At 42.1% G+C, this 144,179-nt stretch overlaps 2 protein-coding genes across 8 annotated transcripts; one reads left to right on the forward strand and one right to left on the reverse strand.

The window, feature by feature from the left end:
* Window positions 1-21,357: 21,357 nt before the first annotated feature.
* On the reverse strand, window positions 21,358-101,783 carry CUNH2orf76 (chromosome unknown C2orf76 homolog). 7 transcript variants are annotated; one of them, XM_032145630.2, is made up of 7 exons: window positions 100,980-101,783; window positions 74,900-75,102; window positions 74,566-74,710; window positions 55,712-55,762; window positions 52,047-52,084; window positions 46,178-46,259; window positions 36,442-36,769 (listed from the first exon to the last, which is right to left on the reverse strand). In XM_032145630.2, exons 3-7 carry the CDS (start codon window positions 74,696-74,698, stop codon window positions 36,693-36,695), a joined length of 381 nt encoding a protein of 126 aa, XP_032001521.1. In that variant the 5' UTR covers window positions 74,699-74,710; window positions 74,900-75,102; window positions 100,980-101,783; the 3' UTR covers window positions 36,442-36,692. The 7 variants fall into 7 exon arrangements, with proteins under 7 accessions (XP_058290388.1, XP_058290387.1, XP_032001521.1 ...); XM_058434405.1 differs by lacking the exons at window positions 36,442-36,769; window positions 74,900-75,102 and adding an exon at window positions 21,358-21,426 and having other exon boundaries at window positions 101,134-101,395; XM_058434404.1 differs by lacking the exons at window positions 36,442-36,769; window positions 74,900-75,102 and adding an exon at window positions 34,438-34,508 and having other exon boundaries at window positions 101,134-101,396.
* Window positions 101,556-107,161, forward strand: DBI (diazepam binding inhibitor, acyl-CoA binding protein). Its single transcript, XM_032145633.2, has 4 exons — window positions 101,556-101,691; window positions 102,823-102,940; window positions 105,352-105,414; window positions 106,862-107,161. Exons 1-4 carry the CDS (start codon window positions 101,683-101,685, stop codon window positions 106,933-106,935), a joined length of 264 nt encoding a protein of 87 aa, XP_032001524.1. The 5' UTR covers window positions 101,556-101,682; the 3' UTR covers window positions 106,936-107,161.
* The last annotated feature ends 37,018 nt before the right edge of the window (window positions 107,162-144,179 follow it).

Consider the following 144,179-nt stretch of genomic DNA (forward strand, 5'->3'; position numbering starts at 1 on the left):
TGTGAAAAGAAGTTTTCCTGGAGTGGTCTGAAGGCTGAGGCCTCGAGTGCAGGTAAAAGCAGCAGAGCTTCTTGAATTCTAATGTGCCTGGGAGTCACCTAGGAATGTGGTTCAAATGCAGGTTCTGATTTGTGGTCTGGGGTGAGGCATGAGGTTGTGCATTTCTAATAAGCTGGGTGACCTGGATGGTGATGATCCTCGGACACTCCGAGCAACAAGAGCTTAGATGGCATTCTTTGCCTCTGCTGTGCTGTAGTCTATGGCACACTAATCAGTACACACACATCTCTGTCCCCTCAATCCTCCCCATGAGCCTGCATTCCCCTGGCAGCCCCAGCAAGGTACACGTCGGCACACTGCTATGACCCCTGTGTTCTCTTAAAGGCAGAGGGAGAAACACTCCATCCTGGAGCCACAGCCTCACACTTTGTGCTTCACAAGAGCTGTGGCATGTTGGCCCTAGGTCCATCAGGAAAACAAAAGGAGCTCTCTTCAGAGACCACCCAACTATCATGCAGCCAAGCCTTCCTGCTGAAGCAACCAGACTGCCTTACGGTACAGGGCGAGGGGACAAGAAACCCAGGGAAGAAAGTGGTCTAGTGGCTAAAAACCATTTCTTGGGAACAATAACCAAAATACAGCCCTGCCATTTTGAGTTCATGATAAGGATTTTCCAAAGAACCATGGCCAGGAAATAATTCATGACAAACAATTTTCAAGGTGAAAAGCATCTTGCACTTGGAGGTTTACTTTACTCCTCTGTGTCCTCCCGTGCATAAAGCTGGGAGAGTTAACTTTACAAAGAAGTAATCAAATAGATGAAAAATACCCACTACCAAGGTAGCCCAGGTAAGAACTAAGGAACCACCAAAATCACGCACATCAGTTCAGGAGAGAAAGTTATCATTCAGCTGTTTGACACATTGAATCTTTTCCAAAAGCAATGAAGCTGGCTCTTGGAGTGCAGAAGCTCTCTTGTGCTGGGCCACTTCCCTGGTCTCAACCAAGAGAGAGTTGGCTCCACTAGAGCAGAAATTCTCAGTCCCATCCACAATCACTGACTTCTTCTAACAAATCTTCTGAAAATCTCTTTACTAATTTCTGAAATGAAATTCAGAAATAATATAACCTACCTATGCATATAATTTAAAAAATCAATGTAAGGTCTAAATTGAAACATAAAGTAGAAATAATTTATACTAACACATATATAACAGTAATAATGAATAATTATTATATTAATAGTCTTACAATAAATAAATTGGTTTTTAAATACAGTGTATTCAACTAAACATTGTTGGCTCACTTGTAGCTGACATTTTAAGATAAAGGTGCATGTGTGTATGTGTGTGTGTATGTGTGTGTACTGTGTGCACTGTGAGTGTTTGAAATTGTGTTGAATGCTATGAAAAAATCACATAGTGTGAAGACCAATAAATGTCAACTAGATTTGGAAACATGGAAACCTAACGGTGAGAATTTCAGTGGGATGTTGAGGGTAAAATCCAGATTGAGTATAAATAAGAAGGAAATGGAGACAGTAATTCTGGACAACTCTTCTGAGATTTGGCTGTAAAGCAAGGGAAAGAGAAAGGATGGGGAACGGGAGGGGTATGCGGGGGTTGAAGGAGGGCTGGTTATTTTTTTCCATGGTTCTGACCTAAACATGTTTTAAATGCTTCTTGGGAATAAACAAGGTGAAAAGGAATGATGGAAGATGAGAGAGAGAATGATAGAGAACCACATGTCCTGGAGGACATGGGAAGAGATGGAGTGCAGAGTACAGGTGGCTTTAGAAGAGGAGCTTGTCCTTTACAACTAGGAGAGAAGGGGAAAAGAAGTGGCTGAGTATTGAGGGGAGGGGCTAGTTGTGATGACACAGCATGTGACAGTTCCCTTCTGATGTTGTCTGTTCTTTTTAAAAAACAGTCAATCCCTTCTGCTAAGAACAACAGGGGAGGAGGAAGGTTTGGCTCTGAGGGTTGAAGAGGGACAAAACGGTTGAAAATAATTGTTGGAGAAAATGTAAAGGGAGCAGACCAGAAAAACTGATACAGTTTAAAAAACAAAATCAAAATTTGATTATAACCATTTTTTATCCAGAGTGAAATATGCCAAATTGTGTTTCCTGGGAAGTGTGCAAAGTAGATTTTTGTTTAGCTAAATTCCGTTTTCCCTCACCAGTTTCTTTAATAATTCTAGGTAGTTTGTCTTAGTTCACTGTCATCTCTAATAGTCACTCAAAAATGCCTTGGCTTCATTTTTGTTTTCTCTGTTCAGAAATGAACAGTCACAAATGGAACTTTGATGCACTAGGTAACCAAAAACCTCCACTGCCAATCGTCCCATAAAGTGAATAATCAACACTCTTGCTTATTGAGTGTTGATTGCATTTATTGGACCAGAAACCTAACTTATATCTATAATTCTCATATATGAAGAGTCTATTCTTAAAAATCTAATTTTAGCCAACATTTAAAACTTCTGCAACTACAGAATTCATTTGGGCTTTTAACTTCCTGAAGGGTCTTCCTGCTTAAAACACAATAGTTCCTAAACAAAAGACATACTTTTTAAGGCAATACTGAATTTGCAGGAAGTAAGGGAAATCATCAGGACAGAAAATAAATGGGAACACACACAAAAATCAAAAACAAACAAACAAACCAACAAACAAAAAGCTCTCCTTCGCTCCTGGCAGAAGCAAATGCAAGTCCTTTCTGAAGAAAAGCAACCTCAGTTCAGATCAACCAAATAAGAAGCTGAATATTTACAATTAATAAACCATAGGTGAGAATCAGTAGAAACAAAACCTGAAGGACTTCGAAGAACAGAATTGTCAAACGTAGGATAATGACATATTAAGTATCTAAAGAATTAAAAAATAGAGTTGCAAAAGATAAATAAGCAATAATATACTATAAAGGCACAGGCATGATGAAAAATGGAATTTTCAGAAATAAAAAATTGTCAGAAACAAACTTAATTTGGTGAGTTTAACAGCAGATTGGAGAAAATTAGTGAATTTTAAAAGCTAAAAAAATTACCCAGAATGCAAAAGAGAGACAAATGGATAGAAAATATAAAAGAGTCATTAACAGAGATAAAGGTTAAAATGAACAACTATAACATACAAATAATTGGAGTTCCAAAAGGAAAGAATGGTGAAGAGGCAAATTTTAAAGGGATAAAGACCAAGGATTTTCTAAAACTAGTGAAATACTGGTATCCAAAAATGCTGAAAGTGCAATGTATACCATCAGGCAGGGAAGCAAATTTAAAAATTGCTTTACTTTAAAGCAAATTTTTTTTTAATTTAGTAAAAAATTTAAAGTAAAAAAAAAACTTAAAGTAAAAAAAAAATTTACTTTAAAAGTAAAGCTAGAGTTAGTTAGCCACACTAAGCAGCTCTTAAAAGCAGTCAGAGAAAAATTATAGATGACCTACAATTGTGGAATTATAACAGACTTCTTAACAATATCAACGGAGATTAGAAAATAGTAGTCTAATATCTTGAAAGTGCAGGGGGAAATGATTGCCAACTTAGAATTTTAAATCAAGCAAAACTGACTTTCAGGATTGCGTGCAAAATAAGAATGTTTCAGATTACAGAAATTGAGAGCTTAACAACAGTTCTTTTCTGAAGAACTCTAAAAGTATACTTCAGATAGAAAGAAAATGATCCCAGAGGGGAATCTGAAAACAAGAAGACACAGTGAGTGAGTAAGTGGTGACCCTCAAGGTAAATCTAAGCAAACCTTTTCTCTATAGAAGAATAATATCTATGTATGTGTTTTTTTTAAAAGGACATACTAGGCTGGGCACGGTGGCTCACGCCTGTAATCCCAACACTTTGGAAGGCCAAGCCAGGTGGATCACCTGAGGTCAGGAGTTGGAGACCAGCCTGACCAGCATGGAGAAACCCCACCTCTACTAAAAATACAAAATTAGCTGGGCATGGTGGCGCATGCCTATAATCCCAGCTACTCAGGAGGCTGAGGCAGGAGAATTGCTTCAACGTGGGAGGCGGAGGTTGCGGTGAGCCGAGACAGTGCCATTGCACTCCGGCCTGGGAAACAAGAGTGAAACTCTGTCTCAAAAAAAAAAAAAAAAAAAAAAAAAAAAGCACATACTAACTGGCTAAAAACAATGATATGTAAATAAGGGATTGAGTTAAAATGTTCTGAGGTTCATATTTGTTTAGAGGTTGGGGTTGGGAAAGTTATGGGCTAATTTAGATCTTGTTAAGTACATCTAGAAAAATGTCAAGGGTAACCACTAAAAAGCTAAAAGTATAATGCCAAAATCCTTAGGAAGGGAAAAAAATTTTAATTGGATTTTTGAAAAACAAGAAACAAGAAAAATAGCATAAATAAAGCAAGACACAGAAAACAAAAAGTAGGTATTAGAAAAAATCCACATATATTCATAATTGTGAAACAGAATACCATGCACTGGTATCAATCCTTATGAGGGGCACACCATATGCTGGATCCCAGGAGAGGACTCTAAACACTTTGCTAATTTTTGTAAAGATTCCTATATCTGGTGGATGCCCAGGTCTGGCAGGAGTCTTTACACAAACACAGCTTCTAAAGGTTTTGCACAAACCCAGCTGTCAGAGTCTGTGTCTGGTATGACAAAACACCTGCACAAGTCAGGCAAAGCCGACTTATTACTCACAGATAGGTAGCAAAGATAGACAGAAGCGTTGAATCCATGGTGAGCTGGCCCCCCAGAACTCAAGCAAGCTGCCCAGGGCAGACGGAATCTCATCTGCATATGCCCAACTTCACACTGTACTGCTGAGGGACCCTGAAAGCAGTCCACTCTGGGTTTTATACCCTGCAGGTACTTAAATCACTGAGCTTAAGCATTGCAGAGCATCTTGTTCTGAGAGGAACAAAGACAAAGCCCAGGCTGTTCTGGATGGTTCTTCCTTATCTCAGGATGTTACATTCTCAGTACATTCTGCCCAAGAATTATAAGAAGGAGCAGGGAGAGCTGAATCAGCCAAGGTCATTCAAGGACTTGCCCTCCTGCAATAATCACAATAAATACAAATGGATTAAACACTTCAGTTGAAAGATAGAGATGGTCAGATTGGATTTTAGTTATATGTATAAGTGGCATACCTAAAGATTCAAGGTAAAGACATGGAAAAAAGTATGTTAGGCAAAAACAAACTAAATTAACGTTGGAGTGGCTAGATTATTATCATATAAAGCATATTTTATGAGAAAAGACATTAGGAATACAGAGAATTACTACATAATAATAAAATAAAGATTTAAATATTTTAGAATAATGTGCTTTTAATAATATAGCCTCAAAATATGTAAAGCAAAAAAATAAAAAAGAAAGAAATGTGAACAAATCCCTCATTATACTAGGAGATTATAACAAACAGAAAATTATATGCATGTGTGCACATGTATGTGTGTATAACAACACAAGTTGGATATAATACGAAATAGAAAAATTATATTTTTCTCAAGAAAACAAATTGAAAACATATTATACCATAAAGCAAATTTCAATAAATTTCAAATAATAAGTATCGGCATTCTCTCAAGTGAATGCAAGAAAGTTAGAAATCAAAAACAAAATGCTATATATATGCATGTATATATATATATATATGTATACACACATATATATTTTATATATATATATATTTTATATGTCACCCAGGCTGGAGTACAGTGACACAACGATCACAGCTCATTGCAGCCTCAAATTCCTGGGCTTAAGCAATCCTCCTGCCTCAGCCTCCTGAGTAGTTGGGACTACAGACACACACCAGTGTGCTCAGCTAATTTTCAATACTTACTTTTTAGAGATGAGATCTTGCTATGTTGCCCAGGCTTGTTTCAAACTCCTGGCTTCAAGTAATCTTCCTGCCTTGGCCTTCCAAAATGCTGGGATTATAGGCATGAGCCACCATGCCTGGCCTAAAATGCTGTATTTTAAATGCCTATACATTTTAAAACTTTAAATATACATTTCTAAATAAGTCATTAATCAAAGAGAAAATTACACTGAAAATTCTTCAAAATTTTTAAATGTGAATGACCATTAAATATCTTCATATCAAATATTTAGAGATGCAGCAAAAATACTGCTTGGAAGGAAATCAATAACCTTGATGAAAATTAGTACAAAAAGAATCCAACCCACAGAAAGTAAAAGATACACACAGAAAGATATACTGAATGTAAGAGTAGAAATTAGTGAACTAGGAAACAAAAATATAATAGAGAGGATTGACAAAGCCAAAGGTTGGTTTTTGGATAAAACTAATCAAATAGATGAATCTCTGATAAAGCTGATCCTGAAAAATGATAAAATGCTCAAATAATTTTAGGCATAAAAAGGAGAGAAAACTACAGATGAGACAGAAATTTAAAAGATAATAAGAGAATCTTATACGTGAGATTATACAAATAAATTTGAAACTTTGAAAAATATAACTTACCAAAACTGACTCAAGAAAACAAAAAGTGAGCATACAGACCAGGTGCAGTGGCTGACACCCGTAATCCCCAGCACTTCAGCAGGCTGAGGCAGGAGGATCACTTGGGCCAAGAATTCGAGACCAGCCTGGGCAACATAGCAAGACCCCATTTTTACAAAAAATAGAAATGAAAAATAATAGCCACGTGCAGTGGCACATGCCTGTAGTCTCAGCTACCCAGGAGGCTGAAGTGGGAGGATCACTTGAGCCCAGAAGGTGGAGGCTGCAACGAGCCATGACTGTACCACTGCACTCAGCCTGGGTGACAGAGTGAGACCCTGTCACTCAAAAAAAAAAAAAAAGGAAGAAAAAAAGAAAGAAAGAAGTAACTATATCTGTGGTGATGGGCATACAGTGTATAACGATGTTAATACAGTCTAACTTAGCAGTAATTACATTAAATGTGAAAGGATTTAACACTCCAAGAAAAGGCAGAGATTAGCAGAACAAATAATTCTTTTAAATGACCCATCCAGGCACAGTGGCATGTGCCTGTAGTCCCAGTTACTCAGGAGGCTGAGGTGGGAGGATTACTTGAGCCCATGAGTTCAAGTACAGCCTGGGCAACATAGTAAAACCTCATCTCTGGACAAAATAAAACAAAAACAAAAAACCCAAAATTTGAAAGTAAGAGGATGGGCCAGGCGCAGTGGCTCACGCCTGCAATCCCAGCACTTTGGGAGGCTGAGGTGGGCGAATCACGAGGTCAGGAGACGGAGACCATCCTGGCTAACAGGGTGAAATCCCATCTCTACTAAAAATACAAAAAATTAGCCAGGTGTGGTGGCACACACCTGTAGTCCCAGCTATTCAGGAGGCTGAGGCAGAAGAATCGCTTGAACCTGGGAGGTGAAGGTTGCAGTGAGCCGAGATCATGACATTGCACTCCAGCCTGGGCGACAAGAGCAAAATGCCATTTCAAAAAGAAAAAGAAAGTAAAAGGATGGAGAAAAGATAGGCAAACAGTAACCAAAAGAGAACTGGATGACTACATAATAACGAACATTTTATAATAGTAAAAGTGTCAATCCATTAAGACTATCTAAATTATAAACATATATGCAACTAACAATAGAGCCTCATATATGAAGTAAAAGCTGTCAGAATTGAAGGGAATATAAACTATTCAACAATCATAGTTTTTTGTATTTTTAGTAGAGATGGGATTTCACCCTGTTAGCCAGGATAGTCTCCATCTCCTGACCTCGTGATCCGCCCACCTTAGCCTCCCAAAGTGCTGGGATTGTAGGTGTGAGCCACTGCGCCTGGCCCATCCTCTTCCTTTTGAATCTTTGGGTTTTTTGTTTTTGTTTTGTTTTGTCGAGAGATGAGGTTTTACTACGTTGCCCAGGCTGGACTTGAACTCATGGGCTCAAGTCTACCCATTACTGAAAAATACCTCATTTTCAGTAATGGGTAGAACAACTAGACAAAAGATTACCAAGGAATTAGAAGAATTGAACAATACTGTATACAACTATACTTAACACACATCTATAGAACACTCTACTCAACAACAGCAGAATATGCATTCTTTTATTATTATTTTTTGAGATAGAGTCTCGCCCTGTTGCCCAGGCTGGCATCCAGTGGCACGATCATGGCTCACTGCAGCTTCTACCTCCTGGGCTCAAGTAATCCTCCCACCTCAGCCTCCCGAGTAGCTGGGACCACAGGTGTGCACCACCACACTCAGCTAATTATTAATTTTTGTAGAGACAGGGTCTTGCTATGTTGGCCAGGGTGTTGCTAAGTTGCTAATTTTATAGAGACAGGATCTTGCTATTTTGCCCAGGCTGGTCTTGAACTCCTGACTTCAAGTGATCCTCCTGCCTCGGCCTCCCAAAGTGCTAGATTACAGGCATGAGCCACCATACTCAGCAAAGAATACACACTTTTTTTATTATTATTATACTTTAAGTTCTAGGGTACATGTGCACAACGTGCAGGTTTGATACATAGGTATACATGTGCCATGTTGGTTTGCTGCACCTATCAACTCGTCATTTACATTAGGTATTTCTCCTAATGCTATCCCTCCCCCAGTCCCCCACCCCCTGACAGGCCCCGGTATGTGACGTTCCGCGCCCTGTGGCCAAGTGATCTCATTGTTCAGTTCCCACCTATGAGTTCGAACATGCGGTGTTTGGTTTTCTGTCCTTGTGATAATTTGCTGAGAATGATGGTTTCCAGCATCATCCATGTCCTTAAAAAGGACATGAACTCATCCTTTTTAATGGCTGCATAGCATTCCATGGTGTATATGTCTATCACTGATGGACATTTGGGTTGGTTCCAAGTCTTTGCTTTTGTGATTAGTGCCGCAATAAACATACGTGTGCATGTGTCTTTATAGAAGAATAATTTATAATCCTTTGGGTATATACCCAGTAATGGGACTGCTGGATCAAATTGTATTTCTAGTTCTAGACCCTTGAGGGAGAATACACATTCTTAAGTACAAATGGAACATTCTCCAGGAGAGACCATCCATTAGACCACAAAGTAAGTCCCAATAAATTTTAAAAGATTAGAATTATAAAAAGTATGTTCTCCATAGAATAAAATTAGAAAACAATAACAAACATTAATTTGGGAAATTCACAAATATGTGGAAATTAAAAAACACTCTTCTTAACCAAGAAGTCAAAGAACAAATAAGAGAAATTAGAAAAACATTTGAGATGAAGGAAAAAAATAGCATACCAAAGTTTCTGGGGTACAGCTAAAGTGGTAGGTACTTGGAGGGAAATTTATAGCTGTAAATAACTGTATTTAAAAAGAAGAAAAATCTCAAATCAACTACTTAAACTATCATCTTAAGAAACTAGAAAAGCAAGAGAAAACCAAACCTAAAGAAACCAGAAGGAAGGGAGCAACATAAATTGACACAGAAATTTGAGAAAACAATTTAGCATTATAATGTTGAGCCTTTACATACCCTAACAGCCTGTAATTTCTCCCCAAAGTATATTTAGAAAACTTCTTGTAGGTGGGCAACAGTGAATGTATATAAAAATATTCAATGTAGGCTGGATGCAGTAGCTCACGCCTATAATCCCAGCACTTTGGGAGGCCGAGGCTAGATCACCTGAGGTCAGGAGTTCAAGACCAGCCTGACCAACGTGGTGAAACCCTGTCTCTACTAAAAATACAAGAATTAGCCAGGCATGGTGGTGCACACCGGTGATCCCAGCTACTTGGGAGGCTGAAGCAGGAGCATCACTTGAACCAGGAAGCAGAGGTTGCAGTGAGCCAAGATCGTGCCATTGCACTCCAGCCTGGGCAACAGAGCAAGATGCCATCTCAAAAAAAAAAAAAAAAATTCATTGTATATGAAAACAACATGAAGATTCTAAGAATGTGGCAGCCTTGATGGCATAATTATTTAATTTCTCCAAATCCCCCATAAAGATACACAAAGCAGCCAGGATTGCAAAACTAAAAACCCATGGACAATCCCTATAATAAACCAGATGACACTGAATCCCTACAAACTCTAAACATAAATGGGTGGAGACACACCTACAAGATCTGCATGGTATCAGTAGCTGTGTTGGAGGATACAGAAGGAAGCAACAGAGCACCTGGTAGGCCTCAGAACTGTGGGGTCCTAACAAGGGGAAAGAAGTCAGGCTGGCAGGAGCAGAGGAAGCAAAAAACAGAAAGCAGATAAGCTATAAGGGATTTTATAAGGTCCAAAACACATAGCCCTCCTGCACAAATAACTCACAGTCTTCCTGTGCTCAACCGTGCCTTCCTGTGCCAACCCTCAACTAATAAAATAATGCAATTTAGTTGCCTGCAACCTTGGCAAAGCCCTCTTCAGCACATAGCACCAGCACCATCCTATAAAATCCCCAGGAAGCTGTTTCCCTGCAGTCAGTTCCTGCAGGAACTGTTGCCTTGCAGTCAGTTCCTCTCTTGCTAACCTGTCTGTTGCATCCTTGCAACATATTTGCCTACTTTCTCTAATAAATCTGCCTTTTTTAAACGTACAACTGTCTTGGCAAATTCTTCTTACCGCCCATGCTTCTGGCCCAGATAGTCACTGATCACCTGTAACAAGAACTTTAAATAATCAAGAAACAACTACTGCAAAGCCACCAGGCAGCTGGAGGACAGCACCTGACCCAGGGAGGTATTTGCATCCTTCAGTAAAAGCATGTGAGTTCCAAAGGTAAAGTCAGAAGAGGCCAGGGAAGACTGGGCCTAATAAACACTCCAAACTAACCAGCCCAAGCCCCCATCCAGAACAGAACACCAGCTGGGAACAGACTCCAAATTGAGCACTTCAGGAAAATAGAGAAAAGCAAAAAAGAGAACCCAGACTACAGTAGGGGAGAACGGAATGTAAGTTCTCAGGAAGTGAGGTGCCCTATTTTTAACATACTGAACAAAAACAACAGAAGAGAGTGCTCTACCATTGTGAAATGAGAAAAACTCTTAAATTATGCCTCCTTTCAAAAAGTTCAGGAAATCTAATATTATGTAAACATAAGTAGCAGAAAAGGATTGAAGTCAAATCCCACACGGTTATTCAAAGAAAAAATAAAAAGTAGAATAACATCCCTGCAGACGATAAAAGCATGCCAGAGAAACACACGGGTGAAAACGACAGCCTAATATTTCGACATAAAAGCAAAGGGAAGGGAGGGGAGGGGAGGATGGCACAGCTCATCTGTAGTATTCAGGAATGGGGAGCACAACTGCAAAGAAAAGAGGCGATGAGCACAAAAGCCAGGCTGGCGTTTACTCGTGGAGGAGGGGCGGGGCATTGCACTTGGGAAAGTGAGCCTGGCAGGCTTATGGGGTCAGTCAGCTTCCTTTATGTGGGGATGTTTAAAGGTGTTTATCTTGTAATTTCATTAACCTCTCATTTTGTCTTAGGCTATATATACACGTATATGTATAATGGTGTTTTTTGTTTTTGGTTTTGGTTTGTTTTTGGTTTTTGTTTTTGAGACGGAGTGTCACTCTATCGCCCAGGCTAGAGTGCAATGGCGCGATCTCGGCTCACTGAACCTCCTAGGTTCAAGCGATTCTCCTGCCTCAACCTTCAGAGTAGCTGGGACTACAGGCGCCCACCACCATACCTGGATGATTTTGGTATTCTTAGTAGAGATGGGGTTTCACCATGTCAGCCAGGCTGGTCTCAAACTCCTGACCTCAAGTGATCAGCCTGCCTTGGCCTCCCAAAATGCTAGGATTACAGGCATAAGCCACCGCGCCTGGCCATAATGGTTTCTTTTTTAGCAACTAAATTAGTTTAAAAGAGTATTGATTTCAGTATTGTTCATAACTGCCCCAAACTCCATTGACAGGAGTGCATGAATAAATTGTGCTATTCAGATGATGGCCTGTTATTCAGCAATGAAAATAAATTACCTATTCTTCCAGTGAAACTTAGAGACATGATTATGGAGAGGGAAAAAAACAAGTATTAAAAACCTACATGCTATATGATACCATTTTTATAAGCCTTAGAAACCAAGCAAAAATGAAACAGTATATTATTTAGGAATATATACGTATGTGATTTTTAAAACTATATTTTAAGGAAGCAAGGCTGGCAAACACAAAATTTAGGATAGACTGTATACCATATGATAACATTTTTATAATGCTCAGAAATCAGCAAAAATTAAACAATATTGTTTGGGAATAAGTAGACATGTGATTTTTAAAGCTATTCTTTAAAAAAGCAGGGGAATGAGAAACCCAAAATTCAAGCTGGTTTTTATTTCTAGGGAAGCAAGGAGGATGGGATAGGGGAGCTAGACCCAAGTTTTCTTCCTAGGTCATGTGGTGGGTTCACAGTACACTTTTGATTATCATGTTTCATGATTCACAAATGTGTTTTATATGAAGACTTTATCAGATCTGCACACTTAAGAATATAAATTAAAAATTGAATTCTGTCCATCAGCCATTCATTTGTTCATTCATTCAGTCATGCAACAAATAGGCATTGTGTGCCTGCCCTATGCCAGGCCCTGTGCTAGGTCCTAGGATAGGGCAGTGAGCAGACACCATGGCTGTCCTCTCAAAGATCACACACAGCCTCCCAGGACTTTCTACGCCACTGGTGATGGGGCCAAGTGGGAAGTGGCTTTTTACAAATCTGCAGAGAGCACTATTTACAATAGCAAAGACTTGGAACCAACCCAAAGGCCCATCAATGATAGACTGGATAAAGAAAATGTGGCACATATACACCATGGGATACTATGCAGCCATGAAAAAGAATGAGTCCATGTCCTTCGCAGGGACATGGATGAAGCTGGAAGCCATTATCCTCAGTAAACTAACACAAAAACAGAAAACCAAACACCACATATTCTCACTCATAAGTGGGAGCTGAACAATGAGAACACATGGACACAGGGAGGGGAACATCACACACTGGGGCCTGTCAGGAGTTGGGGGCAAGGGGAGGGAGAGTATTAGGATGAATACATAGTGAATGCAGGGCTTAAAACCCAGATGACAGGTTGATAGATGTGGCAAACCACCATGGCACATGTATACCTATAAACCTTCACATTCTACACATGTATCCCAGAATTTAAAGTAAAAAAAAAAAAACCTGCCGAGAGTAAGAGCCAGGACAATCCATAATCAGGACCTTCCACTTCAGGATAACTAGGAAATACCTTGTTGGTATGACTTGAGGGAGGTAATTTTTAAATTAAGGTAGTTAAGGCAGCCAACAGGAGACAGCAAAAACAGCAGACAGGCACTCCAGGCCGGTGGTTCCCAATACTGCCAATGTTGTTTCCCAAAGAAGTTTTCGTCGTCTTAAGCAATGTGATATGCACATGCATGCAAACATGCACACACGCACACGGGTTATTCGGAGTTTATTTCCTCCCTATGTTTCTGTGTTAGGATCTCCTTTCATTTACGTATTGATAGTGTTGATAGACAGTGGTCGGACTTTGTTACTGTTTAGGGAAGTGTGGTTTGGTTTTTAATGTCCACACTTAGTAAAATAAAGAGCTGCCAAATCCAAATCAATCTCTAAGATTTAAACTCTTCATTATGTAAACGCTGAAGTCTGAGAATCATGGTCCAGAGTCATGTTTGAACCTAGCACTTTCCTTTTTGAGTAGGAGACTGAGGTCACTTTTCTCTTTTTTTTTGAGACAAAGTCTCACTCTTGTCACCCAGGCTGGAGTGCAGTGGCACAATCTCAGCTCACTGCAACCTCCACCTCCCAGGTTCATGCGATTGTCCTGCCTCAGCCTCCTGAGTAGCTGGGATTATAGGTACCCACCACCATGCCTGGCTGATTTTTGTATTTTTAGTAGAGACGGGGTTTCTCCATGTTGGCTAGGCTGGTCTCAAATTCCTGACCTCAGGTGATCCGCCTGCCTCGGCCCCCCAAAGTGCTGGGATTACAGGTGTGAGCCACTGCACCTGGCCTGAGGTCACTTTTCAATACTTGGTTAAGACCTTGCTTGGCCTCAGAAGCAGCCTGGCCTTGACTCCCCGCCCAACACCACCCCCATCCATAGGGCCTGGAGGAGTTCCTCAGCTTATCTCTGAGCAGAGCTGAAAACCACCCTATGGCTGTCACCAAGGTGAAAGGAAAGGACTGGTACCTAATAGCAAAAGCAGCAGTATATGTGTGTGCATGTGTGTATTGTTACAAATACATCTGTTCCGGCAAGGTAGCTCTACCACAGAGTCAACCTGCAGGAATGTTTAGCTGAGACTCCAGAGACCCTGTTGAGAAGTGTGCCCTGTCTGAGGTCAAGTAAGTGCTTAATCCACTAGCTCCTTCCTCCTTGTATCTGCCAGTGTGGCCAGCCACTGCACCCATTTCCATTCACCTCTACCGTATCTGCCATTTCCACCCAGGCTTGGACCTCATTTCTTCATATCAACGTTTCCTTCAAATCTACTCACTGTTTTCCCTGAAAATGTTTGTTTGTTTGTTTGTTTATTTGTTTGGATGTCTCCCAAGCTGGAGTGCAATGGTGCGATCTCAGCTCACTGCAACCTCCGCCTCCCGGGTTCAAGTGATTCTCCTGCCTCAGCCTCCGGAGTAGCTGGAATTACAGGCACCCATGACCACTAATTTTTGTATTTTTAGTAGAGACAGGTTTCGCCATGTTGGCCAGACTGATCTCGAACTCCTGACCTCAGGTGATCCACCCGCCTTGGCCTCCCAAAGTGCTGGGATTACAGGCGTAAGCCACGGCGCCCGGCCTGAAAACATTAATTTTTCATGTTCCCTATGGAGAGGCAGCATAGCACAGAGGTTAAGAACACAAAGTCCAGGCCAGGCATGGGGACTCAGGCCTGTAATCACAGGGATGTGGGAGGCAGGAGGATCGCTGGAGGCCAGGGGTTCAAGACCAGCTTGGGCAACATAGTGAGACCCCATCTCTACAAAAGAATTTTTTAAATATTACTCAAGCTGGTAGTGCACACCTGTAGTTCCAGCTTCTCAGGAGGCTGAGTTGAGAGGATCTCTTGAATCCAGGAGGTCAAGGCTGCAGTGAGCCATGATTGCACCACAGCACTCCGGCCTGACTGACAGCAAGACACTATCTCTAAAGAAAAAAAGGTAAAAAAAAAAAAAAAGAACACAAAATCTAGAGCCACACTGTCAGGGTTTCAGCACCACTTCTACTACTTCCTAACCTGATTTAACCTCCTCTTGCCTCAGTTCCCCCAGCTATAAAATGAGGGTGATTATAGTTTTTACCACATAGGTTTGTAATTAGGTTACGAGAAAAATAAGAGTTTCTCTTTTAACTTAATTTTATTTTTAGCTTTTATTTTAGGTTCGGTGGTACATGTGAAAGTTTGTTACACAGGAAAACTCATGTCATGGGGGTTTGCTGTACAGATTATTTCATCACCCAGGTATTAAGCCCAGTACCCAATAGTTATCTTTTTTGCTCCTCTCCCTCCTCCCAACTTCCACCCTCAAGTAGGCCTCGGTGTCTGTTGTTCCCCTCTTTGTGTCCATGTGTTCTCATCATTTAGCTCCCACTTATAACTGAGGATATGTGGTATTTGGTTTTCTGTTCCAAGAGTTTCTCTTAGGCTGAGGTGGGAGGATCGCTTGAGCCAGGGTGGTCGAGGCTGCAGTGAGCCGCAGTCCCGCCACGGCACTCCAGCCTGGGGTGATAGAGTGAGACCCTACCACAAAGAAAAGAGAGAGAGAGAGAATGAGAATGACAGAGAGAGAGAAAACAGTTTCTCTTTTTAAGGTATTTAAAACAGATCTTCCACAGAGTAAGTGCTATATAAGCGTTTGCTGAATAAACATCCTAACATGAATAGGAAACCGTTATTACTGGCTGTAAGACCTTAAAGCAATTACGACCTCAAAAAAATAAAAACAAAATAATACGATTAAATTCTAGCTAGATTTTTTACCTGCTAAAATGCTTGGTGGAGACCCGCTCTCAAAAGAACAGAGAGAGGGAAGCAAGTGAAGTCTTAAGGATGTGCCATCACCAAACTGAAACCTCTTCCTCACTCAACCAGAAGACCTGAAAGAAAACTGAAGTAACAGTAACTGTCTTACTGCGCTACCCACCCTCAACCATCCCCAGGCCCACTAGGAGCATGTTGTACATGTTCTGGAAAGTTCTGGAAAGGCCATTAAGATATAAAAATTGGTAGCCAGACATGGTGGTGGACGCCTGCAATCCCAGCTACTTGGGAGGCTGAGGCAGGAGAATCGCTTGAACCCGGGAGGTGGAGGTTGCAGGGAGCCGAGATCATGCCACTGCACTCCAGCCTGGGCGACAGAGCCAGGCTCTATCTCAAAGAAAAAAAAAAAAAAGATATAAAAAGTTGGGAAAGTGAGAGGTGTCCTGAGTAGCCCACATACATGAAAAATGAAACCAGGCGATCCTGTGTGGATCTATTTATCACAAACGCCCCTGGGCTGCAAGTGAAATATCTTATACCAATAGGTTGGCTCTGATGCAGGGAGTCTGTTTTCACTTTGAATTGAAGCTCTGCTGTTCATGGCGCTGCCAGGATGGGACTGTCACTCAGCAAGCCTCCTTCCCGTCCTTGGTCTGGGGTGATTCGGCACTTCCCAGTAGGTGACTCCAGGTGATAGCCAACAGCCAGCTTGCTCCTGTTCTCTTTCGCAGGCAGAGCTGGCTCTTAATTTTCATGCATTTATTCTTTAGCCACTTGAGATGCCTGGCTGGAGGGATGGGTAAGAGATTTGGCATCTTGGTGCCTCCAAGCCTCCCGTCCAGCATGGTCCAGGTTCACAAACACCTGTAAAGCGTCCGTCTCTGCCGGCCCTGACGGACAGGGTGAGCACCGGTGCATCCTCCCTCCTAAGAGGATTAAGCAGGGTGTTTGGAAAACAGAGCTGCATCCCTGAAGGGAAGGTGCCACAGAGACATCAACACACGGTTCTGCATAATCAGTTCAACAGCAGAACAACAAAAAGGGGAAGAGAAGATTAAAAAATAATCCAAATGTCATAATACTGAGGAGTGTGATGAAATGGGAAATCGGGTGGAAGAATTAAACCTAGACTCACTAACCACCCCCGCTTCACTCTTCAAAACTCAAGGCTGCGGTGGGAAACAACATGCTCGTCCTTGGGAGACCTCCTCTAAGGCCTTTCTGAAAGATGGATGTCCACTTCTGAGGCTCTGTCTTTGAGGATGGGCACAGGGGAAGCTGTGGCAGTCCAGCCACTCTGCAGGGGTGTCATGAATAATTAGCGGGGTCCTTCACAGTGGAGGGCAGCCCTAGTCTCTCTCCCTCTTCCTTGGTGGGAAGGAAGCCCAGGTCCCTGAGAGACACTGGAGGCTTCGGGCTGGCTGTCAACAGTGGCACCAAGGTGTAGCTCGGAGCAGGGGTGCAGGCGCTTAGCACTCAGCAAGATCTGTGGGCCTCCTCCCTGCCTCCCATTCTTTGTCATGAGCTTGGCAGGGGAAGCTTCCAGTCCGCCTCTCAGCGCTGCACCCCCTCTGCCCACACTCCTGGGCATCCAGCCCAGGGCCTGCCTTGGTGCCAGCTCTGCCCTTCCTGCCTCCTCCTTCCTGCTTTGCCTTCTCCCCCCCTCTCTTCCCCATATCCATTTCTATTTTACAACGGTTCTTTTGGGTTTTTTTTGTTTTTGTTTTTTGTTTTTTTCTTGAGAGGGAGTCTGGCCCTGTTGCCCAGGCTGGAGTACAGTGGCGCCATCTTGGCTCACTGCAACCTCTGCCTCCTGAGTTCAAGTGATTTTCCTGCCCCAGCCTCCCGAGTAACTGAGATTACAGGCACCCGCCACCACGCCCAGCTAATTTTTGTATTTTTAGTAGAGACAGCGTTTCACCATGTTGACCAGCCTGGTCTTGAACTCTTGACCTCAAATAATCCAACCGCCTCAGCCTCTCAAAGTGCTTGGATTACAGGTGTGAGCCACTGCGCCTGGCCCTATTTTACAATATTTAATGACCCAAACTTGAAGATTTTTCCACTTCTCTACACTAGATAATCAAATCAAAAAATCAGATATTAGGCTTTGACGATGGGACTGAATCTTGGAAACTGGAAAGTCCAGTCTCAGGACATCCCGGAAAGTTGAGCACACAAGCAAGCCCCATGCAACTGCGTGATGAAACGGCCCCACACATCCGGGAGCGCAGCCAAGGCGTCCCGTGGCACCTTCCTGGTAGAATCTGGCTTTTCAACTTGCTCACCCATGAGAGGAAAGCGGTTTCAGACATCAGGCTCACCCCTCTCCTAAGCCACACCCTTTTCTCATTCCCAGCTGAGGAACTGAGCCTGAGATACTGAGGTTCCCAACTGCCTCCATGATTCGCCAGCACCCAGCTTCAGTTTCACATCCTCCCAATCGTCATAGCCAGGACAGCATGCCTCACTGACCACGAGGGAATGTCACATCCCGCCTGGCTGAGCCATGCCGCAGACAGGCTCCTGGCTAAGCATTTGGCCGACATCCCAATATTCATTCAATGCTGACACCCTACAAAGGCATAAGTAGCTTAGTTTTGCGGATGATGAAAATAGGACTCAAACTAAACTGTGTACAGTTGTAGGGCTTATTGAGGGCAGAAAACTTCTCCACAGCAGGTCTCTGGCAACCCAGAGCCCCTCCCTGCACTCCTGCGTCCCTGTCACTGCACCCATGGAGCCCGCAAGAGGCCTCAGTGGATCACTGGGCTTGTATAATTTTTATCTGGGTATATATTACCAAATTACCTCCACCCCAAAAATACTGTTCCAGGTTTCCTGTTACTATACAGAAACACTGATGTACATCATCAGCCTGTGTTCATTTTGTATATTCTTCATATAGTGGGTGGGTTGTTTTGGGCTTTTTTTTTTTTTTGCAACCTAAAAGCTAAAATATTTTTCATGTTTAAAACTGAAATACGTATGCATGGACAGGACATTTTTAAAAGTAAATATTTCATGGGTATTTGTCAACAGAATCTTATGGTTGATAATTTTGTAAATGATTTAACACATCATTTCATGTGAATAAATTTAGATTTGAATATCTATAGGTAGCTTAAGGTGAAAAACCTCTAAAATTTGAACCCATATTCTGGGATGGGAGACCTTAGGCAAATTAACCTGTCTGAGCTTCGGTTTTCTCATTTGTAAGAAGGGGATGTAATATCTGTGTTCCATGATCGTGGAGGAGATCCGAGGAGGTCATCTACCAAAAAGCCCCCACCATCCTCACAAAATATCATTACTCTCATCATTTCATTCATAGGTTGACTTAAATAGGGAATACAAATATATTTACATATTCTTATTAAATCTTAAAAAACTGATAATTTATTCAAATCCAAATCATGTATAGATAATAAAATTATCTACTGTGCATAAAACCATTAGAAAAGAAAGACTCAATAACTATCACCTGACATTTTATTTAACATGATATAGTGCGATAGTCTCGGCACAAAGTGACCTTAACTGCTTCCAAATTCCTTCCTTATTTTTCCCGTAACAAATCATACGGTGAAGGAAGACCTTCATCAGGGTCACGCAACTTGGAGGAGCTTCTTGGGGGAAGTGCAGAGGCATCTCTGCGGGCTGTGGAGGAAAAGGCCCCGGAATTGGCCCCAATGGGGCTTTTTCCCAAGAAGATCTGTCCCGTGTCCCTTTTCACGTGTTGGGTCCTCAGTAGCTGGGACCCCATTTTCTCTGTCTGCCGTATCCCACCCCCAACACCTGACCAACTCAAATCAGCACATACATTTTAAACAGGTAGTGGATATCCAACACTGTGTCAGGGCATGGAGAAAATGGAAAAGAAACCGAAATTGTGGTCCTAGTGCTGAGACACAGGTAATCTCATCAAGTAATTTGGGCAGAGGCTGGGTTACCTGGATATTATTACTGGTATCTGAATTTCTTAATACAAGTTCCAGAAAGCCTGGTAACTTTTAGAAGAGTGTATGGTATAGCAAGGAAAGTGAATCCATTCATTCATACATAAATAACAGACCCCTGCATTTACTAACTCCCAATGTGTGCAGGCCATGGAGATGCAACAGTAAGCCTGATCTTCAACCTCAGGGAGAGCCACATCTTTTGGGGAAGGTCAGTATATAAAAAAGCAAGGCCGGCCAGGCGCAGTGGCTCACACCTGTAATCCCAGCACTTTGGGAGGCCGAGGCGGGCGGATCACGAGGTCAAGAGATCGAGACCATCCTGGCCAACATGGTGAAACCCCGTTTCTACTAAAAATACAAAAATTAGGTGGGCGTGGTGGCGGGCAGCTGTAGTCCCAGCTACTTGGGAGGCTAAGACAGGAGAATTGCTTGAACCCAGGAGGTGGATGTTGCAGTGAGCCGAGATTGTGCCACTGTGCTCCAGCCTGGCGACAGAGCGGGACTCCATCTCAAAAAGGAAAAAAAAACAAGGCCACAGTGTGATCAGTGCTCCAGAGGACTGGCCAGGACACAGCAGGATGAAAAGGAGAGCAGGGTCGAGTCTCCTAGCTGTGAAGTGCTGGGAAGGTGGGATGGAAAGGACCTTAGGGACAAGATGGTCCTTGGCTGTGCCTCCCAGGATAAACACTAGTCTGGTGGGATACTCAGAGACCAGAATGGGAAGTCTGAGGAAGTGGCAGCATGGTGTGCCCAGAGAGAACAGGGTAAGGGGATAGGGGAGAGCTGGGGGAGACAGGAGGGGGTGCCAAATTCCATAGCTGGAGGAGAAGCTGGAGATGTAGCCAGAGATCAAACCAAGGAAGCCCCACTATGCCATGCCAGAGTGCGCACGTGCTTCAGAAGGAAACAAGGACGCATCCGATGGTTCTAAACAGGGAGGGATACAGCAGTCAGACTTGCATTTTTAAAAGATCACTCTGGCAGCGGCATGAAGGATGGACTCAGCAGATGAGAGTCTGCAGGGAAGAACACCAGACGGGAAAGTGTCTCCGCGGTCAGGATGAGAAATGATGAGGCCCAAAGCAGGGCAGTGGCAATGGGAAGGGAAGGGGAGGCCGTTCTCATGAGAGGTTCATTCTGGCAATTCTGAGCTGACTCCTGTTGAGGAGGTATCGGCAAGTAGTGAAAGGCAAAGAAGGGTATCACTTGCTTCAGCTACAGACTGGGAATTTCTTCCTAGTACCCCCAGTGAGCGTAAGAACCTTCCTTCACCGTGAAGTCCCTCCTAATGGTTGGTTCTGGCAGGCTCCATCACTTAGGAGCTGGGAAACCTCGGGCAGGTCACTTTACCTCCAAGTGCCCCTTCCCCATCTGTGAGACGCAGATAACTTGTACCTACCTCACAGGGGTTGCGAGCAGTAGTGAGTAAATATCTGCAAAGTGCTTTAGTGAGGCCTGGAAGGGCAAGCACTTGATAAGTGCTGGCTGTTTTATGCCTGGCTCAGTCTTGCTTCTGATGGCTTGTCCTGCAGAGCTTGTTGCACCTTGCTGGAAAAATACTTGAAATTTTGAAATACGGCTTGTCACATATGCAACATCTACATAATGGAAGTGCCCACCAGCCAGAAACCAGGCAACTATCACACCTCAGTCCCCACCAGCTCACCATCATAGGTTCCCATGTACGTACATGCACACTGCCCAAGACCCTCTCCCACAACCCCACCACAAGGGCCTCTGCCCTCAAGTATACAACTTCAGAGGGTTATTTGAAAGGAGGGCTAATAACATGTTTTTTTAATAAGACATCACACATATATATTTCTAAGATGGGAAGTCTCTGTTTTTGGTGAGAACAACAAAGGAGAATATGACATTGAAGATCTGTGAAGGAGACATGATGTTTGTTCAAAGACACTGAGGCTCTTTCTTGATTACTTGAGTTTTTTTTAGGGAAGAAGTTTTAACCGACATGAAGTTCTGGTTATGAAGGAAATTCTAGAAGACAACACATCTTCTCTCCTTACTCCTGAAGGAAGAGGTTAGATTTGGACACAACTGTGTGTGTTTTAAATAAAATGGCATTGTTCTTACTTAAATTCCAATTTCTTATAATATTAGAGTTGGTCTTCAGTTAGTTAATTGTGTTGGGAGAGTGATTTGGACCATACACATTACCCTCAAATATTCAAAAATGAAGGCCCAAATTTACCTATGGTGACAGAAATCACAGCAGTGGTGGCTGATGACAGAGGGCAGTGGTGGGTGATGACAGAGGGGCAGAGAGGGGACTGTGATGGCACAAAGGAGGTTTTGGGGGCAGTGGGCATGTTCTGCGTCTTGACTTAGATGTGGGTCATGCACTTGTCAAAACCCAAAGAACTTCATGTCTAAGATCTTTGCATTTCACCATCTGTAAATTATACTTCAATTTTTTTTTTTTTTTTTTTTTGAGATGGAGTCTCACTCTGTCGCCCAGGCTGGAGTGCAGTGGTGCCATCTCAGCTCACTGCAAGCTCCACCTTCTGGGTTCACACCATTCTCGTGCCTCAGCCTCCCAAGTAGCTGGGACTACAGGTGCCCGCCACCACGTCCAGCTAATTTTTTGTATTTTTAGTAGAGAAGGGGTTTCACCATGGTCTCATCTCCTGACCTCATGATCCGCCCACCTCGGCATTCCAAAGTGCTGGGATTACAGTCTACTTCAATTTTAAAAAAGAAAGGGAGAGAGCAAGCAAGCAGATTTCCAAAGTTAAACATGAGAGGCTGATCTATTCATTTACATCATCTCCTCTGAAAACCCCATTAAGATGGGAGTAAGGGGTAATACAAACATAAACTCATGAAGACAAAGAGACCCAGAGAGAAGACATCGAGGACAAGAAAGTTGATCCAAGCTTTGAAGGTGAGAAGTGGACAGAGGGGTGGAATTCTCAGAGCAGAGAAAGCTCCAACCCCAATGCTGGCAGAAAGCACCATCCACCAGAAGCTAGACGCTCACCCTCAGAAGCTGGGAGCTGCAGGCCTCGCTTGGGCCAGAGACTGGAGAAGGGGCACTCACCTGCTTAGGGTCAGCTATTCCCCTCTGAAGACAAGTCACCTCCCCAGAACCAGACACGTGGCAATGGTAGAACCCACAAGCTCCATCCCCTCAGCCTTGGTGAGTCACTCCAGCCCCCAGCCTCCTCTCCCTCTCTTGTACCTCAAGCCTTCTAGCAAAATTTCCCTGACTCTCGAAGGCTTTCAGGGAAGACCAAAATAATCTGTCTTCAAGCTGCTCCGCTTTCAAGTGTACAAGCAACCCTGGGCCAAGACACTGAAAAACCCAACACGTTGGAAAGAGAGGAAGAGAGAATACAGAGAGAATTGCTGGCTCTAGAAACTACTCTGTCCCTTTGACTTGGAGCCCGAGGAAGGCCAGTTACCAGGACCTTTGCAGGCAGGTCCCAACGCATTTCTAGCAAACACGGGGCCTTAAGGCTGCAGAATGTGTGCTAGGTCAGGGGGTCTCACGCAGCCGGGTGTGGACATACTGTACTCTGCCTCAAATCAGCCTTCTTAGGATTCTACTCTCCTGTGGTTTAGCTTCTGTGTTCCATCTTGCACTTAACCAAGTCTCCTTGACATCTTAGTCTGGAAGTGTCTACCAGCTGTGGTGTCTGCATTAAAGCGCAGGGTGGCCGGACGCAGTGGCTCACTCCTGTAATCCTAGCGCTTTGGGAGGCTGACATGGGCAGATCACGCGGTCAAGTGATCGAGACCATCCTGGCCAACACGGTGAAACCCCATCTCTACTAAAAATACAAAAATTAGCTGGGCATGGTGGTACGCGCCTGTAGTCCCAGCTACTTGGGAGGCTGAGGCAGGAGAATCGATTGAACCCAGGAGGCGGAAGTTGCAGTGAGCCGAGATCGTGCCACTGCACTCCAGTCTGGCGACAGAGTGAGACTTCGTCTCAAGGGAAAAAAAAAAGTGCAGGGTGGCTTTGACAGACTGGGGACTGGAATTAGACATCAAGGGGGTCCACAGAGCTATAAAGAGACCCTGCCACTTCAGACCTTGTCTCAGGCCCCACTCGTAGCCCCAACTCAGCCCTCTGCCGGTAATAGTTCTCTGCTGTCAGCCACACCCAGCTAAGCCAGGAAGACAGCCCACAGAGGCACAGCTCTGCACCAGGGCAGACTGGTTTTTATTCTGTCTGCTGCCTTAAAGTGAGATTTCTTAATTTTTAAAATAACCTGGAGACAAACATAGGGTTTTGTACACTATCCGAAGAGTTACTGGCATTGCCTAATTATGTGTCAGAACATTCAGTCTTCAGAAGGGAAGAGGGACATCCCCTCTGCAAAGTAATTCCTGCGTCCCTGCCCCTGCATGGGAGTCACCCTTTGACCCCAAAGCTCCGGGCACTGCTTACAGGCTCACATATGCACAAGCTAAAGGACAGCTTCCAAGCCCCTCCACCAAGCAGAAGAAAGTCTCCCTACAATTGGTTTGAGAAGGAATTTTTTAAGCACCTCACCTGGGCCAAATGGAGGAGGCTGCCTATCAATTGTTGTACTAAGAAGCATTTAACAAAGGAGCCATAGAAACCAGCTCACCACCTTTCAACCCTCAGCTTTAAGGAATCCTCAACAAATATACAGGGACATTTTCCAAAGCGTTGACACATTATTAGTCTTCTTTTTAGAAATGGCTCATCATTAAATAGAGTGGAATAAAAGAAAAAGAAGAAAATAAGACTATAGAGGTAAAACTGACTACAGTTAGGTATTGGCTTTGAAATAATTAAGCATTGACTTTTAAAATAAAATTTTAGGCTGGGAGTGGTGGTTCATGCCTGTAATCCCAGCACTTTGGGAGGCCAAGGTGGGTTGGATCACCTGAGGTAAGAAGTTCGAGACCAACCCGGCCAACATGGCGAAACCCTGTCTCTACTAAAAATACAAAAATTAGCCTGGCATGGTAATGCACGTCTGTAATCCCAGCTACTCAGGAGGCTGAGACAGGAGAATCGCTTGAACCTGGGAGGCGGAGGTTGCAGTGAGCCGAGATCCTGCCACTGCACTCCAGCCTGGGTGACAGAGTGAGACTCCACCTCAAAAAAATAATAAAAATAAAAATAAAATTTTAGGCAGTAGCAATTGCATGGTCGCTTTTGAGCACTAGAACAACATGCCACCCCATCTACAAGCTGATGACTTTGACTTTCAGCTATCAGACGCCAAAGCTGATTTACAGAGGGACAAACCTATTGAACACAGTCCTTAATAAATGACTGACACCTGCTCGGCCTCATCAGTTCCCAGGCCCAGACAGACTCTGCTGCCACCTGGTGGCTGAAGGTGGGCAAAGGCGGACAAGTGCAGAGCCACTCCACCTGACCTGTAGCCTGGACTTCTCTGCATAATGAGGTTCTATTAAAATGGCGGGAAAGGTGTCATACCAGAGGAGAAGCTGCTCGGCAAGATATACAGATGAACGGCTGGGCATTAATTGGCTGGTGCCTGGCAGGTATCTAGAATATTCAAACTACAAAACCTGCCTTTGCAAGATTTTTCTTCCCAGACATTATATTTCCTTGAACAACCTGTGTATCCATTCATTCTACCAACCCACTCCACTCCATCCCACTTGAAGCAAGTTACAGCCAGAGAATAGTGAAAGGGACGGCTTTATCCTTACAGAAAGGACATTTAAAGTGCCGGCTGCTGTTAATGAGCCCATTAGTCCTAATTGGGGAAAATTGCAACCAGAAGAAAGGGGATACGTCAAGGAAACATGTGACAGGTAATGTGCTCAGGGCTGGCTGAATCCAAGGGCAAGGCACCTGGGGAAATGAAATGGGAAGAGAAGGTTCTTGGAAAATAAAAAATGAGTCCTTCCCTGGGTCCAAGAACACTGCTGGGTGGTGTGGTTGGAGCTGACAGGTGGAGGGGGAGAACGGGCAGCAGCCAGACACCCCTGCCTTGTAGGAAGAGGCCTGGCTCCACTGCCTAGCGCTCATGGGGGACGTCCAAACGTCAGTGTCTAAATGTTCTCTCTGCATGATGGGATTAATAGTATTTCTTTGTAAAATAGCAGTGTAACATAAATTATTCCCCAAAACAATATGTTTAGGCAGCACCAAGCTAGGTCACCTTAACAAAGCCAGAGAGAAATTCTGGAAGGTCAGTGTTATCATCCCCACTTAACAGAGTCAGAAACTGAGACCTGGAGAGGCCGAGCAGCTCACCCAAGGTCACACCTCCAAGCTAGCAACAATGCCTGTGTTCTTCCAACCCGGGGCTGCCTATGTCAAAGCTGAGCTTTCTCCTCCCACTCATGCTTGCCTAAAGCAAACACAGAAAGACAAATATTCCAATATATGCAAAAGTGCACCATTTGCCTTTTCCAATTTGTATAATTTTAAATGTCACCACAAGTTCACTTCTAGGTCACTTTTAAAACCAGCAACTTTGCTTTAAGGCAAGTGGGGGAAAAAACTCTGCCTTAATCTGTACAGTTGTACAATCCACTGTTCAGTTTTCTACTCAGTTTTCCAGGGAACAGTTCAAACAGAAACAAATGACAATCTAGGACACTTATCTTGCCTATTGTGACTAACCACCACAGCGTTTGAGTTTTTTTTTTTTTTTTTGCAGCTGGTAAAAAAGCCCTCACAGGAGACTCAGTACCGCCTCCGGGCATACATGGAGCCGAGTGGCAGAAAAGAACTGTCAGCCGCATGAAAATGCAAATGCAGCAGTGACCCGAGTCAGACCCACAAAAACAAACTAACTTTCAACACAGGTTTTCATCTCATTTCCTCAACTCCATTTGAAACACATATGCATGCAGGACTGCTGACCAATTATTCCAGAGCTCAGTCTACACCACTTTACACATCTGGATCACTAATTTCAATTAAAGAAACTCCTAGAGAGTGTATTCAATCTACACAGATCTGTTAATACATTGCTATGAGATGAGCTTCAACAATCTGTAAAGTTTCACTTTAACATTCAAATACAATCTTAGGCCAGGTGCAGTGGCTCATGCCTGTCATCCCAGCACTTTGGGAGGCTAAGGCAGGCGGATCACCTGAAGTCAGGAGTTTGAGACCAGCCTGGCCAACATAGTGAAACTCTGCCTCTACTAAAAATACAAAAATTAGCCCATTGTGGTGGCATGCGCCTGTAGTCCCAGCTACTCAGGAGGCTGAGGCAGGAGAATCGCTTGAACCCGGGAGGCAGAGGTTACAGTGAGACGAGATTGTGCCACTGAACTCCAGACTGGGCGACACGATGAGACTCCGTCTCAAAACAAAACAAAACAAACAAACAAACAAAAAACAAATATAATTTTAAAGTCATTCACTCATCCCAGAAACATCCCTGCTGGCCTATGAAGTGCCAGCTACTGTTCTATACATTGGAGACATTCGAATAGCAGAAGATGGAACAGAAAAGGATTTTTAAAAAAGTAAAACAGAGATAGACAAATGAGTTTTGCAAGGGCAAGCATTTGCTATTTTATATAGGATAAGCAGAGAAGGCCTCTTTGATGGCATTTGAGCAGACATCTGACAGAAAGGGAGAGAAACCATGCAAAAAATGTAGAAAAGTCACTGCAGAGGGAAGAGCAAGTGCAAAGGCCCTGGGGCATATGTATGTTTACCAGCTGGCCCTGGGGCATGCATATGTTTGGTGTGCGCCGGGAAGAGGACCAAGGCCAAGGCTCTTTCTCTGAGTAAGGGTTTTGAACTGAGGCATGACAGGATCTGACTCACGTTCTAGAAGAATCGCTGTGATGGCTGGGTGGATAATTGCAGTGGGGCAGGAATGAGAACAGGAAGAATTGTAGTGGGGCAGGAGTGACAGCAAGAAGCCCAGTTGGAAGGAAGATGACTGCAATAGTCCAGGTAAGAATGGTGATGCCTCGGACCCAGTGGTAGTAGTGAAAAAGGTGAGAGGGGCCTGGGCCCTGGATATACTCTGAACGCCTATGGAGCAGACATAACTGGCTGATGGCCTGGGTGTGGGGGTAAAAGAAAAAAGAGATATATATCCAAGGTTTCTGGCCTGAACAAATGGAGGACTGGAGGTCATGTCCTTCAGTGGAGAAGACTGAGCATGGTCCAGCCTCAGAGAGAAAGCTCAGAGGCTCAGCTGGAGTGTGTTATCATCTGAGGCATCTATCAGAGGATACCTATCAGCCACCTCACCAGGGATGGGGAGCACCCAGCAGGGACTCCAGCGGGCAGCTGGGCTGTGGACTGAGATCCGGAGTCTGCAGCATTTCGTTGTTATTTAAAGCTGGGAGCATGCATGAGGTCATCTAGGGAGAAGATATAATTAGAGAAGTCAGAGGACCGAGCCCTGGGGCCTTCTACATTGCAAAGGTTAAGGGATGAGGAAGAACCAGCAAATGAGACGGAGAGGAGTGACCAGTGAAGCCAAGCGAAGCAAGTGTTGGCAAGAAGGGTGTCGGTTCATTCCACGTGTCCAATGCTGCTGAGAGGTGAAGCAATTCCAAGACAGAGAATCCTATTCCTGTGGCAACAGGAACCTTTGGTGACCTTGGCAAAAGCTGTCTCAGCAGAGTGCTGTACGGAAGCCCTCATGGAGGAAAGAGGGTATGGAGAACTCAGTTCAGGAATTTGGCTGTGAAGGGAAGATGGGGTGGCTCTTGTGGTAGGGTTCGGATGGGAGAGCTGTCCCTATGCTGGTGGGGTGCAGAACTTGATGGTGTGGAAGAGGGAGGACAATGCTGAAGTGTGCTCATAGGTGTTCCAGAGGTGGGGAGCCCGGGCACGAGGGAGGACAGATAGCACTACTCGCTCGCTCACCCACACAGGAAGGCAGGTGGGGGACGTGGCCAGGAGCAAGAGCATGCTGTCTAGGATGGCCCAAAGTAAGGACAGCAGCTGGGAGAGGAGGGATCTCAGGGTTGAGGGTCTAAAGCAACCTGGAGAGCGAGCGGAACTGTGGGGCAGCGTGAGGACCTGACTGCAGCTTAGCGGCCATGACCGACAGTGTGGCCAGTCAGCACTCACCCTCCACCCCACCACGTGCATTGCAGCTGTTCAGGTGCAGGTGGAGAAGGTGGAGTGCGGCAGGGTTAGGCCTGGGGCCAGAGGGGTCAGGGCAGCAAGGGTCTAGGCAGAGATTGATGAGAAGGCGTAGAGGATCTCAAGTCAGGGGGTGGAATAGTGAGAAGACAGCAGGATCAATGAAGGTGGGGGTTCAAGAGCCTTGGAGGCGGCACCAGAGGCAGAGAAATGGAAAGTCAGGAGACAGCAGTCAGAGAACGGGAGGTGGATATTGAGATGGTATTGTGGACTAGGGTGCAGTTATTAATGACTATGGCAAAGGTGTGCCTCCAGGAGGAGGTGGCTGAGACAGACGACAAGAAAGTTGCAGTGAGTTCTTCAATGACCTAAGAGTCCCCAGGGTACAGGAAGGTTTGTCTATGTCTATCCTGAATTATGAGAGACAGCAGCAGTCAGCCAGGAGCTAAAATCATCAGGTAATAAGGGAGAGTGGCACAGGGCCTGCAGGTGTCGGCAACAAGCTTAGGGGATGGCAATAATGTATAGTCCAATGGCATAAGGCTCAAGGTCACAGGATAGAGGGAGGAGGAAGGGGCACTGATAGGAAATTAAATGAAGTTGTTGTGCTTTGCTAAACAGAATTAACACTGAGTGGATTGCAGATGACAGCTCCCGATCTTACTGCTCTCATTCCCCATCAAGTCACAGATGGAGGGGAAGAGGCCCTCGCCACCCTCCATCCCTGCCACTTGCCTTAGTCCTGTGAAGGAGTCACAGCCTTAAGAGTGCTCTGGTGACTGCTTTGATTGACCAGATTTGATAGATCACAAGAATGCCATTATGGACGACAGTTTTTTTCCTATGTATTGGACGTAATAGAAATGAAGTTAAAACCAAAAGCTTGAGTCTCTAAGGCAGTATTCCCAAAACGGTCTGCCCTTACCTATTTTGAAAGAGTCACGTGACTTCATCCGGGACCTGAAATGGATTTTCTCCATCTTAAAATCTCACGGCCTATGAATGACATTATTCACTGAACACTCATCCAAAGTGGCAGCAGCACGGAATGGAGGAGGGTCACTGCTCCCTAACAAACCACATCGTCAAGCAGCACAACACACATCCAGTATGTTTAAGTCATGACAACTATATGACCCTCTGGCTGACTAATGGTCAACAAATGAGCCTCCAAAGGCCATTATCGAAACTCGTATGCTCATATTCTAGCCCAAAATGCACATTTGGGGATGGGGAAAGTGGTCTCACGTCTGATTCATTGAATAAATGTATCTCCTTTGATGGAAAGAAATGACAAATGCCATGCCTTCCTCTTCCACTCCTATAAATACTAGAAGTGCAGAGTGAAAGGTACAGAGTGGCCATGAGATGCATGCTGTGGCTCTATGTGGTTCTTTCCAGGCCTGCAGACAGAAAGGCCCACTGTCTTGATGGTGGAGTTCAAAATATTAACCTCAGACCAATTAAGTCAATATTCCACTTCAATTAGCTTTGCTACTCTGAGCAATCATGAGAGTTTCTGAAAGTAAAATGTGGTGAAACTGCCCAGAACCAATAATCAGAGCCCTTCTCCCAACACACATGCATGCATACATGTACACATGTGTACATGTACAGTGAGAAAAAGATGACAAGATTGCTGGACAACTTCTCTAGTGGGCAGAGGTGTCCAAGTACAGATCCTTGGACACTCAGGCCCACGATGCCCCGACATGCATTAGCAGAAATGGGGAAGCCCCCGCTCTTCCCTCTTGTCCCCAGCAATCAGCAGCAGGTTTCCAAAGGGGCTCAGGCCAGGCCAGTTCTCTGTGTGTCCAAATAGGCAGGAACATCACCATCTCTCCTGCCTGTGTCTGGGGCAGGCAGAAAAAGAAGGAAAAGAAAACCCATTTGCTACGGCAAAGAAGTTCCTCGAAGTCACATGAAACCTGGCCCAACTCGTGGGACCAGGGCCCATGTGTTCCTTTGGCAAAGGCAAGTTCTCTTCAACTGAGAATAGAAAAATGCATGTAAAGGGGTGCCAACAACACAGATGGGGAACTGTCTCTTGGCTGTAGTTGACCACCTTTCTACCATGTTTCTCCAAGTGCCCAACTCCCTTTGTTTTCAAAGAGTGGCAGAAAGTAGGATTTGAAGCCAGAAGAGACCTGCTCTTTGACTTATCAGATCTTAGGCCTTGAACAAGTGGCTTAATCTCTGAGGGTGAGGGTTCCTTGCTCCAAAATGAAGTTGCTGCTGCTGCACTCACTCTCACAATAAGCACCCAAAGACATGTAAAAAGCACCCACTTCCTGCTAGGTTCTGTCCGTAAGTGCCTTGTAGACAATGTCCCACTTGATCACAAAACTCTGCAAAGTGGCCCTTATTATCTACTCCATCTCATAGATGGGGAAACCAGGACTCCTCAGAGCTCTATCACAGTCTACTGTGTGGATGAAATGAGATAATATAAAATACATACAGCGTCTGACACATAGTGGTGATTTAAAAAAGAGACTTCTCAACCATATTTAAGAGCGTGATCACGCTTTGAAATGCATAAAATGACAATGCTTTAAAATGCATACCTATATGTTTAAATAACATATGTGCAAAAAAAAAATAGGTCTGAAAGTATGCGCACCAAGCTACACAAAGGAGTGACCTTGCAAGAAGAGGAGTTTTACTTTTCTTAACCTTCAGAATTTTGTTGTTGTTGTTTTGAGACAAAGTCTGGCTCTATAGCCCAGGCTGGAGTGCAGTGGTGTGATCTCGGCTCACTGTAACCTCTGCCTCCTGGGTTCAAGCCATCCTCCCTCCTCAGCCTCCTAAGTAGCTGGGGCTACATGCATGCACTACCATGCCCAGCTAATTTTTGTGGAGATGTGGTTTCACCATGTTGCCCAGGCTGGACTCAAACTCGTGAGCTCAAGTGATCACTGGCCTCGGCCTCCCAAAGTGCTGGGATTACAGGTGTGAGCTACCACGCCTGGACCAGAATTGCTTGTTTTAACAAGCAAATGTGACTTAAAACACATGAAAAAGATCAGAAACTCTAAAAAATAGACATAGAAAAAATAACCTAGATGGAAATATGTCAAAATGCTCATGGCAATTGCCTGATGGATTTTTTCTGCTTCTTTTAATTTCTGTACATGTTTTGGTTTTGTTTTTACTAATTCTTTTTTTATGAGACAGGGTCTCACTATGTTGCCCAGGCTGGTGTCAAACTCCTAGGCTCAAGCAATCCCCCCCACCTCAGCCTCCTGAGTAGCTGAAACTACAGGCATGCATCACCACACCTGGCTTGCTTTCAGTCATTCTTAACACAAATACATTCTCCTTATGAAATTATGGCATACACCTTTTGTGTTTTAAGAAGGCCTTCTCTACCCCAAGGTCACAAATATAATCCATTTTTTCTTCTAATAAACTCATCATCTTGTTTTTCATGTTTAGTTATTTAATCCATCTGAAATTTTAGTGAATGGTATGAAGTAGGACCCTTAACTGTTTTTTTTAAATACATGGCCATGTGCTAAATAATCTTCCTTTTCCTCATAATTACAAATAATACCTTTATTAGCTATTGTTTCCATGTAAATTTTATCAGTTTTTATATTCTACTCCATTGATCATTTTATCTAGTTCTGTATCATTACCAACTTGTTTTGATCACTGAATATATTTTGACATCTGGTAGGCAACCACCCTTTCTTCTAGTCTACCTTTTGTTTTTCCAAATTGATCTTGGCTATTCCTGCATATTTTTCTTCCAAATGAATTTAAAAATCAATTTGTCAAGTTCCATGATAAATCCTTTGGGATTTTGATTGAGATTGCATTTATTTATGGATTAGGTAGGTATCTTCCATCTATAAACATGTAATCTATCTCTATTTAGGTCTTTTATACTCATCTAATAACACTTTTATAGCTTTTGTGAACAATACATTTTAGGTTCAGCATTCAAGTCTCTTAGTTCAAAAAACTTAATTCTCTTGCAATCATATTGTCTACAAATGAATGTTTTGCCTACTCCTTTCCAATATCTGAGAATCTTATTACTTTTCCTACTGTACTGACTACAATAAGACCTGCAGAAACATACTGAACAGTACTGGCAATAGTGTTCATTCTTGTCTAATTCATATTTTTTGTGCTGGAGTGCAGTGGTGTGATCACAGCTCACTGCAGCTTTGACCTCCTGGACCCAAGGGATCCTCCCACCTCTGCCTCCCAAGTAACTGGAACTACAGGCGCAAGTTACCACACTCGGTTTTTTTGTTTTGTTTTGTTTTTTTATGGAGACAGGGTTTCGTCCTGTTGCCCAGGCTGGTCCCAAACTCCTGAGCTCAAGCAATCTGCCTGCCTCAGCCTCTCAAAGTGCTGAGATTACAGGCCTGAGCCAACACACCCAGCCGTAGCCTCTTACTCATATCTAATAGATTTGCTGAAACACTTCTCCATTAAGCAGGTTTTCTATGAGAAACCTTCATCAAGTTAACGGTATTTCTTTCCCTTGCTAATTTGTATATATGCAGGAGCAAGAATATCATCAAATGCCTTTTGGCATCTATTGAGATAAACATAATTTTTTTCTCCTTTATAAATTTTGAAAATTACATTGAGAGGTTTTCTAATTTTGAATCAATCTTCCATTCCTGGTAAAAGTCCTTTTTAGTCACAATATATTTTTATTTATTGTAAACACAACAGAAATGTCTTTTCTCATAGTTGTGGAGGCTACAAGTCTGAAATCCAGGTGTCAGCAGGGCTCTGCTCCCTCTGCAGGCTCTAGGGAACAATCCTTCTTTGCCTCTTCTAGTTTCTGGTGGTTGCTGTTGATACGTTTATTTTTTATTTTTATTCTATGTTTATAAGTGAAAATAGCCTATATGTACCTTTTATAAGAAAAATACACACCAAAAAAGGCACTATACATACATATTTTTGCATTATCTACTTAAAAATGCACAGGTAAAGATATGCTTAATTTTATATTTTAAAAAAGCCTGGTAGGCAAATTGAATGTGTACAAAGCGAACAACTGGAATATGTTTTAACCTCTACTTATTGAGTTCCCTATTTGGGTTACTGCTGCCATCATCAATCCAGCCACTCAACTCCAGCAAGAGTCACTGAAGTCTCCATTCCTCCCTCCCCACACTATCCCCGTCCAGGCATTCACCAGGTCCCAAACATTCTAAGGTCATTCTACCTCAGGTCTCCGCTGGGAGGCTGCAGGATGGAATGGGGGAAGTCAGGATTTTAAGACAGATTTGGTTCCAATCCCATTGCACATGACTGCATTCACTTGAGCAAATAACTATACCTCTCTGGGCCCCAATTTCTTCATCTATAAATATACATGCTACGATTGAAGAACTGTGGTAAAGGTCAAATGAGATAACATATGTAAATTAACTCCCACACCATACTTGCCACAGAATGCACGATCAAATGGTAACACCAAGAACCTCCCCACTCCTGTTCTTCCCCTCTGCCCCTGCCCTGGGCCAGGCCTTCCAAACTTCACCTGCTCAATGATGTCTTCTAGTCTTTCTGCCATCTGGACATTGCTGACAAAGCTCACTTTCTAAAATACAAATGAGATCAAATACCTGTTTAAATCATGCTACTGGCTCCCAGCTACCTACTAGATACAGTTCTAACTCCTTAGCATGACTTGTAAGGCCTACTCAATCTACCTTTCTGGCCTTATCTTCCTCTACTCTGTTCCATGTACTTTACACTCCTGTATAGATGCTCCTCAACTCACAATGGGGTTAGTCCCAATAAACTCATTGTTGGTTGAAAATATCATCTAAGTGAAAAATGCATTTAATACACCTAACCTATCAAACATTGCAGCTTAGCTTAATCTACCTTACATATGATCAGAACATTTACATTAGCCTAGAGTTAGGCAAAATCATCTATCACAAAGCTGATTTTATTGTAAAGTATTAAATATTTCATGTAACTTATTGAATACTGCACTCAAAGTGGAAAATATAATGGCTGTATGGGTACTCAGTGTTTCTACTGAATGCCTATTGCTTTTGTACCACTATAAGGTCAAAACATCATTAAGTTGCACCATCTATTAAAGTCAGGGACATTAAAATTTGTGCTTTCTCCTAAAACCTCAAGCTCTTTCACAGTCCTTTGCCTTTGTGTATGCTATTTCCTCTTCCAGAAAGCCTTTCCCTTCTTCTCTTCTAAGCAAAAATTCCTATTCAATCTTCTAAGACACAGCTCAACTGCTACTTCTTAAAAAAAAAAAAAAAAAACTCAGAACTAATTTCTGTCAACAATGCTCTGATGGCAGCTTTTTCTGCTATTCTTAAAATCGTTTGCTTATACTATGTCTTTCTCCATTCACTGAGGCAAAAACTGGGTCTTATTTTCCTCTTTATTAACTCCCCAAAAAGCTACGTCATCTGTGTATTCAACACTTTGCTCCTGAATGAAACAATGAATAAAATAAATAGAATTTCTGTTTTAAAGAAGACCCTATTCACTTTTTCAACAAAGCAAAGCATCTTCTAATCATGTTACTCAGACTTTCAAAGTTGATTTCTAAAAAAAAATAGGTTTTCTTAAGTTAGACACGACCATAATGAAACCAATTCGCCCTCCTGGCAACTCTGAGGACTCAAAGAGCAATGGCACGGCCGGCTAAGCTCTCCAGGACTCAAAGAGCAATGGCACGGCCAGCTAAGCTCTCCAGGACTCAGGGAGCAATGGCAGAGCTGGCTAAGTTCTCTAGGACTCAAAGAGCAATGGCAGAGCCAGCTAAGCCCTCCAGCACTCAGGGAGCAATGGCAGGGCCAGCTAAGCCCTCCAGGACTCAGGGAGCAATGGCAAGGCCGGCTAAGCCCTCCAGCACTCAAGGAGCAATGACAGAGCTAGCTAAACTCTCCAGGAGTTCTGATTAAACGCAGGCTGACTGAAAGGCCTCTGAAAAAATGACTCCTCAGGTGCTGGTGGTCAGCCATGATCAGGAACCACAAGTATTATATTATTTAGAAGGAATGTATCTTCCAGGACATAGACTTGTTCTCAATGAACAATTTTCTTCCAGAAGTGCAAGCATCCTGCTGCTTCCTCTCTCCAAATAAATGAGTTTGATTCTATGATAGTTTGTTCCTGAAGATGGAAAACACAGCTCAAGAAAGAAAAGAAAAAAAAATCAGCAACATTATTTGTATAGGCTGCGATACTTAAAAAAAAAAAAAAGTAACCGTCCTACATCATAAAACCTCCCTAAAATATACACAATTGAATTGCACATATGGTGGTATGTATCACACACCCTGAGCTAAAAGATAGCCATGAGGGTCAAGAAATTCAGAATTTCTGGTAGCCACAGACAGAAACAGTTGCTATAATTAGAAACTACAGAAAAAAATATAAACAGTATGATCTTAGTCTTACAATCTTTTTAAGGAACTCAACATGCAAGTCACCAAAATAATTCTTAATTTTAGAAAACAAATTATAATTTAAAAATCACTATTCCACGATAATTTTTAATAACAATTTATTTCCCTTTAAAAAGATCAAATGTTTTTCTCATAATATATTATTTTACAACAACAAAGAAAAAGAAAGAGAGAAGGAAAAAAAGACCTGAAGAGAAAGAAATCACCATATTTTAGCTCAAAGAGTATAGCCTGGGATTAATTTTTTAAGATTTGTTTGTCAATTTCAAAAACTCAGCAGTGGAATAAAGAGCTTAATACAGGCATGCAAAAAGGAAGCCCTCGAGATGTTTTCACCAGGATGAAATGGGATTAGCTTTGTAGTTCTTATAATCTTCTTCACAGAAGAATGCAATTTCAGTTTCACTGGCTGAAAAAAAAGCAGAAAATGGAAAAAAAGATTTTAATGTAAATCTAAATTTTAAACAAGTATGGAAATCCATATGACTTTGATTCGGTATTTCAGAATAGCTTCAGATGCCTAAAGTGAAAAAGATGAGTTTTTGTTGGGTCACACAATACATTTTACCAAATCAACAAGAAGTTTCAGGTGAAGTTTTAAGAATCGAAAACTCAAATGATTTAAAAGTAAAAAAGAACAAAAAACAAAAAATTAAAATCAAGAGTTAATACAAGAATCTGGTTTTCAGGAAATCATAAAATTGCTCGTTTATAGTCTTTTTTACAGTGCTAGGAAATAAAAAACCTTGATTTTTTCTCAAATATGCTACTCAGGTACTGAAGGAAGGGGAGGGAAAACTCTTTTTCCCCCCTGAAATTAGCCTGTAGGTATAATAATTTAATACTTAGAGGATCAGTAGAATATTTTACAGATCACTTTACATTCTCCCTCATGACCCATCAAAATATGTGTCTGAAGAAGTTAATTTTTTGCCCTGCTTATGATTAATTCATGCGGCTTCAACAATATGCAAAGTGAAAGACACAAATTGGCTTCTACCTCGATACCTTCAAATACCTCTAATTATTCACAGGGGAGATGGCACAGCTAAAGGACCCATGAAGGTTCAGAGCAGTCACAATTCTTTCAACCTAGCAGGTCAAGGACTGCATCTTCTAAAACAATAAGTCAGCAACATTATTAATTCAGGCTAGAGACAAATCTGATGGAAAGCCTTCCAATTATTAAACATGCAATTCTTTAAGGCGTTGTGCCAACAAGTTCCACATTCATTTTTCAAATTAAACCAGAAGTTAATACAGTCTGCTTGGCTTTTACAGAAAGAGCAAAAGGGCCTTCAGAATCTCCACAAGAAAACCGACAAGATTATTCGTAATGCATACTGAGCACTCAATTAACATACTCTCTAAAAACGACAAGAAAAACTCTCCAAGTCAAATAAACAGGATAATAAGAAAGGGTGCCAAGGATTATCGCTGGTCTCCTAGTTTACAACTCTCATCTCATCATTAGACTTTATCACAAAATAATGAAATTAATGAGATTAGCATGCCATTTCATTAAAAATGTTTTTGCTGTTTTCAAAAATATCAAATTTAATGTTTGTTAATCATAAGCTACCCATGCTCATTACAGAAAATAAACAAGTGTCAAAAGAAGAAAATAAAGCCACCCATAGTCACAGATCCTCATTCCAGTCCTCTACTATATCTTCAAGATTAAATTTAATCTGAGTAGATGAAAATCAGATTGCAACCTCGCATGACAAGGAGCCTGTGGGGGATACAGCACAGAGAAACTGGAGATCAATAAGGAGGGGCTGTAAAAAGATGCACCCTGTGCAAACAGTAAGTTAAGGTACAGTTAAATTTTACAAGAAAGTGGCATCTAAAAGAATGGGTAAAAGACTCCTCCACACTTGGAATCAGTGGGAAAAAGAAAATCAAGAAAGAGAGCTTCAAAAACTTCAATATTCAAAGATATCTGGAAATCTATCCTTTACAGAAAAAGCTCCTGAGGTTTCCTTTCTTGAAGGAAAGCATGCCCAGAGGTAGACGTATATAATTTGCAAGTGATTCTAATCAACCTTCTAATGGAGAATGAGCAAAAGACACCCTGTTCTTAATAATCACAGAGCAAGGTTTTATCTGTGATGTGCTATTTACATACAGAACTTTACACAGCGCTTTGCCCACACAGCACTTCGCTCAATCCACGCTAACTGTAATTACAATTTTCACTTACTGCAGTTGACATTTATCTGAACCCCTTTTGAAAAACGAATATGTTGTGTGGCTCTTCAGCAATAGTAGGTTCAGAGAAGCTGCTGGAAAGCAAGGACTAAGCAGTTCTGTTTTGACACACAGGTTCTCTTGGGTCCAGTTAACTTAAACATCAATCCATTATTTACATAAGGAATTTATGCTAGCTCTCATAATGTGGACTCAAAATGAGAGTCTGCAGTGTAAAGATTTTATTTTCAGATGACTGCACCTTTTTTCAGGAAATCTAGGTAAACAAATGGGTTAAACTATAATACTTCAGGCTGATTTAAAATTTTTTTCACCCTTAACAAATTGGAAAACACATAAATTAAAATTTACTCCAAACATTCAAAAGTAAAACATTAAATGGGTTTTAAATTTTAGTAATGTGGTCCTTAAGCAGAAGTAGAATATAATGTTTTCTTACATCTGTAAGACACTGTGGAAAATGTTTCAGAGAATGATTTCAGGGACTTACACTGCAAATTTATTTGCCAATTTATGTGAAAACCAATTATAAATGATTTTTAAGGTTTCTACATAATCACTTTCCACCATTATCCCTTAAATTCCTGCTTCCCAAATACTATTTAAAATGGCTCCTTTAAAACTGGCTGGGGATGAACCCTCAAGAAGTCTACCTTGTGCTGGTCCCCCAGGGCACCTGATTTTAAATTAAATGTGCTGCAGGCGGCAGGGCAGTCAGGTGCAGAGTGCCTTGGCATGGGAATCTGAAATGAATGTGCAATCTAAAATCCAATAAATACACTGCCACTTCATCCCTTCGTCTTACTATCAAATGAAACCAAGAACCCTCCAAATACATTTGTAGGATCCTTTTAATACTGATGTTCGAGTTTAATGAAATAAACACAAGCCAGGGCTTTCAAACTTTGGATATAAAATTAATCATTTTATAATGCTTCCAGACAGGCAGACAGACAAGACACACACACACACACAACTTTAACAGGAACATAATGATAATGACTTTAAATGAAAGAATATAAGAACAATCAATTTTAAGTATAAAATCCCAAGAAAAATTAAATGCAATGTATTTAAACTCTAAAACTAATTTATCTCAATAAATTCATCTATCAACAAGGATTTATCCATATGTTCTGAGTCCCTAGCCTCATGCTAGTCAGCACCAACGTAGTATGAGGCGCAGCCCCTGTTGTCTGGAAAAAGGAGCCTGAGACACGCGCACTGATTTTGTGGTACAGAAAATCCACAATCTTCGAAGCTGCCATGTGACAATAACTGCACACTGTTGACAAAAAAAAATACAGGAAGGGCGAGGTGTTGCTTCTGTGGCAATCTGAGACCAAAAGGACAAAGTTTCACCCTCTCTCCCACTCTAGGAGTATAGCCTATCCTCCCAAATGTCACAAAATCCTAATCTACAAACCATTCAAAGCTGTGCTCGCATTTGAGTTATATTTCTAAGTTTTCACCACCAACAAAGGTCCCAAGTGCTGTGCCTTTTATTTCATGACTTGCTTCAAATATTTGTTTTGGATCTGCTGGCAGAGAAGATTTCGAACTACAGTTTGAAGAAAACAACTAGCCAAAAAACAACAACAACAACAACAACAACAAAAACCTCGGTCTTTGATAGACTGGGTACATGCCTGTAATTTCCACCATAGTGTGGGGAGGTAAAAAGGGAAACACTACAGAGGTTCACTCTGAATCCTGCTTCTGGAATCCCCCAGTTTCCTGGGTCCGACACCCACATTACCGAGTAACCAGACTATCACTGTTTCTATGTAAGAGTGAAGAACGGCCACCATAACATACTGTCGAAGGAAGAAAACATGCATGACCTAAAATACTGCTACCCAGAAAAAGAAAGGGAAGGGGACCCACACCTTAAGGAAACACAAATCAAACATGATCCCGAAAGAGAAGGGGGAGCCACAGAATCCCACAATATTAGCTGTACAGACAAGATCACCCAAAGGGGCGAGGCGTGAACAACAGGGTTCTGGGTTGGGGGCAGATGACAGAAGTGACACGCAAAATGAAAACAAACCACGAGGGAGTTTTGGAATTATTACAGGACCTGGCTTGCCAAGCATGCTTCCCTCAGATAAACACTTACAGTTTGGCCATTGTATCTTGTTTTAAAATGTTTCCAATGAAACACAACTGGCTTTGGAAGAGTTACCCAGCCACAATTTCTCTCTTAAACCAGACCAGATTCGAAAGACAACAGTAGTAGAATGTAGCAAAATGAAAGAGAGAAAATAACACTTAAAAAAAAAAAAGCTTACATGTAAATGTATTACTTAGGGGAATTAGTCCATAAAACTACAATTGCTGACAAAAAATTATAAGTAACATTTCTAAGTAAAAGTCTCTTCTTGCTTCTACTGAGCAAATCTTTTTTAAGTACGTATTTTCGTACTGAGTCCACAAGCAAAAACTTCCACTGACGTCAGGTGTAGAATGTTCCACGGGGATCTGCAGTGCAGATAAAAAGCCAAAGGATGAACTAGAGAATTTCTCCCTGAGAAAAGAAATCTTCAAACATGTTTTTTCCCCCTAATTTCCCCACTTGCAGCCTTTCTTTTCCTTTCATGACTACTGCAGCAAAGTCCTAACGATAAATTTGTTACCCTGGCATTATTCCCATGGCAACTGGCTGTGATAGCAGAGTGACAGATCTACAGCAAGATCAAGTGGTGAAAAGGGAGACAGAGACAACTTTGAATTTTTCTCTTAAACCTCTTAAAAATCTAACCAGACACGGCACTGAGGGAGGGAAAATTCCCTAAAAAAATCACATGTATCAGGCCAGGCACAGTGACTCATGCCTGTAATCCCAGCACTTTGGGAGGCCGAGGCAGGTGGATCACTTGAAGTCAGGAGTTGAAGACCAGCCTGGCCGACATGGCGAAACCCCGTCTCTACTAAAAATACAAAAATTAGACAGGCATGGTGGTGTATACCTGTAATCCCAGCTATTCAGAGACCGAGGCAGGAGAATCACTTGAACCTGGGAGGCGGAGGTTGCAGTGAGCCGAGATCACGCCACTGCACTCTAGCCTGGGCGACAGAGCGAGACTCTGTCTTAAAAAAAAAAAAATCACATGTTTCAAGTATCATTTTCACAACTCATTTCTCACTTAGAATTTTTTGTTGCTCTCCAGGTACCCTCATCTCCTTCCCCAGGTATAACCTCAGCTTGTCCCCAGGAGCATAGCAACACCACTCTAGATAACAAAGAGAAAATCGCTCCCTGCAGGGACCCAATCACCCCGAGCCCAGGGCTGCTGGCTTGCTGGAGTTCGGAGGGCAGTTTGGAGTCCTCATACCACTCTGAAATGAGTGGAGAATCTGGGAAAATAATCTGACTCTGATCCAGGACCAATAGCCTTAAAGTAAGAGGACAAAAAAAAGGATTTGCTTCTCACCTTTACAGATGGTTCATTACATAAGTCAGTTTGAAATTAATCACAACAAGACCAACAACTCAATATTTTAGTAAAGTCAAAACATTTGCCAATTGCCTTCTCCAGGACGGTTTCCAAACAAAGCAGTTGTTCCTGAGGACCTTTTACACATTTCACTCCCGATGCCTTCATTGTTTTACACAACCTTTACGACAACCTTCTAGAATAGGTTTCACTCCATTGTTTTGTTTTTTTTTTTTTTTTGAGACGGAGTCTCGCTCTGTGGCCCAGGGTGGAGTGCAGTGGCGCAATCTCGGCTCACTGCAAGCTCCGCCTCCCGGGTTCATGCCATTCTCCTGCCTCAGCCTCTCCGAGTAGCTGGGACTACAGGCGCCCGCCACCACGCCTGGCTAATTTTTCTTTTGTATTTTTAGTAGAGACGGGGTTTCACCGTGGTCTCGATCTCCTGACCTCGTGATCCGCCCGCCTCGGCCTCCCAAAGTGCTGGGATTACAAGCGTGAGCCACCGCGCCCGGCCCACTTCATTGTTTTACACAACCTTTACAACAACCTTCTAGAATAGGTTTCATTATTCTATTTTTACAGAAAACAAAATAGAGTTTCAGAGAAGATAAGTGGCTTACAGAAGGCCAGAAAGCAAGCAAAGTACACAGCCTTCATTCTAACCAATTTTCCCCAACGTCATGGGTTTACACTTTAAAAAAAAAAAAATGGTCCTTTAATTACAAGGAATACATGTAAACTGTAGAAAAATTTTTAAATCACCATAAAAACAATTAGATAATACAGAAAAGAAAGGAGAATATCAATTACTGGTAATGCCACCACCTCAAGAAACCATTCCTATAATTTTGGCATATGATCTTTTCTCCACATACGCATAAACAATAATCTTACATGTATACTTTAAACATTTTAAAACAATAATGGGGTCGGGCACAATGGCTCATGCCTGTAATCCCAGCACTTTGGGAGGCCAAGGCAAGTGGATCACCTGAGGTCAGGAGTTTGAGACCAGCCTGGCCAATATGGCAAAACCCTGTCTCTACTAAAAAAATACAAAAATTAGCTGGGCATGGTGGTGCACACCCATAATCCCAGCTACTCAGGAGGCTGAGGCAGGAGAATTGCTTGAACCCAGGAGATGGAGGCTGCAGTGAGCCGAGATTGTGCCATTGCACTCCAGCCTGGGCAACAGAGCGAGACTCTGGTCTCAAAACAAAAACAAAAACAAAAAAACCCAAACAATAATGGTATCACGCAGTATGTTCTATTTCTATTCAATAAATCAAGCTCTACATCAGTGCTTCACATACAGGGAAGGTCAGGGCTAACCCCACCACCCCTCTGAAGACCTAGCACAAACTCACAGCTTGTCCCTGTTGGCTTAGAAACAAGTATCATTGAAATTCAAACTTGAGAAAGTCTTACTGGTCAAACCGACCCACAGAAAATTCAAGGTCATATTCATTCCCGACAGTGGGGTAAGAGTATCCATTTTCCTACATCTTGAACTCTCTTGGACAATGCCACTTTTTTCATGTCTGCTAATCTTATAACAATTGCTGCTGTCCAAGGTCACCCAGACAGTAAGAGACAGAATCAGGTTTTGGACCCAAGCACTCTGGCTCTGGACTCTGTTATTTTTATAGAGATGAGGTCTCACTATGTTGTGCAGTCTAATCTAGAGCTCCTGGCCTCAGGCAATCCACTAGCCTGGCGTCCCAAACTGCTAGGATTACAAGCATGAGCCACCGCACCCGGTCCCAGACTAGAGTCTTAACATTAGACTCTACTACATAAAACAGTATCTATGTACTCATTTCTAATAAGTACTCATTCTCTCCTAATAAGGTGGAGCTATTTTTAATATGTGAGTTATTTCTTCTATCAATAGAATTTTTCTTTTTCATAGTAATTACAAGGGCTCTTTATAAAGTCAGGCTAATAACTTCTTTTTCTTTTCTTTCTTTTTTTTTTTTTTTTTTTTTTTGAGACAGAGTCTCACTCTGTTGCCCAGGCTGGAGTGCAGTGGTGTGATCTCAGCTCACTGCACCCTCTACCTTCCGGGTTCAAGCCATTCTCGTGCCTCAGCCTCCCAAGTAGCTGGGATTACAGGCATGTGCCACCACACCTGGCTAATTTTTGTATTTTTAGTGAAGATGGGATTTCACCATGTTGGCCAAGCTGGTCTCAAATTCCTGACCTCAAGTGATCCTCCCGCCTTAGCCTCCCAAAGTGCTGGGATTATAGGCATGAGCCACCATGTCCGACCCCAGGCTAATAACTTTTTATCTGTTGTATATGCTGCAGGTATTTTTCAAAGTTTACTGTTTCTCCTTGAACTCTGTTTACAGTTTTTAGTTTATATGTAGTCAAATTTATCACTTCTTCCCGTTTATGGTTTCTGTCTTTGAGCTCATGCTTGGAAAGCTCTTCTCCTTCCCAAGATTATGAAATTCATTGAACTACACTTTCTTTTTTAAAAATTTTTTTACATTATGACATTTAACCCATCTAGAATTTATTTTGTAATAAAAACAGAGATAAGAGTTTGAATTTTATTTTCCTGAATGCTTTGGCAATGGGCTTGACATAATTTTCTGGCTAAATCATTCTTTCCTCACTTATTTGAAATGTCAACTTTATCATCCTGTGAAATATTACCCTTTTTTTCGTTTTTGGATTTTCCAGTGTTTTCCATGGAGCTGTCTGTCAATACCCCCATTAATATCAGTCTGTAATATTCATTATGCTTTATGCTTTAACAACAAGCAGGGCTACCTTATGGGTGCTACATGCCCCAATCACAAAGGTGCCACCTGCTACAATAATATAATACCATTTAAAGAAACAAATGCCAAATTTAAAATCATTCTTCAAAATAACAACCTTACATATTCATAATATGGAAAGACAAGAATATTCTAGCAAATAGTATAGACGTCAACACAGAAATCAAGTCTAAGATTTCACAACATGCTATTTAAGAACCTATTTAACTCAGAAGATCTATATTAGGAATTCATGCTCGTCACATGAATCAATCAGAAGTAAATTCCTGATATACGTGATTAAAGTAACTCAAAATAATACTCGTCAAAAAAAAATTCAGGCTCCCAATGTGCACCTCACTAACGGTGTTCCTTAACAAGTGCATATAAATATTATGAACAATGTGAGGCCGAGGCAGGCAGATCGCCTGAGGTTAGAAATTTGAGACCAGTCTGGCCAATATAGTGAAACCCTGTCTCTACTAAAAGAATACAAAAATGAGCCAAGCATGGTGGTGCACACGTGTGGTCCCAGCTACTCAAGAAGCTGAGGCAGGAGAATCGCTTGAACCCAGGAGATGGAGGTTGCAGTGAGCCGAGACTGCACCACTGCACTCCAGCCTGGGCGACAGAGTGACTCTGTCTCAAAAAATAAATTAATTAATAAATAATTAAGAAGCATGGCTTGTGACGCTGCATCCATCACCAATTGCAGAGGTGTGTCAGGGGCACACCGCCTTTAACCACTCAGACCTCCCTGACAATCTCCACTCCCCCTCCTGCCAGATCAGCTTTAGGTGTACATATACGTAGAATAACAGTGACATCTAATGGTCACAAAACATGTCACATAACATTTATTTAGAATAAACCACATGCACATTCTAGGCTGGAAGGCCCAATCAGGTACTTTTCAGCTGCACACACCAGGTTCCTATTTTAAATTCCATGCCTTGGTGGGCCCTGAGTGATTCGGAAGACTATCAAAAACCACACTGCATGTGATACCGACAATGCGTTTCATTATTCCTCATTAGTTCTTACTATGTCCATTTCTCTCCAACCATTGGCTTAAGTGACAATGAGAAGAGTAAGTAGACATGGTACTAACAACCCGTCACTTAAAATGACCCTCAGGAAAATTCTGAGCATACCTTCTGAAAACAGCCATTTGCATTCTGCATATTTGGAGAGCAGACACCTACTGCCCTCAGTCAAGAGATCGGAATGCACATCATTCTCATCCTCCTCCTCTGAACAGCTACCAGGCAGTGTCAGGGGGGCCAAGGGCAGCATTTACTTTCCAGTGAATTATCCAAATACCATCAGCCAGGCCTCAGCATAGGCCGGCAGAGTGTTTCCCCTCCAGCAACACAAGGCCCCCTTCCTCACCGATTCCAGCTGCTTTCAGAGTGCTGTCTTCTTTCAGCAGGAGTCTGTCATCATCTTCCAAACTCAACACAAGTTCATTTGTCTTAAAAAAGAAAGAAAGAAAGAAAGAAAGAAAATCTGCATTTTATTAGTACTTACATGGGTTTGTTTGGTGAGACTTCTCAAAGACACAGAGTTGTAACTTTGAGCACAGCAATAATCTAAGTAGATTCCACTCCCCAGGCCATAATGAGGGCAGTGAACAGAGGCACAGTGAGGTCCTGCTGAGTGCACGCACCACCTAAAGCACTGGGGAGAGTTCTGTGGCATAGGCGTGAAGTCAGATCAGGATGCAAATCCAGACTCCACCAGCACCCAGCTGTGTGTTCTCAACAAGCTACACAACCTCTCTAGGACTCGATCTCCGCATCGGTAAAAAAGGGGAGGAGAGGACCCCTTCCTCATCACCTGTGGTAAGGGTGACAGGATGGTGCATATAAACCCTCAGCGGTGCCGGCCGCAGGGTGAGCACTCTCTCTTAGCTGTCACTGTTCTTTTGCTGCGTCATCATCATCATCATCTGCCATCCTAACCTGGTCAGTGACAGAGCTGAGCTTCCAGCTCTGGCCAGTCTGACTTCTGAGAGAAGCAAGTATATTTCCTTTTTTTGTTTTGTTTTTCAAGACACGGTCTCACTCTGTCTACTAGGCTGGAGGGCAGTGGCATGATTATGGCTCACTACAACCTCAGTCTCCAAGGCTCAAGCAATCCTCCCATCTCCAGCCTCTTGAGTAGCTGGGACTGCATACATGTGCCACCAAGCCTGGCTATTTTTTTTTTATTTTTAGTAGAGATGGGGTCTCATTATATTGCCCAGGCTCATCTCAAACTCCCGAGGTCAAGTGATCCTCCCACCCTGGCCTCCCAAAATACTGGTATTACAGGTATGAGCCACCACACCTGGCCACAAGTATACTTCAAACGGCCAAAAGTCCACATATTTAAAAACCTTGCCCAAGCTAAAAAACATCTGGTTCCATGTCACATTAATTGGAATATTTCTCTATGTGATTTGGGGTGGGGGTAAATGAGAGTGCTCTCCAGCGATATTTACAAATCCAGTGAGACTCCATAAATACAAGTGAAAATTTAAAGTTGCCACTGGCCGGGCGCAGTGGCTCACGCCTGTAATCCCAGCACTTTGGCAGGCCAAGGTGGGTGGATCACAAGGTCAGGAGATCGAGACCATCCTGGCTAACACTGTGAAACCCTGTCTCTACTAAAAATACAAAAAATTAGCCAGGCACGGTGGCGGGCACCTGTAGTCCCAGCTACTCGGGAGGCTGAGGCAGGAGAATGGTGTGAACCCAGGAGGCGGAGCTTGCAGTGAGCCGAGATTGCACCACTGTACTCCAGCCTGGGCGACAGAGCAAGACTCAATTAAAAAAAAAAAAAAAAAAAAAAAGAGTTGCTATCTGCCCCTAAATAGCAAAAGAGATGACCACTAGTGGCACACAGTACCACTTGTCAACCAGAACACACCTGTTTAGCAACATATTCTATTTGTAGAATACAGCTGAGACAGACAGTCAACAGAAAGGCCTCTCAGCAGCCAAATCAGAAGCCCAACCCACGCAGGGTTTATGGACATCATTCACTGCAGAGCACAGGGGCTTAAACTCCAAGCATACAGATTAAAAGAAAAAATACTTTACTCAAAAAATCATTTTAGAATAGGTAATACAGTCTGCAATCTCAGCACTCTGGGAGGCCAAGGCAGGAGGACTGTTTGAGCCCAGGAGTTTGAGACCAGCCTGAGTAAGATAGCAAGACCCCATCTCTACAAAAAAAAAGTTATATTTAATTAGCTGGGTGTGGTGGCACACATCTATACTACCAGATGCTCAGGAGGCCGAAGCAGGAGGATATCTTGATCCTGGGAGGTAGAGGTTGCAGTGAGCTGTGTTCATGCCACTACACTCCAGCCTGAGCAACAGAGTGAGATTCTGTCTCAAAAAAAAAAAAAAAAAAAAAAGAATATCTACTCATTATACAAAGTTCTCCAAGCATATATGAATAGAAAGTGAAAAGTCAGTCTCCTTCCAATCCCCATCCACCAGCTATCTAGTTCTCCAGAGAGGACTGGGACCACTGAGAGGACCTGTTTCCCACACCCTCCCAACACAGTATGTTAGCAAAGCCTTCTGATCCTTGCCAATCTGACAGGTGTGGATTAAGTATAGTCTTAATTTGTATTTTATTATGCTTAAAGTTCTGAACATTTTCTATTTTTTAACAGAATTGTAGGCTAATTTATCCAATAAGAGTTGTAGAGTCTAGAGCATCTTCATATGCTAAGGACATTCGGCCTTTTCTGTAAGTTAGAAAAATTTCCCCCACTTTTCATTTGTTCCTTGCTTTTTCTCAGTGGTTGTTTTTTTTTACATAGAAGGTGTTAAACGAATTTTCGTGGAATAAGTAAGTTAGTGAATGAAGTAAAATGTATCAATCTCATATCGTTTCTCGGTTTTCTGGCATATTTAGAAAGACCTTCTTCACTCTAAGATTTTTTAAATTGCATGTTCTCTTCAAATATTTTTATGAATTTCATTTTTTGAATTTTTCATCGTGGAGAATTTCAAATATACAATAGATACAGAATAGTGTAATAAACCCCCTGCCCTGTACCCAGGACCCAACTTGAACAAATTATCAAGTCATGTTCCATCTGTTTCATCTCTATCCTCATCTATGGGTTTAATTTTTTAATCCAAGGGGTATTTATTTTGGCATAAGGAAAAATACATGGATTCAACTTAGCTGTTTTTTAGATGTTTACACAGTTATTCAAATACTATTTATTGAATCCTCCATCTTTTCTTTACAAACTTGAAATGCCATATTTACTATACATTCAATTTCCATATTTGGAAATACTGGGGTCTATTTTGGAACTTTTAATTCTGTGCCCTTAAACTACCAGTTCATGTGACAGTGCCATCCTGTTCTAATTACTATCGTTTTATAACATGTCTTGTATGTTAGAGCTAATTATTCTCATTTCTCTTTTTCAAAATTCTCCTGATTATTCTTATTTTTTTACATACTGATTTTAAAGTCAGCTTATTTAGTTTACATATAAACACAAATATTGTATTTTATTGGGGCAGCATTAAATATGTAAATTAAGAGAGAATTGATTCTATGCTGTTGTATCTTCCTATCCAAAATATCCTAAGCATTTCTATTTAAGTCTTATTTTGGAACTCTCATAGCAGGTTTTGTTTTGTTGTTAAGTTGAAGTACAGTTTCACCCAATAAAATGCACAGATCTTGAGAGGAGTTCACTTTAATGGGTCTGAAAAATTAATCCCAGAGTTTAGATTCATATTTTCAAGTGTGTGTGTGGTGACGGGTGAGGAAGGACAGCAGCATTTTAAGTTTTCTTTTCAAAGACCTTGCACATTTCTTATAAAGTTTGTTCCAGGATATGACTTCCACATATAAAATGGAAATTAAAGTTTTTATTTCAATCTTTTAATAGAAATTATTCTGACTTTATAAACAGACCACTAATTACCATCCATAATACACACACACACACACACACACACACACACACACACACACAGAGAAGGCTCTCGTGGGAAGGTATCCAGTCAGTCTTTTTATTGTGGGAATGGGAAGAAATTTCTGAGGATATGTAGTAACTGCAATTAGGAAAGTCTCTAAGCCCAGAAAATTAGGGAAATGGGGAAAATGCCTTTTATGAATGAGTTCATTAAGACAAAGGAATTATTCAGAAGTCTCTCTTTTTGGCTGACGAAGGAGATTAAAATTACAGCTGAGTTGGAACACTGACAGGCCAAGCCAGCAATGCCACAGGCCCTGCAGATGGGGAATAGAAAATGAAAGGACAACAGTAACTTGGAAATGAGAAAAATGCCTGTGAACTGGATAAGGCACAAATGAGGACATGTGGATGAAGTTTCTCTGAAGTTTCAAAGCTGTATCTGTGAAAATATATTGAACTCTTCCCTTAGAAAAGTTGAAGCAGAAACTTGCAGAACCATCCCCAGAGCATCTTAACTAGCATTGTTATGATTTGGATGAAAGTTTATAAAGCAAGATTTCAGAAGCACTCTGAGTGACTTAATTGTTTTGGGAATCCTCCCTTAAACAAATACATTGTTCAACTGGAAAAACAAGCCCTAATTTTATAACTAGAACCTGCCAGTGTGAAACATATGTCTTAAATATAAGTAACAATTCTAAGATTGTTTTGTCTTTCAATGACAGGATAATTTCCAGATTTTTTAAATGTTATAATACTGATAATTTGAACACAATGAACTATGTCTTCACTAAGATGAAGAAATAATTTACTACTTACTCCTTTTTGGAAACATGAGCATATGAAAAGCCAAATGATGTAGAACACGCAGCAATGAATGGAGAATGGGGACTCACTTTGCTTTACAACCTTTTCAAAGAGCGTATCGTTTTATTTTAACTTTATTTTATATTTATATTTGTATTTTAGATATATTGTATATAATACATAAAAATATAGAACATTACCTATTCTCTACATTTTAGGAACAGGTTGAAAACATTCCTGTTCCAGAGGAGAGAAACTGGATGAAGTCCAAATACAGTGGCCATACATTCTAGTACCAATCAAAAGGGCAGATTCCATACCACAGCCCCAGACACGTGTGAGCATAACATTTTGAGGCATTTCACAATGGATATTGTAAAACTGGCATATATGATCCTTGGTATAAAAAATAAAGTTACTAGAAGGAACCAACCCTACTAAACCCTTGACTTTTGCTCAGTGAAACTGATTTTGCACTTCTGACCTCCAGAATTGTAGGAGAATAAATGTGTGTTGTTTTAAGCCACAAAAAAATTTTTTAAATAAAATAAATTTTAAAACACAGTTACTAATCAATGGTCAACAGACATACCCTCATGCCATTTTCTTATGATCTGTGATATGCATTTATCTGAAAGGTGATTGAGTGTATGGAGTACATCTATGACTACAGAAGACAACGAAATAAAATGAATTAATAAATACTTCATTCAAAAATTGTTATGGAAAAACTCCTATGAGCTAGGCATTGTGCTAGGTATTGAGATATGACAAATAATATCTTGTTCTTGAGTAGTTTATATAATACAGGAAGATTACTGCTTTAATGAGGACTCTATAGAAGGCCACTGAGATTAAAGAAAAAAAGATCACTCTGCTCTGTCTGTATGATAAACAAATCTTTGAGTGTGGCTTCATAAAAACGTTACTCTAAAAAAGTAAAAAAACAGAAATATAAACACACAACAAACCCATAAATAAATAGCTCTCTTTGGGAAAGGTAAGACAACTTCAGGATTGCAGGCCCTGGCCTCGGTGGAGCTAAAAGGTGTGTTCCCAGAGCCACAGTTCTGTGCCTTCTCTTATACGCAGCAAGACTCAAATTAGAACAAGTGAATTATTCGTGTCTGCATCTGGCCCTTTTGTTCTGGTACAGAATTAAGAAAATAAAAGACACTGGATTGCCAGACAATAAGCAGTTTCTTTTATCTGTAAATTGAATTTACTTTTCCAAGTTTTATGCTTATTTTATGTTAAATATGTACTTGATAAAATATGGTATACTTTTTTTTTAATTAACACTTTTTAAAAAAGGACCTACTACTAACAGGGAAATAGCTTATTTTTCTTCAATGAAAAAGCTAAGGCAGTTGAAAGGGTACCTACAAAATAAAAAGCGCTATTATAATGGGAAATATTTTAGATGTACATGTATTCATTCACTTATTCACAAATTCAACCAACATTGATTACTTGCTATGTGCCAGATACTGTACCTGTGGAACATACCTTTGATTTATGTGCTTGATGAATAATCTTTAGTGTATCTGAAAGAAAAAAGCAAGTTATCTTTTTACACAGTTTATTCTAAACTTCTTTTCAAATTATTAAAATGAGTGGAGGATGGCTACGAAATTGAGAAACGTAAGTCCTTGTTTTATAACCAGACTCATTTAGAAATATACTATACAGTAAAAGAAAAATTACTTCTGTAGATCATTAAAACTGAAGTAAAAGATCTTTATCTTTTAAAGCCTTGGTCTTTGACACACAGCAGTGTGTGTCAGAACTTTGTGTCAACTCAGCACATTTTCTCTTAGAATGGAAGACAAGCAAATCACATTACTGTATCTTGTTTTTTTGGAGTCACTACAGAACAGGATTAGCAAATAATGCAAAAAAAAAAGTCTTAAAATAGACTTTAGCAAATGCAGTTCAAAAAAATCTATTCAGATGAGATCTAACGATAAGAGAGCAAATGATGATACAGGTGTTGCCACTCTCAGAATTCAAACATTGTATCTAGGACCACCGGTAATCTGAGCAAGGCTGCCCCAAGAATATCAGTATCTGTCTCTTGGTTTGCAAATACCGCACAGGCTCACACCATTTAACCTGCTCTATTCAAACCCAACTTCACTCCTTAATTTGTTTATCTTGAAGTCAGGCTACACTGTGCATTTCCAGTAAGTAATTTCTCCACACTTGGGTAAAATTCTAACTTAGCAACAATCAGCCCTTAATTACATAATCTATGCAGCCGTTCAACAGGTTGAAATTCAGAAAGTTTCCAATTCTTCACTCGTTTTTATTTAACCATTTAATGAATGCATTATGATTACAATGTATTATTGAATAAACTCCCAAACTTAAACTAAAACTCATTTCTATCAATCACGTTGTAACAAGGAATTCCAACAGTGACAGGAAACGAAAGGATCTATTTTTAAAACAGACCTTATTTAACTATGTTCTCATAATACACAATAAGGTGGCTATCTAGATAAGAACTAGCACTCTGAATTTGCCCATTATTTTAAACAGTCAACTTTCAGTTATCTATTGCAATTTTTTTTTTTTTTTGAGATGGAGTCTTGCTCTGTCGCCCTGGCTGGAGTACAGCGGCATGATCTCGGCTCACTACAAGCTCCACCTCCCAAGTTCATGCAATTCTCCTGCCCCAGCCTCCCGAGCAGCTGGGATTACAGGCGCCCACCACCACACCTGGCTAATTTTTGTATTTTTAGTAAAGACAGGGTTTCACCCTGTTGGCCAGGTCTCGAACTCCTGACCTCAGGTGATCCATCCTCCTCAGCTTCCAAAGTGCTGGGATTACAGGCATGAGCCACTGGACCTGGCCTTGTAATTTTTTATACAAGGTCAACATAATCCTCACTAACTCTGTATTCCTAAGAAATAAAAATAAATCTAACCTAAGTAAAATATGCATATTAGGGATGTAAATAAACCGTGATTGCTAAAAATAAGCTTAAAATGTGTGTAAGAAAATAAACAAAGTTGACTTTCAGCTTATCTAGTATTCTGAATTACCTATCATGTCCTTTTTCTTACTATAGATATGTTTATTATTTGAGATAAGTGAGAGAAGCCAATAGTATTTTTAAAATAACAGGAGCTCAAAGTCTGTTGCAATCAACCTGCAAAACTATAGTCTGACCTTACTAAATATTAATCCTGTTCTATATATTTTGCTAATGAGCCTTTAAACTAGAAATCCTGCTGCTCTAATAGGTTTGGCAAACACACAATTAAACGGCTACATATTTTAGCAGAAAAAGAAATGTTTTGAAGAGAAGTTTTTGCCAGATTTTTCTCTCCAAGAGAAAGGGGTGTGATCTGAGGAGTGGGTAAGAAAGGAGAAATGACAAACCAGCAGAGAGATGTATTACTGTCCGTTTCTGTGTCAAATAAGCTGCTTCCCTTGTTCTTGCTTCTTTCAAATAAGCCTCATAATTATCACAAACAACCCTGTGGGTGTTGTTTTCTTAATACAAATTCCTTGAGGAAAGCAACCTCATAAAAATATCATCTTGTATTTGTGGAGCATCGCACACAGCTTTATGAAACAGGGATGAGCAGCCCACACTGTACAACAACTACATTCTTGTGTGCCCTCATGCGTCACATCTAGGCGATAGGGATTTAAGATAAGTAGCATGCGTGGTAAATCAATAATAGATGTGGATGCCAATTAAATGGAAGGAGGGCTCTGAGATATCTCAGGCTCTTGGTGGCAGAGAAACCAGCCCTTTGCCAAAGGGTAGGGAGACAGTAACTGGCAAAACTGAAATCTGACTCCACACTTTTTCCACTCCCTAATACCTAACAAAGTGCTCTGTCCCACAGACCATGAGGTGGCAGTCTCGGATGACAATGACAGGTGAAAATAACACTGCAGCCTTTCTTGTTCAACAGAAAGCAGAAGATTGTTAAAGAGCCAAGTTCAGACAAAGCCACTCGAAGTCTATCAAAACTCGAGTGGTTCTATAATTTCTTCACAGATAAATGTATTCATTTTTTCTGCCAATTCATCTGAATAGTATAGAAATACTAGGGCAGAAGGATGTTAATAAGATAGAATAGCCTAAAAGGTACATTATCTACCACAATAATGCTTAGCAACTTGGATATTCTAACGCTTTCATTATCTAAAATTTCTTTCAAAACAACTTACATGGAACACAGCTTTTCACATAGACATATAGACACACACACACACACACACCATGAGAAAGGAAACCATGTGTACCTATTCTAATTTAAAATGGCATCTGAAGTTAATTCAAGTTTAAGGCTATATCTCAAGACATTATACTTTGAAAGCCTTGAAAGCCACAATTGAGAAGTTTCATATTTACCTTAATCATCCTTTTTATTCCTTTATCTTATTCAATACTGAGTATGTAAATTCTTTAAGCCCAATAAATCAAAGTACTTTCCACTCAGTGCCTTCAACTTCTGCTTCACTACCCCTTATAACCTCACAATTAGTTTCTGGATATTAAAATGCATACACACGGCGAAGACTGTGATTTCAAAGGATTTTAGGTCGTAAGTTGTTCTATCAAATGAGAACAGAATGAAAAGCCACTCCAAAAAATAATCTAAGGTAATAAAAAATTTATACTTTAAAATGTCTGCACCAATTAACAGAAATATTTATTAGGTGCATCATACCTTTCAAATGAAGTCTCAAATTCAAAGTTTAGTAAGTGTCACTCTGCTGAAGGTTAATAACTGTGCCATCTTTATAACAAATAATGACATCTAGCTTCTTGCCTTATTACTCCATTTTTAACTCATCAATTGTAACACATAAAACTACTATATAACATGCTCAAATTCTTAGCATTTAAAATCCTAAATCCCTTCTTTTAATTCTTAGTCTTCAATCATTTTTCCTTTTCTAATTACCTGGCAGAGAAACTCATTTTAAACATAGTTTTGCCAAACATGCTATTCTTTGCAAATATGCCACTTCCTTACTATTACAATTCATTTGAGCAATATACTAGCCTTCCTATATTTCTCAATAAACTTCCAAATTGGTTTTTATTTGCAGATAGTCATTTTTGAAAACAAAATTTAAGTTTGTAACGAACTAACGCAAAATTGTATTTATATATATTTTAAAAGAATAAAAAAATGGTTACCATATTTATAATTTCTGAATGGTGGTGGCAGGCTGGTCCTTAAAGGGACATCTACAAGAGAAAGATTATTTTTATTACACAATAAGCAAATAGATACAGAATATGCACAGTCTTTTAGTTCTATTCTTCTCTATCTACAGACTAAGTTACTTTGAAAAAACTGATAGAACACAGAATGAATACATCACAGAAATCCAAGGGCCATCTATATTAGTCCATTTTCATACTGCTATAAAGAAATACCCAAGACTAGGTAATCTATTTAAAAAAATGTTTAATGGACTGAGGAGGCCTCACAATCATGGCAGGAGGTGAAAGAGGAGCAAAGGCACGTCTAACATGGCGCCAGGCAAGAGGGTCTGTGCATGGGAACTGCCCTTTATAAAACCATCAGATCTCATGACACTTATTCACTATCATAAGAACAGCATGGGAAAAACCACCCCCATGATTCAATTACCTCCCACCAGGTCCCTCCCCTGACAGGTGGGGATTATGGGAGCTACAGTGCAAGATGAGATTTGGGTAGGGATATGGCCAAAGCATATCACCATCTAAAATATTAGAGCTCTTGACAAGATGTTGAGTTGTTACTATCTGAACTAAGACTTCAGTAACACTATTAAAAGAATGTTTAATTTCATTAAAGACAACAGTATCTATGTATAGTTAAAATATATACTAATACACTTGTGTGAGACATATATATATATACATATATATATGTATATATATAGCTGATGTTTGTTTAGCATATGAATCTGAGAGCCCCTTACGGGTCTTTGGCCATTAGTGGAAACCAATGACCTAGAACAATCTTATTACTCTACCAAAATTCATATAACCAACAAAATAACTCCTTTAACTCCACAAAGACAACAAAACACAGTAAATATTCTTTTAAAAACATATTCCAAATGCCAGTACTAATTTTAATTAATAAGATCTGCTGGTACAACACTTAACAGAGAAATGTGTATATATATATATATATAAAAATTACATATGCACATACTCCTTGACCTAGCCATTCCACTTCAGAATCAATGAGTGAATGAATGAATTTATTGATTAACTGATTGACACAGGGTCTCATTTTGCTGCCCAGACTGGAGTGTAGTGGAACAAACATGGCTCACTGCAGCCTCGACCTCCCAGACTCAAGTGATCCCCCTGCATCAACCCCCCAAGTAGCTGGGATTACAGGTGCATGCCACCACGCCCAGCGATTTTTTGTATTTTTTGTGGAGACGGGGTTTTGTCATGTTGCCCAGGCTGGTCTCAAACTCCTGAACTTAAGCAATCTGCCCACCTTGGCTTCCCAAAGTGCTGAGATTAAAGGCGTGAGCTACTATGCCCAGCCAGAAATTTATTACCATAGAACTATACTACGCACATGTGTGTGTGTAAAATGACATTCATAGAAGGGTATTAACTGCAGCATTGCTCACAGCAGCAAATGTTAGGAAAAGTCCAAATGTCCTTCAATTAGGTACTTGTTAAGTAAATCATAATATGCCCAAACAATGAAAAATACTTTTCAACTGTTAAAACAAAAAGAAGGAAGCTCTCTACTAACATCATAAGATCTTCAAGTTATGTCAAGGCTAAAAAGACATGAGAGAACATTATTTTTAGGAAGCTACCTCTTGAGTAAAAAGGGGGTAAAATGAGAATTTATGGTGGGATTTGCTTGCACTTGCTGAGTGGGGGGTAGGCAGGGCAGGGGAGTGGTGCACTGGTCAGACAGGGACCAGAGGGGGAAAGGAGACTTTTCACTATATTCCCTTTTACATTTCGATCTTAAAACCACATGAATGTGTTACCTACTAAAGAAAACTAAAAACAAACAAAAAATATCCACATATCTAAATTAGGAAATGTGAAGGTTTTTTGAGACAGGGTCTTGCTCTGTTGCCCAGGCTGGAGTGCAGGGGCGTGATTATGCTCACAGTAGCCTTGACCTCCTGGGCTCAAGCGATCCTCCCACCTCAGCCTCCCAAGTAGCTGGGACTACAGGCACTCAGCACCATGCCCATAGTACTGGCTTTTTTTTTTTTTTTAAATAGAGACGGGTTTCACTAGGTTGCCCAGGCTGATCTAAAATTCCTGGGCTCAAACAACCCTCTCACCTCGCCCCCAAACTGCTGGGATTACAGGCATGAGCCACTACACCTGGTCAGGAAATGTGGGTTTTTTAAAAATGCTTTTTCAAGATCAAATACGTATCAAATTAAAATATAATTTATTCATTTATATTACAAGCATTTAAAGCACCTACTACCAGGTATTCCAGGAACAGAATAAAAGAGAGCTGCCCACTCATGACAGTGTGTGCTCCAGTGGTGAATGCTGTAACAAAAGTACGTTTCCAGCCAGTGCTATGGTCCTAGGAGTGTGGTCCTCACCCCGGCTGCACGTCAGAATCACCCAGCCTGGCACGAGTGGATCCAACTCACAGTAGGCTGGTCCCAGGCAGAGATATTTAAACACAAAACAAAACAAAAAAACCCAGAGATGATTCGTACTCAAGCAAATTCACCCGGAGGCCAGACAGGTGACAACAGGTAAGTGAAGCAGGTCAAACAAGGAGGGGCAGTGAGATCTGAGAGCATGCGCCCATCAAAGGGGGCTCTGCCAGCCAGTGCTGACTGATCACAGTGCTGTAGGAACATGAGCCTGGAGTGGCCACACCTCAAGATTTAAATGGCAATGCTACAAGTCTAGGGTTTTAGGTGAAATTTCTTGACTTTTAAAACACTATAGGCCAAAAGAAACCTCTCTGGAGGCAGGATTTGCCTGCCAGATACCAATTTGAAACCTCTGGCTTAGGCTTACCAGAGCATATGTACTTCATTTTATTCTTCTTGTGTCTCCATCATTTGTGAATTATGGGCCAAAGAAGTATTCATTAAACATCAGAAAGGAGAATTAATTCCATTTAATGTATTGCCATTTATATTTCCTGAATTAGACAATGAAACTCCCGGAAGAAAGCCGTGAGGTGAAGAACAGATGGCCCCATGAAGCTATTATCATTTAGAGATGTCTACGACTAAAGAAATCAAATCAGTCTTATGTTCAATCCAGACTTCTGAGAGAAGAGACGACGACCAAGACACAGTGAGCACCTATTCTCTTCCTGCCTTTAAGTCTTAACTGAAGTGCCATCTCCTCTGACAACCCTTCTAAAGCGGGGGTCTTCTCTGATATTGTTTCCCTCATAACAGGTTTTACAATTATAGTTTTGTCTTTTAACTTATTTTTGTCACTATTTCCTATGAATTTATAAATTCCTCAAGATGAAAACATGGGCTGTCCTCTCAAAACCTAGGACCATGTCCGGCCCATAACAAATTACCACAAACTGCTTCCATGAGGGCAGGGACCACAGCCTGTTTTCTTCATTGTGTTGTCAGAACCTAAAATAGTGCCTGGTATACAGCATGTACTCAAAACATTCATGAAAGAATACATATAATTTAATGCCTACAATTGCCAGTGGAGAACACTGAGGTCTCAAGAAGTGCCTGGTCAGCCCAAGGTGTCAAGAGCTGGGACCAGAACCCTGCCCTCTCGACTCCCCTCCTGCAGCACCGAGAAGGGTAGGAACTAAAGCAGTTACCTTCCACAGTGGCAGAAAGACAGATTAGATATTAGACCCACTCCGGTGAGATAAGCGCTTTAGCCAAAATACACATAAACATGCCTGCAAAGGAACTAGAAAAAAACAAACATGTTCTTTATGCTAAAGGTCATTTTTAATCTTGCACTATTACAAGTAAAGCTGGGAACATTCACATGGAGGAAATTACTTTCATTCTCACAGGCACATACTGTCATTCCACCTAGAAGTGGAATGGCTGGATCATACAATAGGTGTATGTTTAGCTTTCTAAGAAATTGCTGGCCGAGTGCAGGGGCTCACACCTGGAATCCCAGCACTTTGGGAGTTCAAGGCAGGAGGATCGCTTAAGCCCGGGAGTTCAAGACCAGCCTGGACAACATAGTGAGACCCTGTCTCTACAAAAATTAAAATTAAAAAAAGACACACCTGTAATCCCAGCACTTTGGGAGGCTGAGGCGGGTGGGTCACCTGAGGTCAAGAGTTCGAGACCAGCCTGACCAACATGGTGAAACCCCATCTCTACTAAAAATACAAAAATTAGCCAGGTGTGGTGGTGGGTGCCTGTATTCCCAGCTACTCAGGAGGCTGAGCCAGGAGAATCGCTTGAACCCAGGAGGCAGAGGTTGCAGCGAGCCGAGATCGCGCCATTGTACTCCAGCCTGGGTGACAGAGTGAGACTCTGTCTCAAAAAAAAAAATAAAGACACGACGATGTCTGTAGTCCCAGCTACTCAGAGACTGAAGCAGGAGAATCACTTGAACCCAGGAGTTAAGGCTGCAGTGAGCTATGGTTGCACCACTGCACTCTAGCCTAGGGGAGACAGAGCAAGACTGACTCCAAAAAAAGGAAAGAAATGATAAATCATCTTCCAAAGTGGTTGTTCCTTTTCATATTCCCACTAGTGGTATATGAGAGTTCCAATTCTTCCACATCTTAGCCAAAACTTGCTATGGTTACTCCTTTTAATTTCAGTCATTCTTATGGATGAGTTGTGTAATCTCATTGTGGTTTTAATTGCCATTTCACTAAAGACTAATGATGAGCATTAATTAATGTGCTTATCTGCCATACATATGTCTTCTTTAGTGAAATGTCCATTCAAATATTTTGCCCACTTTTAATTGTGTTGTGTGTCTTATTATTGAGTTATAAGAGGTTTTGATTTTAGTTTTAATTGTTATTATTCTAGATAATAGTTCCTAATAGTTCCTTGTTGGATGTATGTTTTACAAATATCTTCTCCATCTGTGGTTTCGTTTTTCATTTTTTCAGTATATTTTGAAAAGGATAAGTTTTTAATTTTGCTAAAGCCCAATTGATTTTTTCTTTTATAGTTTGTGCTTATTGTGCTGTATTTAAGAAACTTTTACCAAAATCAAAGTCTCTAAGGTTTGTTGTTGTTTTCTTCTAGATGTTTTATAGTTTTACCATTTACATTTAGTTCTTGGCCAATTTTGAGTTATTTTTGTCTATGGTAGGAGGTAAGCATTGAGGTTCATTTATTTGCATATGGCTATCAAATTGTCCTAATACCTTGTTTGGGAAAATTACACTCTCCTCAAAAATACCTTGAGCAAAAATCAGCTTAACACATCTGTGTGTCTGTTTCTGGACTCCGCTTCCCATTAACGTATATGTTTATCTACAGACCAGTATCACATATGCAGTACTGATTACTATAGTTTTATAGCAGTAAGTCATGAAATCAGGTAGTGTAATTTCTTCAACTTTTTTCCTTCTTTTGGTGAGTTATGACCATTTTAGGTCTTTTGCCTTTCCTTACAAATTTTAGAATCAGTCTGGTATTATCTGAAAGGAAAAAAAAAGCCTGCTAAAATTTTGATTGGAACTGGAATCAATACCACAGTTTGAGGACACATGACATCTTAACAGTTTTGAGTTTTCTGATCCATGAACACAGTATACCTCTCCATTTACTTAGGTCTCTTTAAATTTCTCTCAGAGATATTTAAAGTTTTTAGAGTAAAAGTCTTACACTTCTACCAAATGTATCCTAAGTATTTCATGTTTTTTGATGTTTTATCTTTTTTTTTTCAGTTTCCCACTGTATATTGCTTGTAACTAGAAATACAATTAATCCTGGTACACTGATCTTATATCTTAATATCTTATAACCTTGCTAAGCTCAGTTTGTAAGTTCTGGTAGCATTTGTACAGATTTCATAGGATTTTCTGCATAGATAATCATATTACCTGTGAATAATGACAGTTTCATGTCCTCCTTTCAAACAAGGTTGCCTGTTCCTTCATTTTCTTGCCTTAATGAACTGGCTAGAACTCCAGTACAATGTTGAATAGCAGCGATGATGAACAGTGTCCCTGCTTCCTTATTTTAGGAGGAAAGCACTCAGTCTTTCACCATTAAGTATGATGTTAGGCAACAGTTTTTCATAAATACTCTTCATCAGGTAGAGGAAGTTCCTTTTTATTCCTAGCTTGAAAAGAGTTTTTAGCAGGAATGGATTTTGGATTCTGTCTTCAATTAAAATAATCTTATAGTTTTCTTTTCTTTACTATTACTATGATGAATTACATGGTTTTTGTTGTTTTTTTTTTTTTTTTTGGTGGAACCAGCATTGCATTCTTAGGATAAACCCTACATGGTCATTGATATAGTTTGGATGTTTTGTCCCCTCCAAATCTCATGTTGACATGTAACCTCCAATGTTGGCGATGGGCCTAGTGAGAGGTGTTTGTGTCATGGGGGTAGATCCCCCACAAAAGGGTTGGTGCTCTCCATGCTATAATGGGTGCGTTCCTCCTCTATTAGTTCACGTGAGATTCGGTTGTTTAAAAAGAGCCTGATATCTTCTCCCTCTCTCGCTTTCTTGCTTCCTCTACCATATGACATGCTATGTGGTATGCTGACTTCCCTTTGCCTTCCACCATGGTAGTAAGCTTCTTTAGGCCCTCACCAGAAGCATATGCCAGCACTAAGCTTTGGGTATGGCTTACAGAACCGAAAGTCAAATAAATCTCTTTTCTTTATAAATTACCCTGCTTCAGGTATTCCTTTATAGCAATGCAAACAGACTAACAGAGTCATAATGTATTATCCTTTTTAAATATTGTTGGATTTGATTTACTAAAGTTTGGGCAAGAATTTTTACATCTCCATTCATGATGGATATTGGCTGGTAGCTTTGTTTTCTTTCAACAACTTTCTCTTGTTTGATATCAGGGTAAGGATGACCTCAGAGAATGAGTTGAAAAATATTCTGCCCCCCTCCTTTTTTTTTTCTTAAGAGACAGTATCTCGCTATGTTGCTCGGGTTGTTCTCAAACTTCTGGACTCAAGAGAACCTCCTGCCTCAGCCTCCTAAATAGCTGGGATTATAGGCAAAAACTATCGTGGCTGGCTCCCATCCTTCTTCTGGAAGAATCTCTGTAGAATTGAGATTATTTCTCTCTTAAAAATATGGTAGAATGTACCAGTGAAACCATCTGGGCCTGGAGTTTTCTTTGTGGAAGTATTTTTTAACCATAATTCCTTTTAAAATACAGAGTTGTTCACGCTGTTTCTTTTTTAGTGAGCTTTGATAGTTTGGGTCTTTCAAGCAATTTGTCCTCTTTACCTAGGATAATGTATTTATTAGCATTAAATTGTTAAGAATATTCCTTTATTATTCTTTTAATATCTGTAGAAAGTCTGTAGTGATATGACAACTGTCACTCCTGATACTGGTTACTTGTATCTTCTCTATTTCCTGATCAGTCTGGCTAGAGCTTCCTCAATTTTATTGATCTCAAAGAACCAACTTTGACTGTTGTGGATTTTCTCTATGGTTTTTCTATTTTCTGCTGTGATCATTATTATTTCTTTTATTCTGATTATTTTAGGTTTCATTTGCTTTTCTGTTTCTAGTTTCTTAACACAAAGACTGAAATCATTGATTTGAAACCTTTTTTAATATTTAGGTGTTTTAGTACTATAGACTTTCTTTTAAATACTATTTTACATGCATCCCACAAAATTTGAAAAGTTGTATATTCATTTCCATTCAGTTCAAAATACCTTCTCTTTTGATCTCTGCTTTGACCCTTAGGCTATTTAGAAGTGTGTTATTTGGTTTCCAAATATTTGGAGATTTTTCCAGAGATCTTTCTGTTACTGATTTCTAATCTAATTCCATTATGGCCAGAAAACAGACACTAATTTGAATCCTTTAAAATCTATTAAGACTTGTTTTATAACATGTAACCTAGACTATTCATAAACGCTCCATGTGCATTTGAAAGACGTGTAAATTCCACTATTGTTGGAAGCAAGATTCTATAAATATCAGTTCAGTTGACTAGGTTGCTAGTGTTTTTAAGTTCTCTCGATCCTTACTGATTTTCTATTTGTTCCATTCATCTGTTTCTTCCTGCAGTTCTATGAGTTTTTATTTCATTTATTTTGAAATTCTGTTGTTAGGTGCATCGTTATGTCCTCTCAGTTGATGCCTTTATCATTATGAAGTGATAGTTTTATCCCTAGTAATATTTTGCTCTAAAATCTACTTCATCTGATACTAATACAGTCCCTCCACTTTTCTTTGGATTCATATCAGCATGATACAACTTTCTCATCCTTCTATTCTTACTTGATTTTTATCTTTAAAGTACATTTCTTGTAGGTAACATATAATTGGGACTTCCTATTATATGTCTGTCTTTTAATTGGGGTATTTAGACCATTTACTTTCAAAGTGATTATTGATATGGTTAAAGTTTGCTATTCTTTTAAATTTGTTCTCTATTTCCTCTTTTTCTATCTTCTTTTGGATTGTCTATTTGACAATATTTTATGATTCCATTTTATCTCTTTTGTTAGCTCATTAGCTGTAACCCTTAGATTGTGGGGTTGGGCGGCAGGAGTTGCTTTGGGGTTTACAGCAAACATCTTTATCAGTCTACCTCCAAATGATACTATAACACTTTGTAATAGCAAAAGATTCTTCAATTTCTCCTCTGCTGGCCTTCGTGCTACTGCTGTCATAAATTTCCCACAAAACCTACAATACGTTGTTGTTGTGTTACTTTAAATGGTCAAATATATTTTTTTAATTATTTTTAAAATAAGAAAAAATATTTTATATTTATTATATTTACCATTTCCAGTACTATTTCTCTGTGTGCATCCAGATTTATATCTGGTATCATTTTCCTTATGCCTGAAGAAGGCCTTCTAACATTTCTTACAGTGCAGATCTCCAGGTGATGAACTCTTTCAGCTTTGGTATGTCTGAAAACATCTTCATGTTGGCTTCATTCCTTAACTGCTTTAAAGAAGTTACTCCAGGCCAGGTGCAGTGGCTCACATCTGTAATCTCAGCACTTTGGGAGGCTGAGGCGGGCAGATCACTTGAGGTCAGGATTTCGAGACTAGCCTGGCCAGCATTGTGAAACCCCATCTCTACTAAAAATACGAAAAAAATTAGCCGGGCGTGGTGGCACATGCCTGTAGTCCCAGCTACTTGGGAGGCTGAGGCAGGAGAATCGCTTGAACCTGGGAGGCAGAGGTTGTAGTGAGCCGAGATCGCGCCACTGCACTGTCTCAAAAAAAAAAAAAAAAAAAAAAAAAAAAAAAAAATGTTAATCCAGTATCTTCTTTCTGGCACGCACTGATTCTGATGAGAAGTCGGCTATCAATTTCATCTTTGTTCCTTTTTATGTAATGTGTTCTTTTTTCTCTTGCTGTTTTTAAGATTTTTTTTCTTTACCACCAGTTAAGCAGTTAGATTATGGTATGCCTTGGTGTGGCTTTCTTCATGTTTCTTTTGCTTGGGATTTGTTGAACTGCTGGGAAATGTGAGTCTCTAGTTTTCATCATATTTGTAAAATTTTCAATCATTATTTCTTCAAATATATCTTCTGTCCCCCGTCCCTCTCTCCTTCACTATTTCCAGTTACATGTATATTTGGCTACTAGAAGTTGTCCCATACCTCCCCACTGCTTTATTTTTTCCAGTCTTTTTCTGTGTTTCATTTTAGGTTGTTTTGTTGCTATGTTTTCAAGTTGACTAATCTTTTCTCCGCAGCATCTAATCTGCAGGCTAATCCTGTCCAGTGTATACCCATCTCAGACACTATTTTCAATTCAGGTATTTTTAAATATCTTCCATTGCTAACATGCTCAATCTTTCCTCTAGCTTCTCGAACATTTGCAATATAATCATAATTATCTCCAACATCTTTGTTTACTAATTTTATCATCTGCAATATTTCTAGGTTGGTTTCAATCGACTGATTTTTTTTTTCTGCTCATTATGGGTCATACTTTTTTGCTTCTTTGCATGCCTGGTAAGTTCTGATTTGATGCTAGACACTGTAAATTTTACCTTGTTGGGTGCTGGATATTTCTGTATTCCTGTAAGCTTTCTTGAGCTTTCTTCTGCAACACAGTTACATTATTTGGAAACAATATGATCCTTTCAAGTTGTGCTTCTGAACTTTGTTAGATGTGACCAGGGCAGAATTCAGTCTACAGCTAATTTTCCTCTACTACTGCAGCAACACCCTTCTGGATACTCTGCCCGATAACCTGTGAATAACAAGGTTTCCACTCCAACAGGTGGAATAAAAACTATTCCCAGCCCTGTAGGAGCTCCGAGCATTTCTCATTCTACTACTTTTAGGTGGTTCTTTCCCAGGCTTCCAGTGGTTTCTTTAGTTGCTTGCACTGATCCATACACAACTGAAGACTCACACTCTGCAAATCTTCGAAGATCCTCCGCAAATCTTCAGAGTCCCCATCTTTCTGTACTGCTCTCTATGTCCCTGTACTCTGCCCTGTGAACTCTCCAGGCTCCACTCCAGACTGCCAGCTCTGACTCCTAAACTCATGGAACCCACCAGCTTTGCCTGAATTCCCTATCCCTGCCCTGTGGCCTGGAAAGTGGCACAATCACAGGGGTCACCTTGTCTGTTTCCCCAATCCCAGGGAAATGATTGTTTTATATATTACATATAGTTTTTTTAGTTGTTTAATGTAGAAGAGCAAGCCTGGTCCCCCAGTCCCAATCTATCTTGGCTGAAAACAAAAGTCTATGACGTATCTACTATATTCTGAAAATTATTTCCCACTTTGCACAGAGTTTTTCTTTCATTTTCTGTTTTCCCACCTTTGAACTTCAGACTTCAGAATGTTGCAAAAACTAATTTAATATTTCATTAATAGGAAGGAAGGTCACGAGAAGGTAACCACTAACTTTTCTCATACAATTAAGTCTCCATAAAAAAACATCAGTGGAAAAATTTAGGCAACTTAACAAATATACTACTGAAAATTAGGATGCCCCAGGGGAGTCTGAAATGTTAAAACACACATTTCAATACAAAAATCAATAAAGTCTAGAAAACCATTGAAATATCAATAGGCAATAAAATAATTCTTTGCCTCACAGTAAAGGCTCTAAAAATAGAAGTGGTACAATTTTTAACTTATTGGATGCTGGATCTACATTAGAAGACCTTTGAGAAAGCGTAAACACCTAAAGGAAAAAAAACAAAACTAAGCCAATGACTAATCTATATGGACAAAGAATACCAAACACCTAATAATCAAAACTATGCACCAACATTCAAACCTGATAAGGTATCCTTATCAGATATGATGGTAAGATTCCAAGGTTAAGCTATATTAAGATGCTTTTTACTTTAATTATAAAATAATCTAAATTATAGAGAAGCACAGAGCAGAACAAAAGATTCATTTAACCCACCAACCAGATTTTACAAATGTTAACATGTAGTCATATTACTATAGATCCTTTACCATTCTTTTTAAGTAAAACAATCTGGATACAACTGAAACCTTTCTATCTTTCCCCAGTCCCACTGTTACTCCCTACCTAGAAGAAACCACCTGCCATCCCCAGGTTAGCACACCCGCTCTGTTGTTATACTCTCGTTCCAAAGGTTGATAGCTAGAGGTGATAAAAATAGTTTTGTTTTGTTTTGTTTGAGTCAGGGTCTTTCTCTGTTGCCCGGACTGGAGTGCAGTGGCACAATCGAGGCTCACTGCAGCCTCGACCTCCCAGGCTCAAGCAATCCTCCTATCTCAGCCTCCCAAGTAGCTGGGCTACAGGCATGCACTACCAGACCAGGCCAATGTTTTTACATTTTTAGTACAGATGAGGGTCTTGTTATGTTGCTCAGACTGGTCTCGAACTGCGCTCAAGCGATCCTCCCGCTTTGGCCTCCCAAAGTGCTGGGATTACGGTGTGAGCCACCATGCGAGGCCAAGTATTATTTTGTGTATTAAAATTATAAAGTACTTAAATTAAAGAATCTGCAGTATATCCTGTAGTAGACTAGTAAAAACAAGAAAGCATTGCCTTAACAATATGTTGAAGGAACTGCCTCATGTGATAAGGCAATAATATGTTATGACTGTGCTGCAGCCAAATTATTGTATTCCTTTCAAAAACAGAGAGGCTTTAAGGGAGTGTTTCTTTACGGAAGACTGCCAGATAATACATGTAGAGATAATCATAGAATTAGAAAAATCACAATTTTTCAACCACCAATGATTCAGATAAGGATCATCAATAAATGCTGAAACCATAAGAAACAAGATATGTAAATGGTCTCAATGTTGATCACTCCATAGACTACTTATAAATTAGAAAGACACTTTTACACCAGGAAAATCTGGCGGATGGCACCTTTAGCCAAAGGATTTAAATCTGTATCACCAATGAAGGGATAAACTGACATTCAGTGTCTCCTGATGTGATGCAACAAGGAGGAATCACCTACATCAAGGCCAGCAAGTCAGCATTTTAGCCTTTGGTCAAGGCCAGCGAGTCAGCATTTTAGGCTTTGTGGGCCAGTCTCTGTCTCTGTGACAGTCTGTCCCAACTATTCAACTCTACTACTAAATCACAAAAGTGGTACATATATGGTCCACAGACTATAGTTTGTTAACCCCTGACCTACATGGTAATCTTGCCAAAACTGCTTAACCTGAACCTAATCATGAGAAAATAATCTAGACAAATGCAAATTATGTAACATTCTATAAGCTACTGGCCTAAATTTTTCTTTAAGAATCAATATAATGAAAAAGAAAAGAAGGTGGGGGATTGTTCCAGATTAATGGAGATTAGAAAGACATGACTTGTCACAAAATGACATGAAGGACCCTTCAATGCATGTTCAATGAATGTTTCTCTTTTCTTTTTTTCTTTTTTTTTATAAGATGGGGTCATATTGTGTTGGCCAGTCTGGGCTCAAACTCCCAGGCTCAAGTGATCCTCCTACCTCCACCTTCCAAAGTGTTGGGATTACAGGCGTGAGCCACTGTGCCTGACCCCTTCAATGTATATTTCTAAGTAAAAGAAGCCATTCTGAAAAGTCTACATACTGTATGATTCCAATTCAGTGACATTCTGGAAAAGATACAGAGATAAGAAAAAAATCAGTAGTTGCCAAGGGTACAGCATGGGGAGGGAGAGGATAAAGAAGTGAAGCACAGCGGATATTTTAGGCAGTGAAACTATTCTGTACAGCACTGTAAGGGTGGCTATATGACATTACCCGTTTGTCAAAAACCCAAAGAACTTTGTAGCACAAAGAGTGAACCTCAATGTATGCAAAGCAAAAAAAAAAAAAAAAAAAAAGGTCGGGCACAGCGACTCACACCTATAATCCCAGCACTTTGGGAAGCTGAGGCAGCAGACTGCCTGAGTCCAGGAGTTTTGAGACCAGCCTGGGCAACACAGCTAAACCCCGTCTCTACTAAAAATAAAAAATAAATAAAAAATTAGCCAGGCATGGTGGCATGCATCAGTAGTCCCAGCTACTCAGCAGGCTATGGTGGAAGAATCACCTGGGTCTGGGAGGTTGAGGCTGCAGTGAGCCGAGATGGTGCCACTGCACTCTAGCCTGGGCAGCTGGAATGAGACTCTCTCTCAAAAAAAAAAAAAAAAAAAAAAAAAAATTATTTAAGAAGTCAGAGGAGGCCGGGCGCGGTGGCTCACGCTTGTAATCCCAGCACTTTGGGAGGCCGAGGCGGGTGGATCACGAGGTCAGGAGTTCGAGACCACAGTGAAACCCCGTCTCTACTAAAAATACAAAAAATTAGCTGGGCGTGGTGGCGGGCGCCTGTAGTCCCAGCTACTCGGAAAGGCTGAGGCAGGAGAATGGCGTGAACCCGGGAGGCGGAGCTTGCAGTGAGCCGAGATTGAGCCACTGCACTCCAGTCTGGGTGAAAAAGCGAGACTCTGTCTCAAAAAAAAAAAAAAAAAGTCAGAGGATACCAGGAAAGAATGCAGGTGGTGACAAGAGAATCTAATCTATCTGTACTACAAATGCTACAACAACCTTACTGAAGGGAGTAGAAGAAAAAGTGCTGACCTAAATAACTCTAGCAATGAGCAGATTTTGTAAGACTACAGTGCTTATGGCGAAAGGACACAAAAGGACTGTGTCTAACTGATATCAAGTTGCTCCCCATGGGGATACACTGCTATACCTGTATGCTAGAATTAAACAATTAAATAAACGGATAGCAGATGGTGGGACCACGTTTCTCACTGTTAGTGTGGGAATTAACAGATAAGCAAGGAGAGGAAGCTAGAATGACCCATAGGGTAACGGATCAGAGACGGAAAGGTCAGTAAGAACCCACATTTAACATATTTATATATAGGTCATTACATATAAAAATATTTATAGATATGTACATATGCACAGGTTAATATAGACACATATATTTATTTGCCTGATCAGCTGAGACAGTTTAAAATAACACTCTTTGGTCTTTAGATATCTACCATAGAAAAAAAGAAAGAAAGAGGGAACACTCTAGTAGCAATGAACACATCTAGTGCCTAGATCCTGGTTTCTAACACATTTTTCCACTAAAAAAGAACTGAGACTCCTTGGAAATAAAGCTGATTCTAGGAACAGGACAGTCTGGAGCATCCTGTAGTACCAGAAAGTAAAAGTACTGAACACGTGCACCCATGCACACTGAGGGCGTATGTCAGAGGAGCACAGGAGGCAACTGAAAGAGCTCCCAGACCCAGCACAATCTGAGCAACAAAGTCAAGTCCACCATACAGAACTCCAAAGGATTTTTGTAAATGTTTTATTCTAAAGGAAGGGGAGCATAACCCCCGAGTGTTTAACTGTGATATGAATTCCTTCTGAAAAGTACCATTTGAAAAGGGAAGGAAAAAAGAGTAACTTTACAGTAGAGAAACCTGACATGACTTCAGCCACTTAATCAAGGTCAACATCAATAATCCTAAATCATGTGGAAAGCGTACACCTCTGATACGATCTGATAAAATCACTCTGTGCCTCTGTGACCTTCCTCTCAAAAACCCGTAAGCCCAGTCTAACCATGAGAAAAACATCAGACTGAACTGGAAGGTTGGAGAGAGCTTCCACAGTGTTCTTTTTCATAGTTGGGATGAATTTACATTTGGAAACCAGATCTGAAGTATTAGTAAGAATCGAAATGCTTGCAAATTAAGAATAATTAAAATAATTTTATGTTATCTAGATAATTGGTTTGTCTAGTATTCTGAATCTAAAAAATACAGTCATCTATAGATGGTAATATATTATGATACCTCTATGATAATATTTGATTAACATCCATTTCCCAGGCCAGGTGCAGTGGCTCATACCTGTAATCCCAGCACTTTGGGAGGCTGAGGCAGGTGGATCTCTTGAGATCAGAAGTTTGAGACCAGCCTACCAACATGGTGAAACTCCATCTCTACTAAAAATACAAAATTAGCCGGGCACAGTGGCGCACACCTGTAATCCCAGCTACTCAGGAGGCTGAGGCAGGAGAATCGCTTCAACTCGGGAGGCAGAGGTTGTTAGCCGAGACCACGCCACTGCGCTCCAGTCTGGGCAACAGAGCGAGATTCTGTCTCAAAATAAATAAATAAATTTCTCATACATCAGAAATAGGTTTATTATATTTATATGTAAATATATACATTTATATTTATTATATTTATATGACTTAAGGTTTTGATGATGTGATGATGCTCTAGACCTATGATTCTCAATGGGGAATGAATAAAATTTAACCAAAACTTTTTGGCTGAGGAGAAAATACAAACAATGATGGCAGGTAACTAGGTTAACCTGTGGATGGCAAAACATGACTATGAAAGAAAAGAACATTTAGAAGGCCTTGGGGAGGGAGGAGGATTGAAAAATAAAATTTAATTTAAAAAGAAAGAAAGAAAGGCAATAAAGTGTGTAAAATAACTACAAGAGATCTTTCTTCACAATGACCATTTCTGTATCTGTACAAAATTCCCTATGCCACTATGTCAGACAATCTCTCTAGCACTCAGCATTCAAAATGCTAGAGCAAGATGAACTAAATTCAAAGACCCTTTTGACACAGAGTCCATCCATTTATTTCAGAGATCCCACTCAAGCAAGTGAGGCAGTAGAGAAGAATAAAGAAGCAATTTAGTGCAGTGTTTAATAAGAGTACATGTTTGATAGTTTAACATGCCTGGGTTGACTTGCAGTTTTGCCTTTTATTACCCATGCAACATCAGGAAAAGTTTTATTTATTTATTTATTCCCACCTCAGCCTCCTGAGTGCTGGCACTACAGATGTATGCCACCATGCCCAGCTAGTTTTTTTGGGGTTTTTTTTTTTTTTTTTTTTGGAGAGACAGGGTCTTGCTATGTTGCCCCAGCTGGTCTCAAGCTCCTGGGCTCAAGTGATCCTCCCGCCTTGGCCTCCTAAATTGCTGGGATTACAGATGTGAGCTACTGCAAGTGGCCAGGCAAGCTTCTTAACCCCTCTGTTCCTTAGTTTCTTCACCTGTAAAATGGTTCCAACTTTAGAGGGATGCTGTGAGGATGAAATGAGATAATCTCGGTAAAGTTCTTAGTATAATACCTGATACATAGTAATGTTTGCTATCATTATTATTATTACATAGTTCAAAAATCCCTCACTATCAAACTATTTGGTCTTTGTTATGTATACAATTCATAAAAGGCAAATCTGTGGCCCACCAACCTTTCAGAGTTCCATAGTACCTCAAATCAGGTGACAAAGATAGGCTTGGACACAGAGCCCACAACTCAAAAAAGTCTGTACCCCAAAAGTTCACCTTTTAGTCAGTGGAACACATTTCCCTAAGTGCACAATTGAAACAAGCAGTGGCTGTTATTCCTACTGCAGATGATAGGTGTGAGTAGGTGGGTCTGAGCATCTCACTGTGACCAGTACCACTGCTCTGCTGGGGAAGGCATCTGTGGTACCTGGGAAGAAAAGAACACCGTGACCCTGGAAAAAAGACATCTTCCCCTGCCATTGCAACAGCTTGAAAATACATCTTATCCTCAAGGACTTCAAGAACCTAGTCTGCACTGTACAAAGAACATCATAGCACTTGCTCTACCAACATTAAGAAACACTGTAACCCATAATACACATAAAGATTATAAAATAAAAAAGTACGGATTTGTTTCTATTTCAAACTCTGACTATGCTTTGGGTAATGACCTTTCAAAAGCAGGACACTTTCTAATTGACACTGTCAGAGACCAGGAAGTGTCCCCCAAAATATGCCTCTTTAGCTAAGGATTTTTTTTTTGAGCTAAAGGCAATTAAGCAGCAGCAGATGCAGGAAAGCTCTCGGCCCTCCCTCTGTTTGCCTAAAATCAGGACATATAATAGATTTACAAAGACAAAAGGTATCCTGCCCACCTCTCTACCAAGGAAAACAAAGGTTAACCACTGAAGACAACTTTAGACCCCTATCAGTCTGGAGATGGCACAACAGAATCCACATTAACGAGCTTTACTAAGTATTCACTTTCCCACAAGTCACCCTGAGAGATTCAGAGTTCATTTCCTTTGTCTTGTCACTTCTCTAAAATTTTACTGTTCTGTGTTGAGGATGCTACCTAATCTGGGGGAGTGAGGAGAATGAGAGAGAAAGGGGAAGAGGAGAGAAGGGAGGGAGTGAGGAATTGTTTCAAGGTGAGCAGGTCTATGTGAACCTGCCCCAGAAAGTCCAAGGAAGCTGAGAGGCTGAAGAAAGAGGCTGACATATTCAGTTTCTTAGAAAGACATATTTAATAGGAACTTATAAACAGAAGCCATGTCTGTGTCTCAGGCTTTGGCAGGACAAGACAATGGATCCACACACCACTACCCTCCAGACCTAGCGCTTATACCATAGGGAAAGGGTGATCTGAAGGGATGTGTAGGGCAAGCAAAGTACAGTAACATCAAGGTTGTTTGACCTAAGGTCAGGATTTATAGTAAGTACCTGTTCTTACACAGGGAATAGTAGATAACCTGGAAATCTTAGAGGCATCTCGAAACTGGGGCTAATGAGAAGTCAATATGGCAGATCAGCATCCAAGATGGAGTTGCTTTGGCCTCCACAGGAATAAAACACACATAACAAAATGTTAACACAGGGAATCTGTGTGAAGAGCATCCAGGAATTCTTTGTCCTGTTCTTGCAACTTGTCTGAGTTTGAAATCATGTCAAAGTAAAAAAATTATATTGTATATAAAGCAATACCTTTGTCAAAACCAATGGAACTATACAAGAAATCTGCAGATTGCGCCATATATAAGTAACACTTCAATTAAAATAATAAAACCTTATTTTAGATGTTTTCTCAAAGGTCAATGATTGGAACACTTCAATAATTAAAAACAGAGAAGAGAAACCCATTGAGGACATAACAGAATGAAGACTAACCTCATGCATACTTCTAGTTTGAAACAATAAACTAGCACTGCCGTTTCTGTGTCTGTGACCACAATTATCAGCAGCTCTCATGACTTCCTGCTGTACAGCCTCTGCTCCCCTCCCACCACACTTCCCCATGTGATCACCTCACACCCTCTGTGCTCAGCTGGGTACCACAATCAGCTACGCTACACCCCCTTGCTAATCAACCTCCAAATACATAACCCTATTAACAACAAACCTAGATATTACTTTTAATTTAAAAAAAAAAAAGAAGCCAAAAATGACGGTCACAATCCGTCATGAGGACACAGACTATTCAGTGAGAATCCTTGAGGGAGGCCCTCTACAGATGCCAGGGCCCAGAACAGGGGCTCGCCCAGCACCCGGCTTGGAACCCAGGTTCATCTTTCAAAGTACTTTAGGATTTGTTAAAGATTATTATTAATGTCATAGTCAGCTATTTAAAAAAAATACTAGTAAAACAAAATGGGTTTCACATCTCATACCTTGCTTTAGAAATACGATAAATTCCTTTACAGTTTGGTCCAAATTCACTCCGTGATACACTACAGGTTTGAAATTGCGATGTTCAAAGGAACGGACGAGGCGAACTGTGATGGTCACTTCTTCAGGAGCCATGTGAAGAAATTCCTGTGGCAAGAGACATGAGAACCATCTAAATGAAGCCAGCTCACAGTTGTCTACCAGCACCTAGCCTGCATCTCTATCATCAGCTCTCTGGCACCAGCCCCCTCTTCCATGCTGCATGATCACTGACAGAGTTCCCAAACAGAAGCCAGGTTCTAGAGTCCCCAGAAGGGTCCCAGTGATTATGCCCACCTATCCACTGCAATCCTGGACGGCTCTGTCACAGTCACAGATGTTCTGACCAGCAGAAAACTGACAGAGTACAGAAGATGAACCAAAGTAACACAGGGGCGTGTGTACGTGTGGAAGCAGAGAAGCAGGATGGCCGAACACAAACACACGGCAGACACACGCCTATTGTGGGTGCCCTATGTCCGTGGGCCCCTCAGCTGGCCCTGAGATGGAAGTACATTTATATTAGAATCAACTATCAACAGACAGCATTTCAATCTCATAAATGCTGCCAGATTTCAGGGCTGATTTAATTATATATGATGGTGTTACCCGTCTTTCACATTACTAAAACTGAGTATGTATAGTTCATCCTAAAACTAAGTACTAAGCACATGTACCAGGTCTTAATGTTAGCTCATTTAATTCATTTAATTCTCTCAACAAAACCTGAAGCATTTTGCCTCATGGTTTGGTGAGAGAATTAAATGAGGTAACATTTTAAAGACTGAGAAGACTGACTTGGAAAGATTGCATAAACTGCGCAAAATCATAAAGCTGGTAAATAATGGAGTCAGGATTCAAGCATCAATTTAATTCCAAAGTTCATGCTTTCTAATACACACACACACACACACACACACACACGAATTGGAAAACCACCCCAAATTATTTCCTCCAAAAAATTTCTGCACAATTGCCAATTTTTTTATGCTTAAAAAATATTTTTGTTTTGAAATATTTTAAGCAAACAGTTAAAAAACCTGCTACGCTACCCTGTCAAATCTTAACATTCTGATGCATTCTGCATCTTTTAGGAAGAAAACACATCAGAAGCCCCATGTACCCTCCCCAATTCCATCAGCATTTTCTGCCCTGGGACGACAGAGCAGTGACTCGCACACACCATTCCAATATATAATTTTACACTCTAATTCATATCATTTGAATCTACAGAAAATAGACTATTATGCACAGCAATAACAACACTTTCTATATTTTTTTAATCTTGCTTTGTTTTGTTTGAGACAGGGTCTCACTCTGTCACCTAGGCTGGTCTCCAACTCCTGGGCTCAAGTGATCCTCCTGCCTTGGCCTCCAAAAGTGCTGGGATTATAGGTGTGAGCCACCACGCCCAGCAACACTTTCTGTTATGTATCAACAATGCTTACATGCCAGATACTATTCTAAGTGCTTAGCATTCATTATATCATCGACTGCCCACTCACCTCCAATCACCCTGTGAGGTTGGTAAGATCATCTCAGACAGAAAAAGTGAAACACAAATAGGCTGAAGTACTGTTCCCACAGATACACAGTATGGTTAACTTAACATACATGGTGTATTACACGTAGCTTCCGCAAGCCTTTCAGCATCGCTTTTCATTTATGTGTTGAAAGATGTAACTCTAACTCTCACATTCACTTTCTGAAGTATCAAAAACGCTTTGTTTTAAAGATACAAGCAGGGCACAGTTCTACCTAGTAGTACCTACTTTGTGCTACTTACAACTTTGCATGTAACTTTAAACCATAATATACAATAAGAGTAAGTATTAGAAAAAAATACCTGTAATACTGATAAATGTAAGGAAAGATATACAACCTCACTAGTAGTCAGGGAAATTCAAAATAACAATGAGACATATCACTCATCTAACTGATAAATTACAAAGTCTAACAATACCTACTATTGGCAAGGGCAGAGACATGAGAACCATCTCACAGTTGTCTCATCAGTGAAAACCTCATCAGTGACGGCAGGGACTTAAAGGAGCAGTACTTTTGGAGACAATTAGGCAATCTTTAGTAAAACCGAAGATACACATACCTTTTGATCTACAGTTTCATTCATACATAGGTACCCTAAGGAAGCTCACATATGTATACAAGGAGGAACCATAAAATAACATTAATAGCAGTGTAATTTTTTAACTGCAAAAACTGGAAACAACTGTCCATCAACAGCAGAACAGGTAAGTAAAGGATGGTGTACTCATACAATAGAATATGATGAGCAATAGAAATGAATGGATTGGAACTACAAGCATCAAACATGGATAAATCTCAAAAATACTACCACGAATGGAAAAAAGCAAGTTGCAGAAGAATCAGAGCATCCTGTACTATCATTTATACAAAGTTCATAAACATAGTCTTTATTTTGTTTGATAGGAGACAATTGGCCAGGCACGGTGGCTCACCCCTGTAATACCTGCAATTTGGGAGGCCGAGGCGGAAGGATCATTTGAGGTCAGGAGTTTGAGACCATCCTGGCCAACATGGTGAAACCCAGCCTCTAATAAAAATACAAAAATTAGCCAGGCATGGTGGCGGGTTCCTGAAATCCCAGCTACTCAGGAGACTGAGGCAGGAGAATCGCTTAAACCCAGGAGACGGAGGTTGCAGTGAGCAGAGATCGTGCCACTGCACTCCAGCCTGGGTGCCAGAGCAAGATTCGGTCTCAAAAAACAAAAAAGAAAAAAAGAAAGAAGACAATTATCTGAAGTGTAGGAAGAATTAAGTACTTGGGAAGGAATAAATTGGGGCTTCAATTATATTAGTAACATTTTATATCTTAAGCAGATGTTAGGTATATGGATGGGTTTTTTGTTTGTTTGTCTGTCTTTGAGATGGAGTCTCACTCTGTCGCCAGGATGGAATGCGGTGGCACCATCTTGGCTCACCGCAACGTCCCTCTCCCCGGTTCAAGCAACTCTCCTGCCTCAGCCTCGTGAGTAGCTGGGACTACAGGTGCGCGCCACCACACCCGGCTAATTTTTGTATTTTTAGTAGAGAAGGGGTTTCACCATGTTGGCCAGGCTGGTCTTGAACTCCTGACCTCAGGTGAACCGCCTGGCTCGGCCTCCCAAAGTATATCATTCTTTATGCCTTTTAGTATGTCTGGAATATTTTATAACATTCACAAGCAAGTCACATTAATTTGGCCTGGAAGGTCTCTCTGAATCTTATAAGCATGTTTTGTGGTTAATGAGTTTAACAAATCTTTTCACAATTTCAATATTAGTTACTTCACTATTTCTTATTAAATCTGGCTTACAATGCTTCTCAGAAAATTGGATCCCAGAATCTACCACATAATAGCAGTTCAGCAAATATCTACAAAATTAAAATTTAAAATACACTGAAGTACTCAATAAGGAATAGCTCTTCAGAATGAAACATATAGAAGCCTCTTGTATTTTAGAAGCAGTGTTGACAGGTTCGCTAAAGCTATGACCACATCTCCCTCTTCTCACTGCCCAAAACAACAAAAAAGCCCTCCCATACACATGCATATGCACACACCTACACCTACACACACACACACACACACACACACACACACATACACTGGGAAGCCCTGGAATGCAGCCCAGTGTCCCTAAGAGCCTAGAGTTGGACAGATTTAAGTTAAAGATCAACTCTGCTTCTTAGCTGCAACTGTCTGATATATAAAATAAGAATTCCTTAAAAAGCTGTTCCATGTTAGCTGGGCGTGGTGGCACATGCCTGTAGTCCCAGCTACTCGGGAGACTGAGGCAGGGAGGTGGAGGTTGCAGTGAGCTGAGATTGCGCCACTGCACTCCAGCCCGGGCAACCGAGTGAGACTCCATCTCAAAAAACAAACAAACAAAAAAACAAGTTGTTCCATTACTTTAAGAAATTAACATACATAAAACACAATTCCTCACACATAGGAGGATCTCAATAAGTAGTAGCTGCTTTTATCATTATTATTCTATTTAGACTAAAATAGGTTTGGGTATAAAGACAGCCTATATAAGCAGCAGATCAAGATAAATTCCCAGATGTAATGAAGCGAAGGCTGGGCAGGCTGGCACTTGCATTCCTCATGAAACTGTTTTTCATAATTACAGGTTTGTAATTTTCACTTAATAAAAAGCTGCCCATAAGCTGTACTTAAATAGTTGAATTTTTCCATTTAAAACCCCAAAATTTGTGTTATATCTCATTTTGGACAACTATTGTCATCTTTCTTTTATGTGCTTCAATTTATACTCAGTAACAAAACAATAGCTACTATCAGAAGGACCATTATTTAATTTGCCTTAAGGACAGTGGGACATAGGCTTGTTTGCCTAGAGAAGCTGCCTCAGCTTAGAAGACTAACCTTACAGATAATAAAATCTGACATTTTTCCCAGAAAGTTTGGCCTAGTTTTTTAAAAAAGTGAATCTGATCAATTTTTAAAAGTATTCCTCAAATGAAAAGGCAGAGAAGCCAATAAAAATAAACTTCGAGATAAATTAATTAAAAATATTCAAGGACATAAAAGATTTAAATAAATGAAATGATAGACAACGTCCTTAACTACAAAGGTTCAAAGTAGTAAAGAAATCAAGTCTCCCTAAATTGACCTATGCATTGAATAAAATCCCAATCAAAATAAAAAAGAGCTGTTTGGGAATCCTGACACAAATAATTCTAAAATCCATCTAGAAGAATCTGTGAGCTTTGTCAGCAAAGTCATAAAACAACAAAAAAGAAAAGAGACCAGTGACACCAATTATTAAAACACATTATAAAGCAACCGTTACACAGGAAAAAGCTTGTTTGATTTTCATAATTTTACAAAATCCAATAACAACTATTTTAAATGCAAAATCAAGCCACAGTAATATAAAATCTGATACTGGAAGAGAAATAGATGGACAAATCTGTGAAATCTAACAGAGAAGTCAGACTTAAGATTATAGAAAATTTAATGTAAGATCAAAGTGGCATCTCAAATTAGTGGGAAAAAGATAGTTTCCTTAATAAATGGCATTGAGAAAACTAATAATGGATTTGGAGAAAAGTAATAATGGATTCTTATCTCACTCCTTATACAAAATAACATGTCCATGAAACAAATATTTAACTATAAAATCATAAAGAGGCATCAGAAGAAAATAGGTACATAATTTTATAATCTTAAGGTAGGAAAAGCTCTAAGCAAAGACAAAGCAGCAATCATCAAGGAAAAGACTGATAGTTGTAACAACAGAAATATGTAAAAAAAGACCAATATCCTAATAGAAACAAGGATAAAGGTAATTAACAGGCAACTGGCTAAATTTAAGCCAATAATGTGAAAAGATCAGCTTTACTTCCAACTAAAGAACTGAAAGAGAAACAGTTATCAATTTTGCCATCAGACTGGTATAATAAGAACAATTAAAAACTGGCCAACCAGTGTTGGCAAGGATATGGAGAAACAAATATTTTTTATAAACTACTGGCAAGAACATAAAATGAAACAGCCTATCTGGAGGTGAGTGGGTAATCTGTACCAAAATTTTAAATTTGTCTACCCTTTGATATGGCAATTTCTTTTCTAATAATTCACCCTGAGAAGATAATCATGTCAATTATTTTATAAACCCATGAGTTCATATGACACTTTTTTAAAAAGCAAGTCATTCTGGAGACTAACAGGGCCCTAATTTGTTTTTCTGAAAAGTGGCTTTCCAAGTGAGGGTTGGTGGAAATAAGAAGTCAAACATTTTACCCTTCCTTTCTTGTACAGACAGTATTTCAGTATTATCAAATAGCTGATGAAAAAAAATTTCTTCTTTATAGAAGAATTACAGCTAAAAAGTACTAAAAGAATAAAATTTTGGCCAGGTACGGTGGCTCACGCCTGTAATCCCAGCACTTTGGGAGGCCGAGGCGGGCAGATCATGAGGTCAGGAGATCGAGACCATCCTAGCTAACATGGTGAAACCCCGTCTCTACTAAAAATACAAAAAATTAGCTGGGCGTGGTGGCGGGTGCCTGTAGTCCCAGCTACTCGGGAGGCCGAGACAGGGGAATGGTGTGAACCCGGGAGGCGGAGCTTGCAGTGAGCAGAGATAGGATAGTGCCACTGCACTCCAGCCTGGGCGACAGTGAGACTCCATCTCAAAAAAAAAAAGAATAAAATTTTAAAATCCTAATTTACATACCTATCAGGATGGCTAAAATAAAACACAGCAATAGCCCCAAATGTTGGTGAGGGTGGAGAAATTCACATACATTGCTGGTAGGAATGTAAAATGGTACTAGCCAGTCTGAAAAAGAATACGGCAATTTCTCACAAAACTAAACATACCCATTATATAACCCAGTAGTTGCATTCTTGGGCATTTATGCCAGAGAAACAAAAACTTATGTTGACACAAAAACCTGTATATGAGTGTGCACAGCATATCCATGTGTAATACCCCAAAACTGGGAAACAATCCAAATGCCCTTTAACATATGAATGGTCAAACTGCAATATATCCACATCATGAAATACTAGTCAGTAATAAAAAAGAAATAAATTATTGATACAGGCAACAATCAGGGTGAATCTCAAGGGAATCAAGCTGAATGAAAAAAGGCAGTCTCAAAAGGTTGCATACTGTATAATTCCATTTTTATGTCATTCTTGTGATGACAAAATTACAGAAATGAAGAATGCATTAGGGTGTTGCCAGGGGTTAGGGGAGGAGAGGGAAAGAGGTGTCTGTGGCTATTAAAGGGTAAAATGAGAGATCCTTGTGATGGAAATGTTCTGATTCTTGACTGCAGTGTTACCCATTTTTATCTACATGTGAAGAACTAAATGCATACACACGCAGGCATACACATATATACACACACAAGTGCATATAAAACTAGTGAAATCTAAATGAGGTTCATTGCTTGTATCAATGTCAATTTCCCGGCTGTAAAATCAGACTATACTCAAGCAAGATGTTGCCAATGGGGGAAAGTGGATGAAGGGAAATGGGATCTCTGTATTATTTCCTACATCTACATGTGAATCTACAATTATTCCAAAATAAAAAAATTCTAAAAATTATCATTCTGAAAACGCTAATGAAATGAGTGTAGGTGATGATCATAAAGCGGTGTTAAAACCATCAGGTAAAAGACTGATGGGAAACTTCAGCATGGGTACATCTGGGGCTGACAACACCTGAACTTACTAATCCATATTAATGACTGAATCGAGCCTCCAGATCTCATTCCCAGTTTATCAGCTATGATAGGGTATGGAAGAACATGTTAAATGACACCACAAGGAGGCCATCAGCCAAGTTCAGATGGTGGAAAATTGTACTGGAAAAATGACTTGATTTCTTCAACAAATGGCATGAGAAATAAAGAAAAGAGAAGAAGGCTATATATTAAAAGAGACTTAAAAGAGCTAATCTCAACCAATGCAACATTTAGTCTTTGTATGGATCCTAATTTGTATAATATTAGATGATATTAGGAATTAATGTTAATTCTGTTTATATGATACTATGGTTGTGTTTTTAACTCCTTATCTTAAAAGATTGAGGAATATACAGGTGAAATGACAACCTGTATTGGCTTTCAAATACCCTAGCAGAGGAAAAACAATTATAGAAGCGTAGATTAAAAAAAGAATAGTAGAGACCAAGCATGGTGGCCCATGCCTGTAATCCCAGCACTTAGGAGGTCGAGGCGGGAGTATCACTTAAGCGCCAAGAGTTCAAGTCCAGTCTGGGCAACATATCAAGACCTCATCTCTACAAAAAATTTTTTTAATTAGCTGAGTGCAATGGCCTCAGCTAATCAACCTTTTTATTTTGAGATAATTGTAGATTCACATGTAGATTTGGGAAATAATACAGAGATCCCATTTCCCTTCATCCACTTTCCCCCATTGGCAACATCTTGCTTGAGTATAGTCGATTTTACAGCCAGGAAATTGACATTGATACAAGCAATGGACATCTATAATCCTAGCTACTTGGGAGGCTGAGGCAGAAAGATCACTTGAGCCAGAAGTTTGAGGCTGCAGTGAGCTATGTACTGTGCTCCACACCACTACTGTCCAGCCTGGGCAACAGGACAAGGCTTTGTCTCAAAAAAAAAAAAAAAAAAAAATACTAGACCATTGTTAACTGTTGAAGTTGGTTATGTATGAAACCTCATATATTATTCCATTTGTAAATGCTTGACATTTTTCATAATAAAAACATTTTGCAAGAAGACTATAAGTGCGGCCTGACGCAGTGGCTCACGCCTGTAATCCCAGCACTTTGGGAGGCCGAGGCAGGCAGATCACGAGGTCAGGAGATCAAGACCATCCTGGCTAACACGGTGAAACCCCCGTCTCTACTAAAAATACAAAAAATTAGCTGGGCGCAGTGGCGGGCACCTGTAGTCCCAGCTACTCAGGAGGCTGAGGCAGGAGAATGGCGTGAACCCAGGAGGCGGAGGCTGAAGTGAGCCGAGATTGCGCCACTGTACTCCAGCCTGGGCGACAGCGAGACTCTGTCTCAAAAAAAAAAAAAAAAAAAAGAAGAAGACTATAAGTGCACAAAGGTGTACATTCAAAGATTTTCTTTCACTGAAATGTTTCTAACAGTTAACAAAATTAGAATCCAATTAAATGTCCAACAGTAAAGAAATGGTTAAGTAAATTATGCCACACAGTAAAATAAAATACCCTGCAGCCATTAAAGGGTGATATGGATGTATGGATACCAACTTTGAAAGATGGCCATGACATACCAGTGAGTAAAAAAACAACTTAGGCTGGGCACGGTGGCTCACGCCTGTAATCCCAGCACTTTGGGAGGCCAAGGCGGGTGGATCACCTGAGGTCAGGAGTTAGAGACCAGCCTGACCAACATGGTGAGACCCTGTCTCTACTAAAAATACAAAATTAGCCAGGTGTGGTGGTGCGTGCCTGTAATCCCAGCTACTTGGGAGGCTGAGGAAGGAGATTTGCTTGAATCGGGGAGGCAGAGGTTGCAGTAAGCCAAGATTGTGCCATTGTACTCCAGCCTGGAAGACAAGAGTGAAACTCTGTCTTAAAAAAAAAAAAAAGAAAAGAAGTTAAAGGGCTGGGTACCAGGCTCACACTTGTAATGCCAGCACTTTGGAAGGCCAAGGCGGGCAGGTTGTTTGAGTCCAGGAGTTCAAGAGACCAGCCTGGGCAACATGGTGAAACCCCATCTCTACTAAAAATACAAAAATTAGCCCAGCATGGTGACGTAAGCCTGTAGTTGCGGGGCTGAGGTGGGAGGATCGCTTGAGCCTGGGAGGCAGAAGTTGCCAAGGGCCAAGATTGCACAACTGCACTCCAGCCTGGGAGACAAAGCCAGACCCTGTCTCAAAAAAACAAAACAAAACAAAAATTAGAAAATTGCCTGTGTACAGTATCACTGCATGTTTGTAATGTAGGTGTGTTACATGTGAACATAAGCATGGAGAGATGTCCAGAAAAGCCTTTACCAAAACATTAACAGTGGCTGTCTCTGAGGGGCAGAAATCCAAGAGACTGTTACTTGTTTCATATACTTTTTAATATTGTTTGATGTTTTACCAATCATGTGTTTTTAAATTAAGCTATTTCCAGTATACTTATATTTGCACTTTTCTGATGTATGTGTATGCATCAACAATAAGTTATTTTAAAAACTCAGCTATTTCCATTTCTTTTTAAGAAGGAAGAGATAACAGAGCAAAGCAAACAATACCAAACTTACAGAGTACTGGAAAGGAGGGAAGGGCTAGGAACTTAGTTATACTCCTGCTATGTACCAAGGGACACCAAATAAATCCAAACAGCATTCGGAGGCACCAGAAGCAGGTCACACGCCCAGAGGAGTCTGAACTTGTCCCGCTGCCTCTCTAGTGGTATGCGTCACCATCAAAATCTGCTTTTCACATATCCCTCCAGCCACAATGACAGCTCACAGTTCCTCACACCCACCACGCTGTTGCCAAGCCTCTACCACACCTCTCCAGCCCCAGCTTCTCTCCAAAATCCCTCCGCCCCTCACCCTCTTTGCTTTCCCACAGAGGCTCCTTCAACACAGCTCAGGGGGCTATCTTCTGCAGGACACCTTTGAGCTGGGCTCCTCCTCTCCCCCAGGCTGAGCCATGGGCCCCTCTGTATGCTGTAGCACCTATCACTCCCTGTTGATGTCATCTGTGTTAGAGGTCTGGCCCACAAGCTCCTTAAGGGAAAGAATGCTGTATGGTCCGTTTTTGTAGACCCAACAGCTTGTGTAGCGTGAGGCACCTCAGAAGCCCCATAAATGTTCTTTTTAAAATTGTTAATTTTGTGTAGAGCTAGGGTCTCACTATGTTGTCCAGGTGGGTATTGAACTCCTGGGCTCAAGCAATCCTCCTGCATTAGCTTCCCAAAGCACAGGATTACAGGTGTGAGCCACCACGCCCCGCCCACACTCCCCCCCACACCCCACGTAAATGTTTGTAGAACTAATGAGCAGTTAAAGGGAGGAAAAAAAACCTGATTTCTTCCATTTCCTAAGGACACACTAACATGGCAATCTTGCACTAGAGACACAGGACCCAAGAAAATGTTTGAAATGTGGGGAAAAAAATCAAAATTAATATTAATTATATATTTACAAAATGTAACAGTTCAACAGCAACTGGATTCTATTCATAATTATATATGTTAAGATTTAATGTAGGATATGGGTATATTTCAACACATAAGACCCAGGTGGTGCTTTGAAAATTAAGAGTGCCTAGGGCTTAGGAAGGTCTTTAAACCTCTCTGCCTAAAAAACCTGTAGTTCTAGCTAGTACCTTTCCCAGCTAGTTTGGGGCAGTGCAGAGAAGCCCATATGCAAAGCAAAACAAAGCTCTTAGAAACAAAGCAAACACAAAACTTCCATAGGAACTGCCTCGCATGGAAGTCCCAGTTCACTGGCCAGTAACAACTGCATCAGAGCAGCCCAGCACCCGCCCCTCTGCAGCTGTTTTTTTGGTCCAAGCTGCAAGGATGGTCAAGAGGGAAGCATAGCTTGGAAGCTTTGAGGCCCCATAGATGAGATGGGCCTTCAACCTTCAGTCCTGGAGCCTTTAGTGGAAATTCAGCAACCAGGCAAAGCCAGAACAAGCTAAATGCAATGCTCCTTAACTTGCCCAGTGGTTCCCCTTCCCAAGCTGGCTGGTCTCCCCAGGGCAGAGCTCTAAGCTGCAGAGTTATAAACCAGCATGCACAGGCTTCTGGGTGAAAAACTAGGCACCATACATAAAAGCTCAGAGCCGAGCATCCAGATAAGCACAAAACACCCACAAGATACTTGATCGTTGATGTTACACTGATCTCTGTCAGCTCAAAAAAAAAAACATCACTACAGTTGATTCTGGTTGTTGGTAGTAGTTATGGTTTATAAAGTTGGCTGTGAACACTGAATAAGCAAATCCTGAACCACTGCTCCTAGGGGAACTACAGAATTAGGGTCTTGTGAGCCCGTCTTCACATTTTGGCAAATGATCAATACATAATCTTGTTTCATGCATGTTTCTGTTGAAAGAAACATTATTATGTATTGCTAATTCATCAGCATTGAACTCACGGCCAACAACACTCACAGCCCGCCTGAACAAAGCTTATCTAACACAATATTTTCTCCATAAGGCACATCACAGCCTTCCTGCGCCTAGGAACACTTGACTGCACGTCTGCACTATGCTTGGGGGACATTTTAAATAGCAGAATCACCAACAGAAAAGCATTAAAATGAAAAAAAAAACATGGCAATAAATAGTCCACAAACTGGTCACTTGTTTACAATGTAAGAGCTGAAACAAGAAGGCAGAGCAACTGGGCACGGTGGCTCATGCCTGTAATACCAGCACTTTTGGAGGCCCAGGCAGGAGGATCACTTGAGCCCAGGAGTTTGAGATCAGCCTGGGCAACATAGCGAGACTCCATCTCTACAAAAAAAATACCAAAATTAGCTGGGTGTGGTAGCCTGTAATCCCAGCTACTCAGGAGGCTGAGGTAGGAGGATCACCTAAGCCTGGGAGGCAGAGGTTGCAGTGAGCCGAGATTGCACCACTATACTCCAGCCCCAGCCTGGGCAACAGAGCGAGATCCTGTCTCAAAAAAAAAAGCAGAGTGTTGTCTTGTTTGACTTCAGCTGGGAATGTATTGAGTGACTCAAAATTTTCACTGCTCTGCACATGTCCAAGAATGGCCAAGAAAGTGCCATGAATATTGCTTTTGGGGTTACAAATAAATGTTAGTAGGTAGGTGAATTTGCAAATACAAAAGCTGAAAATAATTAGGATTGACTGTACTACCTAAAAAACCTGGTATATATGCCTTATGGTATTCGAAGAAAGCATCTTCTTGACTTTTTTGTAAGAGAATGGAATCCAAAATGAGCTATTAGAAGCTTTAAGGGTAGGAAAAGTACTCAGGCACTAAGGCAGTCAACATGGAGAAGACCCTATAACCACTTGCGCATGACCGACCTTCCTTCAAGCCACACGCAGGTTTCCAAGAAATTATGTTTATGACCAGAATTTTAACAAACTCCTAGAGAGAATCATTTTGAAAAACCAAAATATTTTATAAAGCATATATACTCCCTAAATTTAAGTACTGTAAAATTACACTTGTCATATATCAACTTTGCTTTAAAGTTTGTCTTATCCAAATGCAAAAGGTACAACTTTCAAAAAGGGAAGGTTCTAACCACTGTTTAATTAAATTTGGCCTAAAGCTGCCTCCACAGGTAATGAACTGCACCCTACCTTACTATGTAAACAAGCTGCAACCTAACCTGCAACTGTATTCTTGGAATAAGTAACTGAGTCTCAGCCAATCACAGCAGCCAAACTTTCAGCCAATACAGGCTGCAAACTGCCAAAACATGTCAAAATAAGGCAAAAGCCAAGCTGTAGCCAGTCAGATTATTTCAGTCTCTCACTTCTGTTTTCTGTCTATAAATACTGCCTGCTGGGTATTTATAGACAGAAAATACTGTTGCTGGTTAGAGCTCTTTGAACTTTTACTGGTTCAGATGCTGCCTAATTCATGCATTGTTTCTTTACTCAAATAAATGCTGCTAAATTGAATTTGTCAAAAGTTTTCCTTTTAACACCAGATTCTCTCTCTCTCATTAGAGACAGATAGGTTATATATAGAGTGTATTAGAGTGATTACATATACATACATATGTATGTATGTATATGTAATCATGCTAAATGCTTAATTCTCCTCAAGATTTAGGAACCAGTATCACAGGGCAGAGAGTCCATCACCTTCCTTTTAAAACAAATAAATCAATAAAAAGAATATATGAAATAAAGTTGTTACTGTTCTTTTATGTGAGGAAACTAAATTGGCAAAGGTGAGCGGGTATAAAAGGAGAAAGGGCAGGAAATTGTTAAGAAGAAAATCACTGAATATGCAAATGATTCTGAAACTGCCCTTAATGATTTCGGAGTAAATAATCCTTAAGTACAATTAAATAGCATTCAAATATGTCATTTTATCAAAAAAAATGTTGTCTAAGGCCAGGGGTGACGTGGGGGAGCCTAAATTTTTTTTTTTTAATTTTTTTTTTGAGAGTCTCACTGGAGTCTTGCTCTGTCACCCAGGCTGGAGTGCAGTGACGTGATCTCGGCTCACTGCAACCTCTGCCTCCCATGTTCAAGTGATTCTCCTTCTCAGCCTCCAGAGTAGCTGGGACTACGGGCATATGCTGCCACGCCCGGCTAATTTTTGTAGCTTTAGTAGAGATGGGGTTTCACCATGTTGAGCAGGCTAGTCTCCAACTCCTGATCTTAGGTGATCTGCCCACCTCAATCTTCCAAAGTGCTGGGATTACAGCCGTGAGCCACCACGCCCAGCCCCAAGAATTTTCTTTTTAGGACAGACTGGAGAAAGGGTGGGAAAAGGACTGGGAGAGGCTGGTTGAAAGTACAGTTGAAATTAAATAGGAGGAATCAGTTCTGGCGTTCTATGGTTAACAGTACATTACAAAATAGCTAGAAGAAAGATTTTTAAACATCCTCACCACAAAGAGATAAATGCATGAGGCAATGGTCACACTAAATACCCCAATTTGCTCATTCTACAACATATATATGTATTGAAACATCAAATTGTGCTCCCCAAATATGTACAATTACGTGTCAGTTAAAGAATCTGCTTTAAATTTTTTCAAAAGCATTTTTTTAAAATATGAAACTCAGCATTTATAAACTACATTTATGGCAGGGCACGGTGGCTCACGCTTGTAATCCCAGCACTTTGGGAGGCTGAGGAAGGCGGATCACTGACGGATCACTTGAGGTCAGGAGTTCGAGACCAGCCTGGCCAACATGGTGAAACCCCGTCTCTACTAAAAATACAGAAAAATATTAGCCGGGCATGGTGGCAGACTCCTGTAAGTCCGGCTACTGGGAGGCTGAGGCACGAGAATCACTTGAACCAGGAGGCGGAGGTTGCAGTGAGCCAAGATCGCGCCACTGCACTCCAGCCTGGGAGACAGTGTGAGGCTCTGTCTCAAAATATAAAAATTTTTTTAAAAACCCTACATTTATAAACTAGGACTATGTGAGGGTTAAATAACATTTGAAAACTTCTTGGCATTTTTTTGTTGTTGTTTAGCTGCATAATACAAATGAAAGCACCATTATTCTAGAAGAGTTGGTTAAATCATCTTTCACTGACAGAACTTTTGAGAAAGATATTTTCAACATATTCATTTATAAATGATTTCAAAGTCTTCAACCTCAGCCATTTTTTAGATAGGTTAAAAAAATAAAATCTTCCACCTCTAGGGGTTTAGGTAACACAGTAGGTACAAGATAAATTTTAGCTAATCTGCTGACTGGCACATGCTTCTCCATGCTGTAACTGCTTTACTGCATAATGACATTAGCAGCTGACCTTCCCTGAGGAAGAACCATAATCAGTTCCAGATAAATATATCCTTGATTACTGTTCACATCTAGAATACACCACCCACTGACAAATCAACACCTACAATTCCTCAGACCTGCCATTATGACCTTGAATCTGGAGCAAATGCACAAAACCATAATTTGTTTTCTCTGCTCAAGATATGCAAGACTCTCCATAAACCATTCTGGACAGTTGAGTTTTCCCAAGGGTTGGAGACTTAACCATTTAGAAAGAATATTTCATACACTTTCTTAAACAAGGTATACTGGGTATAAATTCTATTTTTCTTGATTTGCAATCATCAGTGAGAATATTAATCTTTGTACTGTGTGTTGGGAGACATTTCTCCATGGGTCTCTCACACGTCTGCGTGTCTTAGAAGCAGAGGGGCTGGCTGCTTTCATTCTGAACTATCTTTCAAGGATATGTATATAGCGAACAGCTTAGAAAGACAGAGACAGTATCTCCCACCAGACTGTCCAGTACAATGAAGACATCTCACTCCAGGGTAAGGCTGTGCAGGTTTGCTTATAGTCCTTTATAAAGAATTTGATTTACCTAAACCTGAGGTTCTACAGCTGTGACATAAACCCACTGCACATGCAGTAGCAACTGAGCTACTCTGATTGCCCCTGTGGGACCTATAGGGAGGAGGAATGGAATAAACTCCTCCTCTCAGTGGTGGCATTAGATTCTCATAGGAGCGTGAACCCTATTGTGAACTGAGCATATGAGGGATCTAGGTTGCATGCTCCTTATGAGAATCTAATGCCTGATGATCTCAGATGGGACAGTTTCAACCCAAAACCATCCCCCTACCACCCCATCCATGAAAAAATTGTCTTCCATGAAACCGGTCCCTGGTGCCAAAAAGGTTGAGGATTGCTGCTCTACAACGCCATCCACCCAACAGGATGTAATGGACATTTATAGAACACCCCACTAATGACTGCAAAATGCACATTCTTTTCAAGTATCCACAAAATAGATGCCAAGACGTCCATATCCTGCACCACAGGAAAAAACCATGACGAGTTTGAAGAAGTGAAATTAAACAATGTGTTCTCTGACCATAGTGGAATCAAATTAGAAATCAGAAACAGGAACCTACCAGGAAAGTCTTCAAACACTTGGAAACTAAGCAACAGACTACTAAACAAGCCCTGGACCAAAGAGGAAGTCTCAAAGGAAACTAAGGCCAGGTTCGGTGGCTCTAGGTTGTAATCCCAGCAATTCGGGAGGCTGAGGTGGGCAGATTACTTGAGGTCAGGAGTTCCAGACCAGACTAGTCAACATGATGAAACCCCATCTCTACTAAAAATACAAAAATCAGCTGGGCGTGGTGGCAGGCACTGTCATCCCAGCTTCTCAGGAGGCTGAAGCAGGAGAATCGCTTGAACCCAGGAGGCAGAGGTTGCAGTGAGCTGAGATCACTGTTCTCCAGCCTGGGTGACAGAGTGAGACTCCGTCTCAAAAAAAGAAGGAAATTAAAAACACACTGAACTGAATGAAAGTGAGACACAGTTAAAGCACTGTGAAAAGGAAAATGTATAAATGCATATATTAAATGAGAAAAAGTCTCAAGTCAATAATCTAAGCTCCCACCTCAAGAACCTAGAAAATCAAGTGCAAAACAAACCCAAAGCAAGCAGAAGGAAAGAAATAATAATGAGCGGAAATCGATACAACTGAAAACAGAAAAACAATAGAAAATCCATCAAAAAAGAGCTGGTTCTTTGAAAAGATTTTTTAAACACTGACAAATCTTGAGCAAGACCAGCTAGGAAAAAAAAAGAAGGCAAAAATAACCAATATTGGGAATGAAACGGAGGATATCATTACAGGCTCTGCACATAGCGAAAGGATAATAAGGGAATATTATGAACTAATTACATACGTACATTTCACAGCACAGACAAAATGGACCAATTTCTTAAAAAACTAAAACTACCACCACTCACCAATATGAAATAAACAATATGAATAGCCCTATAACTATTAAGGAAATTAAATTCATAATTTAAGAACTCCCAAGAAAGAAATCTGTGTAAGAACCTGATGAGGTTCCTGGAAAAAAGGAAGGAAGGACGGAAGGAAGGAAGGAAGGAAGGAAGGAAGGAAGGAAGGAAGGAAGGAAGGAAGGAAGGAAGGAAGGAAGGAAGGAAGGAAGGAAGGAAGGAAGGAAGGAAGGAAAGTAATCTCCAGTCCTGGAAGGTTTCACTTGAGAACTCTACAGAACATTTAAAGAAGAATTAACATCAATTGTACACAACCTCTTTCAGAAAACGGAAAAGGAACATTTCCTAATTCACTTTATGCAGCTAGTTTTTCCACAATAAAGCCAGACAAAGCCACTACTAAAAAAAAGACAATGACAGACCAATATCCCTTATGAATATAGACATGAAAATCCTTAGTAAGACATTAGCAAATAGAATTTAGCAATACATAAAAATAATTATACACCATGACCAAGTAGAGTTTTTTCCAGAGGAGCAAGGTTAGTTTAATATTTGAAAATCAATCAATGTAATCCACCAAATTAACAAGCTAAAGAAAAATCACATGATCACATCGAGTGATACAGAAAAGGTACCTGATAAACTTCAATGGAGACTCAACATCCACTGACAATAAGGACTCTCAGAAAAACAAGAGGGGAACATCTCAGTTTGGTAAAGAGCATCTACAAAAAACAAACCAAAAAAAAAAAAAACAAACAAACTAGAGCTAACATTAGACTTCATGATGAAAGACTGAATGCTTTCCCCCTAAGATCAGGAACAAGGAAAGATAGCCATGCTCACCATTCTTATTCAACATGCTGCTGGAAGTTCTAGCCAGTGAAACAAGGCAAGACAAGGAAATAAAAGGCAAAGAGATGAGAAAGGAAGAAATAAAACTGTCCCTATTTGCAGATGACATGATTATCTACACAGAAAATCCCAAGAATTCTCAAAAAAAAAATCTGGAATTAATGAATTTGGCAAAGTCACAGGATACAAAATAAACATACAAAACCAACTGTATTTCCAAATAGTAGCAATGAACATATGGAACACAATATACAATACAAATACAAATACAATAACATTCGCAATCACTCAAAAACAAGTATTTAGGTGTAAATCCAACAAAACATGCACAAAAATATTGAAATTAGCCCAATTAATAACACTGCAATGGCCTCTAAGTTTTTAAGTGACAGGAAGAGTTGTTAGTCTCTCGTTTTAAATCAAAAGTTAGAAATGATTAAGCTTAGTGAGGAAGGCATGTCAAAAGCCAAGATAGGTTGAATGCTAGGCCCCTTGCACCAAACAGCCAAGTCGTGAATACAAAGGAAAAGTTATTGAGGAAATTAAAATGCTATTACAGTGAACACACAAATGGTAAGAAAGCAAAACAGATGGCTCACGCCTATAATCCCATCATTTTGGGAGGCCTAGATGGGTGGATCACTTGAGGTCAGGAGTTCAAGACTAGCCTGACCAACATGGAGAAACCTCTGTCCCTACTAAAAATACAAAAATTAGCCAGGAGTCGTGGTGTGCATCTGTAATCCCAGCTACTCGGGAGGCTGAGGCAGGAGAATCACTTGAATCCGGGAGGTGGAGATTGCAGTGAGCCGAGATTGCACCGCTGCATTCCAGCCTGGGCGACAGAGGGAGACTCTGTCTCAAAAAAAAAAAAAAAGGCAAAACAGCCTGTCGCCGATATGGAGAAAGTCTGAGTGCTCTGGATAGAAGGTCAGACCACTCACAACATTTCCTTAAGCCAAAGCCTAATCCAGAGAAAGGTCCTAACACTCTTCAATTCTATGAAGGCTAAGAGAGGTGAGAAAGCTATAGAAGAGTGAAGCTAGCAGAAGTTGGTTCATGTTTAAGGAAAGACACAGTCTCCATAACAAAAAAAAGTGCAAAATGAAGCCTGAAGTGCTGATGTAGAAGCTGCACCAAGTTATCCTGAACATCTAGCTAAGACTGATGAAGTTGGCTACACTAAACAACGGATTTTCAACACAGACAAAACAGCCTTATATTGGAAGATGATGCCATCTAGGATCTGCATAGCTAGGGAGAAGTCAATGCCTGGTTTTAAAGCTTCAAAGGACAGGCTGACTGTGGGTAAGGGTTAAGGCAGCTGGTGACTTTCAGTTGAAGCCAGCACTCACTGATTATTCTGAAAATCTTAGGGCCCTTAAGAATTATGTTAAATCTACTCTACCTGTGCTGTATAAATGGAACAACAAAGTCTGCATGACAGTGCATCTGTTTACAGCATCGTTTATTAAATATTTTAAGCCCACTGTTGAGACCTAATCCTCAGGAAAAAAAAGATTCCTTTCAAAATATTACTGCTCATTGGCAATGCACCTGGCCACCTGAGCGCTCTCACGGACATGTACAAGGAGATTCATGTTTTCATGCCTGCTGCCACAATATGCATTCTGAAGCTTATGGATCAAGAAGCAATTTCAACTTTCATGTCTTATTATTTAAGAAAATACATCTTGTAAGACTACTGCTACCATAGATAGTGATTCCTCAGATGGATATGGGCAAAATAATGCAAAAACCTTCTGGAAAGGATTCACCATTCTAGAGGCCATTAAAAATATTCATGATTCAGGAGGAGATCAAAATAGCAACATTAACAGGACTTTGGAAGAACTTGACTCCAACCTTCATGGATGACTTGGAAGAGTTCAAGACTTCAGTGGAGGAAGTAACAGCAAATGTGGTGGAAATAGCAAGACAACTAGAACTAGAAGTGAAGCCTTAAGATGGGACTGAATTGCTGCAATCTCATAATAAAATGCCAGCGGATTAGGAGTTGCTTCTTATGAATAAGCAAAGAAAGCAGTTTCTTGAGACAGAATCTACTCCTGGTGAAAACGCTCTCCCTGTCGCCTAGGCTGGAGTGCTGTGTTGAAATGACAAAAAAAGCATTTAGAATATTGCATAAACTTGTAAAGCAGTAGCATGGTTTGAGAGAATTGACTCCAATTTTGAAAGTTCTGCTGTGGATAAAATGCTGTCAAACAGCATCTCATGTTACAGAGAAGTCTTTCTTGAAAGGAAGAGTCAATCAATACAACAAACATCATTGTTGGCTTATTTTAAGAAATTGCTACAGCCACCCCAACCTTCAGCAACCACCGCACTGATCGGTTAGCAGCCATCAACACTGAGGCAAGACCCTCGACCAGCAAAAGGATCATGACTCGCTGAAGTCAGGTGATAGTTAGCATTTTTTAGCAATCAAGTATTTTTAATCCAGATATGTACATTTGAGGCCAGGCACGGTGGCTCATGCCTGTAATCCCAACACTTTGGGAGGCCGAGGCAGGTGATCACCTGAGGTCAGGAGTTTGACGAGCCTGGCCAACATGGTGAAATCCCATCTCTACTAAAAATATAAAATTAGCCAGGTGTAGTGGCACATGCCTGCAATCCCAGCTATTCAGGAGGCTGGGGCAGGAGAATCACTTGAACCTGGGAGGCAGAGGTTGCAGTGAGCTGAGATTGCACCATTGCACTCCAGCCTGGGCAACGAGAGCGAAACTCTGTCTCAAAAAAAAAAAAAGATACATACACTTGTTTGACATAATGCTATTGCACACTTCATAACAGACTATACGTATAGTGTCAACACAACTTGTATATGCACTGGAAAACCAAAAAACTGTGACTCATTTTGTTGTGATCATTGTTTTATGTCAGTGGTCTGTGACCAAACCTGCAATATCTCTGAGGTATGCCTGTAGACAAGTGATTGGCAGCAGCTTTATTCATAATAGCCAAAAAGTGGAAACAATAGCGATAGCCTTTAAATAGTGAATGGTTAAACTCTTTCATCTATATGATGGAATAGTACTCAGGAATAAAAAAGAACAAAACTATCATTCACTCAACAACCTAGATGAATCACCAGAGAATTATTCTGAGTGAAGAAAAAACAATCCAAAAAGGCTATATACCACAATTTCATGATATATAACATTATTGAAATGATAAAATTATAGAAATAGAGAAGAAAGTTGTGGTTGCCAGGGGCTAAGGAGGAGCTAGGAAGTTAGTGGTTGTGGCCACAAGGCAATATTAGGAATCTTTGATGATGGAAATATTGTTACTTTATTTAAATGTATCAATGTCAATGTATTGATTGTGTTATGTATTCTATATGGTTTTGCAAGATGTTACCACTGGGAGAAACTAGGTAAGACGTACAAGAGATCTCTCTAGACTCCAGTAGTCCTCACTTACAGTTCCACTTTCGATGGTTTGAACCCAAAATGGGTTTCGTGGGTTTGTTACCCACGGCCAACCACTGTCCAAAAATATTAAATGAAAAATTCCAGGAGTAAACACTCACATTTTTATTACAATATATTGTGATAATTGTTCAATTTCATTATTTTGTTACTCTCTTACTGTGCCTAATTTAAAACTTAAATTTTATTATAGATATGTATGTACAGTCAGCCCTCCGTATCTGTGGGTTCTGCCTTTGCAGACTCAACTAACTTCAGGTGAAAATATCCTGGGAAGAAAACAATAAAAAAATATGAATACACTAAAAAAAAAAAAAATTGTAAAATACAGTATCACAATTATTTATATAGTATTTACATTGTATCTAGTATTATAAGTAACCTAGAGATTATTTAAAGTATACAGGAGAATGTGCATAAGTTACATGCAAATACATCATTTTATATAAGGGACTTGAGCATCCATGGATTTTTGGTCATGGAACCAATCACCCACAGATATTGACAGACAACCATCTAGGAAAAAACATATATAGGATTCAGGCCTCCATTGGGGGGGTCTTGGAATTTAGCCTCTGAGGATAAGGAGGGACTATTGTATTTTTTATAACCGCATGTCAATCTATATAGTTAGCTCAAAATAGTGGTTTTTTGAACAACATTGCCCTTCAAAGGAATTATTAGCCAAAGCATGTCACCAGATCTTTTTTCTTTGAGGCAGTGTCTCTCCCTGTTGCCTAGGCTGGAGTGTAGTGGCAGGATTATACCTCACTGCAGCCTTGTCACCAGATTTTAATACAGTGGCGTTTTGAACAATAGGAGTCCAACTTCTATTTTTTTCCACCTCTGCCATCCCTGAGAGAGAAAGACCAACCCTTCCTCTTCCTCCTCAGCCTACTCAATGTGAAGATGACAAGTCTGAAGACCTTTATGATCTACTTCCACTTACTTAACAGTAAATAATTCTCTTCCTTGTGATTCTAGTAACATTCTTTTCTAGTTTACTTTTAAAAATACAGTAAATAATGCATATAACATATAAAATGTGTTAATCAACTGTTATCAGTAAGACTTCGAATCAACGGTAGGCTATTAATAGTTAAGTTTTAGGGTAGTCAAAAGTTACACACAGATTTTTGACTGTGTGGAAGGTCAGTGCCCCTAACCCCTGTGTTGTTCAAGGGTCAGCTGTATTTCTAATTTTCTTGTTGACAGGCAGAAGAGTTTACTAAGAAAATTCATCTCTAACAATCTAGTTTCGAGGCATTTTCCAGGTGGTTTGTCATGTGCAGCTAGGAGCTAAATAGGCAAAGATGTAGAAGGCAATGTAGATTTAGAAGAGAATATATAACACACTGTTATTAAAGTATGAAGTTGAACAAGAACTCAGTATTGAACTCAAGATATTTTCATTATTACTGCCCATAATCATGAATGCTTCTAAACAGAGAGCAGGCAGCACCTGACCAGTGTTATGACCAACTCATGGAGAAGCAATTCTGAAGGAAGTCCTGTCTTCCTTACTTCCAGCCAGCCTAGGATACTTCCCTATCAGAATCTTCCACTCCCAAGCCATCTCTGCATCTCACCTCAGCCCTAACCACCACCAGCCCAAGTTGGGTAGGCAGAAAGAAGAGGAAGAAGAAAATGGTAAACATGTGCATGCCACACCTGTTCACTCTTCTCTCATGCCCGCCTTGCCACAATTCCTCTGAAGATGAACACCCAAAGGAAGGAGAGGGTAAGAATGGCAAAGGGCTTGCTAACACCTCCAGCTGCCAGGCCTCCTCTCACCAGTTATGAGGAAAGCCAGGCTTCATTCTTACCCCACCCCCACCAACTCTCACCTCCCTCGGCCTTCACAAAACCCTTGACTCCACCCATACCTCCCCAATCCTATCCAGAAGCATTTCCAAAGTCCCTTCTTCCCTTTAAAACTAGTCTCCTGAGCCAGGTGACGTGGCTCATGCCTGTAATCCCAGCACTTTGGGAGGCCGAGACGGGCGGATCACGAGGTCAGGAGATCGAGACCATCCTGGCTAACACGGTGAAACCCCATCTCTACTCAAAATACAAAAAATTAACCAGGCTGGTGGCGGGCGCCTGTAGTTCCAGCTACTCGGGAGGCTGAGGCAGGAGAATGGCATGAACCCGGGAGGCGGAGCTTGCAGTGAGCCGAGATCAAGCCACTACACTCCAGCCTGGCGACAGAGCAAGACTCCATCTCAAAAAAAAAACTAGTCTCCTCCAGCTCTGCTGGAGCCCTGCCACAGGACTCACATTCCAAGTAACCTGAAAGAAAATACAGAATGAATGTAATCCATCATGTGTGGATACCCTAACCCTCACCTTATAGTAACTCTAGTTACTAGAGCAACTCAGAAGCTCTCCTGTAATTGTAGTTCCTTTTCTGGTGATTAGGTTACTTTCAGAAATTAGAGGTTTCATTTATACTAAAAAACTTAATATGAAACTACTATTCCCACCCGCTGAGCAAGAAATGCTTTCACTTATTAATATATCTTGCCAGGGCTAGGCACAGTGGCTCAGGCCTGTAATCCCAGCATCCTGGGAGGTCGAGGCAGGGGGATCACTTGAGCCCAGGAGCTCAAGACCAACCCGGGCAACATGGCAAAAACCCATCTCTACAAAAAATACAAAAAATTAGCCGGGCATGGTGGCACACAGCTGTAGTCCCAGCTACTTGGGAGGCTGAGGTGGGAGAATCACCTGAGCCCAGGAAGTCAAGGCTGCAGTGAGCCATGATCGTACCACTGCACTCCAGCCTGGGTAATGGAGTGAGACCCTGTCTCAAAAAAATAGAGAGAGAGAGACAGAGACAGAGAGACATAGGAGAAAGGGGGAGGGAGAGAGAGGCAGGACACAGAGAGAGGGAGAGGAGATAGGAGAAGAGAGAGAGAGAGAGAGATCTTGCCCATCTGGCTTTATGCTGAGACCCACCAAGTGAAGCCTGTGGCAGACAAGACTGGTTTCTATGAAAAAAATAAAAATAAAAAATAAATAAAAAGTGGTATCCCCAGATGTGAAGGCAAACTACAACAATGACAATGGCCTCTCTATTGATTGGCAGGGTCAATTTGGCTGACAAGTTGGCTGGTCAGGTTTCTCATCTCCAGGTGCTCTGCTTCCAAAGCTGGGAGTGGTACAAAGAGATTACATGGTCTTTGCACCAGAGTTCATCTACTTTACTCAACCCCATAGTTTTACATTCAGTTCTAACAAATTTAGATGGTTTCCAAGTTCAGTTAATCAGAAGGAATAAATCTTTATAGAGAGAAAAACACTTTATTCATTCAACAACTATTTGTTGAGTGCCTAAGAAGTGCCAGACACTTGGAGATTCAGCAGTGACTGATACACAATGACCCCATCTCCTCCTGGCTTATGTGTGTTTGGTGGGAGGCAGGGGCAGAGGGTTACCAGTAGAAAAGTAAATTAAAATTAAAATAATTGTAAATAAAATAATTACAACATGTTACGGTTGCTAACAAGGACATAAACAGAGCTGAGGATCTTGCACTCTCAGAATTATGAAAAGCAATATTCAATCAAGGCCAGGCACAGTGGCTCACACCTGTACTCCCAGCACGTTACGAGGCCAAGGTGGGAGGATCCCTTGAGCCCAGGAGATCAAGACCAACAACATAGGAAGACCCCATCTCTACAAAAAATAAAAATAAAAATAAAAAAATTAGCCAGGCATGGTGGTTGTGCCCAGAGTTCCAGCTACTCGGGAGGCTAAGGTGGGAGGATCACTTGAGGCCTGGAGTTCAAGGCTGCAGAGAGCTGAGATTGTGCCATTGAACTACAGCCTGGGTAAAAGAGTGAGACCCCATCACATACAAAAATAATTTAAAAACAAAAACTAAAAAACTAAAAGCAACTGATCTTTGAGAAGTGATAACTGCATTTTCAAAGTACCTAATCTCAACAATACCCTAAATTAAAACCTGCTGACTAGGAGATGTATTTGACTGCAAATCTGGCCCACACAAGCAATAATCTGAGTTTCCATCAAGTAAGCTGTAAGCACCAAGTAGAGCAAAAACAAATCCAGGCCTCAAACGGAAAAAGCAGCTCTGAATTGTGATTTTCGAAGAAACCTGCCATTTCTTACACTTCAGTGTACTTTCCCCATATTTAACTCCAAGATTTTTGTTAATTTGTTTGTTTGTTTCTCAAACAAAATTATGCTCAGACTGAAAACTCTAGATTTGTTCCCTATTGCATCTTCATTTCTTCCCAAACATTCCATTAAATCTGACCTACATGAAGTTAGCAAGTTAAGTCTGAAAGCGTCTACCTTCCCTGGGGAGGGGGAAGGTGTAGGCAGGGCAAAGATTTGTAGTCCAGCCCTCTTGCCACAAATTATGAATTAGAGAGGAATGATTTTGCTTTTTTAATGATCTCCAGAGAATTTTCCATCATTTCCCTCTGTTCACCCAGCTCCTTTGTAACCACTGCCAGAGAAGTCTTCCTTTAGCTTCTTAAACATCGATCCTAAAACACTTCCAGACACCTGTGCTGCTCCTTTCTGTTCCCATGGAGATTAGGCTGTGTAACAATCTCGCAAAGGCGTTTCCCTCCGTCTCCTCATCCTCTTTTCAAACCCTTTTACAATTTCCCATCTCACTCAGCATGACAGTCAAAGTCCCTGTGATGGCCAACTTCTGCATCGCCTAGCCATTCTGCCACCGCCAAAACTCTCCAGCCTCATCTTCTCCTCTTCCCCTGGTTCCTTGCCCACGCCTTTACACTTGTTCTCTGCTTGGAATCCTCCCTCCCCTCCTTGAGGAACTTTCTCAAATGTCACCTCCCCTCAATACTCACCCTCCTCCATTTAAAACTATAAACTTCCAACTCTCTAAACCCCTAAAGAACTCTAGATTTAACTTATTGTATAAACTACTGTCCCTACTTGTAAGTTCCAAGATTGCAGGGATTCACCTGCTTTGTTCACTGCTGTCTGCCAAGGTCTAGAACAGTGCAAGTTACCCAACAGGAGTTCAATAAACAGCCATTCATTTAACAAATATTTGCTGAGCACTTCGTCCCAAGTTTGTTAAATCAAGACAAATAAGACACTGTCCCTGCCTTTAACGCACCAGATGGAGAAATGCATCACAGACATAAATGTGCAATACAGGACTGACACTAAGGCCACAGGCAAGTCAAAGAACGTGCCAAAAGTTTAGAGGAAGAAGCCTGGGCTTTGCCTTTCGGGAGACCAGTCCAGCTTTCCACCATCACGCTGCTCACCAGTGACCATCTCCAGGGATCTCCTCTAGACCCCAAGGGAGGAGCGGGTCCCGCTCGCCATTCCCAGGTCTCAGAGTTTACTTGTCCAGAGATGCCGGAAGTTTCCGGCCTCTTCAGGCCGGGCAGGAGATTTAAGGAAAGAAAAGAAACATAAGGACTTCCGTTCTTCGGTCTCCGTCCCCTCCCCTTTCCCCGCGTGCCGTCCCCACAACGGCCCAGGACTGAACCCAACTCTCGACCAACGTTCCCAGCAGCAAAACTAAGCGCCCTACTTCCGTTGTCCCCACCTGCTCCCGGCGTTCCCTTTGGCTACTCCCGGCGCTTGCGCAAGCGGTCCCACGTGGGCTCGGGCGGGGCTGGCGCCGCGGCGGGGGCTGGGCACGCCCCTAGCGCATAGCTGGCTTCTGATTGGCTTTCCGGTGCTCGCCCGAGCAGGGTTGGGGCGAGTGGACCGCGCCTCTAAAGGCGCTTGCCAGTGCAGTCTGGACGATCGCTTCCTGGTCCTCTCCTCCTCCGCTGTCTCCCTGGAGTTCTTGCAAGTCGGCCAGGATGTCTCAGGTACAGCGCTTGCACAGCCAGGCTGCGAAGGTGCAGCGGGCGGGAGGCCTGTTGGGGGCTCAGCCGGCAGCCAGAAGCTCTCGGGCTCTTTCCTTCCGTGCCCCTCACTTTCTCATGGACCCATGCCCAGCCCTGATTCGTTGGACAGAGGCTTGTGAGCGGGATTTTCCGTTTGGGGATTTCTAAATCTGCTGCCCACCCCGCAACTGCTGGAAAGTTGCCCGTGGAGTGGACTTCGCTGTGTAGCGGGAGAAGGCTGGGAGTCGAGGGTGCTTGATGGAAAGATGGGGGAAGGGGTTGCACGGATTGGAGGAGCGAGGAAACTCAGTCCCCATCCCGAAGCACAGGGCAGGACGTCGCGGCGGAGTGGGGAAGCGAGGAGGCCGTGGCCGGGAGCTTGGAGGTCATGGGAAGTACGGGGCCGGGTGCTCAGAGTGCGGGACGAGGAGAATCGCGGCCCGGGGAGAGGTGACCTAGGGGCCCCTCCCTTCCCTCCAGTGTAGACCCTTGTCTGAGACCGAGCTGTGCGGGGCGACCTCTGGCTCCTCCCGCCTGCCTCTGCCAATCCGGGCACTGGGACAGAGGTCGGTGTTGAACGCCCGGGCCCCAGGGGGAGGGAGGGGACCAACGGGCTCCGTCCGGCGCTGACACCGCGGCACTCATGCCCTGTCCCCTTTCAGCTGTTTCCAGCATACTGTTCCCCCTCTGTCCCCAGGCCAGGGCTTCGCTGAAGCCCCGGCCACTCCCTAGTGCCTGGCCCGGTGGTGGCCAGGCAGTTGGCCTCGCTGCTTCTCCCGCAGAGTGGACACCCACTGCGGGCGAAGGCTTGGCCTGCCCTCTTCACTGCTGTATTTCCAGACCTGATGCCTGCGTTTGTGAGAGCGCTGGATATACGGTTTTCGATTGAACAAGTGAACTGGAGGGGCTTCCCCTTCTTGTGTTGCTGAATCTTTCTAGCTGCCCTGTTGGGGCAGGGAGGGGCAGACACACTTCAGGGGCTGCATTGCCCGAAGGGTGCCACCTTTCCCACCTCTCCGTCCCTGTAACTGGGCTGTCTTCAGGCCACAGCAGGACTCTTACCCTCTCCCACCCAGAGGAGGCCCTCAGTCCTCTCCTCTCCCTTCCATTCAGGCTGAGTTTGAGAAAGCTGCAGAGGAGGTTAGGCACCTTAAGACCAAGCCAGCAGATGATGAGATGCTGTTCATCTATGGCCGCTACAAACAAGCAACTGTGGGCGACATAAATACAGGTATGCAGAGCGGGGGTTGGGAGGGCCTCTGCTCATCAAAGCAGGCTCAGCAGCCCAGACTGGAAGTCCCTGGGAACTTCGCTCTCAAACTGCCTGAGGCCCTTCTCTTCAGGTGGGGTATGGTGATGGTTCCTGGAGTGGAAAAGACCATGTTGCAGATTCTCAGTGTCTCCAGTAGTAGCAGAATTCAAATCCTGGTTTTAGAAGGTCTTTACTGGTTATCACCAGCAGCTCCTCTCTACTAGGGAAGGAGCAAAGGCTGCAGCTTGGAAAAGACTTGCTGAAGGCTCTCAGCTCAGTGGTATCATTGTTGAGCCGTTCAGCTTCTGCCCTAGATGGGCACGACCAAAGTTGGAACACTTTTTGGAGCACTTGACAGCCTGGCCAAGCCTGATATCAGGAGCAGAGAAGCACCTGGTTTCTTGGGCCAGTCAGAGCATTTCGCTAACAAGTCTGTGCCTTCCTGATGACAACTTTTTCCCTGTCCAGAAATCTTGGTGCTGATTTTGAGGCTGTGCTTTGGACTGTCATGTCCTGTAATAACATCTTTCCTGCCTTGGGTAGGTTTCATTATGTCCCTAAGTCCCTGAAATGTGGGTGGATACTGAGGCAACAGCACAGTGCATTCTGTGCAAGGACTCAGCGTTATGGCAGCACAGAAGGGAGGTCTCCCCTGCCCCTGTTGAGGAGGAAGGTGAGCATGGTCCCCATTTCCACAGTAGCTGGGGTGGAAGATGGAGCAGGTGGGCTGGCTGCCAACCAGCTGGAAGCAGAAAATGACACCCAGAATGATGGATCACAGGCAATACCAAATCAAACCCTGGGGTTCACATGGAGCACTTAGTTGAAGAAGGTCTTGTGGCGAAGATGAGTTTTACAGTGAGTTCGTAAACTCTGTCCTTCCAGGGAGGGGAAGGAAAGGTGAAGTGGGGGAGGCCAGAGGTGCCAAGATGCTTTTCTGACAAACAGTATTTTCACAGAGACTGGCCTGTGCCTGTACTGGAGTTACCGATTTTCACATGAGTCTAGATAGACTGGCGTAGGAATCTATCACTTACTGATCAAAGAGGTGTCATCGGCTTTCTCTAGGGCTGTACTATACAGCCCTATTACACGATTATAAAACATGATAGTCCAAACACGATAGTTTAGGATAATAGCCAGTAGCCACATATGACTATATAAATTTTAACTGAGGCTGGGTGCTGTGGCTCATGCCTGTAATCCCAGCACTTTGGGAGGCTGAAGCAGGCGAATCATGAGGTCAGGAGTTTGAGACCAACCTGGCCAACATAGAGAAACCCCATCTTACTAAAAATACAAAAATTAGCTGGGCATGGTGGCACATGCCTGTAGTCCCAGCTACTTGGGAGGCTGAGGCAGGAGAATCACTTGAACCTGGGAGGCGGAGGTTGTGGTGAGCTGAGGTCACACCACTGGGCTGGGCAACAGAACGAAACTCTATCTCAAAAAAAAAAAAAAAAAAGTAACTAAAAATAGTTAAATAAAATCAAGTGGAGCCACATTTCAGATGCCCAGTAGTTGTTTCAGGTACTTGGTGTGGCAAGTGGCTCCTGAATTGGACATTGCAAATACACGTGTACATTTCCATTTCCACCGCTTGGAGAGAGCTGTCGAGGAGTGCTATTCTAGGATCCTGATGATGACCGCAAGGGCAGTTTGTTTCAGCTGTCCCTGGGAACACTTCCCTGAAAGCGCTCAGGGACATTTTCTCAGGCACAGTGCTCCAGGCTACGGACTCTGATTGTTCCCTATGGCTCTGGGGCTGGGCATGGTAGTGAAACAGGACAACAGGGAGATGGTGAGTGTGTTTCCCAACTGCAGGTGATAACAGGTCTATAAGCATAAAGTCATCATATAACTTAAAGAAACCTTACCCTCGGTGAAATCTCCCACAGATCAGCAAGAAATAGACTAACCATTTGGTAGAAAAATGGGGCTAGTATATAAACAGTTCATAGGAAAGGACACCTGATATCATTAATGATGAGGGAGAGAAATTGGGTAGCTAAGAGCAGGGGTAGGAGAGAAACTTTATAGTATTTTCCTCTGTAGCTTTTGAATTTTAAGACATATGAATGGATTTTTTTTTTTTAATTGTAACTAAAGTATAATTTTTTAAAGGAGAAATTTTGGAGTCATTTAACTTGTAAGACAAAGGCTATCTTATAATAAGAATAGTGTTCTTCCTATTTGCTCTAGATTTTAAGTTTGGATTGACATACATTAGTTTTCTTAGGGCAGAACCTACTCTACTAGACCTATTTAACCCCATGACAGAGCCTAGAAGGAACAGGTGTAATAGAAGATGGCATTTATGGCAAGAAGGTTGATCAAGTTCTCCATTAGAATTTGAACCAGATCTAATGCTTTTTCTTCCCTTGTTTAAGAACGGCCCGGGATGTTGGACTTCACAGGCAAGGCCAAGTGGGATGCCTGGAATGAGCTGAAAGGTAATTGTTCTAATCAATTTCCCTCATTTGTGAAACCCAGTAATGAAAGAGTCTTCATTATGAAGTGTAAGGGAGGAGGAGAGAAAACAAAGTCAATGGGGCACGTGTGGGAAACCAGCCTGACCTATGCCAGAATGGGAAAAAACCGGGCCACCTACTTTTTCTCCTAACACCACTTATGCCTTTTCTAAAAGTACCATCTCTGAGCAGGAGTATCATCTAGAGAGGAGGGGCTGGGAACCAGGCCACTGAAAAATAGTTTGGGAAATGATGTAGTTGGTGTGGGCTTTGGATGTGTTCAGAATAAGGGGTGGTTTCCTGTCTGCAGCTCCCTCTCCCCCACAAGGCCAGGCAGTGACCCCCTAACCCCAGTGGCCCTCCCCAGTTCCTTCCTAGCCAGAAGGGTACATAAAAGAAGGGAATGAGCTAATGCATGGCCTGCCGCTGGCATCGTAGGCTCAGTGAATGGAGCCATTATATGCTAAGCACCAGCAGCCAAGAAATATCCAAGCTCGTACTTAATCACGTGCCACCTGCAGCAGCAAGACCTAAGAGTTGGCACCAAAGCTCCTGGCAGCATTAGTGTTCCTGCTGGCTAGTTTCTGAATAAGCCCTCTGTCTCTGCAAATGAGAAACCCTTGAATTCAGAAAGGGCCACAATACAATAAACACACTCCTAGGATCTGCAAGTAACTGGGAAGGGAATGCCCATCTGCCTGGCCATTTTCATGGGACATTTCCATACCATCCTCAGGCCCCATGTACTCTCCAGTGCTTCAGAACAAGCTCTGAGTTCCAAAGGGTCTCTCTCCTTCACCATAGAATCAAGGAAACTGGGTGTCACTGTCTCTGAGGGATACATTCAGTGTCCTTTCTACTGCAGCAAGAAGACAAAGGTTTGTCTCATTCCCCTCCAAGAAGCAGCCACTTTTGCTCAGAGTTCCTGAAACTTTTCTCATAGCCTTTCTCTGGGGAGAAGAGGATGCCTGGCTTTGCTTTTTCACTGCCAGCTTAACAGCTCTGGGAGATAGCAGCCCAAAACAGAGATACTGAAAAGGCCAAAGCCAATGTCAGCCACGAGGGTTAGCAGGACCAGTCAAGTCACCACGGTGACAGTTTCCTGCCTGTCTGGAGGGTGGCATCTCTCTCCCGAGGCTCACACTGGCCATTCCCCCAGGACAGGTGGGGGATGCAGGTGTCCAGCAGATGGGCGACAGATCTTGGCCAGCCCCACCAGGCTTTCTGAGCACAGTTGCTTATGGAGCATTCACTTCAGGCCAGGTTCCATGGATACTGTCTCCTCCAACATGTAATTAGTAGAATCTCAACTTTATTAAGTGAGAAACTGAGCCTAGGAGAGTTACAGCAGAGCTGCCTGGGACTCTGGAGGCTGCTTGTTTCCTACCATGCTACCTCCCTGACAACTAATCCTGTCGATTCCTTACAGGGACTACCAAGGAAGATGCCATGAAAGCTTACATCAACAAAGTAGAAGAGCTAAAGAAAAAATACGGGATATGAGAGACTGGATTTGGTTCCTGTGCCATGTGTTTATCCTAAACTGAGACAATGCTTTGTTTTTCTAATACTGTGGATGGTGGGAATTCGGGAAAATAACGAGTTAACCCAGTTACTCAAGGCTGCTCACCATACGGCTCTAACAGATTAGGGGCTAAAATGATTACTGACCTTCCTTGAGTAGCTTTTATCTGAAATCAATTAAAAGTGTATTTGTAACTTTAAATAACTTTAGTGATCTGAGTTCTTGAGATTATTTACTCTGTCTGACCTCAGCCTTGCTTCCTTTTTCTAAAGACCTCTGGTAGTGCTTCAGCTGCATACCTGGTAAAGTATAAGGCGGGCAGTCCTGCCCTGCACCCTGGCCCAAGGTGTGCTGGCCCTTTGTGGGGAGAAGGAGGATGGTAGAAGTGACCTTTCTTTCCTCCTTCCCAGTTCAGCCACACCGAGGAAGATGAGGCAGGCTGGCTGAGACCGCAGTCTGCAAGTGCTTCTGATGGGGACGTTCCTGCCCCAGGCCCTGTGTGAGGCAGGGTTTACAGTGTTTGAGGTTTGTCTGAGGCCCAGCTGGTCCCTGATTCCAGCGTGCATGAGTCAGGGTGGAAGCCCCCATCAGGAATGGAGTGTGAACCTGACAGGAGGCATTCCCCAAGTCCCGGGAAAGCCACAGACAGCTGTGTGGGCAACAGTCAGTGGGCAAGGGGTGTGTCCTCTGCAGGGAGCAGGGAGCAGAACCCTGGGAGCTTGCAGAGAAGAAAGGCTGGAGCTTGACTCTGGAGGATGTAGGAGGTAGGTTGTTGAAAAGTAATAATGAAGAAAAGGAGACAGCTCTCTAGACCCTTCTTGCCAGATGTTCCCTTCCAGCTCTTGGGTTTACAATCCCGCTGCCCTTTGCGGTGGGGATCATACCTCAATATTGTGTAATGGGGATTACTGTGCCCGTTATTTGAGTGAGGAAATTAAGACTCAGGTGATTTAACTGGATCCAAGCCCAGGGCTCACTGGCCAGGAGGGCCCTGTTTGTCCCCCTCCACCACATTCCCTCTCATGGCCCCTGGCTGCCACTCAGTCTGCACCTCTGCTGTGTTGCAGTGAGTGACATCTGTCTCTCTGGGCTAGCATAAGGTGCTGGTGTGAAATCTGTCCCTTGGGCTGTGCAGCTCACTCCAGAGGAGTGGCTTAGACAAGGAGGTCCCACTTCCAAAGCTGGAGTGAGGCACAGATGAGAGGGACTTTTAAGCACCTCAGGTGACTAGGTCATAGCTGGTTTGGGAGATGCCCTCCCCCCTTACTAGAAAGTACTTGTACTGGTTTCTCAGAAAGTAGTGTTTGTTCAGTTCTGAGAGCACCAGCAGCCTGGGGCTGCACCCGCTCCTGTGGCTCCCACAGGAGTCCTTGTACCACCCAGGGCTGGCTCACAGGGTGTCGCTTGGGGACAAATTATCGGGGGAACCCACCCCCAATATTTCCACGTAGGTTCTATTTTCCATAAGTGTCGGCTGGCTGAGAAATAAAGAGAAAGAGTACAAAGAGAGGAATTTTACAGCTGGGCCACCAGCGGTGACATCACATATCAGTAGGACCATGATGCCCACCTGAGCCTCAAACCGGCAAGTTTTTATTAAGGGTTTCAAAAGGGGAGGGGGTGAAAAACAGGGAGTAGTTACAAAGATCACATGCTTCAAAAGGCAAAAAGCAGAACTACTGATAAGGGTCTAACAAAGATCACACACTTCTGAGGGAACAGGACAAAGGGAAAAAGCAGAACTACTGATAAGGGTCCAACAAAGATCACAAGGCAAAGAGCAAAAGCAGAACTACTGATAAGGGTCTATGTTCAGTGGTGCACATATTGTCTTGATAAACATCTTAAACAACAGAAAACAGGGTTTGAGAGCAGAGAACCAGTCTGACCACAAATTTACCAGGGCAGAGTTTTTCCCCACGCTAGTAAGCCTGAGGGTACTGCAGGAGACCAGGGCATATCTCAGTCCTCTCAACTGCATAAGACAGACATTCTCAGAGCAGTCGTTTATGGACCTCCCCCCAGGAATGCATTCCTTTCCCAGGGTATTAATATTAATATTCCTTGCTAGGAAAAGAATTTAGTGATATCTCTCCTACTTGCACATCCATTTATAGGCTTTCTGCAAGAAGAAAAATATGGCTGTTTTTGCCCGACCCCACAGGGAGTCAGACCTTATGGTTGTCTTCCCTTGTTCCCTAAAAATCGCTATTACTCTGTTCTTTTTCAAGGTGCACTGATTTCATATTGTTCAAACACACGTTTTACAATCAATCTGTACAGTTAACACAATTATCACAGTGGTCCTGAGGTGACGTACATCCTCAGCTTACGAAGATAACAGGATTAAGAGATTAAAGACAGGCATAAGAAATTATAAAAGTATTATTTGGGAACTGATAAATGTCCATGAAATCTTCACAATTTATGTTCCTCTGCCACGGCTGTAGCCGGTCCCTCTGTTCGGGGTCCCTGACTTCCTGCAACATCTCTCCCTTTCTTTTTATATAAATGTGCCATGGTGATGAAGGCTTGTTTGTTCTCTCGGTTTTGATGCAGGATTCTTTGACTGGTCCGGCACACTAAAAACAAGCCAATTAAACAGAGTAACATGATTCCAAAATTTACTACAGTGGAGCCCCCAATAGACTTAATCCAAGTTGTGGGGTTTAGTCCAGAAAGACTTTCTGCCACCTGATCTAACACCTCAGCTCCAGGCACAATGGATAAATGAGCTTGAGAGGCTTCAAAAATTTGTTTTTTTAATTTAGTTATGTCCAAGGATAAATTATCTTCCCTACCCAGCAGGTGTCCTTTGACCATTTCCCATGAATGATCAGTCTTGTTGTAGGAATATGATATGATACAAAAATCAGAAATATTCCAATCACACTGCATTTGCATGCGATGTTCAAGACTCATTAGCTGATCTCCAAGCCAAATAACAGACTGTCTTAAATCATTAATTTGATTAGCTAATTTTTGATCAATGCCCTGTTGAGAATTCCACATTTGGGTAGAATTGGCTTGCCAATCATTAACAAAATGAGCCATTTGAATAGATTGGTGTAATGCCACTCCGGCAGTGGTGGCCAATGCAGTGACTGTAATTAGGCCCATGATCACAGCAATTAAAGTGAAAACAAATCTCTTAGATCTTTTGAAAATTCGTTGTAACACTTCATTAATTAAATGTACTGAGGGGGAAGATTCCCAAGGTCGGGGTAAAGTTACTGGTATCCAGATTCCTTCTCGAGCTGGAACCAACATTACACTTTTCCTGAAGTCAAAACGGGAGTTAACACAAGTGTATAAACGACAATTAATGCATTGGACAGTTTGATTGTTCATCCAAATTTTGATATTTCCCACTAACAGCATGTAAGGAGGCTTAACACAACTCTGTATAGGAATTGTCAGGCTGGAGGTAAACAAAGCAGAATTTTTGAATCTACGTTGATACTGAGGGAGAGGGGCGGCGGTGGCAACGCCCGATGTTCTCCACCATAAAGAAGCAATCCAAGGTGCCTGGGGATGCCGAAGAGGTAGAGGGGCACACCTGGGTCAAGAAGAATGCTCATAATGCCAATTGGAGTCTCATAAGGGAGGATCAGCATCAGAAAGAGGAAAAGGGTTCAAAGGGGATTTACCATGGGGTTCAGAATCACGGATGTGAGGGGCAGTAGTGGGGATAACAGACAGAAAAGTTCCCCCTTCCCATACTCGCAGTCCAGACATGGCAAGAGCCAATTTCCAAAGTTCTGGGTGTTCTGGACTCAGAATGGGGAATATCATACGAGGCCTCAGGGGGGTAATGCCCTTATCTTCCCATTTTGAGGGAAAGAAGGAGCTAAACCTCCTATGCAAAGTAAGATGAAGATCCTCGTCCTCCCAATAAAAAATAAAATAAGTAGTCTCCAGGTATTCCCTTCTGCCAGAGGAGCAATTGTTTTTTAAATAGCCCTTTGGTGCCCAGTCTATTACTAAACTATATGAGTAATACTACTGCATGTGAGTTAACACAATCTTCCCAAATTAAAGTTTTAGATGGGCCCTCAAAATTTTTAGGACATGGTTTTCCTACAGGTTTATATTGAAAGTATGGGGCATCTCCTATTACTCCCCTTTTCATTTGTTTTAAAGGAGAAAGGGAGAGGCCAGAGACCAAATGTCCCCATTCCCCTGTGGCTAATCTCTCCGGAAGATAAGCAGCCCAGACTTGAGTTACTAGATGGATACAACAAGGCGCATGTCCGAGGCACAGAGGAGGGTATTTATAACCCATAGTAACATTAAATGCAGTGCCTTCTCCTCCTGGTTGAGCAGGGCAACGGTCATCTGTAGCCCCAGGCATCCACACACTATCGTTAGTATAGATTTCCAGAAGCATCCATCCAGGTGAGAGGTCGAATAAGTGGAGGACCCCTCCATTCGGGGTCCCTGACTTCCCACAACACAAATGAGATTGGCAGTGGGGGCATCACCAAGCGTCACCTCGTCTGTAAGGAGCCCACAGCACCTCTGGTCCATCTTAGCTGGAATCTGGCTTTGGTGACACACTGACTTGTGAATCCTACTTCAGTCTCTCAGTGCTGAATCATGTATCGTCTTGGAGCCACAATTCCTTCATCTGGAAAATGGGTAGAATCTGCACGTCACAGTGCTGACAAAATGGATCAGTATTTAGCGCAGTGCCTACCCAACAGCAGCTGGTTTGTGGCCCAAAGGCCTCCCCGGCGGGCTGGCCTGGCCTGGCCGCACAGTGCTGCTCCTCACCTTAGCAGGGCTTCAGCAATTTAGGGATCAACCACGCAAGTAAGTGGGGGTTATCTGAGGATGTCCTCCCCAAACAAATAATTGCAAGATTCACAAGTCTGGAAATCAGGGCTGAGGACCAGGAGCCGGCCAGAAGGGAACATGGAAAGGCCACTGAATTTCAAGTGGTGGGGGCTTTCACTCAGTCGCCGCCCAAATTAAATAGACATGGGACAAGGTATTCACCTCGGTAAGCCTCATATTCTTCATCAGTAAGCCGGGGCTGAGCAGAAAGTCATGTGTCTATTGAAAGCCAGAGAAGGAGAAAGAGAAAACCCCCCGGGGCTGGCTGGCTTGATCAGAACCAGGCTTGGGCTGGGAAGTGGTGAGGGGGTAGTTGAAGTACACACATGATTAAGGGTGCTTAAAATTAAATTATAGGTATTTGAAGTTGAGGATGAGCCAAGAGACATCATCAGCGGGGGCGGCTTTTGCACAGTTGTGCCTTTGGGGTCTGGGTCAGGGCAAGACAAGGCCTGTGCCCTTTGCAGCTCCCACGGAAGAGAAGTTCAGAATGTGTTTTCTCCTGTTTATTTTGTGGTCACAGTCAATCTCTTTTTCAAAAGGACTTGGGATAGCTAAGAATAAACCCCAAAATAAGGGAAGTCCTGTGCTTGACCCTAGCGTTTAAAGATAATGAAGACTCATTCTTGCCTGAAAGCTGTAAACCACAGCACAACAGATGTGCCATGGGGGGCCCTCTCCTCCTGCTCCAAGCAGAGAACCCATCCCCTTCTTGGCAACAACCCGCTGCCTCAGGTACAACTCAACCCTTGGAAGAGTAGGAATCATTGGTCTATAGTTTTTCTTATTTTATGGTTTTCGGTAAGTATCCTTGCTAAGTAATGAATGAACGTAAGTCTAAACTGTAAATATTTTCTTTTTAATGTAGCTGTTGACAACCAAAATGAGTGACTGAGGCAGGTGTCCCCATCAATCGAGGTTTATTGAGCCAGCTTTGAGGGCATGCCTGGGAAAAACACAGGAGCTACACAGACAGATCTGTGGCTGTTTTTCTTTTTCCAAAGAAGCTCTCAGGAGGTTTAGTATTTATACAGTTTCCCTAAAGGGGATGGGGGCGGGGTGGCAGTAACAGGAATGGTTACATACTTATGAGACCTCAGTCAGTGCCTACTAAGTCTACGTTTTACTAAAATAAGATTTGAAGAAAAAGAGAATAGAGGAAGCAGATGTCTCAGGGAGGGGTGAAGGAACAATTAATATCTTTGTTCTGTACCTGGGAAGATAAGCTGATAATTTACATTATCAATGTGGAGTCTTTGGAAGGGGCTGGTTTCTGTTTAGCCCTTAGGCTGGTTAGCCAGCGAGAGGGTGTAATGAGGTGTGTCTGAACTCCCATCCCATCATGCTCAGGAACTCAGCTTCCAAGGTTTCTCTGGGGTCCTCTTGGCCAAAAGGGGCTGTGTTCATTCTGTTGGGGAGCTTGGATTTCATTATTGATATGGCTTGGATGTGTGTTCCCTGCAAATCTCATGTTGAACTGTGAGTCCCAATGTGGAAGGTGGGGCCTGGTGGGAGGTATTGGATCGGGGCGGGGGGTGGGGGGGCCGGGGGGTGCTGGTAGATCCCCCATGGATGGCTTTAAAAGCCTGGGGCCTCCCCCTCCTCACTGTCTTGCTCCTGCTCTCATGTGTAACACATTTGCTGCCTTCCCTCATTGGAAGCTTCCTGAGGCCTCACCAGGCGCAGGTGCTAGTACCATGCTTCTTGTACAGCCTACAGAACCATGAGCCAATTAAACTTATTTTATTTGTAAATTATCCAGTCTCAGGTGTTTCTTTATAAAAACACTAAGCAGTGCCTAACAGTGATTTCTCATTTCTCCCCTTTGGCTGGGATTTGCCAGAGGCAGCATAGATGGCCAAACTTTTATTTCGTCACATATTATTGCCAGGATGGTGTGGCTGCCTGCCCCATGTCCATTCTGTCCCTTGGAACTCCTATTGCCAGGGGACTTAGAGCCAAAAGACCTACAGCCAATTAAATGTTCTAAGCCAGATGAGAATGGAGGTGGGCAGGCATTCATCAGCCTTAGAACATTTTAAGAGCCAAAAAGCAAGGTTATAAAATTGGCTTCTGTGTAAGTTCTATGAATTGAGCTACTGTAGTCTTGTTTTTAGTTAAATATGTAGCAATGTAAAACTATTTGAGCTAAGGAACTTAGAGACTTTTGTTGTGCCAAAATGTTTTTTTGTGGTCTCCTTAGAAATTTGTCCTAAGGTAGTCAATAAATGATGTCATATCTCTAGTTTCATAAACCCCATAACTGGGAACAATTATACCCAGAAGGCTCCATCACAAGTGTCTTGACGTCCTTGGCAATTCTCTTTTAAGTCTATGAGAAGCAAAAAGTTCTTTATGTTTGGGATGGATGAAAAGGGGCCACACAATAGCCCAGGAGGTAAAGTCCCTAAGCTGGCCAGCTGTTTGAGCATCTATGTGCCCATCCTTGATTTGGAGAGTCTAAACCAATTCTATCCCTCAAAACCGACCCTTACAGTCTCGCATATCCACCTGCTTTATGATCGTCCCTGGGCCTAGAGGGAGGGTGCTTGAACAGTTTTAGCAGCAGGCATTAGTAATGAAAAACAGATCAAGCCTAGTTGGTATGAACCCCAAAAATCTGAGATAGATCTCAGTTAATTTAGAAAGTTTATTTTGCCAAGGTTGAGGATGCACACCCATGACACGGCCTCAGGAAGTCCTGACAAGATGTGTCCAAGGTGGTCGGGGCACAACTTGGTTTTATATATTTTAGGGAGACATGAGACATCAATCAATATATGTAAGAAGTACATTGGTTCCACCCAGAAAGGTGGGTACAACTTGAAGCAAGGAGGGGGCTTCCAGGTCACAGGTAGGTGGGAGACAAATCATTGCATTCTTTCCAAGTTTCTGATAAGCCTTTCCAAAGGAGGCAATCAGATATGCATCTATCTCAGTGAACAGAGGGATGACTTTGAATAGAATGGGAAGCAGGTTTGCCTTGAGCAGTTCCCAGCTTGACTTTTCCCTTTAGCTTAGTAATTTTGGAGCCCCAAGATTTTCATTTCACATTTTCCTCTTTTTCTTTTTTAACATCTTTTGGAGAAAGCATTTGAAAAGAAAATGAGTTTCCAGTCTCAGGTTGCATCTGATCTCTCATGGCTAGGACAGTTTATTCCTGTATGGGTGGGTTCCAAAAGCTCGTTAGTGGCTTTGTCTTATGAAGAGAAAATAGAAGGAGGAAGGGAGAAAAACAACAACAAACAAAAGAACGATCCTGGAAAGTGGCTTATGTATGTAAATAGGTTGCTGTTATTTTCTTCCGCAGTTTAAGTTGTCTAGCTTCAGTTCACAGGGCTTTAAGAAAGCACAGCTTAGTTTTCGGTGATTTCAAATTAGAAAAAAATAACTGGGAAAGAAAGGAAAAGAAAGAAGAAAAAAATTAAAAATATTATGTTGGAGACTTATAGCCAGGAAAAATTAGAATTCAGCCCAAACTGTAGAAAATAATAAAAACTGAAAAACATTAGGCAAGACTAGAATCTAACAACAGGTGTACTATAGTTTTTGAAACATAATTTTTCTCTCTCCAGTTTCCCATTTTTACTAAAGACAAATCATGGTAGGACCAATTTGCTTTATTATACTTGGCCAGCCTATTTGTATAAAGTACATCAAGAATAATTATTTTTCACATAGGCTTTGTAAAATTGGCTTTGATGGAAGTTTCTCTCTGATAAGACTTTTTAAAAGCTAAGCCCAGCCATGGATTTGTATCATCAAATACCTATGAGTTGGGTGAATCTCCTCTCCTCTTGAGGTCCCTGGATAAATCTGGGGCTCCTAGGCCTATCAGAAAGTGACATTCATTACTAACCACAGGTCAGAAACCCTTTAGAGGGACTGTGTAGACAAGGTATGAGGCCAGTTTCCCCAAGGGTTTTCATTGGCTCCGTAAGTCAAAGTTGATTCCTCAAAGGAAAGCATACCATTCCACTCAAAGCCTTGGTAAAATAACCAGTTTCTCCAACTGTGTCCTGTTACAAATGAAAACAGATTCTTACTGCACTTGTGCAAATAACCGTATTGCTATAAGTTAAGAATTCTCACATCTGTAATCCCAGCACTTTGAGAGGCCGAGGCAGGCGGATCACGAGGTCACAAGATCGAGACCATCCTACCTAACACACGGTGAAACCCTGTCTCTACTAAAAATACAAAAAATTAGCCAGGCGTGGTGTTGGGCGCCTGTGGTCCCAGCTACTCGGGAGGCTGAGGCAGGAGAACAGCGTGAACCTGGGAGGCGGAGCTTGCAGTGAGCCGAGATCACGCCACTGCACTCCAGCCTGGGTGACAGAGCGAGACTCCGTCTCAACAACAACAACAAAAAGAATACTCACAAATAGTTTTCAAATTCTAGAGAGATCAGGTAGAGAGAAACATATGCTCTAAATTTTGTTCATAGGAGTGTACTAAATTGTTAAAATCTGTCAATAGCTCAAAAGAAAAGTTTCAAGACTCTGAAACACAAAACAAAGGATCAGCAACGTTTTAAGCAAAAAGTAAAAAAGATTAGTTCAGTCCATGAAGTTAACTCCTGTTCTGTTTGACATTCATGAACAAAATGCTCTCCATGAGTCCTGAAAGTTTTTCCTCTATTCTGATGCCACAATCTCCAAAGTTATCAGAAACCTGCATTCAAGAGCACCTGCTAGAGTTTTATAGCTGCTTATAAAACCACCTTCTAAAGAGGACCAAAACAAGACAACAATTGTCCATGGGTGAGAAAAAGTTTTAGGGCAGCCATAGTCAAAGACACAATTGACAAGGAAATTTGTTACCTCTGTCTCACACAATAATTTTAACATAACAATTATGATTATTACTGATAATGTACACTAAGTCACATAAGAATTACAGAAGTTTCCCATAATTTTGGAGCACATACCAGTAACGTTTATACAAATACAGTCCAAAGAAAACCAGACACCATTTTATATTTGACAATACTTCCTGTATAATTTTTGTTCCAAATAAGCCAAATTATGTCTTTTTTGAAGTCACTTTAGAGGCCTTGGTCCCCATAATTTGGAACCTTCCTTTGGATATGATCAAGTCGGATATAGAGTTGGTGAAACCCAATGGGAAAAAGACTGAAACGACAACAAAAACAGAAACAAACAACAACAACAAAAAGTTAAGCAAAACAAACAATCATACAACTTAGATGATTACTGAGCACTCTAATGGTAAGGAGAAACTAAGACCAGCTGGTTGTTAACTTTAGCCAAGACAAAATCCCAAATCAGCTACTTACTTAGGGATGGGTCTCATGCTGAAGACTGCTGTCTGCTATCCTAAAAGCAGAGAGGATGGAAACAGAAAGATAAAAGGATCTCGAGTCCGGGTGGCTCTGAAGAAGTGTTGAATTATCCCTAGGCTACTTACCTCAAAATTTATTTCTGTAAGATAACAGATCCTTGTGTGTTGAAACCACTTTTTTCAGGAGACCACTACACGCAGACAAATGCAATTCGTAGGTAATAAAGGTACTGTGATTAGTCAGGGCTGTGCCCATATTAGATAAGTATGGTAAAATCCTAGGGTATGGGACCCAGGATTCTGGAACAGAAACTATTGCATTTATAGTTATGTGAGAGTCTCAAAAATTTGGTGCTCCAGAAGTAGAAAATGAAAAGGACACAAATTTAAGGGGCTCTTTGAGATGGAGTGTCGCTCTGTCGCCCAGGATGGAGTGCAGTGGTGAGATCTGGGCACACTGCAACCTCCGCCTCCCGGGTTCAAGCAATTCTCCTGCCTCAGCCTCCTGAGTAGCTGGGATTATAGACGCATGCCTCCACACCTGGCTAATTTTTGTATTTTTAGTAGAGACGGGGTTTCATCACATTGGTCAGGCTAGTCTCGAAATCCTGACCTCGTGATCCACCCACCTCAGCCTCCCAAAGTGCTGGGATTACAGGCGTAAGCTACCGTGCCTGGCCTAAAAGTTTCTTATATTTGGGTTGTGAGCATGCATTCCGTATTTGTTACATTAGTCTCTGCACTTTTCAGTATTTTTAAAAATAGTGGGCATGGGATGTAGGGGGAAGAAATCACTGTAGCACTCCTCCAGGTCAAGTGGGCTTGAAGAGACATCCCTACAAAACTTCCTCACTGATGAGGGAAGTGGATTGGCTTAGCTCACTGTGGTAAATTGGATGATTGTTCCCAACCCCTTGCACCCTCTGTAAGGGATTATCTGTCTGTGCCCTTCACTGTGCCAACCTGAAGAGTGCCCACTAGAAGTGAACTGTTCGTCCCCACCCATTCACTCGAGCTTGGTCATGGGACTTGCTTTGCACAACGACATGTTATCAGGCATGATGCAAGAAAGAGCTTTATATGAGCTTGTTTGGCTTGGCCGTTCCTCTTGAACTTTTGCCATCTGCCATGGGAAGAAGATGCCAAGGAGCCACTGTTGCCAGGTACATGAGAGATAAGCAAGGCCTACCTGAAGCTAACCACAGCTTGAGCAAGTCCAACTGATCCCAGATAAGCCTGGCAGAGCCACCATCAACTGAAGGCCTGTGAGCCAGAAATTAACAAATAAATCTCGTAAGCCACTGTCTTAGGGGTTGTTGATCATGCAGCATTATTGCAGCAGATGTTTATAATGAACATCTGATGTTTTTGTCTGTCTGGCATCCTTCTCTCAGCCTACTAAGAACAGTTCCTCTTTCTTTGCAGCAACTGCCAAAAGGTGCTTCTGGCAGGCTGCCAACCACAGTACCTCATCCCAGAAGTGGATGTATCAGGAGTCCATTCAAGATAGCAGGAAGGGAGAAGAAAGGATAAAAGGGTACCCTTCCTTTTTAAAGATTTGTGGTTAGGAGAATAATGATCTACCCAGAGAGGTTCGTGTCTGAATCCCCCAGAACCTGTGAATAGATTAGGTTGCATGAAAAGGAGAAGTAGGGTTGCTAATCTGCTGATTTTAAGGTGGGGAGATGCCTGGATTATCCAGATGGACCTGGTGTAATCACAAGGGTCCTTAAGTGTGGAAGAGATAGGCAGAACAGGCAATGTCAGGGTGGTGCGATATAAGAACAACTCAGTCAGCCATCACTGACTTTGAAGATGGAAGAAAACACTAATCAAGGCACATGGCAGCCTCTAGAAACTAGTAAAGGTGAGGAAACAGATTCTCCCCTACAGCCTCCAGAAGGAACAGTCCCCCCGACACCCTTGACTGTAGCCTGGTGAGACCCATGTCAAACTTCTGACCTCCAGAACTGTAAGTCAATAAATTGATGTTGTTTTAAGCTACTGCATTTGTGGTGATCTGTTACAATAACAGGAGCTGATACAGGATCTTTCTGTAAAGGACCACACACCTGTCATTGGCCAGAATTTAACCACCTAGCCATGCCTAGCTACAAGAGAGATGGGCACATTGCCAACCTGAATAAAATCAGGAGAATTTATATCATTACCAGGGAAAGGAGGAAATGTATGTTGGAGTGAACAAATGGCAGCCTCAGTCACAGAATCCCATTCCTCTGGCCACAGTGACGTTCCAAAGATGGGCATAGGAGTCAACAACACACTAGCTGTCCTCTGAGATTGTATTTGGACGTTAGAAGAAAAATCTCCTTCTCGTGGAGATACTAAGCCTGGAGCTTACTCTAGCCACTCCCTCCACCCTGCCACCCACCAGGAGAGAATGAGTTCAACAGCAAAGAGAGGAAGAGCTAAGAGATGGACATTTTTCTAGTTCTCTATTTTTGTGTAACAAGTCACCTCAGAAATTAAACTAGTGGCTTAAAATAACAACAATCACTTTATTATTGTTTTCATGGCTCTGGGGTTAACTGGGCTCAGCTGGGTGGGTCTTGTTCGGGATGGCTCCCAAGGCTGCACCTAATGGTGGAGGCTGGAGTCCCACAGAGCTTCCTCACTCGTGTGTCTGGTAGATGATTGATGCTGGCAATTGGCCAGACGCCTACACTTGGCTCTCCATGTGGCTTGGGCTTCCTCAGAGCATGGTGGCCGAGTTCCCAAAGTGAGTGTCCCCAGAGAGTGGGCAGAATTTGTGTCACCTGGTATAAGCTAGCCTCATAAATCACACAGCATCCCTTCTGCCATAGTCATAAGCCCACCCAAATTCAGGGAGAAGGAACATAAACCCCATCTCTTCATGGGAGGAAAGTCAAAGTCATATTGTAGGAAAGGCCCATGGGATGGGAGATTGTTGCAGCCATTTTTGGAAAATATAAGCTGCAAGAGATTCATATTATCACATGAAGCTTCAATCAAACTGTCCTTTCCAATGTAACTCTTTTTTGTGTATGCTGGTACGAGAGAGGTTTCTGTCATTTTCTGGCTACAACGACATTATACACACGTCCCACAAGACTCCATAAGTGGTAGTTCCCTTTCCCCTGTTCCTTCTTTTCCAGTGACCCTTCACTTTCCCTATGGATGGTGGAAATTTGTCACTAAAGCTGTCTGTGTTGCAAGAGAGCATAGCAGCAACCTTTGCCACTATGGACAGTTATGAAACTTTTTCAACATACATAAAAGTTGAAATAATTTTACAGCAAACTCCTATGTATTCACTACACAGATTTTCTTTAGTTGCATTATCTTTTTTTTAAAAAAAAAACCATTTTGTAGAGATGGGGTTTTGCTGTTTTGCCTACACAGTTCATAGCCCTGCCTTACAACTACACTTTCGGGAAGTTTTATAATGCATCTGCCCCAGCCGAATGCAGGCAGAGCCCTGCTCTTCAGCAGTAGGCTTTGTTCCTCTTACCCACAGACTCAACATTTCCATCAGTACGAATCTAAACTGGAACCTGCACTGTCTTTACAGTATAAGCAAAAAATTTGCGAATTTTGCCATGTTCTTGGACAGACTGAAAAAAAGATTTTAAAAACAAGAAAAGAAGGCAAGGAGCAGTGGCTCACGCCTATAATCCCAGCACTTTGGGAGGCCGAGACAGGTGGATCACCTGAGGTCGGGAGTTTGAGAAACTTTAGTAGAGACGAGCTCATCTCTACCAAAAATACAAGCAGGGTACTCATTTGTGAAAGCCCTTCACAGCTTCACCAATCAATGCTTTCCCTTTGCAGCCTGTGTTTCAATGCCATGAGTTTTTCCTTTTCCAGATATGAGTTCTATTTTTTTTTTTTTTTTTGAGACAGAGTCTTGCTCTTTTGCCTAGACTGGAGGCAGTGACGTGATCTCAGCTCACTGCAACCTCCGCCTCCTGGGTTCAAGCAATTCTCCTGAATTCTCCTGCCTCAGCCTCCAGAGTAGCTGGAATTACAGTAGCCTGCTACCACACCCAGCTAATTTTTGTAGTTTAATAGGGACAGCATTTCACCATGTTGACCAGGCTGGTCTCGAACCCCTGACCTCAAGGGATCCACCCACCTCGGCCTCCCAAAGTGCTGGGATTACAGGCGTGAGCCACTGCGCCCGGCCCAAATATGAGTTATTTTAATTTGAATGTGTTTTTCTGATACACATGCCCTATCCCAAACTGAAGATTTTCATCTCTCTCTCTCTCTTCTCACGCGCGCACACACACACACACACACACACAAGCACACACCCACTCACTCCCTTTAAGAATAGCCCTGGAAGGCCTGTCCTTCTCAGGGACATCCTGGGACAGTCCCATTCATTTCAGGAGCTACACCTGCTCAGAGCCTCTTACCTGTGAGCTGCTCCCCAAGGATGGGAGCAGAACTGCCGTTTACAGACATCCCCTTCCAATTCTCCATTTTCAGCATTTTTCCCTTCTTTTTAGTCCCAGCCCCAGAAATGCTTAGGATTTAATGCTGTCTGGGAATATTTGCTTTCCAAAAGGAGAAATGGGGAACAATGCAATGCGCTACCTGAGAGATGACTCGTCCGTGGTTCCTGCTCAGGCATCAGAGAGCAAGGGAAGCTGCACTGGGGTGAAGCTGCCTTCCCCAGGGCTCCTCCTGCCTCCCCCGGGGGGACACTTCCTTCCCCACCTGCACCACCTGAGAGGCCCCAGTGCTCACCTGGATGTCCAGGCAGGTTAAATAGCTAATTACGAGAAGAATAGTCAACAGCAGCATTTTGGAGCTGTGCACCAGGAAGTCTATTCTATGCTATTACATGGACTAGGCACTAACTCATTCTTTCTTCATAGAGTAAGAAGCTGAGACACAGAGAGGTTAAGGAAGTTGTGCAAGATGCACAGTTGGTAAGGGGCAAGGCCGAGCTGCAAATGCAGGCATCTGGCCCCAGAGCCCTCACCCTAACACTCCACATTGCCTCCTCTTGGGCTTTTTATGGAGAAAAGGAAATGATGACTCTCCACTTCCTCCTGCCCCCATCTCTGTCCATCCTGGGGACAGGGAGAGCCTGGGACAGAACAGCCCTGGAGCAGACTCACCCACCATGCCCAAGTCTGGGGTGGATCCAGGGTAAGGAGGAGATCCTGGACAGAGAGGGAGCATCACATTGACCGGGAGAAGGGATACAAGTTGCCCACACCCACTGCTGGATCCAGGGGGCCTAAAGCAAATGGAGACCAGGTTCTCACCTTTACAGAGGCCGCTGCTGAAATTCTTGGTCTTTGGGCTCCCATGTTTACAGACTCTGCAACACTGCAGTCCTTCATTAGGCTCCAGAGATACACAAATAAATAAGATGTGTCCCTGCTCTCCAGAGTTCCCTGTCACCTGGGAACCATGTGATGAAACCACTGCACCACCTCTGGGTCTTCTTGCCAAATAATCTAGCCCCAGTCTGATCAAAACCCCAGATCTATCAGCTTTCAGGAAATACAGGGGGCAGGGAAAGAACATGTCAAACTATTCCATGGGGATGCAATCAGCAAAATCTGGGTGGCACAACAAACGATCCAGTTATGTCAAAATAAAATACATGCTACAGGGAAGTAAAGAGAGAAGGAGAGCTTCTGAGAGACAAATCAACACAGCGCAGTGCATGGACCCTGGCTGGATCCAGACTAGAATAAAATAACTTTATTTTTTGGAGACGGAATCTCACTCTGTCACCCAGGTTGGAGTGCAGTGGCGCGATCTCAGCTCACTGCAACCTCCGCCTCCTGGGTTCAAGTGATTCTCCTGCCTCAGACTCCCGAGTAGCTGGGACTACAGACGTGTGCCACCATGCCTGGCTACTTTTTGTATTTTTAGTAAAGACGAGTCTCGAACTCCTGACCTCAAATGATCTGCCCACCTTGGCCTCCCAAAGTGTTGGGATTACAGACGTGAGCCACCACGCCTGGACAAATTAACTCTTTTTTTAAAAAGTGATGAGACAATTAGAAAGTTTGAATACTGATGGGACATTGATGATATTAAGGAGTTACTATTTATTTGGGGGACAGGATAATTTTATTTGGTTTCATTTAAAAATAATTCTTTTTTTTTTTTGAGGCGGATCTCAGTGGCACGATCTCAGCTCACTGCAACCTCCACCTCCTGGGTTCAAGCCATTCTCCTGCCTCAAACTCCCGAGTAGCTGGGACTACAGGCACCCGCCACAACGCCTGGATAGTTTTTTTGTTTGTTTGTTTGTTTGTTTTGTATTTTTAGTACAGATGGGGTTTCACTGTGTTAGTCAGGATGGTCTTGATCTCCTGACCTTGTGATCTGCCTGCCTCGGCCTCCCAAAGTGCTGGGATTACAGGTGTGAGCCACCGTGTCTGGCCAAAATAATTCTTACATTTATATCTTAGAGATACATACAAAAGTATTTATGGATGAAAATGATGTATTTGCTTAAAAACATTGAGTGAGGGGTTGGGGCATGGGTGGTGGCACATAGCTAAAGCAAGCTTGGCCATGAGCTCGTCATTGTTGAGGTGGGTGATGGGCACATGGGAGTTTATGTTTGCTTTTGTACATAAATGTTAATAGTTAATACGTGAAATACAATTCAGGCACATAAGGACATAGGTCTACAAATAACCAATGGCCCTATTTGCAGCCATGTCCTTGGGCCTGAATCTCCATATCTGGATCCAGCCTCTCCTGCCATCAGGGGCTGAGCTTTCCCTAAATTCCTGTTGCCTTCTCAGGAAAGTCACGGGGCTTGAGTCTTCTAATGCCCTGGGCTGGCTCCCCAACTCCCCGAGGACCCAGAATTCCAGTAAATGCCAGAATTCAAGTAAGCCAGTCTGTCCTTAGCTACACAGAGCACTGATGCTCCCATAGCTTCATGGAAGCCAGACTCTGGGATCATCGTCCCAGTGACTAACAGTGAACACTTAGTAAGGGTCCACTATCTACACAGCTCTGTGCTCATTTAGTGTTTCGGCAGATGGGCACATCGAGCACACTGCGAGGATGTAAGTTGCCTTCATAGGGTGATCCACTTATCTGGTTTACTCAGGACTGACTTGGTGTTAGCATTGATAGTCCCTTGACTGGGGAACCCCTCCGTCCTGGGCAAACCCGGACAATTGGTCACCCTGAGCCCACACCTGTGGGGCTTCCAGTCAGACCTGTCTGGCAGCACAGTCCATGTTCCTTCCACCATGAAACATGGCTTTTCCAAGTTGATGAGTAGAATGGTCTCAATTTCAAGTGGTTTTCCCATCAATTTTCTTTAGTAGCAACAGATTTTTTAAAATAATGAAAAATCAATATTGATGAAAACTGAGAAAATAATGTTGATTGTTAGTTTGACAGCCTGTTGTTCTATTTGAGGTTCATTCATATATTCATGTCAGGAAACTGGATTTTCTACTATTCTTCCTTTCTGTTTCACATAAGAGAATTAAGGTATTGGCATTTCATGGTGCTTGGCAAAGAGCATCATGGTTCTCAGGGGATTCCTTCCTGGACAGTTTTGTGATCCCTGGAGTTGACAGGCACTCCTTCCTTCCTCCTGTGCACTGTCTGCCCACTGATACCCCCAGGTTAACTGGTGTCTGCTCAGATGGGGAAGAGACCGTGTGGCTCAGCTTACATCTGATCACTATCACTGGAAGGGAAAGCAAACAGGCTTCAACTTGAATGCTGAATCCAATCGACGGATTGGTAGTGGCTGCCTAGAGTACTGTGTTGAGAAGGATTCTGAAGCCATATCCAGAACTTGGCAAGAAAGCTCTGATTAATTAGTATCGCCTGCCCTGGGACAGGTTATGGAGGTTTGTGCATGTGCCATATACCTACTATACCAGGCTTAGAAAACACTCTTATTGGGCACTCTGAGCAGATATAGAAAAAAAAAAAGTGCTTTTCCTAGTTTTTCACTCAATGGTCCACACAGAACACTTCTGTGACCTCTGGTCACCAAAATGGGTGGAGATTTTTCCCTGCAAACAACCAGTTCTGCAGCAGACGCCAGCAGTGTGTCCTATAACTTAACTCAACTCTGGTACTGTCTACCTGGAAGCAGCATGAGGTGAGGACCTAGCCCCACGAGACTGTCCCTGCTTCAGATGCCAATCACAAGCACAGGTGATGTCTTGTATTTCTAACCGATAGGCTGCTCTCAGGGTTCCCACGACTCCCTCCTCAGAGTCAATTACTTTGCTGGAGCGGCTCACGGAACTCACAGAAACACATGTTTACCAGTTTATTATAAAGGATATTACAATGAAGAAAGAAAATAACTGTCTTTTTTTTTTTTTTTTTTTTGAGACGAAGTTTCACTGTTGTTGCCCAGGCTAGAGTGCAATGGCACCATCTTGGCTCATGGCAACCTCCACCTCCCAGGTTCAAGTGATTCTCCTGCCTCAGCCTCCCAAGTAGCTGAGATTACAGGCACCCACCACCACGCCCAGCTAATTTTTTGTATTTTTAGTAGAGACAGAGTTTCACCATGTTGGCCAGGCTGGTTTCAAACTCCTGACCTCAAGGGATCCACCTGCCTCGGCCTCCCAAAGTGCTGAGAGTATGGGTGTGAGCCACCATGCGCACACCAGAATATAACTCTTATCTGAGGAGTGGGAGCCCTTTCAAATTATTAGGCCCAGAAAGGAAGCATTGAAATAAGACTGCGATCACATCCTCTTGCCTGCTTTGAGCTATGTTGCATCTCTTGAAACTGCTTGCTATTGCCACGAGTAGCTGTGGATTAACCTGATAATGCCTCACCCAGCATATAACCCACATCCTATAGCGTAACAGTGTATAGCCAATTGCTAATCGATGTCATTCCTGTAAAACAGAATTTCTGACAGAACTTTATATCAGCCATTCCCTGTTTCACTTTTGTTTCCTTTAAAAACCTGCCTGCAACAAAGGCCACGTGAAGCTCATATCCAGGATTACTTGGGTCTGAGTTTTTTGGGCAGCTGTCCTTATTTTTGCTCAAGTAAACTATTTTCTTATTTTTATTTTTTATTTTTTATTTTTGAGACAGGGTCTCGCTCTGTCACCCATGATGGAGTGCAGTGGTGCAATCACAGCTCACTGCAGCCTCAACCTCCTAGGCTCAAGTGAACCTCCCATTTCAGCCTCCCAAGTAGGTGGGGCTACAGGTGTGTACCACCAAGCCTGGCTAATTTTGTATTTTTTGATGAGATCAGATCTCACTATGTTGCCCAGGTTGGTCTCAAACTCCTAGGTTCAAGTGATCCTCCCGCCTTGGCCTCCCAAAGTTCTGGGATTCCAGGCATAAACCACCACACCCAGCTCAAGTAAACTCTTTAAATCACATTTTGCACTTCAGCCTCTTCCTTTTAGGTTGACACAGAGGACGCAGATGAACATGCTATGGAAGAGATGTGCAGGGCGAGGCATGGGAGAAGAGTCTCAGAGCTTCCATGCTGTCTCTGGACACGCCACCCCCTAGGAACTTCCACGTGCTCCACTGTCCAGAAACAACCGAACCCAGTCCTTCTCAGTTTTTATGGAGGATTCATTACATACGCATAATTGATGAAATCATTGGCCATTGGTGACCAACTTACTCTTTAGCCCCTCTGCCCTCTCTGAAGGCTAGGAGTGGGCGTAAAAGTCCCAATCTTCTTGACCAGCCAACAGTTAATTCATCAGCACACAATAAGACACATCGCTAGAGAGATTCCAAGGGTTTTAGGAGTTGCGTGCCAGGAAACAGGGATGAAGTCCAAACATATATATCTTGGCCAGGCATGGTGGCTCACACTTATAATCCCAACACTTTGGGAGGCCAAGGTGGAAAAGTCATTTGAGTTCAGGAGTTTGAGACCGACCTGGGCAACATATCTAGACCTCATCTCTACTAAAAATAAAAATTTTTAAAAAGTAGCTGGTTCATGTCTATAGTTCCAGCTACTCAGGAGGCTGAGGCGGGAGGATTACTTGAGCCCAAAATATCGAGGCTGCAGTGAATCGCAATCACACCACTGCACTCCAGCCTATGCAACAGAGCAAGACTTTGTCTCGAAACAAAACAAAAACATGTATCTTATCATGAGTCGCAATACTGTATCACAAGCACTTACTATATGCCAGAGACTGTGGTATATGCTTAACACCTATTATCGCATCTAATTCTTGCAATGACTTTAAGTTAGGGATTGTTATTATCATCGTTTCAGAGATGAGAAAACAGCAAAAAGAGGATAGGTGGGTTACCCAAGTCACCTGGACTTTACAGCAGAGCGCCAGTCTCCACGTTCTTGGTGCAATGGTCTATACCAGTGGTTCTCAAAGTGTGGTCCCTGGACCAGTAGCCTCAGCATCACCTGAGAACTTAATGGAAGAAAAATTCTTGAGCCCCACCCCTGACCCGCAGCATCAGAGACTCTGGGGGTAGGGCCCAGCCATCTGGGTTTCAGCAGCCCTCCTGGTAATTGATTCACATTGAAGTTTGAGAATCATTGTTCTATACTCTGCTGCCCGCTTTTGGCCCCATCCTGCAGCAACCACCCAGTGGAAAGAAGCCATGTGAGCATGGAACCAAAACAACCCAGCTGCAAGGGCAAAGAGGGCAAGAGTGATAAGGTGGCGCTTTTCTAAGCACCAGAGGCTGTTGCAACATCCCGGAAGTTTAGAAAGCAGCCACGGTGCAGGGCCAAAGATTTCTGGTTTATGATCCTTCAGCTACACTGCACTCTCTACACAGGTCTCAAGGAAATTTCTGCTCAGCATTTAAAAATCCGACCCTAAAAGAAACAGAGCCTGAAGGTATTACCCAAAAACACTGGGGTTCATTTGCCTGGCAAGTAACAAATGACTCCCCACAAGAGCACAGGTTTTGATCAATAGGAGTTTTATTTCTTGGCACAAGGAAGGAGCACACTGAGTGTATTCTCCAAAGCAGTGTCTCCCTGAGGGAAGTGACAGAAGGGTTTTATGGGGGTGATGCAGAGAGCAGAGGGTGCATTGCTGCATGGAGAGGGGGGTCCTAGTGGCGCAGGCACCGCAAGTCATCACACCAGCACGTGGGTTGCATGTTACGGTTATAAAGCTACAGCTCCACCCAGGGTGGATACTTTAGCATGGTCATGAAGAAAGTTCACTGAGGCTCATCTATAAGTTGCTGGGGTCTGTCAGGAGCTGGTACCAGCCAGCTAGGTGACCACATTCCACAAAGGATTTGGGAAAACCAGGCTGCGGGACAGGAGGCTGTAAAATACCCTGATTGCTTGAGTGGATTACATTCCTGTAGTCCTTGGAGACCCTCCCCGTCTGCTTACATTTTTGGTAAGTTCTTCTCCCTCCTTCCAGGAATTGTTCCTATTCTTTATTTTTTTCTTTTTTTGGGGATAGATGAGACAGAGTCTCGCTCTGTCACCCAGGCTGGTGTGCAGCGGCACAATCTCAGCTCCGCCTCCCAGACTCAAGCGATTCTCCTGCCTCGGCCTCCTAAATAGCTGGAATTACAGGCACGTGCCACCACGCCTGGCTACTTTTTGTATTTTTAGTATAGACAGGGTTTTACCATATTGGCCAGGCTGGTTTTGAACCCCTGATGTCAGTCGATCCATCTGCCTTGGCCTCCCAAAGTGCTGAGATTGCAGATGTGAGCCACTGTACCTGGCATTTCCATTCTTTTTTCATTCATTCACTCACTCATCAAATGTTTGCTGAGTACTGCCGTGTGCCACTCACTGCGTCCAGTGCTGAGGATGCAGATGAGCCATGGAATGGGACTGCTTTTAGTACACGTCAGTAAGCGGAAGCTTCCCCTGTTCCTCCATGGCACCGCTCCTCCAGCCCCATTCCTGAGGAGTCCCCAACCTCCAGCCATGAAGGGGTAAGGCTGCTTCAGGAAGGAGCCTCCACGGCTCTGCAACTGTTGTGCCAATTGTTGGATGTGAGGTGGGGAGCATGGACAGGCAAGTGGACTTCACAGCACACGGACGGGCGAGCACATGGAGGGAGCCCCCACCCAGACAGAGAGCCCAAAAGTCCCCCCGGTGCTCTGGGTCCAGCGGCCCTAGCTGTGGATGCAGTGGCTTGTCCCCAGGGGCAGGGACCAAGCGAGGGGGACTAATACTTATTAAACACTTACTTACAGGGCATAGCTGGTTCTTTCCACCCCAGGGAGTCCTCACAACGGTCCTGAGTGTTATCCCCGGTTTTCCAGTGAGGATACAAGAAGGCTGAGGGTCTTGTCCAAGGTCCCACAGCTGGGAATCAGATTCCTGTCCATCTGATGACACCCCGGGCTGTCCCCATAGCTCTGTGCTGCCTCTGCAGAGGGTGGCCACTGGACCTATCATGCCTCCATGGTATTCCTAGGGGCTGCTTTAGCTCAAGGAGTTTGGTGTAGAAACACAGAGCCTTGGTCTCACCTCTAACCAGTTATGTGGACCCCTTAGGTCTCTTCTCCATGGAGACCTCCTTTTTCTCATCTGTAGACTAACAGGGTAAGAAGGCCCAGGCCTCTGTCTTCTCTGGCTCCACACACCTGGCCTCTGGTCCCATCTGCTCTTGAACCTGTATCTCCTACGCTCCCAGGCAGGACCTGCAATGAAAATGCAGGGCCCCTGGCCCCAAAACTATTCAGAATGTCAAAATGCCCTTTCCTACATTATACATTTCTTCAGATCATAAGTTTTGTTGCCCACTCAACACCAGTGGCAGTTTGGAGAAGGGAGAGGCCATCCAGACCCACACATTGGGCCAAGCAGAAGGCATCACAGAGACCCAAATCAGTGTAAAGAGGGGTTCTAAGGATCAGAAAAGGTGAAATCTCTCCCACAAACCCCAGCAGAAGGCATGGCCCCTCTCGCTCAAGAAGAGTTGGGATGGGAGTGTCACTGTCACCAGGTGCGACAATGGTGACAGCAGAGCTTAAAGCAAGCACAGATCCTTCTGAAACAGGGATCTGTGTGTGGGTCACACACTCACGAAGCTGGCCCTGGTTGGACAGAATCTAGCAGAATTTGGTGGCACTAAAGAAGAGCCAGGTGCCATCCATTGCATGTTTTCAGGGTAGGAGCTCCTGTACCTCATGTCCTAAGGAGTGCCTAGAAGACAGGAAGCCCCGCCAGTAGGGGCCTGTGGCTGACACCAAGAGCAGCCAAGCCAGGAGCCATTCTTCCCTCCACACCTGCTAGCAGGGGCCCAGGTCCAGACTCACACCTGGTGTATGCCAATCATAACACTCCCATCCCAACTCTCCTTGAGCAAGAGGGGCCATGCCTTCTGCTGGGGCTCGTGGGAGAGATTTCACCTTTTCTGATCCTTAGAACCCCACTTTGTACTGATTTGGGTCACTGTGGTGCCTTCTGCTTGGCCCCATGTGTGGGTCTGGGTGGCCTCTCCCTTCTCCAAACTGGCACTGGTGTTGAGTGGGCAACAAAACTTATAATCTGAAGAAATGTATAATGTAGGAAAGGGCAAGCTTAAAACGGATGTTAGAAAAACCATCATGCACTTCTGCATTGCTCGCTGGAATGCTCACTCTTGACACCTTCACCTCCCAGGGCTGACTTTGCAGAGGCTGCCATGCTGAGAGGAAGCCCAAGCTCCCCCACATGGATAGACTCCATGGAGAAGACCAATCACCTGACTGCACCCACCTGAGCATCCCCCAGCTGGAAACACCAAAGAACAAAGCAAGACCGGATGTTAGACCTCACAGTTCCTTAAGTCAGGCTAGGCCTTCCCTAGGGCTCCCCTACTGGCCAGATGGATGAAAATTCTGTGAGCTTATACAATCTGGTGGAGTCTCCTTAAAACAGAAGGTGCAAAATTATTTATCTCATATTAGGTTTGAAAGCTAATATTTATTTAGAAGAGACCCATTCAAGAAAGAGGTCGTGAAGCTTGAGCCATGCACCTCTCTGGCTCCAAGCCAGCCATTTTTGAACTGCGGTCTTCTGTCTTGGTCCAATTGTGCTTCTATAACAAAATGCCTGAGACCAGGTAATTTATAAAAAACAAATTCATTTTCTCATAATTCTTGAGGCTGGGAAGTCCAAGATCAAGGCACCAGCAGGTTCGGTGTCTAGTGAGAGCCTATTCCTCATAGATGGCACTGTCCAGGTGTCCTCATGTGGTAAAAGGAATGAAGAGGAGCAAAGTCTCTCCCTTCAGCCCTTTTTTAAGGACAATAATTTCACCCATGAGGACAGAGCCCTCGTGGCCTAATCACCTCCTAAAGGCCCATCTCTTAATATTGTTGCTCTGGGGATTAAGGCTCAACATGAATTCTGTAGTAGACACGAACATTCAAACCATAGCCCTTCCAGTCCCTCAAAGTGCAGAATATGAGCTGGAAGTGGGAGGGGTCAAGAAATGACCCTTGACTAAGGGAGCTGGATCACCACCACACAAGCAGCAGCAGGGGTGGAGAGCTGAACATTCGCCTGGGAAGGGGATCCAGGAACATGGCAGGCCCTGGATGCTGGACCTCCAGGGCAGAGCAGGACCAGATGCCAGGCTGACTACTATGGAGGGAGGAATTCCTCCTATTCCCTGTATGAGAAATGGGAATTTTACCATCATCCCTAGAATGCAGAAGAGACGTTAGCATTAACATTTACACTCTTAATTGTTGCTGCATTTGGGACTCCCAGCTCTAGGCAATATGATTGCCAAGCCATTGCCATTTGTTACTCCACTAAGGGACATTTGGGAACATCCTGCCTTCCTGGGTTCCAGTGTCACTGCAGCCAGAGGCTGTGTGGGAGATGGGGAGAGACCACGTGTGCTCCTGCCATAGGGCTCCCCCATCACTGGGTAAACTGAGGCTTGGCCTGATGTCTTTCTAATTTAAAATCGCAGGACCAGGACCTGCACCACTGGGTAAAATGAAAGCACCTGTCCCTGCTCAAGAGACAGTGAGAGACCTTGGCAGTTGGGATGGGGGTTGAGGGGTGGAAATAGACAAAAAGATGTATACAAGAAATGGCTGAAAAACAAATAAAATGAATGCTAATGAATACTGTGCAGGCTGACTCAGTACATTCCCAGGTACAGTGACCAGTGTGTACAGCCAAGTCCACATGCTCAGTTGTGATGGTGGTCAACTCTCTAGGGAGCCCCCAGCTTCAACATTAGTGGCTTTTTTTCTCCACTTCAGTTTCAAGTCCCACAGCAAACTAGTTGGCCCACTGGGCCCGGATCTAGGAACGTAGATCCAGGGTGTAGATCTGAGCATGCCTCCAGCCTTCCCTCCCTTGGATGTGTCTGTGCAGTGGCCTTGCTCTGTCCTGCCAGGGAGGGACTTTCTTAGGCAGAGAGGAGAGCAGTGGCCGCTGACTGCCCCACCGACGGAGAACCTAGAGGAAGAAGGGACTTCCAAGTGTATATATAATGCCCCAGAACTGTCCCATTTAGTTTGACTAGACACCCAGCCCTCAGACCCATCCATTACTGTCACCGCCCCCCAGGCCGTTTGCCCCTTGCCACGGCCAGGAATGACAGGATTCTGAGACTGTGGCTCCATTGGGAACGGGTAACGTGGGCAAGGGGAGAGGGCCAGTCTCCCCCAAGAGAACAGGGCAGTGCTACCAAAAGAAGAGGGAAAGAGACACTGAGGCACTAAAATCTCTTATGTCTGCAAGATGTGTATATGTTGGTGGCAGTGGGGTGCCAGACTCGGGTGGGGGAATAAATCAATTCTTTGTCTGTAATGTCAGGCAGAGGCCAGCAGAGGGAGATGTTGGAACGTGTTGGGATTTGTGGGCCCTCTACCCACAGACAGGATTTGGGAAGCCAAGTTTATTCTCGGCTGAGACATTTCTGTTGGTGGTGACCCCGGTGGTTCAATGTACACTAGAGTACAAAACTATTTAAAACACTGTATAAAATTACCTTCAGACTACATGTATAAGATGTATATGAAAAAAATGAACTTCATGTTTAGACTCTGTATATACAGATATTCCAAAATCTGGAAAAAAAAAAAAATCCAAAATCTGAAACACTTCTGGTCCCAAGCATTTTGGATAAAGGACACTCAATCTGCATTGAATTAACAGCACCGCCCAGCCCAGCGAGCCTGCCAGGGGCGTGAGAGCCCTGAGTCCACAGTCGGCTCCAGTCCCCACTTAGATTTTCCCCAGAGGGAGGCATTTCCTGGTGCTCTGCTCACCATCTAGACAGCTGGGCATTCTGAAAGGTCCCCAGGAAATGCCGTTGGGAGATTTCTGACACTCTTCAATCAAACCCAGGCCTTCACGGAGCAACCAGGTTGCAAGTGGTGATTCCAGAGTGCAAGTGTTGTGCTGAGAGTGCTGATCGTGCAGAAAGCCCTGGATTTGAAATCCCAGATGCAAACGAGCCTGGGTCAGCTGCCTGACTTCCTTGTGCTTCTGTTGCCTCTCCCTAAAATGGAGATATAATAGTTCCTGCCTAAAAAGGTTGATGTGGGCTGGGTGAGGTGGCTCACGCCTGTAATCCCAACACTTTGGGAGGCCAAGGCAGGCAGATCAGGAGGTCAAGAGATCAAGACCATCCTGGCCAACATGGTGAAACCCCATCTCTACTAAAAATACAAAAATTAGCTGGGCGTGGTGGCACACACCTGTAGTCCCAGCTACTCGGGAGGTTGAGGCAGGAGAATCGCTTGAATCCGGGAGGCGGAGGTTGCAGTGAGCCAAGATCGCGCCACTACACTCCAGCCTGACGACAGAGTGAGACTCCGTCTCAAAAAAAAAAAAAGTTGATGTGAGGAATAAATGAAACAATACATTCTAGCGTGCCTAGCACAGTATCTAGTACACAAGTGCTCAACAAATATTATAATAATGTTATAATCCCTAACACAGACACACATAGGAATAACCTACATAACTGGTTGCAGGTAAATCTGTCCCAAATATTTGCAGCTGACCCCTTCAGGCAGGAACAGCCCATCACAATGGATAGAAAGCACGTTAAATGCCTGTGGGCTCCCCGCCTTCTTAAGACACGTGACCCAACTTTTCCAATTAACTCGAGGTCACAGAACATCAATCAGTATATAATGTGTTTTTGTTTTATTTTAATTTTTGTGGGTACATAGTTGTGTATATCTATGGGTTACATTGGATGTTTTGATACAGCATGCAAAGTGTAATAATCACATCAGGGTATGTAGGGTATCTATCACCTCAAGCATTTATCTTTTGTGTTTCAAACAATCCAATTATGCTCTTTTACTTATTTTTAAATGTACAATTAATTTTTTTTTTACTATCATCATCCTGTTGTGCTAGCAAATACTAGGTCTTATTTATTCTTTCTAACTATTTTTTTGTACCCCTTAATCATCCCTCTTTCACCTCTATCCTCACTCTCCCCAGCTACCCTTCTCAGCCTCTGGTAACCATCTTCTACTCTTCATCTCCATGAGTTCAACTGTTTTAATGTTTACCTCCCACAGGTAAGTGAGAACATGTGATGTTTGTCTTTCTGTGCCCAGCTTATTTCACTTAACATAATGACCTCCAGCTCAATCCATGTTGTTGCAAATGATAGGATTTCATTCTTTTTTTATAGCTGAATAGTACTCCATTGTATATATGTACCACATTTTTTTATTTCTTCATCTGTTAATGGACACTCGGGTTGCTTCCAAATCTTGGCTATTGTGAACAGTGCTGCAATAAACATGAGAGTGCAGATACTTCTTCAATATGCCGATTTCCTTTCTTTTGGGTATACACCTAGGAGTGGGATTGCTGGATCATATGATAGCTCTATTTTTAGTTTTTTGAGAAACCTCCAAACTGTTCTCCATAGTGATTATACTAATTTACATTCCCACCAACAGTGAATGAGAGTTCCCTTTCCTCCACATCCTTGCCAGCATTTATTATTGCCTGTCTTTTGGATAAAAGCCATCTTAACTGGGGTGAGATGATATTTCATTGTAGTTTCGATTTGCATTTCTCTGATGATCATTGATGCAGAGCACCTTTTCATATACCTGTTTGCCATTTATATGTCTTCTTTTGAGAAATATCTATTCAGATCTTTTGCCCATTTTAAATCTATTATTAGTTTTTTTTTTATAGAGTTTTTGGAGCTCCTTATATGTTCCGGTTATTAATCCCTTTTCAGATAGGTAGTTTGCAAATATTTTCTCCATTCCGTGGGTTGTCTCTTCACTTTGTTGTTTCCTTTGCTGTGCAGAAGCTTTTTAACTTGATGTGATTCCATTTGTCCATTTTTGCTTTGGTTGCTGTGCCTGAAAACAAAAAGAAAAGTCTTTTCCCACTACAATGTCCTGGAGAGTTTCGCCAATGTTGTTTTCAGTAGTTTCATAGTTTGGGACCTTAGATTTAAGCCTTCGATCCATTTTGATTTGATTTTTGTATATGGAGAGAGATAGGGGTCTAGTTTCATTCTTCCGCATATGGATATCCAGTTTTCCCCCAGCACCATTTATTGAAGAAACGGTCTTTTCTCCAATGTATGTTCTTGGAAACTTTGTCAAAAATGAGTTTACTGTAGATGTATGAATTTATTTCTGGGCTTTCTATTCTGTTTCACTGGTCTATGTGTCTGTTTTTAGGCCAGTACCATGCCATTTTGGTTACTATAACTCTGTAGTATAATTAAAGTCAGGTAATGTGATTCCTCCTATTTTGCTCTTTTTGCTTAGGATAGCTTTGGCTATTCTTGGTCTCTTGTGGTTCCATATTAATTTTAGTTTTTTTTCTATTTCTGTAAAGAATGTCATTGATATTTTGATAGGGATTGCATTAAATCTGTAGATTGCTTTGGGTAGCATAGATATTTTAATGATATCAATTCTTCCAATCCATGAACATGGGATATCTATTTGTTGTGTTCTCCTCAATTTCTTGCATCAATGTTTTGTAATTTTCATTGCAGAGATCTTTCACTTCTTGGTTAATTCCTAAGTATTTTATTTTATTTGTAGCTATTGTAAATGGGATTGCTTTCTTGATTTCTTTTCAGATTGTTCGATGTTGACATTTACAAATTTTTTGATTTTGTATGTTGACTTTGTATCCTACAACTTTGCCGAATTTGTTTATCAGTTCTAATAGGTTTTTGGTTGGGTCTTTATAGGTTTTACCAAATATAAAATTATATCATCTGCAAACAAGGATAAATTTGACTTCTTCCTTTCCAATTTGGATGCCCTTCATGTCTCTTTAATCTGATTGGTCTAGCTAGAATTTCCAGTACTACACTGAATAACAGTGGAGACAGTTGGCATCCTTGTTGTGTTCCAAATCATAGAGGAAAGGCTTTCAGTTTTTCCCCATTCAGTATAATACTAACTGTGGGTCTGTCATATGTAGCTTTTATTGTGTTGGGGTATGCTCCTTCTACACCCAGTTTGTTGAGGGTTTTTATCATGAAGAGATATTGAATTTTACCAAGTACTTCTTTAGCATTCATTAAAATTATCATTTTTTTGTCCCTCACTCTGTAAATATGATGTATCGCATTGACTGATTTGTGTATGTTGAAACACCCTTGCATCCTTGGGATAAATCACACTTGGTCATGATAAATGGTTTTTTTAACGTATTGTTGAATTCACTTTGATAGTATTTTGTTGAAGATTTTGGCATCAATATTCATCAGAGATATTAGCCTGTAGTTTTCATTTTCTGATGTGTCTTTGTCTGGTTTTGGGATCAGGGTAATGCCGGCCTTATAGAATGAGCCTGGAAGTATCACCTCCTCTTCTGTTTTTCAGAATAGTTTGAGTAGCATTGGCACTAGTGCTTAACTATTTGGTAGGATTCAGCAGTGAAGCCAAGTATGCTATGTTAATTCAATGCAGGTTGAGTATCCTTTATCTAAAATACTTGGGACGAGAAGTGTTTCAGATTTCCGATTTTTAAAAAGATTTTGGAATATTTGCTTATACATAATGAGATGTCTTGAATATGGGGCCCAACTCTAAACATTAAACTTATTTATGTGTTATATACATCTTATACACATAGTCTAAAGGTAATTTTATACAATTTTTTAGTAATTTTGTGCATGGAACAAAGTCTGTGTACAGCGAAACTTCAGAAAGCAAAGGTGTCACAATCGCAGCCACCCATGTGGACAATCTGTGGTTGTTTGGCATCACCATCACTCCTGACTCTGAATTTATATGCTACCGATAGGCACTCATTTTCTTACCATTATTCACATGTAAATATTTAAGAGTAAAAAATCTTACATATCATTAATAGAGTGAAAAAATAACATGCTCATGGTAATTAAGCAGCACAGTAGCATCACCAGAACACCTGGATCAGCTGCAAAACAACAGCAACAAACAACAGCAGGCTTTTGTTGTCATTTTTAGTGGGGTTTGTTTTTTGTTTTTTGTGTTTTGTTTGTTTCTGAAACATGGTCTTACTCTGTCACTCAGGCTGGTGTGCAGTGGCACGATCATGGCTCACTGCAGCCTCAGTCTCCTTAGGCTCAGGTGATCCTCCTGCCTCTGCCTCCCATGTAGCTGGGACTACAGGCACATGCCACCATGCCCAGCTAATTTTTTTAATTTTTTGTAGAGATGGTTTTCACTATGTTGCCCAAGCTTGTCTCCAACTCCTGGGCTTGCCATCCTCCCACCTCAGCCTCCGAAACTCTGGGATTAAAGGCATGAGCCACCAGGGTCCAGCTAATGTGTTTTGAATAAAAAGTTACTGTGTGCTGTACTTTATTTCATAGGTGAGAAGAAACATCAGAAGCAGTTGAGGGCCCAGGAAGTGGTTCTTGTAGAGATGAGGAGGTATTCTGCTGGATGGCTTTTAGAATGTTTCCTCCAGAGTCCTCTGCCTTATTCACAGCTGTTTTTGTCTTAAAACGTCTCTTGGATTTTACAAACTGACATGATTTCTTGATCTGTTAAACTGCTCCAGCCCTTCAATAAGCCCATCACACATTTTCACCACATGGTCTATAGGCACTTTTTCTACAGTGTTACATTAACAACAACATCTTCACATCTCTATTATTATGATCGAATTGATTCAGAAACATTTTGGCTTTTTCACCATCGGTAAATGAATGAACAACTAGAGCCTCCTTATTGATCTTGAAAACATCTTCAATATCCACTTCTCCCAGCTTAGAGACAGATTCTGGAGGTTGTTGTTTTTTGTTTGTTTGTTTGTTTGTTTGTTTGCATATGTGAGGGGGTCAGACATTGCTTTTTTCTCACTTGACATACGGAATCCTTCAAAACACCACCTTGTTCATTATCATCACTGAACATAGTTGCAGGCCAGACATTGTTCCAGGCGTATACAACTGTCTTCACTGTGTTCCAAGCATTTACAACAGCGTATATGGCATCCTTCTTGCTAAACTTCTTTTGAAAACCTTTCGCACCCACACTTCTGTTCACTGCTGTTAGCATACTGTTCAAGAAAGAGTTTTTATATTTACTCTTTATTGATTTAAGAATACCCTGGTCACATGACTGAATTAATAGAGCCATGTTTGGGGAAAGTACATGGCATAAACATTATTTTTTATGAGAATTTCAGCCAGAGGATGAGCAGAACCGTTGTCAAGAAATAAAATCTTGCAGTCAACATCTAGTTCAGCTTCCCAGCAGTGAGAACAAGCCACTGGTACAAAATGTTTGTGAAGACAATCAGAAAAGATGTCCCTAGTGATTCATGCCTTTCTGTTAGCATAATAATAAACTGATAAATTCTTTCCTTGAAAACAGCAAGGATGCAAGCTTTTTCCTATCACAGCAAGTGTGCACTTAGCATGCCTGCCACATCAGCACATCTCAGCACAGTTATTCTCTCTGTGGCATCCTTAATTCCTGCAAGGTCTGTCTCATTAGCTGTAGTCAGTGTCTTTTGGGGGCAATAATACTAAAACGATGATGCTTCATCAGCATTATAGACTCGTTCTGGCATCAGATTTTCATCAGCAATGACCTTGGCAAATTCATCAGTGAATTCCTCCACTGCTTTGTGATCAGCACATGTTTAATCACCAGAAATCTTTTAAAATGTAATGTTATGTCTTTTCTTACATTTCTGCAAAGAATATGTTGAATATTTACAGTTCCCTTTAATTTTTAGTTCATTGTGACACATCTTTGCTTGTATCATGATCAGCATACCATTAAGGGGCATGTGTTCATGGCAATGCTGATAGATCCACTCTTTCAATACACAATTGGGATCTTCATTTTTAGCTTTATGTAGTGTTTTTCTATGTTTCATTAACTTCTTCTGTTCATCACTTTCAGTGTAGAGCCTCAACAGTTTATCCTTCTGTTTCTTCAGGTCATATATAATGATCATTCAAACACTATACTCTTCTGTAAGATGTTGTGCATTTGCACTGCTGTCCATCTTTTTCAACAGCTTGACTTCCTGTGCTACACATATAAATGTTTCCTCTTTTTCTTTTGCTGTTACCCATAAAGGTATCTGCAGGCCTTTTTGACATTTTCAAGAACATCTCTTCACTACAGAGAAGAGAATTTAAAAAAATAAATAAATAATGCACATACTGTCAGACCTTGTCCCCATGTACTGCATTGTGGGAAACCTGCCATTGGCACATCCAACCTGTACACATGTCATTTTGTTACCCTTTGTGGGTGTGCTTTTGTGAAGGAATCTGGGCATGGGCAGAAAAGATACATTGCAACTGAAGGGAACTGGGACTGTCTTTTTTCCCTTGGGGATTCCAAATAAACTGTGTGTTGTACACCTGCATTTTAACTGTGACCCATCACATTAGGTGTAAAATTTTCCACTTGTGGTATCATGTCAGCACTCAAAAGTTTTGGATTTTGGGCAAAGTGTGGTGGTGCATGTCTATAGTCCCAGCTACTCAGGAGGCTGAGGTGGGAGGATACTTGAGCACAGGAGATCAAGGCTGCAGTGAGCTATAATTGCACCACTCACTGCACTCCAGCCTGGGCAACAGAATGAGACCCTGTCTCTAAGAAAAGGAAATTGAATAAAATAAAATCTAAAAATTTGGGGTTTTGGAGCATTTCAGGTTTTGAACTTTCGAATCAGGGGTGCTCAACCTGCAATGATTTCAGGGACCCTATGTGATGGTAGAGGCACCTCTGAGGGGCTTGTTCCTTGTTCTCACTTGTGTTGGACACATGTGAAATTACCAAGTAAGTGGCATGTGGATAAGCAAGAATAGCTTCTCTTTTAAGGTATGTGTGTAGACTGACGTAGCCACATAGATCTCCAGCACACACACATAGAGGCAGTCTCTAACTTACCCCATTTACCTATAGGAAGAGCCAACCCCAACCCTCCACTTCTGAGCTCATGTTGCTCTAAGGCAATTATAAACAAACAAATGAAACTCCAAGATCAAAACATCTCCTGAGAACCCAGAACAGATGAAAAGAGTAGAGCAAGAAACTAAGGAAAGCAGAAAGCCTTGAGGGCAGAGGTTTGCAACCTCAACTGCACATTAAAATCACCTAGGGAACTTTAAAAAATGCTCTTGTCCAACCACACCAAAATTCTGAGTTCTTTGGTCTGGGATAGGGGTTTGGAGGTGTTTTCTAAAGCTCCAAAGTGGGCCAGGCATGGTGGGTCACGCCTGTAATCACAGCCCTTTGGGAGGCTTGAGGTGGGAGGATCATTTGAGGCCAGGAATTCAAGACTAGCCTGGGCAATACAGCGAGACCTCCTCCTCCATCTCTACAAAAAAAAGTTTTGAAAGTTAGCCAGGTGTGGTGGTGCACACCTGTAATCCCAGCCACTTGGGAGGCTGAGGCAGGAGGATGGATACCTTGAGCCCAGAAGTTCAAAGCTACAGTGAGCAATGAAATCATGCCACTGCACTCCAGCCTGGATGACAAAGTGAGACTCTGTCTCTTAAAAAAAAACATAAAAATACAAATTAAAAAAGCTCCCAGGTGATTCTAATGTGCAGTTAGAGTTGGCAACCCTAGCTTAGAGTCTGGCCTCAAAAGTTTCACTTTACTCTCAGAGTAAATTCCCTAGAGGTTCACTTTACATTTCTACACTGCCAAATAGTCTGAGAATTAGAGATCTATTATTGTTCACCAATATCTTCACATTAAAAGTACTTCCCTCCACTTCTTGGAGGGGAGTAAATCATCAATTTGCAACTAAATGTTCATTAGTTTCTCACTAATTGAGTGCTAGGTCAATGAAGGAAGAAAAGTTGGCAAATGTGGTAAAGGGCACCTGGGTTGATTGTGCCACAGCCACAGCTGAAGAGTCTAGGACAGCGGTTTTAACCAGCCAGCCCAAACTATTAAATCTGATCCTCTGCAGCAGGGCCCAAGGGTCCAGGCATCACCCTCCCTCTCCTTCCCACCTTTTTTTAAAAGACAGACAGAGTTTTGCTCTTTTGCCCAGGCTGAAGTGCAATGACATGATCATACCTCACTGCGACCTTGAATTCTTGAGCTTAAGTAATCCTCCCAGCTCAGCCTTCCAAGTAACTGGAACTACAGGCATGTGCCACCATGTCTGAAATACACACACACACACACACACACACACACACACACATAGCTTGAAAGAGAGAGTCTCAATATGTTGCCAAAGCTAGTCTTGCACTCTTGTCCTCAAGTGATCCTCCCACCTCAGACTCTCAAAGCAAGTACTGGGCAGCATCCATATTTTTAAAGCTCCCCATGGGATTCCACTGAGCAGCCAAGGATGGGGACCACCAGTCCAGTGGGTGAAAGTATCAGGAAGCAGAACATTAGTACAGGAAAATAGAAGAAAGATATCACCAGTTGTCAGTGTTGAGGCTGAGAGCACAATACCCCCAAAATACACTGCTTTGGCATATGCTGAGCACTTTTGAATTAAAGGACACTAGAAGACCTCTGAAGCTCTCTCGGAACCAATGATTTTCTAACCTTCTCTTTTTTCTGCACCCACCAAAACCCCACTACGAAGCACAGGGAGGAGCTCTCTCTGGAGTTTCCCATTCTGGACTAGGGAAAACTTCTTCCAAAAGAAATGCAATTTCTTAAGACCCTCTCCTTAGAATGTCATCAAATACGCAGGAAATACTAATTACTGGAGAAAAGACAAGACTAAAAGAAGTCACCATGCCCAGGTGAACATTTTTTGTGTGTTGTGTGTGTATTTATTTATTTTTTTTTGAGATGGAGTTTTGCTCTCGTTGCCCAGGCTGGAGTGCAATGGCGTGGTCTCAGCTCACTGCAACCTCCACCTCCCAGGTTCAAGCGATTCTCCTGCCTCAGCCTCCTGAGTAGCTGGGATTACAGGCATGCACCACCACACCTGGCTAATTTTGTATTTTTAGTTGAGACGGGGTTTCTCCATGTTGGTCAGACTGTCTCAAACTCTTGTCCTTAGGTGATCTACCTGCCTCAGTCTCCCAAAGTGCTGGGATTACAGGTGTGAGCCACCATGCCTGGCATGGATGTTTTATCTATTTTTCTGAGGGCAGCTCCAAGAGATTACTTAGGAGACTTTATCTGCATAGTAAGACGACCTTTGTTCACAGTGAGATTCTGCCCCTTACCTTCCCACCATGTGCCCCAGTGCCCAGAGGAACTTTGTCCCATACCATTGTCTGTCTTCTGGCCCATTTATTCCCCTGAAAATCATTTATTAACCTCTCAGAATTTCCTGCATTCTCCAATGAAGAGGGCACTATTTAAGCTTCAGCCATTTGGCCCTTCTTTGAGTCTCATGTTATACATGGCTCCTGTTCTTATGCATATCAATACATTTGTATGTTTTTTCTCCTTTTAATCTGTCCATTGTCAGTTTGAAGGAAAATTATCTTTGCCACTATTTTGAGGAGGAAAATTTTTTCCTCTGCTCTCTTAGGTTTGCTGATTGTGGGTCTGCAAATTAAATGGACAAAATACCGATTAGAAAGAGAAAAGATAGATTTTAATAATATACATATAAGAGTTCACAAGAAAAAATGTGCCTCAAGGAAATGGTTAGAATTTTGGGTTTATATACCATCTTACTAGGGGAAGGGGGCAGAAAGGACACTTACAGGAAAACAAATGACTTTTCGAAAAATAAGTGGGCCTCTAGGAGATATGACAGTCTTGTGGCAACATTTGTTTATATGTAGTGCTGACTTCTAGTCTGTGATGATAACAATCAATCTTTACCTGGGTGTAGTGACTCATGCCTATAATCCCAGCATTTTAGGAGGTTCAGGTTAGAGGATAGCTTGAAGCCAGGAGTTCAAGACCAGCCTGGGCAACATAATGAGGCTCTGTCACTACAAAAAAATAAAATAAAATATTAGCCAGACACAGTGGTGCAAGCCTGTGGTCCTTGCTACTCAGGAGGCTAAGGTAGGAGAATTACTTGAGCTCAGGAGTTTGGGGCTACAATGAGCCATAATGATAGCACTGCACTCCAGCCTGAGCGACAGAGTGAGATCCTGTCTCTTAACAAACAAACAAAGGAATCAACCATCCCTGTTGTTCCTGGGGGAGTAATTTATGACAACTGAATTTGAATAGTAGTAGAACATACCACTCCAAAATGTGCCACTTTGGCATAGAATTATTTTGACCTGAAGGCAATTGAGAAGAAGCAAATACAAGAAAAGCTTTCTGCCCTGCCCCTATTTGCCTAAAAGCAGGATAGAAATTTGTAAAGATGTCCTCCCTCCCCTTTCTACCAGGAAAGACAGAAGTTAGTCACCAGAGAGCTGGAGATGACCCTAGATTCTTATCATCCTGGAGACTCCCCAAAGGAATCTACATAGCAAACCTTGCTAACTAGCCCTTATGTACCATTAATCTCCCTATATATTTCCCTTCCCACAAATCGCTACTCTAGAAACTCAAAAGTCTTTTTCCTTTGTCTTGTCACTTCTCTAAGAACTTATTGCTCTTTCATTAAGATGCCATCTTAGTCCATTTGTGTTGCTATAAAGACTATCTGGGCCGGGCGCAGTAGCTCACACCTGTAATCCCAGCACTTTGGGAGGCCCTGGGCAGATCACGGGATCAGGAGATCGACACCATCCTAGCTAACATGGTGAAACCCTGTCTCTACTAAAAATACAAAAAATTAGCCAGGTGTGG

The sequence above is a fragment of the Hylobates moloch genome, unplaced genomic scaffold (genome assembly GCF_009828535.3).
Source record: "Hylobates moloch isolate HMO894 unplaced genomic scaffold, HMol_V3 SCAFFOLD_24, whole genome shotgun sequence".
Taxonomy (NCBI): Eukaryota; Metazoa; Chordata; class Mammalia; order Primates; family Hylobatidae; genus Hylobates; species Hylobates moloch.

Coding starts and splice junctions, on each gene's coding strand:
- DBI (XM_032145633.2), top strand. Junction 102,941..105,351: donor TGTGGGCGACATAAATACAG/GTATGCAGAGCG, acceptor CCCTTGTTTAAG/AACGGCCCGGGATGTTGGAC. Junction 105,415..106,861: donor TGCCTGGAATGAGCTGAAAG/GTAATTGTTCTA, acceptor GATTCCTTACAG/GGACTACCAAGGAAGATGCC.
- CUNH2orf76 (XM_032145629.2), bottom strand. CDS start 74,698: ATGGCTCCTGAAGAAGTGACCATCACAGTTCGCCTCGTCCGTTCCTTT. Junction 52,085..55,711: donor ATTCAGAAATTATAAATATG/GTAACCATTTTT, acceptor TTTTTCTTTCAG/ATACACTAAAGATTATTCAT. Junction 36,770..46,177: donor TCTGAAAGCAGCTGGAATCG/GTGAGGAAGGGG, acceptor CTTTTTTTTCAG/CCAGTGAAACTGAAATTGCA.